The sequence below is a fragment of the Gordionus sp. m RMFG-2023 genome, chromosome 1, assembly GCF_954871325.1.
Source record: "Gordionus sp. m RMFG-2023 chromosome 1, tfGorSpeb1-WG-v2, whole genome shotgun sequence".
Taxonomy (NCBI): domain Eukaryota; kingdom Metazoa; phylum Nematomorpha; class Gordioida; order Chordodea; family Parachordodidae; genus Gordionus; species Gordionus sp. m RMFG-2023.
In genome coordinates, this window is record NC_088775.1 from 24034153 (window position 1) to 24178331 (window position 144179).

At 27.5% G+C, this 144179-nt stretch overlaps 3 protein-coding genes across 8 annotated transcripts; 2 read left to right on the plus strand and 1 right to left on the minus strand.

Moving 5' to 3' along the window:
• The first annotated feature begins 7220 nt into the window (after window positions 1-7220).
• On the plus strand, window positions 7221-18378 carry LOC135923797 (SUMO-conjugating enzyme UBC9-B). The gene is made up of 4 exons (XM_065458777.1): window positions 7221-7333; window positions 12932-13198; window positions 17550-17629; window positions 18180-18378. The coding sequence occupies exons 1-4, from the start codon at window positions 7268-7270 to the stop codon at window positions 18244-18246; spliced, it is 480 nt and encodes a 159-aa protein (XP_065314849.1). The 5' UTR covers window positions 7221-7267; the 3' UTR covers window positions 18247-18378.
• Window positions 18379-25479: 7101 nt separating this feature from the next.
• LOC135929153 (G patch domain-containing protein 1-like) lies at window positions 25480-82221 on the minus strand. 4 transcript variants are annotated; one of them, XM_065465753.1, is made up of 18 exons: window positions 82109-82221; window positions 74772-74942; window positions 73917-74002; window positions 73364-73512; window positions 72385-72674; window positions 71487-71584; window positions 71138-71371; window positions 70261-70495; window positions 52309-52429; window positions 51627-51829; window positions 51123-51194; window positions 49516-49773; window positions 49102-49367; window positions 47900-48089; window positions 44129-44340; window positions 43778-43880; window positions 43437-43547; window positions 25480-25827 (listed from the first exon to the last, which is right to left on the minus strand). In XM_065465753.1, the coding sequence occupies exons 1-18, from the start codon at window positions 82155-82157 to the stop codon at window positions 25601-25603; spliced, it is 3075 nt and encodes a 1024-aa protein (XP_065321825.1). In that variant the 5' UTR covers window positions 82158-82221; the 3' UTR covers window positions 25480-25600. The 4 variants fall into 4 exon arrangements, with proteins under 4 accessions (XP_065321825.1, XP_065321778.1, XP_065321963.1 ...); XM_065465706.1 differs by having other exon boundaries at window positions 43748-43880; XM_065465891.1 differs by lacking the exon at window positions 25480-25827 and adding an exon at window positions 38019-38170.
• Window positions 82222-115249: 33028 nt separating this feature from the next.
• On the plus strand, window positions 115250-137120 carry LOC135930926 (FACT complex subunit Ssrp1-like). 3 transcript variants are annotated; one of them, XM_065467729.1, is made up of 17 exons: window positions 115250-115372; window positions 115419-115604; window positions 115645-115750; window positions 115997-116202; window positions 121050-121147; window positions 121372-121507; window positions 123102-123205; window positions 123623-123751; window positions 124358-124585; window positions 127138-127210; window positions 127436-127535; window positions 127893-127953; window positions 129937-130228; window positions 131150-131347; window positions 132800-132888; window positions 133205-133309; window positions 136983-137120. In XM_065467729.1, exons 1-16 carry the CDS (start codon window positions 115316-115318, stop codon window positions 133290-133292), a joined length of 2151 nt encoding a protein of 716 aa, XP_065323801.1. In that variant the 5' UTR covers window positions 115250-115315; the 3' UTR covers window positions 133293-133309; window positions 136983-137120. The 3 variants fall into 3 exon arrangements, with proteins under 3 accessions (XP_065323801.1, XP_065323798.1, XP_065323799.1); XM_065467726.1 differs by having other exon boundaries at window positions 131147-131347; window positions 136983-137119; XM_065467727.1 differs by having other exon boundaries at window positions 121053-121147; window positions 131147-131347; window positions 136983-137119.
• The last annotated feature ends 7059 nt before the right edge of the window (window positions 137121-144179 follow it).

The following is a 144179-nucleotide window of genomic DNA, read 5'->3' on the forward strand; positions in this document are numbered from 1 at the left end:
GTGATGTGCCTAAGATCATACCTTCAAAGAGAATTCCGTGTGCCAAGATTGATGCGATGACTCAGAAATTGGATTGCTGGCTGAAGGACAACATAAACCTTGCTCGAGAGGAATCTAGATGCCCGATGCCATGCACAAATGATCTGATCGCAAAGTTAACTAAGGGCTGCCTTTACTTTACCAAGCCATCGTTCGGTTTGAAAAGAAGACTGCACTATGAACATGGATGGCGTATTGCGTGGCGATCATAAACGTTAATAGCGTTACCATTCAACTTATCCAAGGATATCATAAGCCGAATTTCTTTGGAGGGTGAAATGTTGAATAATTGAGATTATACCTTTCGGTCAAAATTTTATATTAACATTTTTTTATATATCATTTTAATGTGACATTTTTTTATTCACTTTGTATTTAAATTTAATCGTTGAGAATTTTATATTAACATTTTTTTATATCATTTTAACGTTACATTTTATTTACAATTTGTATTTCACACAATTAGTTATTTTTTTATTGTTTATAAAAAGATATGTAAAGAGAAATTGTTTTTGTTGAAAGGGGATAAAAAAAATGTAATTTAAAAATAAATTATGATTAAAAATAAAATATAATTTATAATAAAATAAAATGTAATTATGATCAAAATAAAATATGAACGAGGATTTAACACAATTCTTACAATTACTTATCTAGCTTCCATCATGTCATCTAAGAGGAAGCTATAACTAACATATAGTTTTATGATTTGGATTGGTCGTTTATATTCTCTTCTTCAAGAATTGTTAATTTGGTAAGGCATATAAATTTTTCTTATTAGTCCATTCTATAAAACATTGTCCAAAATAGTAACAGAGAGTTATATTAGTTTCATGACCTTTTGTCAATATAAGTTGCTAAGAATTATATAGCCTTATGTGGTTTTTAAAACCATTATCAATTGAGGCATATGTATAAATTAACCTTTTTATCACTTGTAATTCTTTAGACGTAAATTTTTTTTATATCAACCATCGAAAATATTTTATCCTGTAATAAATAGATTTTGTATTAAAAATATTATTTTTAGATATATCTTGTATTGTTTTAATTATTCATGTTAGTTTATTTTGTATGCAAAATATAATAAATGACAAAATATGAAATTCAGAATAATTGTTTACAGTTAGCAAATTTTAAAAAAGTATAAATAAAGCGGGCCGAAGGTCCGCAAATTGGGGATATGGGGAGCTTCGCCCCCATAAAATTTTTTTAATTGAGCCTCCTGAGATTGTAAAGGCTAGCGACGCCCCTGGCCTAAGTACAATAGATTTAACATCAGACAGGTTAGATCTTGACAGCACTGATCTATACCCGGATACCCGCTTTCAAATTGACATTTCCAATGATAATAATTCCACGCATATGAAAACCTTATAATTAAATGTCCCAACACGTTGGCATATTATATCAATTATGCTAGAAAGCATATCTGGATTAAATAAGAATTTAATTAATAATGTTTTGAAAAGAATTGGGAAACACTTTTTCAAATTATCAAACTATGAATCTGATCAGGTAGAATAGCTATTAGCATTTCTTTCAAAATTTAAAGAAACTGTCGAATTTCTTTCAGTACAAAAAGATCATACTTTAAACTTGGCGTTACTTTTTAGAAGTGAAATTGAAACACATTTAATATTAAATGATAGTGATAGTTTTGAAATCATTTCACTTAAGGAAAATATGCTAAATAAATTTGCGTTGCGATTTCCGGTTTATAATCTGCAAGTAATAATATATAAGTAAATTCTTTTATTTTTTCAAAATTATATAGGTATTGACTTCTCTTTTAGATCTATGATTTCAAAAATTGACAATTATGTCAAAGTATTTAATAGAGCAAAATTGCTCAGCTTCAGAATTTATAATAAAACATCTTAAACTTCTAGAGAATGCTGATAATCAGATAGTAAATATAGCTAATGAGGATCAAGAGGAATTCTTAAATTATTTGACAAAAATGGCAAGTAAACATTCAACAAATATAAATTTTGATTCCAAGTTAGGTGACTTACAAGAATGCCACAGTTTTCTTGGAAAACGACATTCACAAGATGTGGACGTTCTAAATTTTTGGAGAGAAAAAAAGAGTGAACTTCCCAATCTTTCCAGGCTCGCCTAAAAAATTCTTTGCATTCCGGAGACTAGCACACCTAGTGAAAGAGTTTTCTCAACCGCTGGAATGACGTTAAATTCAAGGAGATCATCATTATGTCCCGAAAATTTAAATAAAATAATTTTTATACATGATAATTATAAAATTACGAAATCGATTTTGGATTTATAATGAATGTTCTATTAAATAAATATTAAAAAATATGCCGAGATATCTGTAGAGTAGTGTATATAAGTTTTTTTAAAATTTTTTTTTATGTTATAAAAATTTATAACTGCGCCGATTTTGTTGATGGTGGCTAAAAATCGGCGCGCCGCCGGCCGTCGATTAGATTTTTGAAAATTTCATCGGCGCACAGGTCTAATTTAAATGTATTTTTAATTAAACATATATAATATGCAATATTATAAAATAAATATTTTTAATAAATTGAAGTCGCTCATTTCGCCTAAAAAAATATGAAAAATTTACCCGTCCATTACTTTAAAAAATGTTTCAAGCCTCCCGCCACCCGCCCAATGTTGAAAATATTTAAAAAAACCCGACCATATCCATTCAAAGTATGGGCGGGCGTAAATCCTGCCCAATGCAGATCTCTAATTTACATATCATTATTTTTAAAATTATTCTACTTAGAATATTTTTAACTAAGCAAAAGAAAAATGTGATGACAAAACATTTTATATTTTTTTATGTAAAGTGTGATAATAAAAAAGTTGTATTAAAAAAGTTGTTTAATATTTTTTTTAACATAGATTAATGTTTAAGTATGAATTAAAATAAAAATATAATATCATTTTATTTTACATCTGGTAAAACGAGTAATTAAAATCTTCTAAGAGTTATTTGCTAGGAGCCTCATAATAGAAAATGTATTCAGAATTAGCTAAAGTTTGGAAAACTAATTTTTCTGCGTTAATTTCTTTAATGGACTCGGTGGTCTATAAATAAAATATAAAGATATTAATTTGAAGAATATACATAAATCTGGATAAAAAATGTAAATCTTATAACCTTGAAATATTTTTTATAGCTTATTCATATTAATTTAATTTATAAATATTTTTAAAATATTGTAAAATAAATAAAATTCTCTGATTAATCAGATATTTTTTTATTCAAGTAACTCTTGTAAGTTGTTATGGTAACATATTTTTAAAAATATATAAACATCTACGCCATTTAAAAAGAGTTTATCCAGGAATTTAATCCTCAAACATTTCCATTTCTTGCGCAGTGGGATAAATAAACCCCGCTATAATGTCCATTTCCCGCCATAGAAGCATCTTAACATCCGATAGCTTGTATTTAGTTATAGGTGTAGCCTGAAGCATGAATGTATTTACATATGAATTTAAAGCCTATTCGGCAACAAAAAAAATATATTCATATATTCATTATAAAATGATAATGTAAAATGTAGATACTTGTGTTTCGTTGGTTTTAGACACTATATTGTTGGATAAAAAAATAAGGTTATATTTTTATTTCTTATATAAATTAAGACAATTGAAATATCAACTATAAAATTTGTTTAATTATAAAACCAATTCAACATCATCATTTTTTTTTATTTGTGTTTAGCGAGCAACCGTTTTTTTTACTCATAGAAATGTGCCATAAATGGCCATGTTTTTGCTTTTTTTGAAAAAAGGGTATTAAGATTTGGGTTTAACCAGACAAATTTTATATCAATACGTAGCCTAATTATTAATCTTTAATTAGCTATATCTATAATAGTTTATGAACTAGATGAGGTTATGTGAAAGTTATTAATCTGGACAGTTAAAATAGTATGTATTGACCAATGACATTAATACTATAGACTGCCGATCGTAATGCTAAAATCAAATTTGAAGTCGCAAAAATTGAATTGAGTAGCAGCCATTTTGTGTTTGGAGCTTTTAGGAAAGAAACGTATGATAATTTCATAAATTTCAGATTTATTTTTATAATGTATTATATTTATAATCTTACATGTTTTACGATGAATAAAAAACATTTTTAGAGCATTTATGGTTATACTGTTTTGATTATTGCCTAATGTAATCAAAAATTAAAATTAGATTTTAGACAAAAATTTAACAGAATTGTACTTTTTCAAGGGCATAAATCAAGTTTTATTTAAATATGTTATTTAACTTAAATATTTATAGGTCAAGGAAAAATTATGGTGATTATTTGTAAGAAAAAACTAAACTTTATACCATATACTTTTAGTTATAATAATACATTTATTTTATTAGAAGTAAATATAACATATATATATTATTTGTATTTATTATTGTAAAAATTAATAAGATTATTTTATTTTTCACAATATACATATTCATTATTGATTTTTGTGCTTTAGTGAATTAAATTTAAATAAATATATTTAGAAATGGATAGTTATAATTATTAAGGAATGACATAATTCAAAGCAATAATAAAATATAAAAAAAGACTTATAAATTATAAAATATAACCTCTTTTTACTAAAAAAATAAATACAAAAGAAATTATATCAAAATTTTTTTTTATATAATTTAAAATATTTATCAATAAAATCATATATATTCAATTTTGCTTTTGGAGTAATTTCTAAAATTCCAAATCACATGTTAAATATTTTCATAGCAAATATGACATAATAATTTTTACAAGAAAGAATAGGTTAATATAAGCTGCATCTTTAGATTTAATTGTGAATATTTAATTTGAGATAATATACTTATGAAAGGAAATTTTGCTTCCTGAACAATATTTTTGGTTACAGCCATATGCACTACAATATATTAACATTTTCTTAAAATATTAAAAATATATTAAATTTTATAATAAATTTCAAATCATAATATATCTTTCCTCACTTTGATTTTTGTTATTGAATATATAAATATAAAATTAATTTTTATAAAAAATATTCATTCTAACTTGATAAGTCTAAATATATTTTAAAATCTTAAAGATATTCTTGAAGTATTAAAGAAAACAATAATTCATTACTTCTCTGGAAATGACAAAATTTTAAACTTTATTCTTATTAATATAGAGATTTTCTTTTATATTGATTAGTCTATACAAAATATTAAAGATATTCATTAAGTAATAAACTGCAAATGTTAATAAAGAGCATGAATATTTAATTATATTCTCATCAATAGGTATATATTCTAACTTGCTTAGTCTAATAATATTCATTATGTATTAAACATCACCTATACTTTCTCTGTAAATGTTAATAAAGACCAGAAAATATTTAAATAATTATAAATTACTTGCTTTAAAAATGTTTTTTATTCATTTAGTAAAAAAATAGGATTATAAATATAATGTATAATAAAAATAAATCTGAAATTTATGAAATTATCATACGTTTCTTTCCTAAAAGCTCCAAACACAAAATGGCCGCTACATTCAATTTTTGCCACTTCAAATATATTAATCGGCATTCTATAGTATTAATGTCATTGGTATTGACCCTCCTCCATATACTATGTGTTGACTGGTGATAATTTATTATTTAAGAATTTTATTATAAATATAAAATATTGCAAAAGACCTATCTTATATATTTCTTCATTTTTTAGGCATATAAAAATTTAATTTTATCTAAATTTATCATCATCCATTTAATGATAAATAAATAAATATCTTAATTATATTTTTGTTAAGCATTCTTATTTGTTATTTCAATATAAAATTAACCACTATCTATTTAATGATATTATAAATTATTATCTTAATTATCTACATGTTAAAATGATTATTTTAATAATTTAATAATTCATGATGTTTAATAAACTTAATAATTATACTTTTAACAATTATTCATAGGCGTAGTCGGGGGGGGGGGGCGAGGGTCAGAAATTTATCACTTGTAAATATCATTTTAAGCTAATAAAAAATATATCATTTTAAGCTAATAAAAAATATATTATTTTAAGCTAATAAAAAATATCCCCCTTAGTCCTTGCCTCACTTCCTGACCCTCAAAAATGTATGCATATATCTTAAACAATAATTTGAAAGAAAGAATGTAAAAGTTGATATTTTTTTTATAAAACTATTCATCATAATTTATACATTTTTGGAAAAAAGCATTTATATATAAAAAAATTGAACCAAAAATGTTTTTTAAGAAATGGAATATATACCAAAGATAAGTCTTAAGACAAAAGTGAAATGTATTATAATTATTAATAATAGATCCATAAAATTACTAAATAATATAATATATCAAATATAATAATTTTAAAGTTATTAATTTTAATTTATTTATCTTAATAAAAGTAAAATATAATTATAAAACTTTTGATAAAATTAAATCATAAATTAAATAAAAAAATTAAAGCACAATACAAACAATGGAATATTATATGTCGTAGATTTACATTCTGGGTCTTAATGGGTATGACTTGGTCTGGGGTTGGTCTCTAAACACTCGTTGATATCATTAAGATATTGGCAGCACTTGCCAATTTTTTCTAATTTTATCCTCAACTTTAGTAAAATTTCCATTGTTTTTCAAAGTCTAGTAGAGTCAGCAAAAATTTTTAAAACATATTAATTTAATCTCCTTAAAGATAAATCCTGATCTACTAATTCAATATTTTTATTAACAAAAAATGTTAAAAAGATGTCTTTATATGTTGGAGGGACATTTTATAAAAGAAAGCTGGCACCTATAAAACAAATAACAGAATATTGAACTCTTTTTATAAAATTTAACAGTGGATAAGTCCGCCAGTTTTCTTTTATCTGCTAAATCATTTTTATTTAATGCGAAACCCCTAAGATTAATTCCCCATCATATAAGGCTAGAATATCCATAAATATTTTTATTTTTTCTACCTGTCCATAGCCATTAGAAAACGGAATAGAAAACTGTGATAGATTTAGTAGATCATATATATATTTACAGTTATTCTAATCATAATCATATAAGATTTAATAATAATTTTTTATAATAATAAGAAACTCTTAGAATGTTCCTTTTTTAAATAATATACTACGCCCATTTATTACAATGTTTAATATATTATTTGGTGTATTTTTTATTAATTGTAATTTATTATAATACTCTTTCTCGTGGATTTATTAATATTCTCTTATTTGAAAGAAAAAATGAGCGGAATAGCTATTAGCAGACTTTCAGAAGAAAGAAAAGCATGGAGAAAAGACCATCCTTTTGTAAATTTTTTTTTAAAAATAAATATATATATGTACAAAAGGTATTATGCAATAGTTTATTATAAAGTTAATTTTTTATAGAATTTATGAGTTTTGAGTCTAAAACATTGTTTGAATCTTTCATTTTTACTTTGAGCATTTTCGAGGGTCCCCCATGAATCTTTACTTCATTCATTAATTTTGACAATAAAATAGTCATCAGCCAATTAATATTTTAGAAAAACCTTGTGACAAATGTAGTACATTAACCATAACTATTGTTTTATATACAAATTATTCTTCTGAGATACACTCCCACAACTTTTTTAGAGCAAATATCACAGTTACTAACATTATATTAGTGAATATTTACTCATTCCCAAGACCAAAAATAATGTATTTTTAAAAAAAAATTAATCAAAATTATCATTTTTTATTTATTCATTATTTATAAACTTCTTAAAATATTAATATCACCATTTTTCTATTAGATATTAGATTAATTTTTAAAAACTAGCTAAATAAAGACTAAATTTAAAAAAAAAAAAAATTATGAAGGGTATTATCATTTGAGTGTCAGTTAAAATTTAAAGTATTTGCCAATGCTGTGAGTATCTGCCTGATACTGCTACTAAGTAATTATATAGGATATGTGCATCTCTCTTATTCCTTGCCATAAATGCTAAAAAGAAAATTACTTAGTTCCTTGCTAAAATTCTGTTTTTAAATATAATTCTAATATTACTCCCTCCCAATCTTCCATAGATTATTAGGATAAGCAGCCTGGCCTGCATTTTGCTGGCTAAAACAATTTAAGATTAGGCCAGACAAATTATACAAAATATTTTTATGGTAGATAATTAGGCAAATTTACATGTTTTTTTTATAAAAATTATTATAGACTGACTCTTATTACATAATATATTTTACAGGCTTAGTTGGGTAAAATTTTTACAAACCAGGCCAAAAAACTTGATAAAAAAATTTCCAAGAGCTGGACAGGTCTGTGCTGGCCTTTATTGCCCTTTTCCATAATCCTCTATCCATTTTCTGTAGCCCTGGGTTAATACTAGCATTTTTATGTCATTAACGGAGCTCCGAAAGTAATCAAAAATAAAGATGGGAAATGATAATAAAGGAAAAAGAAATAATGAGTAGATGGAGAGAATATTTTCAGGAGCTTCTCAACTTTAATCCGCACATACTGCATCTAAACGAACCCCCTCCTTGACAAAACCTTGTACAACCTATAACACAACAAGAAATAATCACATGCCTCAAGCATATGAAAAACAGCAAAGCTAGGGGTCCAGACGATATTCCAATAGAAAGCCTTAAAGCACTAGGAGATGATGGAATACATTTCCTCACAAATCTATACAATAGGATACTTGGAAATGAAGAGGTTCTCCAAAAATGGAGGCAGAGCTATCTAGTTCCTATCTTCAAAAATAAAGGGGATCCACATAATTGTCAAAATTACAGGGGCATAAAACTAATGTCACACTGTAAAAAACTATAGAAAAAAAATTAAGAGATATAATCGAAATAGGAGAGACTCAGTTTGGCTTTATGCCTGGAAGATCAACAACCGATGCTATCCACGCAATTAGACAAATGAGTGAAAAATACAGGGAAAAGAACAAAAAGCTACACATGGTCTTTCTCGATCTAGAAAAGGCCTTTGATAGAATCCCAAGAAAACTTATCTGGTGGGTGCTACGCCACAAAAATGTTCCCGAAAAATATATAAGAATAATACAGGATATGTATATGGGCCGTACAACAATGGTCCGTAGCACAACAGGTACTTCAGCAGGCTTCACAATAGCCGAAGGAGTTCATCAAGGGTCGGCTCTCAGCCCACTTCTCTTCATTACAGTAATAGATGTATTAGCACAGTCTATACCTCAAACAGTCGCGTGGAATATGATATTTGCAGATGATATTGTGATACTTGCCGAATCTAAGGATGAAATGAAAGAAAGACTAGTAAGTTGGATAAATATCCTAGAAACGCACGAATTAAAAATAAATAGAGAAAAGATGGAGTATATGGTGATAGGAGGAGATGAAACAGAGAGTATTGATATAAATGAATGGCAGATATTGGCAATTAAAAGCTGCAAATATTTGGGCTCCACTATACAAACAAACGGCACAATAGAAAAAGAGATAAAGAGTAAGATTAATCAAGGGTGGCTAAAGTGGAGATCTTTATCTGGAGTGCTATTTGATAAAAGAATCCCACACAAATTAAAGGGAAAAATTTACAGTTCCATAATACAACCAACTATTCTATATAGTTCGGAAACATGGCCAACCAAAGAATCAGACGAGAGAAGTCTACAAACCATGGAGATGAGAATGCTGAGGATGATTGCTGGGGTAACAAGAAAGGATAAAGTGTGCAGTACAAGAATACTAAGTAGTTTAAAGGTAGTGCCCATTAAGACTAAGTTAATGGTAAACAGATTTAGGTGGTATGGGCACACAATGAGAAGGCCTATGAACTACATAGGAAATAAAGTTAAGAGTTTGGAAGTGATGGGCAAACGTAAAAGAGGAAGGCCAAAACTTCAATGGGGCCATAAAGTTAGAGCCAATATAAAGAAGTATAAATTAGATAAAAGAGATTGTATTAATAACATAAAATGGAGAGAGATGTTGAATGAGCTTACCACCAGAAAAGGTGAAAGCTAAAGAGAAAGAAAAAAAAATCTATCACTTTTATCCAGCCTTTTTTGGACACCCTCTGGGTCTTTTTCCTTTAACTTCCAATCAATGACATCATTCAACTAATTGTCCTTTCCTTTCTATTCAACATCTTCACCAAACCATCTCAGTTTATTTCTTCTCATGAAATTACCTATTGTTTCTTCTACCTCAATTCATCTCTGTTTGTTTTCCTCTTTCTCGAATGCCCCACATATATATCTAACCATTCTATCTCCCTTCTTTCTAACTTAGCTTGATGTGAACTTGTTTTTTGGTTGAGTTAAAAATTATTATATATGAATCCAATATACCACCCTGCCAGTTCACTGCAAGTTATGCCACTATTTTGATTAGCTTATATTAAAAATCTTCTCTGTTTTATTTATATTCCTAACAAAAAAAAACAATATATAAAGCCATAATTCAATTCCCATTTTTTGCTCTTAAATTATATAATCTTCTTGTTTTGATGCCATGCCATTTATTAAATGAAATGTATATTGTTTGGGAGAGGAATAAAGATTAATCTGATCTTGAAAGAAATTATAGCAATATTTCTATATTAAGCATGCTTTTATTTATCAGGAAAGCTTACCTTATGGGAGCTGATAATTAAAAGAACTTATTACACTTTTAGAGGATACAAAATGAATGTTTTGAGCTTTTTTTATGATAAACTAAATAATTTCAAAGTACAGGATTTCTCTGGTAAATTACTGAATCCATTCAATTTTCACATTCTCTTATCACAAGAAATAAAATGGCATTTCTTGTATGCTGATAATTGTAATTTGTGGAGGAATGTGCTTTTAGAAATGTGAAGGAAGGAGAGAGGGGGGGGGTAAAGCCAGTTATATAAATGTAATATTTCTTATCAGTTTTAGAAATTTATGGATCAATTTCCTTTTTCTTGTCAAATTTTTTATGAGGATTAATGATTAAATTAAAAGTATTGACCAATACTGATATTAAATTATCTATAGTCAGCATCTCAGAATATCAGTATTTAAATACCATATTTGACTATTCAGAAGTAAAAACTCTTTTTTTAAAAAAAAATTTAATTACTAGAGATATACCAATATTTTTTGTCAGATCGGATTGCCAATTATTCATCTTTTAAATATCAGTTATTGGCTGATATAAAATTCCCCAATCCAATATTTAAAAAATATAACAAAGAATAGATAAATAAATTAATAATGGAACCTATTAATTTTTTTATGGACAATTGAATAATGAATTAATAAACATTCTCCCATATTGTATTTATGTTGTGCACTTTGTTTTTGTAGGGATGTGAACCCTGAACCCTCCTGGACCCTCGTATTTTGGCTGAACCCGGACCTGGACCCTTTTAAAAAGTGGAGGGTCCAAGGGTTCAGGGTGTTAAAAATTTTTAACTTAAAATTTTTTTTTTTTTAATTAATGTAAAAATATAATTTTTAAAAAATAATATAAAATTTTATTAATTTTTTTCGTGGAATCTCCCTAAAAAATAGTCACTTTAAAACTATAATTGATAAAGCAAGGGATGTTGTAAAATATTTAAGAACTCCCACAATTGTTAGAATATTAAAATCCATGAAAAGGTAAATGGCAATTTTAGATTGCACAACACGTTGGTCCTCTATGTGTATGATGCTAGAGCGATTATTAAGTTTGAAAGATTTCTGTAATGATTTTATCATAGGAGCATGTGAAATCATTTTTTCAGAAAATGATTGGAATCAAGTAAAAGAGCTTACTAGTGTGCTGGTTCCTTTAAAAATAACAACATTAAGTGTGCAAGCTGAACAATTACGTTTATCGGATTTTTATGGCATACCCAAAACTCTATTATTTACAATACATTGGTGGTTACAACAATATCTACTGGTTGTAGCGATAACAATTATAATGATAACGATATTGATGATCTGGAAATTTTACTATTAGATAGAGAAAAAAAAATTAAATCATCATCTGATAGAAAGGAGCAAAAAATATCTATTGTATCTTTAATAGAAAAGTTCTCGGAAGTTATGAGAATAAATAGAGATGCAAACATTTTAAAATTCTGGGAGAAAAATTCTTCAATATATCCAGAATTATATATTTTTTCTAGAATCGTCATGGCTGTACCGGCGACACAAGGACAATAATTTATGTATTATAGAAATGACTATCTATTTTAGGTAAGCGTAGAACGTGGATTTTCATCGTTGACTAATTTACGTGGAAATCTGAAGGATGATATTTTAGAAGATATCATGATTGTGCGATTGAATAAAATATTTAAAATATAAATTATCTCATTTCGAATTATAAATGTGTATATATTGAAGTATAATAAAAAATGAATGAAAAAAAGTCTTATTTTGAGTCATTATTTTTATGTTTCCTCTGAACCCGGACCCGGGTCCTTTTTAAATTTATTCCCAGACCCGAACCCGGACCCTTTTTTTTTGTCGAAGGGTTCACATCCCTGGTTTTTTGATATAATAAAGTAAATTTGTATAAAGGATAAAATCAGATATGATATTAGATTGATAATTGACCCATAAAAATTTAATATCGTATCAGCTTCTAAAATGTTTATAGGGAAAGAATAATTTAATGATTTAATAAAATACTATAAAAATATATATTTACTGGCTATAGAACTTGACCCTAGGATTTTGAATTCTTTATAATGCTCATAGTTAAATTAAAAATGGTACTGATAATTTTATTATTGTACTGATTAAATAATACCAATTTCAATTTCCAATAAAATATTGGCAAATAACTAAAGTGATTGTGACACCGTCTATATTTACTTTATATACATGTAGTATAGTAAATATGATTATTTTGTAAATGCTATATGAGCAATAATATATTTTTTTAAAGTTTATATCCATACTTTCATTTTTTCAGGGATTTGTAGCTAAACCTGTAAAAAATACAGATGGAACCTTAAACCTAATGAATTGGGAATGCGCCATACCAGGGAAAAAGAGTACCCCCTGGGAAGGAGGCCTATTCAAGCTAAGGATGGTATTCAAAGACGATTTTCCGTCTACACCGCCTAAGTGCAAATTTGAACCGCCCCTCTTCCATCCCAACGTATACCCCTCTGGAACTGTTTGTTTGTCTCTCTTAGACGAAGAAAAAGATTGGAGGCCTGCACTCTCCATTAAGCAGGTTTTTTTTCTTATATTTCACAACTCATTCCTTTTTATATGACCTTCATTGGTTGGCTCTAAGATAAAATCGATTTTTTTGGATCTAGAATTAGGAAATAATATCACAAAATCAAGATATTTGTTTTATTCTCCCTTTTCATAATTTAAATATTCCAAAGTAACTGATAATTTAATAATTTTTATTTATTCTATTCATTAGAAATGTGCTAGACTGGGCCCAAATCTTCCCAGATTTAAATCTGGTGGTTACATGTCAATGCCGCGAAAATTTTGCGCGAAATGTTTTATCGCAAATGCATTACCGCATGTCGATTACCGCAAAATAATATTATAGTGAATATAATAAGCGAAAATATTATAGCGAATTAGCGCTAATGTATTACCGCAAAAGTGTTATCGCGAATGTATTATAGCGAATGCATTGCAGCAAAAGCCTTACCGCGACTGCATTATAGAAAATGAATTATCGCGAAAATAATAATGCGAATTTATTGTAGCGACTGCATTAGCGCGAACATTAACGCAAATGTATGATCGCCAATGCGTTATCGCAAATGTATTAGCGCGAATGCATTATCTTAAATAAATTACATCAGTTACAATATCGGGAATGGAGTTTGATGAAAATTACAATTTTTATTTATCGGCCTTTAGACAGACATAGTTGAACCTGGAAATTAAGTTAAAGTCAAGCATGGGTTTAAAAACATTTTTCTTGAAAATAGGACTAAGGCTTTAAATTTTTTTGACTCAAAATATATAAAAAAGTTCTAAGCAATAAAATAGATTTCTCTAGGATTAGGGTAAAGGTTTTAATTTTTTATATTGATTGATAGTTTGGAATTAATTTTTTATATCGATAGTTTAAATCGTATAGTTATATTTTTCAATTAAATTTGGGACAGGACAGGCAAGGACTAAAATTTAAAATAATGGCTAGGCTAAAATAAATAAAAATTTTGGATGGAGCTTTGGCTGAAATAAATTAAATTTGCAAGGCGCTAAGAAAAATCCTATTTAAAACATTGAGCCAAACAGATAGTTAGTTCTCGGAAATCATTTATATTATTCTTTTACAAAACATGCTTTAATTGTAAGGGATTTACTTAAGCATATTTTGATAATAAATTTGTATAAAGTTCTCTTATTGCTTAATTAAAAAGAAAAGGTCAAAGCTTAACACAACAAGACATCAAAAATATTTAGCATCATAGATAAATTGTCGAATTGAATGGCTACACATCTCAGAACTTAATTCATGTAATCTCTGATGATGTAATTGCGACTATTGTGACTCAGGAATTGGGAAAAACAATAGAATAATGATTTCCTTAATTGATTCTTGCTTCCTGACGAGTCTTTTTTTCTAATTATTTGTTTAAAGACAATAAAATTATGCCATGAGAAGAAAAATTGGAATGAAGTATAATTCCTGAATTCTATAGAAAAAAGTGGAATCAACAAGCTTTAACGAGAACTCAAAATACGGGTTCCATATACCGAAAAGGTTATAATCTTTTGAATCTTACAGACTTGAAATAAAAATTGATAAAATGTGGCCCATAACTTCTCAAGAAATAATCAAATTGGCGTTTATTTTTAGGTGTTATACAAGAAAAAAAAAGAATAGATTAATTTATTATTTTGCATTATAATTTATTATTACGAAAAAAATTTGAAAAAAAGGTGACGTCCGGCTGTAGATCAACACATTGGGAACACTTCTAGCCCATTTTTATATAAATAAATTAAATGAAGGTCTTAAGTTATTTTTTGTCAAATATTAGTATTTTAAATTTTCTAAAAAACGACAATCTAATTATTAAATTTCTTAAATAGCAAGTGACAGTTTTAGAGTTTTTAAAATTTAAAAACACTACGTTAAATAAATATAGAAACATCAATTTCTGGTTTTTTGAAAAAGGTCTGAACCTGCTAATGAGTTGCAATATATTAATTAGAGAATCTAAAGAATTATATTTAAAAATACATTATGATGAACTCCTTATTAGAAAGTAAGTGGATAAGTAGTAAAGAATTTAAATACCTCTATTAATTATATCAACCATTTGTCAAATATAAATCACTATTGCATGCGTGATAATACATTCGCTGTAATGCATTCGCGATATTGCATTCACGATAAAGTATTCGCGGTAATGTCTTTGCTCTAATACATTCGTTAGATGCTTTCGCGGTAATACATTCGCTGTAATGCATTCACTATAATATCTTTTCGCGATAATGCATTCGCTATAATGCATTTCGCGGTATTGATATGATACGGAATCTGGCATATTCTTAGTCAGTTTTTAAAAAATAAATATATTAATGTTTATTTTTTTTAAAAAAGGGGTTATGCTTAATAATCAATGTGTTTACATATTTATTTTTTATAAATCTGATAATCCAATTTTATATTTTGTAAGCATATTTTTCTTATTATTTTTGAAAAATAAATTTTTAAAATCCCTAATTAAATTTACATTCTACATATAAGAGTGTTAATAAATAAAAAAATTGATTTAGTACATTTCTACTATGCCTATAAATTGAATAATTTTCTATTCGTAAGAATAATAAACACTCGATTTGATTCGCCGAATATTCGATTTGAAAATTAAATTTGATTATTCAAGTTTAAAAAAAGATTTGATGTGGAAAAAATCAAAAAAATAAAAAGTTTCACAAGGAACATGTTAAATACTTAAGAATAATTTCAAATATTTAATATTTCGAGTAATAGATAAAAAAATTATTTCCCAAATCATTTCAATTGATAATGATTGTTTGATGGACGAAGCTTTAAATTGCTGGGACATCAATACCTTGCCAAATACACCTCCACCAGATTGATCAAAGCAAAAAGACTGGGATCTAGGATTGGTATCTCGTTCCTTCTCTTATTTCATGAGCGATAATCACCAATACAAATTCCTCCTCAGTGTGCTTAATTGCGACAACTCCGGCCAAGAATGGCTCGATTCCTATCCCGTTATCTTAAATAATCAACCTATAGCTGCCGACTTTTCATTATGCAATCAGTTTGCGCCTTGGCATAACAATTTAAAACCAATACTACAACAAATGTAATCAGGCCTCAGACTGTTTTGGACGTCATGCATGCACTCCATTGTAAATTCATATCAAAAATTAATCCAATAACAAAATAAATGCATTTACTGCTAAATTTCTAAGTATCACAAATCTCCCTTACATTCCTGAACCCACCTTCAGCATAGATAAAAAACGCGCTGACGACAGAACTATAGTCCCATTTGTATCAGGCAAACCCTTGGTCTGGGATTTTATTGCATCTTTTCCCCTTCTAATAATATACATGATTCTTTTCTCAGGGCTAGTTATTAAAATGCCAATATTCTTACCTGATGGGTGATAACCACTTTCTCCTCATCTTAGCTACATCATCCTGCTCATTTAGGCAAGCCGCTTTGAATCTACGATTTCGATATCCATAAGGAAAAAATCATATATCTCTTTATAAACTAAAACAAAATATTGCTATCACAAAATTCGGTTCAATTATTTAATTTTAAAAATTCTTGGCCCGAATTATTTACTTAGCATTCTCCTTTAATTTTTTTTAAAATTTCAATATATTTGTTTTTTTAAAAATATTTTTACGTTATATATTTTTTTAAATAAAAAATGATTTATTAAAAAATATATTCTTCTTATTCAATTCAAATTTTCGAATCAAGTAATTTTAATATTCTTAAAATATGAATAATAGAATAATTTCTTTTTAGGTATAATCTATTCAGTGGCGTTGGGGGGGGGGCATTGAATTTATTATAATATAAAATCAAAATATTTTATGGAAATGCTGAAATATTTTGCAACCGATTATCTTTCTTTAACAAGGAAAAATAGAAGAAAACACAATATTTTTTGAGCCAACTTGCCAATTCATGAGGCCGAAAGCATCTACGTGATCTAAGTGGGCCTTCATGAGGCCTATTGCAGCCCTAAATGATCGAAATGGGCCTTTTCTATAGTTTTATGATCAATTAATATGGTTACTTTATAAGGGAGCGGAAGGTATCCTCCGATTAATGTTTAAAAACCTTGATTTCGTTTATTTTTAAAAAACTTTAGTAAAACAAAGATTACATAAGCTTTGAGATTTACTAAAAAAGAACCAAATCTTTTGCAGGGAAATCTTGAAAGTTTCTGGTAATATTAGTTTTTTTGAATTACCTATTTTAAGAATCGTCAAAATCGAGTTTTTTATCAGCACTGCCTCTGAACATTACGATACTTTAACTTAAGACTAAATTGGGAGTTCGAAATTTTTATTATAATTTATAAATTATTTTTTAAAACAGATATTATTGGGTATTCAAGATTTGCTAAATGAACCAAATATCAAGGATCCAGCCCAAGCTGACGCTTACACCATATACTGGTAAATCTTAAGTGCCAGGCCAGTCTGGTCTGTTAAAATATTTTTCTTAATTTCGTTAGTCTAGTTCCTTAGATTGTTAACCCAGCTGATCTTAGGGTACACCACTGATACACGGAATTAACGCATAAAATGCTTTATATTGTTTTTAAACATTTTTTGTTGAATAGTATTAAACGGTTCGATTTAGCCAATTTTGAATTAAGATTTTAGACAAAATAATATTACACAAGTCTCAAGATTTCTTTAATAGATGTCTAACCCTTTCTGTCATCTATGAACAAAATCTCCTGAACAAAATCTCCAAGCTTTCATAACATTTTTTGACTAGTATTGGTATAGTCGTTTTTAAAAATCGAGTTTTTTTAACAACATTAGTTAAAATTATGTTTTTAAGTAATGCCAACTTTACTGAAAAAATAACGTGCATTAAATTTTAGGAACATTACTCTGTTAAAATACACGATTTTTTATTTATATAATTTTTTTTAAAATATATATTAAATGTAAACAATAATAGAATATAAAATTCATATATTATATATAAAAACAGCTCCAACAGAATGGAGTACGAAAAAAGGGTTAGACATCAAGCCAAGCAATTTACAAGCATCCAGTGAACTACATCCAAAAACATTCTGATAAAATTTAGAAATTGGATATTTCCATTATTTTTTCTTTTAATATTAAAATTATTGTTTTTTTAAACACATTTTATAAATATCATTTGATCCTTATTTTTTTAATAGATATTATAAATACATATATATTATTTCAGAAAAAAAAATCATAATATTTTCTTGATATATATTGTAAATAGTTTCTTGACTCATAAGTAATAAGTTTTATATAAAACCCTGTTTGTACCAATTTTTTTTAAAACTATATTCACTAGAATTTTACAATATATCCAATTAGATTTGTGGTCACGAAAGTAATAAGGGTAAGATGAATTTTATTTCATAAAAAATATAATGGAGTGTTCATTTTAAGTATTAGCTATATTTTTGCCACATAAATCTAGGGCTGTTCAACTTGAAACTTTGATCTGATCCAATATTAAAATGTTTAAAGCAATGATTGTCAATTAATGTTATTTTTTTACTCATTTTAAAAATGAAATGAGTATATTCCCATAATAATTAAGTATTCCAAAGCGTTTTTCCATTTTAATTTCTAGGTATGTTCGTTGCAAATTTTAGGAAATCATATTTATATAATATTAATATCAATCTTATTGCAAACTTAAAATTAATATTTTTGATTAAAAATATTTTATTTAAATTATTATAGAATCAACTTCAAAATATATTTATTTGAATAAAAACAGTTATAAGTGATTGGGGGTACGCCAAAAATCTTAGTTAATTTTTTATAACTTTCTTTAACCTTGAGGTTTAATCCAAGTTAACCTGATTCCCATCACTAATAAAATATTTAGAAAAAAAAACAATCATTGTTCCTTTTACTATTTGAAATCTTATAAAAAAGGATGTACCAAAAATAAAATATATTTTATTCTAATCTATTCGCGTTTTAAATGATAATGAGCTTATCCGATTATCTTTAAAAATAATCAATATTAGCTGTGCCGCCCGATTTTTCTTTGACCATTACTTTTTTTTTACTGTTTTTGTTAGAATTTTGAGTCCTTTACGTCAATTCGGTTCATATCTAATACAATTGAAATTTATTCATATAAAACAAAAGGATGATTAAATAAAAGTCATTTTTAATGTTGGTCCCATTAATTATTTCTTAATATTTTTTTTAAATAAAAATCTCAATTTTATTTACTAAATGTTTAATATCAAAAAAAAATTAACACCAATATTTATACCGATTTCTTTGGTGACCAATTTGCCATGTTATGAGATATATTGATCTAAAAAAATCAAATTATTTAAACCAGAGTTTCGAACCGTTAAGTATAGCGGTTCGGTTTTTAGTTTATAATTTTATAAAGATTTTGTTCCATTTCGGTTTTTTTTATTTGGTACGGTTTAGAATTTATAACGGTTCGCTTCGCTTTTTATATATTTGATTTTTCTAAAAAAATTAATCATAAACCATATATATATTACTCTTAGGCCTACAAAAAAACGAATCGAATAATTGCGCTATTCGTATTCGTACGAATAATAAAATCATTATTTGTTTCGATTCGATATGAAAATTTTTCTAAAGCTTATAAAATATTTTGCAAAAAAAATTTTACAGATGTTTAAAGATGACACTTTTAAGGATTCTCTAAACTAATTGTCATTTTTGCGTATAAAATATAACAAAATTTTAGAAAGTATTTCATTATAGATTTTATTTATTAAAAATACTTTAGTAGCATAAATTTCCTTTATTTAATTATTAATATAATTTTTAGAGGTGATTATGACAATGTAATTGAGGATGAAGATATTATAATGCATTATCTGAATTAGATTGTCTTTAAAATTTGCCAAAAATAAGGTTACTAAATGGGAAAAGGATTTTCCTAATCAAATAATAAGAACTAGTCAAAAAAATTTAGTTATTTATCTGCCATGAGCTCGAGAATATGGGAAAGAGGCACACTCTGTAAAAATGTTTTGACTTGTTCATAACATCAAAAATGATTAAAGAGAAACAATCAAAATAAAATAATTATATTTTACTTTGAAGCTTTTCCTTTTCTTCCATTAAACTTTCAGCAAATATAACTTGTTATGATTTGATATTTGATAATAGGAAATAAAATAAAACGAAATGATATCCACTAGGAAAATTTAATTACTTCTTTTTATTTTACTTGCAATAAAATATTTGCGAATAATTACGAATATTTATTTATAAATAATTTCGAATAATACGAATAATTTTCCTCATTATTCATATTCGATTCGAAATTTCGAATCGAATAATTGTGTTATTCGTAAAATACGAATCGAATATCAAATAATTCGTATTATACTATGAATAAATCATCTTCCATAATCAAACCTCAAATATTATATAAATCTTATCAAAAATTGCCAAACATTTATTCAGTTAAAAATATTTCACCAAATATTTATCCAGAAAATGATATTGAAAGTGGGATTTCTATATGATCACTTGTACATAATTATACTCTGAGTAAATCATCTTCCATAATCAAACCTCAAATATTGAATAAATCTTATCAAAAATCAAAAAAAATAACTCATTAAACTTCCTTAATATACCAACCCACAAGAAACCCATATTTGTAGATAAAAATAAAATCCAACATTTTCACTCTTAAACTGATAAAAAAATTTTAATTCATGAGCATACCAGACCTCAGCACAGCTTCTACCAAATCTAACTGCCCTTTATGTAATAAACTCGTTAAAGTAACCAAATTGGGGCTATTGCCATCTCATCGAAACCAGAAGATAAAATGTCCTCAATCTGGGCTTCCCATTTTATCACCAGCTATCCCTCGAACCCTAAATGCCTTTTCTGCCCTTGCCTTCGCATAACCTATAGTTACCATTCCCACGTTGACTGATGTGCCTACTAGCCCAATAGTCCCCACCTCAACCGCCGAAAATGCTCTCACTTTCAATCCAACCGACTCCACAGAAATATTTTTAGTCACACCAAAACCATTTGTGATTTCACGAATACCTATTGGAGCAAGACTTCAAGTTGCCAAACACCTCTCAAAGAACTTGACTTCCTTGATAAATAATTATTCTTCCACAAAACACTGGCTAGACCAATGACATATAATAATACCTAGACTGACGATTCATTCATTAAAAGTGTACATCAATACAAATCAGCTAAGACGCCATCTTGGTTACTGTAATAAATATTAAAATTTTAAACGAGAGCCTAATTTTATCCTATATCTGATGCAAACTTTATTAAAGAATTGCCTGATCATCTAGATAATAAGAAAGTAAGTTATCAATTTAATATTAGTTTTTAACATGAAAATAATTATTATAAAGGTTACCAAAATGGGGGGTTCAGCTGATTTGCTTTTAACACGCTTAAAAATGCATTTTAATGAATGAATCGTCAGTCTAGGTATTATTATATGTCATTGGGCTAGACACCCTGTCATTTGCCTTTACTACCTTGCAAGTTCCTGATCCTGCCAGCAAAAAATCTCTGACACAGCAAATCAAGGATGCTACTATCTACCCCTTACCTATTAATCACTTTTCCACATCTTTTAAAGGTGATGACACTGATAAAAATCACAAAAACGACCTACTCACCAAGGTCAAGCTTATATCTAAAAAGCTGGATAACCTGAATGTTAAATCCTCCATACGACTGGCAACATCTGACAATAAGCTAGCTCCCTACGATCAAACAACTTATCAAGCTCTTCTCCTAAAACACCACCCACACGATCTTAAGGACGAAATACCGTCTTACCCCGAAGCTCCTCTAATTGCAACCACTTTTACCTCAAGCGAGGTTAGAAAGGCTATCCTCTCCTTCAAACGCGGTTCTTCACCGGGGGTTGATGGGTTTCGCCCAATATTCCTACAGGATCTAACCGCACCTTATATCACACAACAATGCGACGTTTTGGAAAAAATTACTCAACTTATCAACCGTATGCTTGCTGGAGGCTTACCACCCGCCATTATTCCACTCCTTTATGGAGCTAAACTCATCGCCCTCCATAAACCTAATAAAGATATTCGCCCTATCGCTATTGGGACCACTTGGCGCCGATTAACCGCAAAGCTAGTAGTGAGCAGAATATTGTTCACAGTATCCAATCACCTGTGCCCTAATCAATTAGGAGTCAACGTAAAAGGGGGATGTGAGGTATCCCTACACATAACCAGAATGTATCTACAAACAGACCCCAGTGACGATATCCTAATTAAGATAGATTTTTCAAACGCTTTTAACTCTCTAAAACGTACAGCGTTTCTTAATCCTATCCTTACCCTTTACCCAGAATACTCGCAATTCATCTTCGATTGTTATGCTAGTCCATCGCATCTTCAATTTGGAGATAAATTGATTCCTTCTAATAGTGGAATACAACAAGGTGACCCTCTAGGCTCCTTTTTATACTGTCTGGGCATTAATAGCCTAATACAAGGCATAAATGATCAATGTAAACTAAACCTTCATAACTGGTATATCGACGATGGTATACTAGGCGGCTCACCCAGCGAAGTTATGAAGGCGGTCGAAATAATAAAATTCAGCGAGAGCAGTTTGGGACTGCGATTCAATCAAGACAAGAGCGAATATTGTCCTCTTGGAATCATCGACCTCAACTATAATCCAATGTTCAATCATACACCATTGAACTTCTTAACACATCTCGGATCTCCAGTGGGTAAAGACGAGTCCTTTGTCAAGTTCTTCGCCGACACTCTACTAGAGATATCCCTTATGCGCGGTACACTATCTCGCCTCCCAGCCCACCAAGCGTTCTTTCTATTAAAGAACTACCTCCTAATCCCAAAAATTCTATATACACTCCGATCATCACGTATCTTCCAATACGACGTCAACCTCGCTGCACACGAGCTAGAGATTAAACACCTCACAGAGGATATACTCAATCTCAAATTCGGAGACCTACCTTGGCTACAAGCTACCTTGCCAACCAAATCCGGCGGCATTGGCATACGATCGCCTTCCCTACTCTCTTTTAGTGCGTTCATATCCTCTCGCCTGTCCTGCGAGCCCATCATACACGCACTCACAAAACATCCTTACCCTTTACTTCCCCAGGCAATTGATCTATGGAAATCTCTTTCATTAGTCGATCCTCCCTCATCGGCACTGCAGAAGGACTGGGATAAGCCTCTAGTTAGCAACTTCGTTGCATACCTTAAATCGAGGAGCCAACCCGAGGACCATTCTCTACTCTTCTCCATTTCCGCAGACAGCGGATATGAATTTCTCGAAGCTTTTCCATCGCGAAACCTTGACCAGCTCCTAAGCAATGATGAGCTACGTCACGCCATCGGTCTAAGACTTAATTGTGATATGGTAATACCCTATCACTGCATCCTTTGTCAAACGCCGGTCAACTCCAAAGGCCGTCACTCTTTACACTGCAAGCGCTGTAGAGGCAGATTCATTAGACATTCAAAATGCATGCCAGGGCCCTAAAATCTGCCGGTATCCCATCAACCCTCGAACCTACTGGACTCTACAATTCTGATGGTAAGCGTCCCGATGGCTCTACCATGATCCCTTGGAAGAGGGGGGAATTTCTAACCTGGTATTTCTCATGCATCGATCCCCTTGCCCCTTCCAATATAAATAGAGATGCTCTAGTAGACGCCAAGACGAATAAACTCGCTAAGTATTCGCCATCGCTTCCGGCCAATTACACATTCCTACCACTAATCGCCACGACTCTAACGTCGTTCGGCTCTCATGCCCTGGCTTTCTTTAAAGAGCTGGGGAAACGGATCTCTACTAGGACCGAAGATCCCAACGAGGGTTACTACCTACGCCAAAGATTAGCCCTCAATATAATAAAATCCAATTACCTCAGCTCGACTCTAACGTCGTTCGGCTCTCATGCCCTGGCTTTCTTTAAAGAGCTGGGGAAACGGATCTCTACTAGGACCGAAGATCCCAACGAGGGTTACTACCTACGCCAAAGATTAGCCCTCAATATAATATAATCCAATTACCTCAGCTTCATATTCTCAATGACTGATACCCCCTAATCACAGAATCGGCGATGAGAAGAGCAATTAAGAACAAGAGAGGGATATTCAGATGGAAGTCAACAAAAGAACCAAACCTTAATCACAGAATCGGCGATGAGAAAAGCAATTAAGAACAAGAGAGGAATATTCAGATGGAAGAAGAAAAACTGAAGGGCAAACTATGAAAACTCATAATTCTTTTAAATCATATGCTCAATTTATTATATCAATTTACTATATATTTATTTATATTATTAAAATATATTATTATTTATCCTTAAAAGATATACTAACAAATGTGATTAATTTTTAAATTGACATATTAATGAAATTTACTATTATATTGATCGTTATTATATCATATATTTTATATTACGCTTTATATAAATTATAATAAATTAATAATGTAAATTGTATATTATTTTTTTTTTATTGCCAATATTAAATAAATAATTAAATTACTCTTAAAGAAAAATCTTTTCGATTTATATTTTTAAATTCCTTATAAAATTTAACCACGAAGAATATTTCTTATCTAATTAACTAGTAATTTGCCTAATCTCTATTAAATTTAGTATACAAAGTTAAAACAATAAACTTGATATGAAGATAATAGCTAAGCATAAAAAATTTTAATGTATAAGAAATCATGAATTTAAATTGCCCCCAAGGAAAATTAAAATTTAGGTTATTTATATTTTGAGAAGGAAACATTGTAGTTTACTTAATTTTTTAATAAATTATTTTTTATTTCTTATTAACGTCTATATGAGAGAAAAAATACTTCCTACCTCATACCTTAAAAATATTTATACTCTCTATCCCTAAAGGATATAATGAAGGCATATTGAAATAAAAGTTTGATGGTCTGTGGAAACAGAACTAGAAGATTGAGGGCTAAGGTTAAAATATTGATTCAACAGTATAATTATATTTATTACCTTGATCAGCATTAGAAGTTTGAGGTGCTATTAAGTTTTGACAGACTAAATAATGTGGAGTAGTGATAATTAAATCGATACTTTTATTTCAAGTTGTATATACTTTAGATAGATTTTAAGGTTATCTGATTTAGGTATCTTGCCAAGGGAAATGAATATATTATCTAACGAGAAATATTATTTCATAAAAATTAACATTTAATTTTATGTTATAAATTTTTATTATTAAAGTCGTAATAAAAATTATTTTTAATGATATATCACATATTGGCAATCATATTTAAAACATTAATAATAAATATTTTAAAGGACTAATCGTGGATACATTCACACTTATTAGTCCATGTAAATGATTTTATTAAAAGGCTATATACAATTCATTTATGATTTCGCGTTTTATGCTGTCTTTTCCTTCTTTTATCCTTTTTAACGACTTTGGCACGTTCCAATTCCCTTTTATCATCGCCACCCGACTCGGAGTTTTCTTTGTTAGTTTTTGGGTATATATTTGTTCGTGTATCTGAATGTGTTATAGAATGACTAAGGTCTGATGACTCCGAATTCTTGATTTGTGAAGAAAAGACTTGAGTGGAAGAGTGATATTCTATAATAACATTGTTATTTTGAAAATAAGTAGATATTTAATCGTAAAATATAGATATATCTTAGGTTTTGGTATTTAAAAAAGCAGAGATAAATTGAAATCAATAAATTTTCTAAATAATTGATTAGTTCCAACTTTTTATATCCAGAAGGAATATAGCTGTCTATATTAGCCAAGTTTGTCTGTTTTCTAAGAAAAGGTGTCAATGGACCTGTACTCATGACTTTCTTTTAATAAAATAATAAGACTCGCTCAGATAATAAAAAATATGACTAAAATTTGAATTAAAATCATGTTCGTGTGGGCTACTAAATTTAATTCTCCCGATAAATATAAGTATTTTGGTTTACCTTCTTTTTTTTAGCGAACATTATCATAAATTACCTTTTTCCTAGCTAATATGATCTAAAATTATAATCATAAATTACCTTTTTCCTAGCTAATATGATCTAAAATTATAAAATTACCTTTTTTTTAGCTAACATTATCATAAATTACCTTTTTCCTAGCTAACATGATCTAAAATTATAAAATTACCTTTTTTTTAGCTAACATTATCCTGAATAACCTTTTTTTTAGCTACATAAAATTCCCTTTTTTTAAAATAGCTACCATCCTAAATTACCTTAAAATTTTGATGAGGCTCTTCACATTTTTCAGGGGGCTCGAGTCCCTTGGCTCCCCCCCCTCCACTAGTGACGACTGAGATCTACCATGTTATAAAACGAGAGGATAGAATCTAACATCACCAACCAACCCTGAGACTAATAATAAGGTCTTTTTATTATAATGGCAAAACAATGTGATATTTGACTTAAAACAATAGCATAATATACGATATATTTTATAATTTAACCCATGAGAGCTTAAATAGAATTTATGAGCACCCCCCCCCCCCCCCCCCCAAAAAAAAGGATTTTATATTGTGAATACTTAAAATTTTTTAAGTATATTGATGTGCATTTTTCAATAACAAATTTATGGCGGGAGCTTGGGGGAAATGATGGAATAAGAACATTACAGGAAAAGTTATAATAAAATTTAAATTTGTTACATAATATTTATAAGGGTTGGCATGTCGCTCAATTGACCGGAGGAGTATTTGACCGGTCAAATACTCTAAAATATTTTGATAAATTAACTAGTATGCATTAAAAGCATGTTTATCAATCTTATTAAGTTACAATCTATTTTCAATATACTTGCATGATAAATAATCCAAAACAAAAGAATTTTTTTTGTTACTAAAATAAATAAATACAATAATTTAGCTCATGGTTTATTATAAATTTAAATTTATTTAATATTTCGCCCAGTATAAATTATATTATTTCTCATTTATTTTACTTCCACTTGCTACATTTGAATATAAAAATTAATTTTCTTTTTATTTGTTCTGGTCAGATTTACAAAATAATTTATTCAATTCTGGTAAAATGTTATATATTTTCTTATATTATATTATAATATTAAACCAAATTATTGAAATAATTAGAGATAATTATAAAAAATTAAGTTTGATTAACTTTATAATAATCAAAATCTTTTTAAATTAAATTTTTATATATTAGAGATTATGGTCAAACCAAAGCATCAAGTTTGGAAACATTTTAAAGAAGTAAGCGATGGAAAATCAGTTAAAGCGGTATGCAGGTTTTGCAAGATGTCCTATATTACCCACGTTGATAGAATGGTCAAGCATTTAAGCAGCTCTACTATGTGCCCTGCCATAATTAAGGAAAAATTTAATTCAAATTCCAAAATTTCAACCTCTACAAAAAATCCCATAAATGTAGTCTGTAATACTTCTAGCTCTTACGAAGAAAAGGGTGAAATTATCGAGAATGATTATCAAATTGACAATATTTTGTCTTGTGACTCAAGAAAATTTGATTCCATTATCTCCAATCAATCTACAAACAAGGCGATTAAATGCAACTCAATCTTGTATAACCAGTTTTATAGAATTAATCCCAAAGAAAAAATTGAGCTAGATCAATTGTTTGCAAAGGCTGTATATGCGAGCAATTTACCTTTCCACATCTGAAAATCCCTACATCCAAGAATTCTTTAAAAAATTACGTCCTATTTACACTTTACCCAGGCGAAGGCAGCTGGCTGGTTATCTATTAGACAAAGCTTCAGGAGATATGTAGGCGAGAGTTGCAGATATAATAGATAAATCTCCTCACTTATCAATTGTATCAGATGGCTGGAGCAACATCAGAAACGAGAGTATTATTAATTTTATGGTGATGACGCCTGTTCCAGTATTCTACAAATTTTTAAATACTGAGAAAAATCGTCATACGGCAGATTATATTGCCAAGGAATTTAAAAATATAATTCATGAATTGAATCCGGTAAAAATATATTCTTTAGTTACTGATAATGCCGCTAACATGAAAGCAGCCTGGAGAATTCTAAAATCTGAATCTATTTATAATCATATACAATGTTATGGTTGTGCAGCGCATACTTTGCAGTTATTCTTTCACGATTTCGGACGATTAGTATTTTCCCGTAATAGGAATCAACATGGTATACCATCTACATTTTAGCCAAACAAGATGGGGATCGTCAATAAAATGTATTGAGCGAATACAAATATGTAAAAAGGCACTTAAAGCATCAGTTGTCGAAGAAGCTATATGTGATATCTGTCCTATAGAGATTACAAATAATATATTAGATGAAGAAATATTTTGGACAAAAAATTTAAAATTTTTAGATATACTTAAACCTTTAGCTACCTCATTGTTGAAAGTGCAAGGGGATAAATGTACCTTAGCTCATGTAAAAAACGAAATGCTTAATTTGGAAAAATACATAATACAATCATGCCATAATTCTATATTTTCTCTATCTGAAGAAAAAAAAATTAAAGTTATGTTTGAAAAGAGAAGAAATGATCTAAATACATGTGCCCACAATGCAGCTTATTTATTGGACCCTCAATATCAAGGGAAGCACCTTACTAGAATTGAATTTGATGAAACGTGTAATATGATACAAGAATTAGGTATTTTACAGGGTGATAATCAAAATATTTTAAGTGTTATAATAAATTTTAAAAGCGGCATATTTAATAGCCAAAATATGTGGAAAGTGGTAATTTCCATAAGAAACATCAGATTTCGGCCTCAAGTTGGTGGAATGCACTTTGCCTACCTTGCCCATTAAGAAAAGTAGCCAATATTTTATTAACATTTCCTAGTTCAACTTCTTCATCAGAAAGAAATTGGTCGGTTTGGGGAAATATTCATACGAAAAACAGAATCGTTTGAAGATTTCTACGATAGGAAAATTGGTAAGAGTATACCATAATTTAAGATTGATTAAAAATATTAGAGAAAATAATGATATTATCTATGAATCGGAACAAGACTCTTCTATGGAGGACGAAACAACTATAGAATGAATTAAAAAAATATTATGAAATTTAATGTTACATAGATTTATTATAATATTATATATATACAAAATAAAGTTAATAATGGCGTTAAAAACATTTATTTGAATTTGACCATATTTGACCGGTCAAATTTCGGTCAATTGACCGAATCATATGACAGGTCAAATGCACAACCATGATATTTATAATGGCTCAGTCATAGATATTTGTTCTTATTCCAGTTTGCTTCACATAATATTATTATTAGTTAATATAGTATTATAATGTGACTTTTTTTAAAATAAAATTTATTTTTTATTCAGAACAAAATGGGTACAGTGGGAATGGAACAGGAATCCATAAATGACTTTGTTTCTAGCTACTGATTTAAGTAAAGTAAAATAATTTTTATTTTCACTTTGTAGTAAATGAAGTATAACTGTTTAGCACTTGTGTGACAATAGGTCCCATTTAATCATTCATGTAACAAAAATACATATAACAATAAAAAAACATTTTTTTACAATTGTATTAAAATTATAAAAATATTCCTTATATAAACATTCTATACTATCCATTTTTTTTATGAATATATAACTTTTATTTATTTTTTAAAAAAAATATATATATTAAAAAAGAAATTTTGAATTATATATTTTTTTTCATATTATAGCATTTCATATGTCAATCACTTTTACGAATTTCTTTTATGACATTTGAAAAACTGATAAAATAATAAAATGTTAAGATTAATAGTAATATTTATAATCACTAAAATATAGTTTGTTTAATGCCTAAAATTTAAAATATATAAGCTTTAAATGAATTATTGAGATGTATCATATTTAATTTGCGGTTCATATAAAGCCTACATTGTTTTTCAAATTTTCTACTAGGCTATGAAGGGTTATGCGGCAGGTTACACTATCGGGTTTCTTGGCTAGTATAAATGAGAGCTGCATTATATCGGATTTTGAATCATGTCAATCAAAAGTCAATCACGTCTACATACATTAGTCAATTGGACAGTACCGCGAATACTTGTATCTGAGATACAAATAAGATACAAGATCTTTTTGTATCTTATACTCAGTATCTTTTTGACCTTTTAAATAAGATTCTAGTATCTGTATCTAAGATCCTTAATTCTGAAAAGAATCTTGTATTTTTTCCATTTTCTTGAAAGAAACAGATATAGATTCTTTTAATATTCATGTTTAAAAAATTTACATATCAAAGAATATAATCTTGTATTAATGTCCTTTCTTTTTTCCGCCATATTTTAAATATATTGACAACAAAAATCTGGAAAATTTAAAATTTACATTAAGATAAATAGATAAAAAAAAATTAACAACACCAAAATGAAATAAGTAAAGAATATATTTTACATATAAATGTAACTAAATTACAATTTTATGTGACATTTTTTAATTTGTAGGATGATTAACATTAATGATCGTGAAGAAGGTAGTGAAAATGAAATTATGGAGATGAACTCCTTTAAATCAAATCCCAAATTTAAAAATTTCATATTTGTAAAAACCTTGCTACAAAATTTCCTAATGATTAAATCATAGGGAAAACTGGCCAACCTGGGTAAACCTAGAAATAGCCATTAAACGGAGAAGAATTTAAGTCAAAAAAGACAATGCACATGCTAAATTCCAAACATGTACAAACAAAAAAATGATAAAGGGTTCAAAAAAATCATTTAAAAATTTTGTTAAACATTTTAAAATATATTATTTATATGATAATTTTATTTATGTTATAATATAATTATATATTTTTTTTTAATTAGAGATGACCTTTAGGCATTTATTTCCAATATAAGTTATATCTAAAAAAGCAGCGAAGAAAACCTGCAAACTCCACCACAATAAAAATATAATTCAACTTCATTTAATGCCATTAATGAAATAACACCAATAATTACACAAAATAAAATTGATAAGCTGATATGTGCTGTAATTGTTAAGGGGTTTAACCCTTTGAGCCTAGTTGAACAGCATGATTTTAATACAACGATGGAAGTATATATTAATATATAAATTTTAAAGGAGGACTTTGCAAAGTAGTATGGAGGAAAATTCTGAATCAAATAGATAGTTAAACAAGTATTTTAAAGGCTCAATCATATTTCCGTCCACGGCAGATTTGTGGTCTACAAAAACAGGTAGTTTTATGAGAATAGCAGCTCATTATTTTTTATGATTTTTAGAGATTACACGAGGAAACCTTTGAAAGCAATCAAGAGCCTTGTCATGGAAGAATGCCTGAAACACTTATTTGATAAAATTGCAGAGCTATTGGAAGAATATAGAATGGGATTTCTGATAAACTAGTTGTTACTGTTATGGATAATGCATCCAATTTTGTCAAGTCGATGCAAAATTAAATAATCTTGACAATGATTTTGGGGATGAGGATGACCTACTAGAATTTAATGAAAATTCAGTGATTAGTTACCGAACACGGGTATTGATAGATAAGAATAACCAATCGACATAATAAGGTTTTCGAGATGGAAGAAAGTTAGAGAATAATTGCTAGTGATTATGGAATGGGTTAAGGATGTTTATGATTGTATTATTATAATATTGTTATTAGATTAATTATGATTAATATTATTTGTATAAAAGGTTTATTTGATTGCAATAAAGAATAACATGAACCATGTTATATATGCTCCAGAAATCAATGATGGTTAGTACATAATTTTTTATTTAATCTTTCGATGAAATAAACAAAATAAGATTAAGCAGACACAAGTGTACCTGCCACACTTTATTCTTAATTACCAAGCAATACCAAACTCAAGGAATCTTTGAAGGATTCACTTTAGAGTAATGGGAAAATGTATATAATTATGAAATGCATGTGGAAGGCCCAAATCTTTTGAAAAGATAAGTAAGATAATGCATAACCAGGTGGAATTGTCTATACGATAGTTTGACTACATAGTTAAAATATAAATCACATTTAAATTTATTTATTATTTGAAACAATTCATTGTCCCATTTTTAAAGAAAAGGATATTATTTATGAAATTCTAAGGTATTAAAAGCCCAGTATCAATTGCATTAGACAAACTACAAGGGTAGTGTAGTATATTTTATGAGGAATTAGTGCGCCCATTATTTTTGTGGTAAAAAAAGACTTATTTAAAAATTCAAGTTTACAATATTGTCTTGTCTACCTTTGTTAAAAGCTTTCCAAGATGGTATGAGTAAAAGATTTGGGATATTTTCCTATGATGAATATAATGAGGCTTTTTTGACATCATTATCACATCCATATTTAAAGAACTTATGGACTGAGTCGGATGATAAAAAATACACTTTCAAAATATATTATTAGAAGAAGCCTTAAATTTAGTATCAGTAGCATAATATCAAGATCAAACTTTAACACCTATAGATTTAATATCTAATAAAGAAAATAATGATTACTTTTCTTTTGGTAAAACAAAAGTAGCAGAATTCAACAGTACAAATAACATTTAGCTAGAGATTTTAAAGTCAAAATTCATAAGAAATGCTAATTTATTATCCTTCCATTAACCCTTTCATTCACGCTAGGACAAAATATAACCCACCACATTTTTCAAATTTTTGCATAATAGTACAAAATTTAACCCACCTAAAATGTATTAATTATTTTTATATATCTTTAACATTATTTTTTTAAATAAAAAAAATAAAAGATGTTTATTTAATATTTAAAAAAAAATATCGTTTGCCATATTGAGATTTACTCATATTCTTTCCCAAATTTTTCCCAAATCGATATTTTGAAAAATTCATATTTCTAAAAGTATTTAATTTGTTATTGTAATATTTTATACATATATTACTTCAACATTGATTTATATATAATGCGACCTGTTTTTAATAATTATATTATTTATAATGGGTTTCAATCAGGGTTGTGCATTTGACCGGTCAAATACAATTCGGTCAATTGACCGATATTTGACCGGTCAAATATGGTCAAATTCAAATAAATGTTTTTTACACCAATATTAACTTTATTTTGCATTTATATAATATTATAATAAATCTATGTATAATAATAAATATCATAATATTTTTTAATTCATTCTATAGTCAATGTTTCACCCTCCGTGGCAGAGTCTTGTTCCGATTCATATTCAATATCATTATTTTCTTTAATATTTTTAATCAATCTTAAATTATGATACACTCTTACTAATTTTCCTGCTGTAGAAGCCTTTAATCTATTTCTGTTTTTCGTGTGAATATTGCCCCAAACCGACCAATTTCTTTCAGAAGAAGAAGTCGAACTAGGAAATGTTAGTAAAATATTAGCGACTTCTCTTAATGGGCAAGGTGGGCAAAATGCATTCCACCAACTTGAGGCCGAAATTTGATTGTTTCTTATGGAAGTTACAACTTTCCACATATTATGGCTATCTTCTGAAATTTACTATATTAGTCAAAATATTTTGATTATCACCACCTTGTAAAATACCCAATTCTTGTATTATATTATGCTTCATCAAATTCAGTATTAGTAAGATGCTCCCCTTGATATTGGGGGTCCAATAAATAAGCAGCATTGTGTGAGCACATGTATTTAGATCAGTTTTTCTCTTTTCAAACATAAACTTAATTTTTTTTTCTTGAGATGGAGAAAATATAGAATCATGGCATGATTGTATTATGTGTTTTTCCAAATTAAGCATCTCGTTTTTTACTTGGGCCAAAGTACATTTATCCCCTTGCACTTTCAACAATGAGGTAGCTAAAGGTTGGAGTATAGCTAAAAATTTTAAATTTTTCGTCCAAAATTCTTCGTTTAATATATTATTGGTAATTTCTATGGGACAAATATCACAAACAGCTTCTTCAACAACTGATGCTTTTAGAGCTTTCTTGCATATTTGAATTTGCTCCATACATTTTATTGACGATGCCCATCTTGTTTGGGCAATTGTACTTAATGTAGATGGTATGCCATGAAGATTCTTATTACGGGAAAATACTGCAGCTGGTATGTGTTTATTCTTGAAAAATTTAACAATTTTTTTAATTATTGAAATATGGTCACTGAAGGCGTTCAATCGTTCAAAATCGTTAAAGAATAACTGCAATGTATGCGCTGCACAACCATAACATTGTATATGATTATAAATAGATTCAGATTTTAGAATTCTCCAGGCTGCTTTCATGTTAGCGGCATTATCAGTAACTAAAGAATATACTTTTACCGGATTCAATTCATGAATTACATTTTTAAATTCCTGGGCAATATAATCTGCCGTATGGCGATTTTCCTCAGTATTTAGAAATTTGTAGAACACTGGAACAGGCGTCATCACCATAAAATTAATAATACTCTCGTTTCTAATGTTGCTCCAGCCATCTGATACAATTGATAAGTAAGGAGCTTTAGCTATTATATCTGCAACTCTCACCTCCATATCACCTGACGCTTTGTCTAGAAGATATCCAGCCAGCTGCCTTCTCCTGGGTAATGTGTAAATAGGACGTATTTTTTTAAAAAATTCTTGGATGTAGGGATTTTCAGTGATGTGGAAAGGTAAATTGCTCGCATATACAGCCTTTGCAAACAATTGATCCAGCTCATTTTTTTCTTTTGGATTAATTCTATCTATGAAACCGGTTATACAAGATTGAGATTTATATTTAATCGCCTTGCTTGTAGATTGATTAGAAATAAGGAATCAAATTCTCCTGAGTCACAAGACAAAATATTGTTCATTTGATAATCATTCTCACTAATTTCACCCAATTCTTCATTAGAGATAGACTTAGAAGTATTACAAATTACATTTGTGATATTTTTTGTAGAGGTTGATATTTTGGAATTTGAATAAAATTTTTCCTTAATTATAACAGGGCACATAGTACAGCTGCTTAATAAATGTTTGACCATTCTATCAACGTGGGTGATATAGGACATCTTGCAAAACTTGCACACCGCTTTAACTGATTTACCATCGCGTACTTCTTGAAAATGTTTCCAAACGTGATGCTTTGGTTTGACCATAATCCCTAATATATTAAAATTTAACAAAAAATGATTTTGATTATTGTAAAGTTAATCAATCTTAACTATTTTATAATTATTGACCAATTATTCCAATAATTTCTTAATATTATAAATATAATATAATAAACTTTTTACCAGAATTGAATAATATTCCGTAAATCTGACCAGAACAATTAAAATGAAAATTAATTTTAAAAACCAAATATAGCAAGTGTAAGTAAAACAAATGAGAATTAATATAATTTATATTCGGCTAAATATTAAATAAAATTCAAATTTATTAAAAAATAAGAATGAAAAAATTATATTATGATTATAATAAATGGGGTATTTTTATTTTTTTTAAGAAAAATGAATTGAAAAAAATAAAGAAGGCGAGAAACGGCAATGATTAGGCAAAAAAATAACTAAAAATATTACTATATTTAGAAAAATTACATATTTATATTTTAATAAAAAAATAATAAGATTGATAAACATGCTTTTAATGCATACTAGTTAATTATATCAAAATATTTATTCGCCATTAATATTTTAGAGTATTTGACCGTATTTGACCAGTCAAATACTCCTCCGGTCAATTGACCAGTCAGACATGCCAACCCTGGTTTCAATGGATTATGCAGAAGCCGTCAATTGATGAAAGGATATCAGTTCAGATTATAATAAAAAATCCTCTGAATTACCTTGTTTTATTATATACTACCAAATATTGGGAAAATGATCCTTGATTAATTCCTTCAACACTTATTGACTTTAATAAACATGGACCGAAAAATATCGGAGATGCTGTAACTTCATAAAATAATTCGATTATTTGTATCTGATTTTATGGAATTTTGGACATTTCAAACTAATTTATATGCAACCCAAAGTATGAAACGTTAAAGTAAATATTTTTTCCCCAAAGTACTTATAGTTATTATTACCAGGGTTGTACATTTGACCGGTCAAATTCAAATAAATGTTTTTTAGGTCATTATTAACTTTATTTTGTATATATATATTATAATAAATCTATGTAACATTTAATTTCATAATATTTTTTTTAATTCATTCTATAGTTAGTTCGTCCTCCATAGAAGAGTCTTGTTCCGATTCATAGATAGATAATATCATTATTTTCTCTAATATTTTTAATCAATCTTAAATTATGGTATACTCTTACCAATTTTCCTGTAGTAGAAATCTTCAAACGATTCTTTTTTTCGTATGAATATTTCCCCAAACCGACCAATTTCTTTCTGATGAAGAAGTTGAACTAGGAAATGTTAATAAAATATTGGCTACTTTTCTTAATGGGAAAGGTAGGCAAAGTGCATTCCACCAACTTGAGGCCGAAATCTGATGTTTCTTATGGAAATTACCACTTTCCACATATTTTGGCTATTAAATATGCCGCTTTTAAAATTTATTATAACACTTAAAATATTTTGATTATCACCCTGTAAAATACCTAATTCTTGTATCATATTACACGTTTCATCAAATTCAATGCTAGTAAGGTGCTCCCCTTGATATTGAGGGTCCAATAAATAAGCTGCATTGTGGGCACATGTATTTAGATCATTTCTTCTCTTTTCAAACATAACTTTAATTTTTTTCTCTTCAGATAGAGAAAATATAGAATTATGGCATGATTGTATTATGTATTTTTCCAAATTAAGCATTTCGTTTTTTACATGAGCTAAGGTACATTTATCCCCTTGCACTTTCAACAATGAGGTAGCTAAAGGTTTAAGTATATCTAAAAATTTTAAATTTTTTGTCCAAAATATTTCTTCATCTAATATATTATTTGTAATCTCTATAGGACAGATATCACATATAGCTCCTTCGACAACTGATGCTTTAAGTGCTTTTTTACATATTTGTATTCGCTCCATACATTTTATTGACGATCCCCATTTTGTTAGGCTAAATGTACTTAATGTAGATGGTATACCATGTTGATTCCTATTACGGGCAAATACTAATCGTCCGAAATCGTGAAAGAATAACTGCAAAGTGTGCGCTGCACAACCATAACATTGTATATGATTATAAATAGATTCATAGAATTCTCCAGGCTGCTTTCATGTTAGCGGCATTATCAGTAACTAAAGAATATACTTTTACCGGATTCAATTCATGAATTATATTTTTAAATTCCTTGGCAATATAATCTGCCGTATAACGATTTTTCTCAGTATTTAAAAATTTGTAGAATACTGGAACAGGCGTCATCACCATAAAATTAATAATACTCTCGTTTCTGATGTTGCTCCAGCCATCTGATACAATTGATAAGTGAGGAGATTTATCTATTATATCTGCAACTCTCGCCTACATATCTCCTGACGCTTTGTCTAATAGATAACCAGCCAGCTGCCTTCGTCTGGGTAAAGTGTGAATAGGACGTAATTTTTTAAAGAATTCTTGGATGTAGGGATTTTCAGTGATGTGGAAAGGTAAATTGCTCGCATATACAGCTTTTGCAAACAATTGTTCTAGCTCAATTTTTTCTTTGGGATTAATTCTATCTATAAAACCGATTATACAAGATTGAGAGTTGCATTTAATCGCCTTGTTTGTAGATTGATTGGAGATAATGGAATCAAATTTTCTTGAGTCACAAGACAAAATATTGTCAATTTGATAATCATTCTCAATAATTTCACCCTTTTCTTCGTCAGAGCTAGAAGTATTACAGACTACATTTATGGGATTTTTTGTAGAGGTTGAAATTTTTGAATTTGAATTAAATTTTTCCTTAATTATGGCAGAGCACATAGTACAGCTGCTTAAATGCTTGACCATTCTATCAACGTGGGTAATATAGGACATCTTGCAGAATACTGCTTTAACTGATTTTCCATCGCGTACTTCTTTAAAATGTTTCCAAACTTGATGCTTTGACCATAATCCCTAATATATAAAAATTTAATTTAAAAAAATTTTGATTATTGTAAAGTTAATCAAACTTAATTTTTTATAATTATCTCTAATTATTTCAATAATTTGGTTTAATATTATAATATAATATAATAAAATATATAACATTTTACCAGAATTGAATAAATTATTTTGTAAATCTGACCAGAAAAAATTAAAAGAAAATTAATTTTTATATTCAAATGTAGCAAGTGGAAGTAAAATAAATGAGAATTAAATATAATTTATACTGGGCGAAATATTAAATAAATTTAAATTCATAATAAACCATGACTTAGCTAAATTATTGTATTTATTTATTTTAGTAACAAAAAAAATTCTTTTGTTTTGGATTATTTATGATGCAAGTATATTTTAAAATAAATTGTAACTTAATAAGATTGATAAACATGCTTTTAATGCATACTAGTTAATTTATCAAAATATTTATTCTCTAATAATATTTTAGAAATTGACCGACATGCCAACCCTATTATTACAGATTTAAATCTGCCAATATTTTTGAAATTGGAGTAATTTTTTTACCGATAAACATGCTAATGAGGATGAAAGAAATACCAGCCTTCCGGGATTATTGGAGAATAATGTCCGATTTCGAAGATTAATAAAGCCAAACTAATGCCTGAAAATACATTTGAATAGCTGCTTATCCATAACCATACAAACAATGATAATACTTTGGCTCCTAAAAGCGAATCTTTTGATTTCGATTTATAAAATTTGACCTTGTATGACTATGAAAAACTTTAGGAGTGGTATGCTGACAAAAATGAATAATCTAATAAAAAAAAAGTGCCTTTAGAGATTAGATGTCAAAGAAGAAGATATTCTCATCATTGTTCAACAATTATCGATGAACATCGTTCAGATTTGTGGCGTTATGTCTCTCTTAAAATCGAAATTGTTTTAAACCGTATCATGAATAATAAATATACTTATTTGCACAGTGGGATAGCAGATGCCCCACTTTAATTTTTGTAATAACTTATGAAATATTTTTTATATTTAAAAATAAAATTATAACGAAATTATATGAGATTTTTGCAATATATTTCCATTATTTTCAATAAAAAATTTTATCTGTGCAAAATCGGACTTTTTAGTAAATTTTTGTGCAAGAAAGGGTTAAGGAGGTTTTTTAAAATTACTAAGTTTTTTAGTTTTGGCTCAATTATAAATAAGCTGAAACGGCAGATGATAAATTGTAAAATTTGCTTATCTTAAAAAATAATGAATTAATTTAATATTTTAAATACTCTTTTGCAAATTAATATTTCAACTCCCATTAAAAATACCAGAATCCTATCCTGTCGATGCTATGAGAGGGCTAAAAGAAATATTAAAATGCATATTATTATAATTTAGCTGCAAATCACGGCCCGGCCCGTACCGGGCCCGAGGGATGGGGTCTATTTTAAAAAAATAATTTGGATTCGGGCCGGGCCAGGCTTGAAAAATTAGGCCAGATGCAGATCATTATTGTTGTAATCCAAAGAAACTCCGTATCTTTTTTTGTGTTCTGTATTTATTTTTAATTTTTTTTGTAAAATTAAATTCTCGTAGAGATATAAATCCGCTCTAACCAAGCGGTGTGGCATATGCCGTTCTTTGGGGGGAGGGGGTCTACATAAAGGAAAGTAGGTCCGTAAATTCGGAATAACCCAGCGATGCAACGCATGGCGCTCTATTTTTTGGGAGGGGGGTCTACATAAAGTAACTTAGAAATCCGCTTTAACCCAGCGGTGCGGCGTATGCCTAATCATTTTTGTTTGATGTTTTGTGTCTCCAAGTAAATTAACTTAGGACTAAAATCCGTTCTAACCAGCGATGCGGCGAAGGCTGTACGTATTTTACACTTTAAATTTTTTTGAGGACGTAAATCCGCCCTGATCCGGCGGTGAGGTGGTAGCAGTATTTAAGCGGGGAGAAGTGTTGTGTTTATTACAATATGTTATGGAATTTTCTTCACTAAAAATTCTTTTATAATACTACTTCTTTCAAAGCCTCCTACATTGTTTGTCATTTTGTCCCCTTTGTCCATTATTATTCTTCACTTTGTTTTACTCGAATTGGTAAATTATAAATACCTTGTTATTATATTTTTTCACTAGAAACTGGTCCCTACATTGTTTGTCATTTTATCTCCCCTTTGTCCATCATTATCCAATACTTTGCCACGAAATTGTAAATGATAAAAAAAACTTGTTTTTATATTTTATTCACTTGAAACTGGTCCTAGCTTGTTTTAAGGATGGCCGATGTGTATTAAATCTTTACAAAAAGAGAAAAAAATATGCAAAATCTGGAAGTAAAAATTATGATGTATTTTATTTTTGACACATTTGATTTTACTTATTTGGAATGAATCATTTGATATTTTCGATTACGACGACCATTTTTAATTAAAGAAAATGTACTAAATTGCTATATAACACATGCGTTAATTAAAATGTTGTTTTCTTCATTCTGTGCGACCCGCGACTGGAGTTAGGTATGATGACTAAAATGAAACCTCGTCCCCCCACTCTCCAACAATCCCGGACCATCGAATTCCATCGATCTCTCCATCTCCCCGGTGGTAGAAATGCCAACGTTCTTAGCTCCAACTATTTCAATTATTATAATTAACCCTTCATTTAAATATTTTATTAATTATTGTAAATATTCATTATCATTATATGCGTAATGGTCTTCACCTATAAATAATAAAAATTGTGTTTTATAAACTATTCTAATTTAATTGGTAATTTTATAAAAGTATCTTGTATTTAAGATACTATCATTTAATAAAATATATGTATCTTTTATCGTGTATCTTTTTGATATTTTGAATAAGATACTAGTATCTGTATCAAAGATCCATTTTTTATAAAGAATCTGTATCTAGATTCTTCCGGAGGACCTGTCCAACGCGTGACTTTCCACACAATTCAAAATGTTTTTATTAAGTCATGACGATTTAAAATCCCATATTATGATGCAGCCTAATAGTAGTTGAAATTGCGCGATTTTTACACATATAGAATATCAAATAATGAATTACATATGATATCGTTCAAATTAGCGTGATTCTACCATTGTCAAATATATTATTTTATATATTTCAATATTGCCTCAATTTTAACAAGTTGTGAATGATTTTATTTCGCTTGAATCTAGTGTTGTTAAACGGCTCCATTTAAAAAAAAGGCTAAACCGGTATTTTAACCAAAATATTACGCAAACCTGGAGATTTAGCTCATTGATAGTATTGCATTAGCCGTTTTTAAAAATCGAGCCGTTTAGCAATAGTACTTGAATCGCAATTGCTTAATCTGTAAGCACCATGACAATGCATTCATGCAAGAAGAGTTTTCGTGTTAATCTTAGCAAATATTAAAAAATTAATGAAAATTAGCATTTGAGAAGCTAAAATGCTCCAGTTAGGAAAGCGCGTAGCCAGGAATTTTCAATGAGGGGGGGGGGTAACTTTTTTTATATTAAAATGTATCACAAAATCTCAAGAAAGGCTGATCGTTATTATTTCTTGGTTTTTTAAGTTGTAATATAATAAAATTCGCGATTTTCATAACTTCAGCTAAATCCATTTATTTGCAAAATAATTTATTAATACATACCAATGAAAAAAATCGCAGTCATATTAAATCTAATAATGTATCAGTTTCACATGAAATATCTCTTTCGGGTGATCCTGCTATTTTTCCATGGGCATACAAAATGGCTTCTCTTCTAGATTTAAAAAATGTTGTAACAGCTTTATGTCGAAGGCTCCATCTTGTTAAGCAGGCTTTGGTCTTTCTTTCTGTATCACAAGAAATATCAGAAATAATTATATTCAGCAAAATTCTGTCTATTTGGATATCTGAACATTTCATACATTCTAGAAATTTTCATAGTTATTAGTAGATATAAATTAAATAGAATTTCTTTTGGTTGATAAATTTTGTTATATCCATACGTGTTTAAGGTTTAAAAAATGTGAAATAAACTTAAAATTTTCGTGAGATAAAATATTAATATACAAGAAATTAATATTTAAATTAATTTTAACTTTTTACTAATATTTAGAATAGAATATAATGTATTTGAAATAGCATACTTTGCAATTTCACAATTCATGAAGCCTTTTATATTTTTCATAATTCTTGCTACAGAGATGAGGGTGGGGATTTTTCCTTCTCTCTCCCAGCCCCAGCTGGCTAAACGCCTGAGCCTTAAACTTTTTCAAAAAATTTTGCCACAGAGGGGCATTTCTCCCCTTCTCCCTCTCCCGCTGGCTACGCGCATGCAGAGGTCACAGCCCAAGATAAACTTAGTATAACAAAATATCTAAAATTTTAAAAAAATATCGAGATACAATTTATCATCTCTGAATTTTGTGATAGATAAATACATCAAAATTAATTCGGTAATTTTTTATATTATGGTGACGATTAGAGATCCTTAAAGCCCGAACCGTTAAGAATTCTTGCACACCAGATCTGGCCCGGAAATTTTTTAAATACAAATCGTTCGACACATTAAATTTTTTTTAGACTCATTAAAGTTTTACGAAAAGTCAGGCCCAGTCAATTAAAACTTAATGAAAAGTCCGAGCTGGCTTGTTAAATTTTTTCGTATAAATTTTCAGGCCCTCATATTTTTAATATATATCAATTTTAATTTCTAGTGTCAATTAAGGTTCTTATATCATTCCTTTATAGCTATCTATTTCTATACCAACCAGTGGATACTACAAAGTGGTGGGATGGAGGGTATGAGGCAACTGCTTTTTAAAATAAGAATGATGCAATAAAAATTATTAAAATTAATAATTGAAGGGATGTGAACCCGAACCCGGGTTTAGGAAATTAAAAATTGTTTTGTTAGGCATTTTGAAACACAGAACAAACAGAGACCGATTTAAGAACAACTCATTAACCCCGTGGTAAAATGGACCTGGGGCAGGGTCGGACCCCACTTAGAAAATTGGTTTCGATAAAGTTCCTGTTTTGAAAATTTCCATTAAATTAAATATAAAATTCTTAAACCCGGGTTCAGGTTCACATCCCTCTCATAAATTATCCGGTCTGATTAAGGCTTTAGAAAGGGCCAGGCTTTGCAGATCTTTAGTGCCAATATCTTTATCTCTATAATTCCAACATCATCTTATATTAAAGTGATTTTAATTTTCAAATTAGTCCAAAATGAAAATGTATTATAGAAATTTTTTTCTTTAAAAATTATATAAATTATTTACCATCTCGATACCCATTATCGTTGCTCCCATCTTTACCAGAATCATGTAAGGATAATTTAGAGGGCAGAGTCGCTTCAATAATTTCCATTATAAACTTATCTATAAGATCATCTAAATTTGGATGTAAAATGTTTAGAAAAATAATTATTGTCATTTAAGAATATCTTTATTTTATTCATTCTATTTTAAATTTCCTTCATCAATCTTACTTGATTCTTATTCAAATTTAATTCCTATAATTTAAATCCTTCAAATATTCTTCCTGGTTCAATAACAATTATTTCCTTAAAAACTAAAAAAAATTAACATACCTTTAGATTTATTTATTTTTGTGAGCTCACCTTCATCACCCAACTCTGATTCTGAGCTAGATGCGTCAAATATGGCTTTAAGAATATCTTCTGAAACAGCTGACTGGTATTGCTGATCGATAGCCATATGTTTCTATAACAAGTGTAAAGATAGTATAAAAAAAAATTATATTGAAAAATAAAATTATATCGAATTTAAATTTATGACGTTTCCTTAGGCAGGGAACCTGGATGATTTGTTTTAACAAATGTAATATATCTTCTGTGTGGAGTTATTAAGAGGCTATATTATTTTTTTAGACAACCAACCAATTCAAAATCATCAAACTTAAAAATTTGAAAATCCGATTGAACATTAAATCAATTTTCCAAAATCGTCACTTTTTTCATTTTATTCTTTTTTGTACTGTCAGAATCATCGGATTCAGAACGCGCATCATATTCCTGAACCCATTTGCCCTTTTCCTCGTTAGGGTTAGCGAATTCGCTAGGTAAAATGTGCGAAGTTTCCGTGTTTTGAGTTGGGAAGGGTAGATTTTGAAAAGAAGGCAGAGAAGAGTGGGGATCAGTAACCAAGGACGTGTTCAAAGCAGCTTTTTGGATTTGAAATTAAAATAATTATTTATAATGCGAAAAAAATAAAGATATAAAATTCCAAGATATTTTTATGTATGTTAATGGGGTGGCACAGCTAGGGAGGATCTCAGAGCAACACGTTATTACAACTTGGTGGCGATGAATGATAATTATTAAATAAATACGAATTTCGGATTAAAAGGAGAAATAGGTATATTTATTAGATGTAAAAGGAGGGGGTGGGGTATGACTAAATACTAATACCTTATTGGTCGACTGTTTCGATTTCTATCACAAATATTCCATTTAAATCCCTAATTTATGAGGGTGATTGTTGAAAAATATTATTTTTATAGTTTAATATAAAAATTATTAATTTTAAATTATACGTGTGCATGGATTATTTGTTATTTGTGCATCATGCTTTACGAATGATAAAATACCCTATATTGATTTGAATGATGAAAAATTATTTGCCTAATAATAGCATTTTCATATTTTAATCAAATTATTAAAAGTAATTAGCAATATTTGTTTATTCATATCCCTCAAGCGTTCGTTAAGTTCCTATTAGAAGGTAAGTGTTTATAATAACTATTTCCAACAAAATTTAAGAATTTTTTTTTGGTTTTTGATATTATTAAAATAAAAAAGTTCGAATAGAAACGGATAATAATTATTCGAATAATATAATCACTCGGTTTTAATATTAATAGTTCATCTATCTGATCCGATTCTTATTTTCGTAGACCTATCTTGAGATATTCATGTTTAAAATAAACGATTAACTAACCAAACAACATTATAAAAAATAAATGATTATTATTTCCATTTGTTTTATTTCGTTTTCATTTTTTCAAAATTCTTTCCTATTTTGACCTTTTAAACCCTATTTAAAATATTAAGAATCAGTTTAACCCATTAATGGTCAAGATTTTTCTAGTGGATAAAAATGCTCAATTTTTTCAAATTATATTGATTAATGCTCAAATATGATATTCTAAAAAAATCAGCCGAAAAAAATAATCCTAAATAGAAAATCTAGCCTGGTGCATATCTGCACCGTTAACCATTAAGAGGTTAAAAAAGATAAAAATTTTATATAATACTTAAAGATCAAAAAACAACAAAAATCTTTATTCTTTTTTTGTAATTTATAATAAAAAACAAGAAAATGCTTATATATTATGAAAATTCTTGAAACATTTAATATGAAGTGCGATTTGACATGTTTGGCACATATATCTTGAGTGCAAATGGCAATATCTACATTTTCGTCTTTTTCCATCTATAATTTTGGATAAATAATGTCCGAATCAGTTGGGTTTTCACTCTGTAATGCAAACTGGCTGGCGTGCCCTGTACTTAAATTTTTTTCAATTTTTACTGGTGTTCGAAGGAGGTAGTTAGTAACTTCTCGTCTAAATGTAAGCAAACTCTTCTTGTCATCTCGATTCACGAATTTACCAAAGTTACATCGATAAATTGGTGAATATTGGCCACCACCATTTTTTTCCTCTTTTTTTATTCTATAAGTAGATATAATGAGATTATCATACAGATCAACTCCACCCATGTGTTTGTTATAAGCATATCATATTTGGCTGAGGAATTAATATTTTAGAAAATATTTTCTTAATACCTTGAAACATTAGAAAGCAAAGAGTAGTGTGGCATGTCGATGCAACGGTTACCACCGAATTATCATTCCAACGAACTACAAATATTTCGTTTGATTTTTCGAACCTATAATCATAATATCCTTTTTCTTTTTTTGCTACAACCTTTATAGATTCAACTGGGCAATGCTCTATTCTATTGTCCCTCACAGTTCCAGTTGCAAAATATCCCATTGTTTTAAGTATGACAAAAGTTTAAATGAGGTAAAGCAAAATATATTTTGATAATTTGGTTTTTGTAATGCTTTTAATAATTTTATAATTACACTTCCACCTAATAAATATTCATATTTATTTTGGCTTTTTCCTTGATATATATTAAATGAGAATACATAACCGTCGGAAGAGACCAATATCCATGATTTGTATCCGAATCTTATTGGTTTTCCTTTTATGAACATTTTGCAAGAATGTCTTCCTCGATATGGTATCATCTGTTCACCTATTGATAAATGATGTTTGAAAATTCCGAATTGTTGAAATTTATTATTCAATATATTAATGTAAGGCCTAACTTTATAAAATCTATCATATATATCTATTTCAGTATTGTCTACCAAATGAATATTATATTTCAATTTCGAAATTATAATTGGGTCATTGTATTCCGGATTATTGGAATAGAAGATATATCGCTATCATTTCTAGTAAATAATAGATTTCCAATAAATCTTTTAATATCTTGTATAGTTATGCATTTGTTAGGTCTATTCATTTGTTTTGCATAAATATTACTTTGTTCTACAATTAGGGAATATAAGTCTTCGTCGAAAATTAAAGAAAATATAACTGATGGACCTTTACCTTGTAAATCATTTTCATGTTTTATTCCATATTCCTCTTACCCATTGAAAGGCCTTGAAGAATATATTGCATTTGTTTTTCTCCATTTTAAATTGTGAGAAATTCGAGAATAGCTTTATGTAGAAGATAGTTCTGGAAGGTCGTCATCAACTGAATTATGAATTTCCTCCAGCTGTATCTGAAGGCAAAGCTACGTCATTTGTCAAGTCACTTTCGTCGAAATCTTCTTCATCACTAATTGCAGAGGGGTTTGGAGGAATTATAACTATATCTCTTTCTTCAATTGGTTCCTCTTCAAAAAGTTGAGCAAGCGCTTGTGTTCAATTGTCAGAAAACGATTCATTTAAAAATTTTATTAAAAATTACATATTTAGACAAATTATTTTCGTAGAATCTTGATTTTTAATTAGTCATCTATTATTTTGATAATTTTGATTGAATTGACAAAACAGGTGCATAATAAGAAAAAATTAAATAAATTTAAAAATAAAATGTTCAGCAAGGAAGAGATTACAAATAATTTAAAATTTTTATGAATATTTATGAACCGAATATTTGCGAATAATTTCATACAATTTTTTTTTCAAATTTTCAGGGGGCTCAAACTACCCCCCACCCCTCCTCCCCTTAGTGACGGGTTTTAAGTATAATATAAAAAATTATAATTTATTATGTTAAATTTGATTTTTTTGTATTTTATAAAATAATTTATACTGCTAGATGGTTAACGGTGTATATATGCACCAGTCAACTTTATGTGGTTACCTATTAAAATTTTAATTATTTAAAAATTCAAAAATGATTGATAAATATTGATATATCTAAAAAGAAATGCACACTAGTTTTCATCGAAATAATTCCATAATATGCTCGTGAGATCACTTAAAGAATTTTGCATTTTAGACCTCATAAATTTGAGGGCTTCTTAGGGACATAAAAAAATATTTTTTTCATATTTTTTCTTCCAGTTTTGAAGTACAATGTCTGAACTATATAAAAACCTTATTTATTATATTTTAAAATAAAAACTACTATATTTAAATATGATATATAGGAGGTGGTGCATATATGCACCGTTAACCAGTAAAACAACCTTTATTAAACACTTCGATTTCTTTGATTCCTTGATTTCCGACGTTTTGTAAATCTTCTCCCACATATTTGACCCCGAATCTTTTGCAAACGATAGGGTCGGGATGCCAATCACTGATGATACGTGTCAATCCTAAACCGAATTGCTTAGATTCTATCAAACGCGCCAAGGCCGCTTCTTCCTCGTTTTCCTAGAGAAAATTTGGAACATATATTTTTAGAATAAATGATACTTGACAATTAAATATCCCTAAATCTCAAATTTTCCATAATGGGCATCATTGGACTGTATAGTTTACCTTGCCTATAGGGATGTTATTAATTAAGCGAGAATTAGAAGTCACAATAGGTTTGCGATTAGGTTGCGACATTAATCTGTTCTTCCATCAGTGTGCAAAGATGCTATCTAGATATAAACAGAATTCTCAATTCAAATGGTATCGTCCTTAACTTTTACTCCTTAGCATGATTTTAACATGTATTACTGGTTTGGTTTCCACTTCAACAATAAATATCAATCGTTATTTCAACAGGGAATCACAAGTCCAATAATTATTTCGAATTTTCATTCAGATTCACATTTTACAGATATTCAGAACCTAAATTTTAAGAATTTTTAAAATCAAAAGAGTAAAAAAATCTTGACCTACCTGTATTATAACAATACAAAAAAATACAGATCGTAGCAATTTAGATATTGGATTCCCTCTTCCTATTTAGAAGTGTTTTATTTTAAAAACACTTGTCATAAAATAATTATGTTTTTCAAAGTATAATTTCCGATTCAATACACAAAAATGGTGTATACTTATTAGATATCCGGTGCCACCGGCTAGGTAAAAATTCGACCCGGGCATATCACATTTGTTATATTTAATAACTTATTATTGTATAGATGTCATAATACATATGTTTTAAATTGAAAAATAAATTCCTTGACCTTTACATTTCTATCTGCCCGAAGTCTGTCCAACCTCCCCCCCCCCACCCCGTTCAAGTAAAGGCTAACTCAATATTTTATTCAGAAAATGCTACGCAAAATTGAGGACTCTGCTTAGAGATGGCACAAAGGTTTGGACATCTATTAGCGAAATCTCGGGCCTAAGCAATATTTTCTTGGTTAAAATATTGAGTTAGCAGTTTTTTAAAATAGTATTCCATTCTCTAAACCTATTCTTTCTTTTATAACAAATATAAAAAAACTTTTAAATAAGAATTTTCCTCATCTCTAAGAGTGAGATTGGTGGCAGATTTTCTGAATCTACTCATTAACGCATTCATGCCCAGAGAATCTTTTTCGAAAGCTTTGTGGTCATTTTTACGATCCGTGTGAACCGGAAGACTGGAATGGGAAGATTGAGTAAAATTAAAAATTCCAGTGAAACGCAGGATATTGATGAATTCGACCTTCTCGCGTTCAGCTTCCCATTCGGTGAGGCCGGAATAGTTTAAAGATTTGAATAAGAATTCTGGCAAGTAAAGGTAATTATTTGTTTATAGTATTTTTTTGTACTTTCTATCTTTTTCTTACTATCTTTTTTAAGAATATCCTTTCATTCATTATGAATATAAATTGGTGGAAAATGAAAGCAAAGTAATAATATTTTTAAAATATACCTTTATCTAAGCCTGACAAAGAATTGAGGATCTGTTTGAGTTTATCTTTTTCTTTAGATGTTTTGTCATTTTTGTCCAAAAGTGGATCAGATTTGAACCGACTAAGTTGGTCAAAATTTTTGAGGAACATGTAGAATCTGTCTTTTTTGAGCGGGTTATTGGCGAAAGGGGTATAGAGCGGGGCTTTCGATATTTCCTTATTTTCGCGCATATTCAATGAAATTGATTCGGGATTACTGATGGGAGAAGTTTTATTGGCTAAAAAAAATATGATGTACAATGTAAATTATTCTCATTAGAAAAAAATAAATATATTTTCGTATTTTTTCGATTCAATCAACAAACTCATATTTTGCGTCTGAATAATTACAAAATTGTTATAAAACATTTTTATCGATCTTTTTTCAAATTGAATTGGGGCACACTAAACTTACAAAAGACTTAGCACCCTTTATTTTCTTTATTAGTTTAAAAAATGTTTCATACAGGAGCCAGGGAGAGTTAACTTACCTACATCTGAAGAAATAAGAACTATTGACATTAATATTCTTTATAATTTATTATAATATTAGAGAGTATAAATTAACATACCTATATTGATTCAATATTAATTATATTAACAACCCTACTGTATAATCTTATCCTTTTACCAGCTCATGTTCCAAAAATTTTACATAATTCCGTTCTACAGCAATTTCATGACTAAAATTCAGGACAAATTCAAAATATTCGTTAAATAAATTTAAAATATTTAATTATCACCATTCAACTGGTCACTCGCCCAAATTCTTTAATCTAATTGGGGAAATATTAATGTTATTACATAGAAATAATAATAGCCGTAGGAAATTATATAGTATTTTTTTTTAGTCCTCCTATGAACAAAAAAACGCATTTCTTATGGGAAGTACGTAGCAGAGACGATTCCGATTGCATCCTCCTTAGATAAAAAGCCAAATTTATGAATTCTTATAATAGTCGCTAGAGATAATGTATTTTCAGCAAAAATGTTATAAATGTATAAATATAAAGTTTGGAGTTAATGATAAACGTCCTATGTGTATTTGTATTTAGTGGTCATGTATTATTCGGGGTGGGGGTGGGGCATGTAGTGTTTTTACAAATCTATACACATTTATAAGATGAACCTATCATTTTATTCTTGTATTTTGTTTATATTTAATTAATTATTTGATTAAAAAAAGAAAGCGAGTTATCATTTTTATGGAATAATTTTACATGGAAAATTGTATTCATTTTTATATTATTCGCTATTAGAAATTAACTTGAAATAAAAAAGATATATAGTTGAAATAATTTATATTTTAAATTAAGTGTATCGCCACATATATTTTTTAAATTAAATTTAAAACAAGTTTATGAAAGTAAGATTCAAAAATTTTTCTCAAGACATAGGACAAAAAAAATTTCGAATATTATTTTTTTAACTTTTACCTTTCTTAGCTCTAATCTATTTAAACTAACAACGTAGGAGTGTTGAATTAAAAGTAGATCAAAGCCAAGGAAAATTAAATTTAAAAAACACTTTTTTACAAAAAATAACAATCTTTGGGTCATTCAAAAAAGTAAATATATAAATATATTACCGTTATCATTATATCGCAAAGGATTTTCTCCCAGAAGTCGGCCTCGCTCTTCGATTTTCATGTCCCCGCTAGCTAAAAATAATATTTAATTAATTATTTTTTGATTTTCATGACCCCGCTAGCTAAAAATAATATTTAATTAATTATTTTTTGAATTTTAAATTCAGAAATTATAAGACATAAAAATAATAATGGGTATAAAAAATAAATAAATAAAGGGCTAGTAGAAATCAGCTAGACCAGGCCCCGGATAAGAATTTTATAGGCTTCTATCCATGAAACTATTTTTTCGGAGCCCAGCCAATATAATATATTTTTAATATGAATTTACTCATTCGATCTGTAAAAATCTAGGCCTGTAAAAAATTTTAGCGAATTAAGTCCAAATTTTTTGAATTTTCAAAATCAATATTTGAATATTTTAGTTTTTGAATCGAGCTAAGTCTCCTAATCAATCAATCCAAGTAATTTTAAATAATTTTTTTTTAATATAGTATAAGTAACTGGTTTGTTGTTCGACTGTGTTCCACCGACTCTTTTTCTTCGGGTTAAGATAGCGCGAATTTTCAAAAATCCTCTCACAAAAAAGGCCGAAAATTCGATTGGGATATGAAAAACTTCTAATTTTTTGGTCGGAATTCTTTTGGGCTAAGAGTTTGGCTAAGAAAAGGTCTCGAGAAAAATCGTGTTTGAGTGATTGCGTATTTCTGATAAATATTTGTTTTAAGAAAAAATACTAAATTTGAAACCAAATATGTTCAAATCCCGGCGGGACCATTCAAAATTTGTTTAAATAAAAATGTGTTCCTTGGGTTTATAGTCATTTGGGTATTAGTCGATTTCCTCCTTTTTTCTTTTAAGATAAAAAACGTAAATAGAACACTCTTATATTCAGGCATCAGTGGCGTTACTAGATATTTCATTAGTGGCCTCATTTTTTAAAAAAATCTAGAAAAAGAAAATAATTAATTTGTGCACAAAAAAAAGTATATTCATATCACTAAAAAAAATATTCATATTTTTTTCTACCCGGGTTCTTAATTTTTTAAAAATTGGCCCGGCTCGAATTTATCATTTTTAATAAATTTTTAGGTCCGTAGGTTCGGAGCTTGTAAGTCTCTGATATACTCTAAAATAAATAAATTAAGTTTAAAGGAAATGAATGATAAAAAAAAAATTTTTTAACTGTAAAGAGGCATCTCGACGAAACAGATGTAATGCGACTGAATCGATTGAATGATTGACGGGAAATTGATTGGAAAGAACAAACGAAAGCGAAAAGTCGGAAAGAATTTCGACGATTGTCTCTGAAATTTTTTTTATTGTGATAAAAAGTTCATTATTTTCATTTCTCCTTTAGAATCGATCCTTCCTAGATTCACAAATTGACAGCTGTCTCACAAATCGCGAAGTTTAACGGTCCAGTTTAGATTGTGTGATGAACAAAAGATTGGACCGAAAAACTTTCAAAACAGGGTTTAGAAATATACATCAATTGTATTTCAACTTTTTTTTATTTTAATTAAATATAATAATTAAATTATGCAGTTTAATAAGTCAAAATTATTTAGTGGTGTTTTCCCGAAGCTTAAAAAAAATAATAATAGCTTTTTTTACATTTGATCTAGTTTGAATCTCTAACACCAACAAACAATACTCAAATATAAAACTGGTACTTCTTTTTAAATGTAAATTTCAAAAATAACAAACTAAATAAGATTTAATCATTAAATATTTTTCGAAAAAGTCTGCTTGGATTAACCTGGGTCAAAAGAGGAAAACATATATTACACAGAAGTTGAAAGGCTATAATATCAAAGTTTGATTAAGATTATTTCTGTATTATCACCAACAAAAAATCTATTTTAGGATCTCCACATCCACCACTCAAAATTCGAGACATTATTTAATGTAGGAGACGATTTTATTTTAACGTTTCCGATTTGTTTTGTTATTTAATTATTAATACACCAGGTTTGTCAATCATTATTTGACACAATCTGATAGGTTCTATGTTTTGCAATACATCCAAGGATATTGTGATTGAAATAAGCATATTTAGTAAATGTTTTGCTAATATTTATAACTTTTTTGGTAAATTATTTTTTTAATATTATTCAGAGTTTTTCAAATTTAACCTAATAACTGCTCATTGGCTAAAATATGCATGGATAGTGTTCTCTTTAACTTATCTTAAAAGGGCAATAAAATATTTAATATTTATTATTTTACACTTTTTACCTCTAATTTTCTAATCTTTGTAAAATGCTAAAATTTACTTTTTCATGTATTTAAATCAAAATATGAATATACAATACCGGCCATAAATGACTGCCCATGCATTTTTACATAAAAAATTAATAACTCAAAACTTTTTAATTTATTTGGGTAAAAGCGAATTGATTAATTAATTTAAGATGTCTAGAGATGTTTAGAAATAAAAAACTCGGAATTTCTATAAATTTTTCTATGAAATTTTAGCCTTTGAAAACAACATTTCAAAAATGACATGTTTGGTAAAATAGGGTTCATTAGTTTTTTCAGCAACAATTTTAAGTTGCCCATTGTTTTCTGGAAGAAAGTCACTAATCACATTCTAATTTGCTTATTAAAACCCATTTTTAATTATTTTAAAAAAATTCCTAGATTTTTTTTTGTTTTAAATCATTGTTTAAAGAAACTTTTAGTCTTTAACGAACATTCGATCAAAATGATTAAAAGAGAAATTTCTATTCCAACTAAATGCAAAATAATTAATTTACACATAAGTGGTAAAAGTAATCGCCGAATTTCCAGAGAAAAAACCCCTAGCTCAACGAACAGTCGATTGTATACTTAAAAGATTACGCAATATTACAATATCGAATCCAAAGAGACCTGGAAGACACCGCAAAATGACTTTAAGCGATGATAGATATATAACAAGGATCAGTAAACGCAATCGACGTTTTGTCGCCTCAGAGATTAACCTGACTCGGGAAAACCCGATAAGTGTGACAACTGTGAAAATGCGCCTTAGGAGCTTTGAACTTTATGGTAGGGTAGTGGTCAAAAAGCCAACTCTTGAGCAAAAAAAATAAACTCAAGCGATTAGACTGGGCACGAAAACATCAATTTTGGACATCTGCCAACTGATACCAGGTCTTATGGAGTGATGAGTCAAAATTCGAAATCTTCGGTTCTAAAAAAAGGCAATATATCCGCTGCTCAGCTGGGCGAATGAGCGATCACTGCATAATTCCTACAGTCAAATTCGGGGGAGGGTCTGTTATGGGGTGGGGGTGCTTTGATGCCGGTGTAACGTTTTAAATGAACTCCCGATTTAAATAGATTCTAATTTAGTGATATTGGCATTTATGACTGACATGTTAAGATTTAACCTTATTTTTTAGTGATAATGACATATTTGATTGAAGTGGGAGTTCGTTTAAATCAGATTTATGAAGAATCTATCAAGATCAATTGTAAATATTGCTGGCCTACAAATTTTGCAAAGTAGTAAATAATATATCCTTCTAATATCTTAATTTAATTAATTTTAAAGTAAATTATTTATATATATTTGATAGCATCATAACAACGATTAACTTATAAACTGGCATAAAAACCTATTATTCTACCAATACTCAACTTTACAAAGTAAATGATTATAAATTTTTCTAATAATAAATTTTAGGAATTTTAATAGAATATTTATTTATTTTAACCTACTAATTTTTTATTTCAATTAAGCTATTTAAATCTTTGCTAACTTAAAAAAATATTGCAAATTTACAATAAATTAAATTATGATCTTGGGCCTGATAATTTTTCATTCCAAGTTTATTTAAATCTTTGCTAACTTAAAAAATATTGCAAATTTTTTCTATATGATAAATTTCAGTATTGCAAATAAAATGATTGCCTAAATACACTGAAATATTCTTTATATTATTGTAATTATAAATCTTTGCTAACTTAAAAAAATATTGCAAATTTACAATAAATTAAATTTTTGGATATGATCTTGGGCCTGATAATTTTTCTTTCCAATTAAGTTTATTTAAATCTTTGCTAACTTAAAAAATATTGCAAAATTTTTCTATATGATAAATTTCAGTATTGCACACAAAATGATTCTAAATACACTGAAATATTCTTTATTTACATTGAATAATATATTTATTGTATTTCAGTTTATTTAAATATTTGCTAACTTAAAAAAATATTGCAAATTTTTTCTATAAGATAAATTTCAGTTTGCAAACAAAATGATTGACTAAATACACTGAAATATTCTATATTTTCATTAAATACTATAAATTAAATTTTTGGATATGGACGGGCCATTTATTATATATATTATTTTTTTATTCATTTCAACAGTTGTTTTTGATACCAAAATTTTCCTTTGTTTCCCCAATCAAATGACGAAAGACGATAAATCAAGTAAATAAATTTTGTTTAGTATATTTCTATTCATTTTAATAGAATTTGATGAGATACAGGATTATATCCTTTACCAAAAATATCCATCATCTATGTCTTCCAATAAAGGCTTAAGACGCAATCTGCGAGTTCAGGCCTCGAGATATAAAATTTGTAAGGGTAAAATGCATAACCATTCTCATAATGAGTTGTTTTGGACCTTGACCGAAGAATTCAACTTCTTCAAATGGTTCACAGTGGATGTGATACTAATGTGTCAGCAATATCTCTTGCTGCCCATTTTGGTATCACCAAGACTTACAGCAAATTGGCTGGTAGGTAAAATATATAAAAATTATAATATTATATGATCAATAATATATTTTTAAATATAATACACAATAATAAATTGTTTCACCATTTTTATAATAGTGAAACAATTTTAGATTGTAACAGAAGAGTTTAACTTCTTTAAAAAGTTATAGTGGAGTGGATGTGATACTAATGAGGCAAAATCTTTAGCTGACCATTTTGGTATCACTTAGACTCACAGCAACTTGACTAGAAGGTAAAATATTTCTGCATAATAAATCTATTTATTATATCATGTATAATATTTTTAGCTTCTGGTGGCCAAATATGAAATTGGATGTGGTTAATTTTGTAAAATGTTGTGATATTTGCAACACAAGATTTGACAAAACTAACAATGAGTTACATTCAATTCCTATCCCAACAAAGGTATTAAAGTTGATTACATAACAAATCCTTAATTTGAAAATTTTTATAGTTTGGTCATTATAATTGTTTCTAATTTTTGTTTATGTATTTTATATTTTTCATTTGTAGCCTTATTAATGATCTGTCTATTATAGCTTATATGTATGTGGCACTTGTTTTTATTAGTTATGTTGGTTTCATATATTGAACCATTTAAATTTTATTGAATTTTTTTACAATAAATATATCATATATTCATTTTTAGTTTCTTTAAGGTTAATATAACAGTCCAAAATAAAAATATAATTTGCATATAATCTAATAATTAAAACTTATAATCTGAAAATATAATAAATAAAATCAATATAGTCCCCTTCAATCTCAGGTAAAAATTGATATATATATCATAATTTCATTTTTTAGCTAATTTAGATTTTACCTCATTCTTTATTATTATGTTTTTTTTTCAGCTGCAATCATAAATAATGGTAAGCAGCTTTACTTTATAACATGACACCTAACCTCCTAATGGAGTATATAATATAACAACAATCTTTTATTTTACAAAAGGTATGGACACAAATAGGTGTTGATTTACGTGCTTTGCCTGAAAGTGAGGATGGCTATAAATACATTGCTGTAGCAGTTGATTATTTCAGCAAATATATTGTAGCCATGCCTTTAAAAGATAAAACGGCAAAATCGGTATCGGGCTTCCTTTACTCGTTACTATGCACACATGGTAGGGCAAAAGTATAATAAATTTGGTAATAAAATATTAATATTATATATGATTCAAATTAATGATCAAGGACGTGAGTTTGTGAATGAAATAAGCAATAATTTTCATAAACTCATAGGGACTATGCAGAGGGTGTCAAGTGTTTATCACCCTCAAGGAAATGGCATGGTTGAAAGAGTGAATAGGTCAATCCAAAATGCACTACTAAAGTGTATTAAGGATGATCAATTAATTTGGACAGATGCCTTGCCTGGCATAATATTTGCCTATAACACTTCTCTACACGAATCTATCTTCTTAATTTACACCATATGAGCTGATGTATGGTAGAAAAGCAAAACAAGCTTATGGGGTATGATAAATCTCATTTTATAATCATATACTATATATTATGTCTCTATTTAAGATTGACGAGGAAAAGGATATTGATCCTGACAATGTACCTGAAGCAGATTTGGAATCTTTTTTTCAAGATACAGTTTCCAGGATGAATGATATTCATGAGATAGCTGCTGGCAATATAGATCTTGCTCAGCTTAAACAGCAGAGGGATTATAGAAGTTGTAATGCTGGTAGAAATAACCATTATTTAGTCAATGATCAAGTGCTTATTTGGAACAGCAGTCGGGCTGATAGGGTGGTAAAATGACCAGACCTTGGATGGGTCCTTATACAATAGTTAGGATTCTTAAAAGTGAAATTTATCATTATTATTAAATTATTTTTAATATTTAGGCAATGTTGAGCTAATGAACAGGGTTGCCATGTCTCCCCCCATCAGTGGGAGTCTCCCACAATTTTTTAGTTTACCCACATACATCTCACTCCCACAATTAGAAATCTCCCATAAAAAGCTCCCACAATTTTTTAATTTCTCCCACAATTTTTTTTTTAGCATTTAATGTTTTTTAATATATAAATAATAATTTTGAGAGACAGTATTTGATTATTTTTATATTTTTAAAATAAATTTTAAATATTTATACGAAAAATATGTCTAGTTCTTTTATTTTATTTTTCCGCTCTAAAATATATTTTTTATAAAATTCTCCAATTCTCCACTCGACATTTTCAAAATTTTTGTGTTAGAAAGAATAGAAGTTAGAACAGTATGTATAATTATTATAAATATATTGGGTCGGGCTCGGACATTTAGGACTTCTCGGGCTTGGTTGGGTTGCCCGAAAATTAAATATTAGAAATATCCCCAAACAACATTAGAGGCCGAGTTAATAGTTAAACAAAATTATAAAATGTTATGCCAGGAATTTTATAAATATCTTAATAACGACGGTAAACGTTTAGTTCCATTATTTAAATCTCAAATAAAATATAATTAACTATAACTATTTGACTTTCTATATTTTATAAAATCTTATTTATACATTTGCATAAAATCAAATAAATTTATTTTTTACATTGTAAAATTAATATTTTGAATATTTTGGCAAATCATAAAAATAAAGAAGCATTACAATCTCCTTAAACATGACATCATATTAAATCTTATTAATAATTATCCGATAATAGTAATAATATTCTTACTTTGGTATTTCTGCAGCATAATTTAGTGAACCTTTATTAAATTATATTCTTCTGATTGCAACTGCATATTAACAGCATATAGTAGATTTCCTATATGTAAAATTCCTAAATATACTTCTGCCATTAATTTTTGAAAATTTTTTTCAAAATATTAGGACAGCTTTTATAATCTATTTATTTTTTAAAGGTTTGTAAAATTTTAAAATTCTACGATAGGGCGTATTAGGAGAAATCTGTCAACCAACATTATCCTGACTCAATTCTGTAAATACACTCTGGTTTTTGATAAATTCACTGAGGAATTATCAGATCAGAAAGCTGCCATGCAATTCATTGGTAATGCCAAATCTGCCAAATTTACCATTATATATGGTTAGCTATGTCTTTGGATATTTCATATCTGGAGAAAATTTTTTAATAGTTTTATTGAAATGACATTAATTTTGTTGAAATAGGGGAGGATCAAGGGAAATGTTTTGATATCTCCTTATTAGATGCATCTGTTAGAATTGCATATGTTTGCACATCTTTCAAATCGTAGAATTGACCTTCTGGATTTATATCCTAAAACATTGATGATAGCCTTGCTCATTTGTGTTATACAAAGTATACTTTTCATTTATATTAGTCGTTAAATATTAAGGGGAAAGATTCTACCAACATTGTGATGTTAAGTAGCTCTCTGAATGTTATACTGCATGAGAGGTATTTACCATTTCCGCAACTGTAGTTGCATCTGTATTATTTCTTATTTTTGAAGAATATTTTTGTTTTGCTATAGATGTTGATAGACTGCCCTGTACTGATTTATACTTTGAAGATTTTTGATGCCTCAAAATATCATATTCCCTTCCCCCATTGTATTAACTAAATATTGTAGAACAACTTCCCCGCAGTGATTATAATTATTTTTTACATTGTAAATTTAAAATTGTTTGTTTTTTTATAAAATCTTATTTATACATTAGCATAAAATATATTTTTTACATTGTAAAATTACAATTTTTTTATAAAATTTTATCTTGTTTACATTCTTTTGTATTTAAAAAAGGTCGTTGATTATTATTTTTAAACAAAATTAATATATTATAATAAATCAATATGTTATTTTAATAATAAAGATAGTATTTAAGAAATTTTGTGTCGTACTATAATTACCTATTTTGAAAAATAGTTGCGTATTTTATTTTGGAAAATAGTTATCTATTTTATTTTGAAAAAGAGTTGGATATTTTATTTTGAAAAATAGTTGGCTATTTTATTTTGAAAAATAGTTGGCTATTTTATTTTGAAAAATAGTTGGCTATTTTATTTTGAAAAATAGTTGGCTATTTTATTTTGAAAAATAAATACCTATTTTATTTTGGAAAATAGATTCGATTTTATATTTATAAAAAATAATAAGCAGATAACTAGGCCCGCAAAAAAATTTTTTTTAGCATTCTCCCACAATTTTTATATTACTCCCACAAAATACCGAATTTCTCCCACAATATGAAAATTTTGACCTGGCAACCCTGCTCATGAATGCTAGCGGTAGCATTTTAAAGAGCAAAGCAAATATATGTAATATCGCATGTCTTATTAGTTATTTATATCGTATATCTTATTTATGTCGCATCGTTATAACGCATGTCTTTTTTATATCTTTTCTAATCTTTATATATGCGTAAATTTTATATACAATTTAAATAAAGCATTTAAATTATTTAATGTTATTAACTTATATATTATTTCTAATCCTGTTTTATCTCACATTTCTATATTAAGATTTGACATTTTCGAACTTAACCTTAAATTAATATATAAAACTTTAAGAGTTAATTTTAAATACAAATTAAGCAAAATTGCCATAAATATCAATGTAATAGAAAATATAATACTTAATCTTTACACGTCAGTCATAAATGTCAGTATTATTAAAAATTATATTTAATCTTTACACGTCAATCATAAATGTCTGTATTAATAAAAATATTATATTTGATCTTAACATTCAGTCATAAATGCCAATATCACTAACAGGAATTCACTTAAATATCTATAACAATAGAAAATATAATACTTAATCTTTACACGTCAATCATAAATATCAGTATTAATAAAAATATTATATTTAATCTTTACATGTCAGTATTATTAAAAATATTATATTTAATCTTTACACGTCAGTCATAAATGTCAATATCACTAAAATATTATATTTGATCTTAACATGTCAGTCATAAATGCCAATACCACTTAATTAGAATCTATTTAAAACAGGGATTTACTTAAATGTCTATAACAAGAAAAAATATAATATTTGATCTTTACACGTCAATCATAAATGTCAGTATCACTAAAAATATTATATTTAATATATGCGCGTCAGTCATAAATGTCAATATCACTAAAAAATAATATTAAATATAAACATGTCAGTCATAAATGTCAATATCACTAAATTGGAATTTATTTAAAAGAGGAATTCATTTAGAACGTTGCACCGGGGTAACCAGCGACATATTCAAAATTATAGGAACGCTTAACAAGGAGGGATGGCAAATCATTGAGGACCATGTGATTTCCTCAGGAAAGCGTTTGATCGGTAATAACTTTTTATTTCAACAAGATAATGACCCAAATCATACATCCAGGCCAGTGGCGTAGCCAGGATTTATCCATAGGGGGGGGGGGGTTAAAATATTTTTAGGGTATGTGCTTTATTAGTGTCTAATCACTATAGTAACAAGCATGAATAAAAAAAATATTGGTAACAATTTTGGTTAAATTTATGATTAATAAGCGACTGAACACTGAAAACATTATTCTAAAAATTTAATCTATGTTTAGTCAATTGTTAATTAATCCATATAGTTTAGAAAGAAAAAAATTTGCTCCCCGAACCTTATATTTTTTAAGATCACTCAATATACCTGATTGAGTGTTAAAATAATTCTTTTTTAAATTTTAGATATAGATTTTATTTATTATTAAAATACTTTAGTATAAATAAAATCTCTTTATTTAACTATGCATTTATTTTAATGATAATATACAATAAAATAAATTTCAAAATGTAGAAATTTTTATGTAGATTATTATATTAAAAATTTATTGTAAATAACTATATTTAAAAAATATATAATTCAATAAAATATAAGTAATTCTTGTATGGTATTTTAAAAAATATAATTTAACAATTATAATTAATACAAAATAATCTATAAATATTTCTTATTGCAAAAGCAATACTTTTATTAAAAATACATAAATATTATGACTAAGAATTCATTATAATTAAGTTTTGCATATAAAAATTTTATGACTAAGAAAATATGATAATCATAGATTTGAATTTATAAAGAGAGGTCTACTTTTCTCTGAGATCTGGCTAATTCATCTAGAATCAAATTTTTATCTAGAATAATCTCCTTATAAATATTTAAAAGGGCTAATCCATTTAAACGGTTTTCACCGGTGCTATTTCTTAAATAGGTTTTTAACCTTTTCAAAGTTGAAAATGACCTTTCATTGATGCAGGTACTAATCGGTAAAGTAGCTAAAATAAAAAGTAATGTTTTGATATTTGGCAAGGAATCTAAGGTGCAATTACACATGGAAAGAGCCTGCAAAGCATATTTAGTTCTCAAAGAGTACTCTATTCTGTCGAGATTTTTATACCAAAATTCGACATCCCAAAGTAACTTATCATACGATCCTGATAAATCATCAGAATAAAACTCTGAGATTTTCTTAATATCCTCTCGCGTTTCATGTGTAATCAACAATTCAGACTCAACCGGCAGAAGAAAATAAAAACTTTTTAAAATAAAATTATGACTAATAAATTCTTCTTTTAATTGAAATAAAAATGTGTCAATAAGGGGAATAAAAATATTTTACTTTCTTGTAAAGAGCTCTCAGTTGATTTGGCTGGAAAATCATCAAATGATGGTATGGTATTTTATAATATAATTGAGTTCTATTTTTTTATTTGTAAATTATATTTTCATTTGAGTTATTAAAATTTTGCAATGTGCTTTATTTAGTTATAACCCTTTTTTTATATGAAAAGCTCATCATTATGATTATTGTAAATTCCCAGATAATCTTTAGATATTACAACATTCACAAGCAGAGTTGGGGAGTATTGTGAAAACTTGTATCTTAGATAAAAACAAATAATTTCCTTCTATATCTTACCCTGTCTTTTAAATTTGTAATAGATAACTTGAATCTTTATTTAAGATATATTTTTAATAAACTATATTCTTTTCTTGTTGTGCTGCTCAGGTCTGAATTCACATTGAAATATATATTTTAAAATTTTAAAAAAAATATAGAAAATCAATGTCCTCAAAAAGATATCATTATACTTAAAATTTCAGTTTAAAAATGATAATGAAAAATTGTTGGCTGTGGAAAATATTTGGGCACCTGACAAATGCTATAAATTTCCATTGTCTTTGGATAAAAGAAATTTAACATTTCAAACATCGTGGCTTAACAAATATAAGTGGCTTGCTTCTTCATCTAATGAAAAGGGAGCTTTTTTGTAGTGTGCGTCATTTTTTCACCAAGATATGCTGGACCCGGGTTACAAAAACTCAAAACATTGGTAAGTCAAGTATATACAAGATGGAAAGATGCTCTTGAAAATTTTAATTATCATCAACAAAATAAATATCATCTCAATTCTTGTGAGATATCTGATGCTTTAAAAGCCATCTCTATGAATCAAAAGATATCAATATCTAATGTATTGAATAAAAAAAATTTGATATTGTTACAACCAACAGAGCCAGAATAATTATAATTGATGCAATCATTTGGCTAGGGAGGCAGAGCTTAGCATTAAGATCTCATAGAGTATCAGCTGGCCCCTTAACACTTTCATCTTCTCATAATGAAGGTAATTTTAAGGAATTGCTTAAACTTTTATGCAACAATAATGATAATTATATAAAGCTTTTTGAAAGCTCGGCTAAAAATGCCACCTACCTTAGTCCATGCATTCAAAATGAAATTATATCCATATGCAATAAGTTTATATTGAAAGAAATTTCTAAAAAAGTGAAAGCATCACCATTTTTAGTGTTCTGGCGGATGAGACATCGGATGTTGGTAACATAAAGCAATTATCCATAGCAATAAGGTTTATTGATATGGAATCAGGTCATTATAAAATGAAGGAACGTTCAATTTATTGATTTACATAACACTAAATCAGAGACGATAGCCAAAGCATCCCTTCAAGATCTAGATTTAAATCTAATGAGAGGCCAGGGATATGATGGAGCTCCCTCAATGAGTGGTCATGTTAAGGGAGTGCAGTCAAGAATTAGAGAGCTTTATAGCACCGCTTAATATGTTCACTGCAGCTCACATTGATGATATCCGAGGCATGTGAAATTCGAGACATCCGGAACAGTTTACTTAAATTTTTTTTAATTTAATTGGAATTTATTAGATTTTATTATGTATTATAGATATCTTTTTATAATTTAATATATTTTTCAAAATTTAGAAACAATATCGTCGGTTTGTGGCTTTTTCACACCACCCAAAAAGAGACAGTTATTTATCCGAACATTTGATGATATTGATTCAAATAATCCAAAAAAAAAACTAAAACGATTTTGCCCAACTAGGTTTATCGAAAGACAACAATCAGTGACTCTTCATAGAATTATATGAAGTTATTTTTGCAGCACTCGAATCCTACGTATCCAGCAAAGTATGATTTTAGCAAAATACTTCAAAAAATTAATTTGGATTTAAGAGAGGTTATGAATAGGGCAAAGGATATTGTTGAAATATTAGCAAATATCAAAGAAAATGTGGATGAAAAATTTCATATTTACAAGAAAGTAAAGGAGATCGCTAATTTGTTTGGGATTGAAATTTTTGAGTAGTTTCTAGACAGTCAAATCGCTTAAATATTGATGCCTCTTCTATTGAGGATTTTTATAAAATAAATATTTTTATTCCCCTTATTGACACATTTTTATTTCAATTAAAAGAAAGATTTATTAGTCATAATTTTATTTTAAAAAGTTTTTATTTTCTTCAGCCGGTTGAGTCTGAATTGTTGATTACACATGAAACGCGAGAGGATATTAAGAAAATCTCAGAGTTTTATTCTGATGATTTATCAGGATCGTATGATAAGTTACTTTGTGATGTCGAATTTTGGTATAAAAATCTCGACAGAATAGAGTACTCTTTGAGACCTAAAAATGCTTTGCAGGCTCTTTCCATGTGTAATTGCATTTTAGATTCCCTGCCAAATTTCAAAACATTACTTTTTATTTTAGCTACTTTACCGATTAGTATCTGCACCAATGAAAGGTCTTTTTCAACTTTGAAAAGGTTAAAAACCTATTTAAGAAATAGCACCGGTGAAAACCGTTTAAATGGATTAGCCCTTTTAAATATTTATAAGGAGATTATTCTAAATAAAAATTTGATTCTAGATGAATTAGCCAAATCTCAGAGAAAATCAGACCTCTCTTTATAAATTCAAATCTATGATTATCAAATTTTCTTAGTCATAAAATTTTTATATGCAAAACTTAATTATAATGAATTCTTAGTCATAATATATATGTATTTTTAATAAAAGTATTGCTTTTGCAATAAGAAATATTTATAGATTATTTTGTATTAATTATAATTGTTAAATTATATTTTTTTAAATACTGTACAAGAATTGCCAAACATTTATTCAGTTAATAATATTTAACCAAATATTTATCCAGAAAATGATATTGAAAGTGGGATTTCTATATGATCACTTGTACATAATTATACTATGAGTAAATCATCTTCCATAATCAAACCTCAAATATTGAATAAATCTTATCAAAAATCAAAAAAATAACTCATTAAACTTCCTTAATATACCAACCCACAAGAAACCCATATTTGAAGATAAAAATAATATCCAACATTTTCACTCTTAAACTGATAAAAAAATTTTAATTCATGAGCTTACCAGACCTCAGCACAGCTTCTACCAAATCTAACTGCCCTTTATGTAATAAACTCGTTAAAGTAACCAGGGCTATTGCCATCTCATCGAAACCAGAAGATAAAATGTCCTCAATCTGGACTTCCCATCTTATCACCAGCTATCCCTCGAACCCTAAATGCCTTTTCTACCCTTGCCCTCGCATAACCTATAGTTACCATTCCCACGTTGACTGATGTGCCTACTAGCCCAATAGTCCCCACCTCAACCGCCGAAAATGCTCTCACTTTCAATCCAACCGACTCCACAGATGTAGAAATATTTTTAGTCACACCAAAACCATTTGTGATTTCACGAATACCTAAGGGAGCAAGACTTCAAGTTGCCAAACACCTCTCAAAGAACTTGACTTCCTTGATAAATAATTATTCTTCCATAAAACACTGGCTAGACACCCTGTCATTTGCCTTTACTACCTTGCAAGTTCCTGATCCTGCCAGCAAAAAATCTCTGACACAGCAAATCAAGGATGCTACTATCTACCCCTTACCCATCAATCACTTTTCCACATCTTTTAAAGGTGATGACACTGATAAAAATAAAAATCACAAAAATGACCTACTCACCAAGGCCAAGCTTATATCTAAAAAGCTGGATAACCTGAATGTTAAATCCGCCATACGACTGGCAACATCTGACAATAAGCTAGCTCCCTACGATCAAACAACTTATCAAGCTCATCTGACAATAAGCTAGCTCCCTACGATCAAACAACTTATCAAGCTCATCTGACAATAAGCTAGCTCCCTACGATCAAACAACTTATCAAGCTCATCTCCTAAAACACCACCCACACGATCTTAAGGACGAAATACCGTCTTACCCCGAAGCTCCTCTAATTGCAACCACTTTTACCTCAAGCGAGGTTAGAAAGGCTATCCTCTCCTTCAAACGCGATTCTTCACCGAGGGTTGATGGGTTTCGCCCAATATTCTTACAGGATCTAACCGCACCTTACATCACACAACAATGCGACGTTTTGGAAAAAATTACTCAACTCATCAACCGTATGCTTGCTGGAGGCTTACCACCCGCCATTATTCCACTCCTTTATGGAGCTAAACTCATCGCCCTCCATAAACCTAATAAAGATATTCGCCCTATCACTATTGGGACCACTTGGCGCCGATTAACCGCAAAGCTAGTAGTGAGCAGAATATTGTTCACAGTATCCAATCACCTGTGCCCTAATCAATTAGGAGTCAACGTAAAAGGGGGTTGTGAGGTATCCCTACACATAACCAGAATGTATCTACAAACAGACCCCAGTGACGATATCCTAATTAAGATAGATTTTTCAAACTTTACCCAGAATACTCGCAATTCATCTTCGATTGTTATGCTAGTCCATGGCATCTTCAATTTGGAGATAGATTGATTCCTTCTAGTAGTGGAATACAACAAGGTGACCTTCTAGGTTCGTTTTTATTCTGTCTGGGCATTAATAGCCTAATACAAGGCATAAATGATCAATGTAAACTAAACCTTCATAACTGGTATATCGACGATGGTACACTAGGCGGCTCACCCAGCGAAGTTATGAAGGCGGTCGAAATAATAAAATCCAGCGAGAGCAGTTTGGGACTGTGAATCAATCAAGACAAGAGCGTTGTCCTCTTGGAATCATCGACCTTAACTATGATCCTATGTTCAATCATACACCATTGAACTTCTTAACTCGAATCTCCAGTGGGTAAAGACGAGTTCTTTGTCAAGTTCTTCGCCGACACTCTACTAGAGATATCCCTTATGCGCGGTACACTATCTCGCCTCCCAGCCCACCAAGCGTTCTTTCTATTAAAGAACTACCTCCTAATCCCAAAAATTCTATATACACTCCGATCGTCACGTATCTTCCAATACGACGTCAACCTCGCTGCACACGAGCTAGAGATTAAACACCTCACAGAGGATATACTCAATCTCAAATTCGGAGACCTATCTTGGCTACGAGCTACCTTGCCAACCAAATCCGGCGGCATTGGCATATGATCGCCTTCCCTACTCTCTGTTAGTGCGTTCATATCCTCTCGCCTGTCCTGCGAGCCCATCATACACGCACTCACAAAACATCCTGACCCTTTACTTCCCCAGGCAATTGATCTATGGAAATCTCTTTCATTAGTCGATCCTCCCTCATCGGCACTGCAGAAGGACTGGGATAAGCCTCTAGTTGGCAACTTCGTTGCATACCTTAAATCGAGGAGCCAACCCGAGGACCATTCTCTACTCTTCTCCATTTCCTCAGACAGCGGATATGAATTTCTCGAAGCTTTTCCATCGCGAAACCTTGACCAGCCCCTAAGCAATGATGAGCTACGTCACGCCATCGGTCTAAGACTTAATTATGATATGGTAATACCCTATCACTGCATCCTTTGTCAAAGGCCGGTCAACTCCAAAGGCCGTCACTCTTTACACTGCAAGCGCAGTAGAGGCAGATTCATTAGACATTCAAAATGCAATGATACTATTGCCAGGGCCCTAAAATCTGCCGGTATCCCATCAACCCTCGAACCTACTGGACTCTACAATTCTGATGGTAAGCGTCCCGATGGCTCTACCATGATCCCTTGGAAGAGGGGGGAATTCCTAACCTGGTATTTCTCATGCATCGATCCCCTTGCCCCTTCCAATATAAATAGAGATGCTCTAGTAGACGCCAAGACGAATAAACTCGCTAAGTATTCGCCATCGCTTCCGGCCAATTACACATTCCTACCACTAATCGCCACGACTCTAACGTCGTTCAACTCTCATGCCCTGGCTTTCTTTAAAGAGCTGGGGAAACGGATCTCTACTAGGACCGAAGATCCCAACGAGGGTTATTACCTACGCCAAAGATTAGCCCTCAATATAATAAAATCCAATTACCTCAGGTTCATATTCTCAATGACTGATACCCCCTAATCACAGAATCGGCGATAAGAAGAGCAATTAAGAACAAGAGAGGGATATTCAGATGGAAGTCAACAAAAGAACCAAACCCTAATCACAGAATCGGCGATGAGAAAAGCAATTAAGAACAAGAGAGGAATATTCAGATGGAAGAAGAAAAACTGAAGGGCAAACTATGAAAACTCATAATTCTTTTAAATCATATGTTCAATTTATTATATTAATTTACTATATATTTATTTATATTATTTAAATATATTATTATTTATCCTTAAAAGATATACTAACAAATGTGATTATTTTTTAAATTGACATATTAATGAAATTTACTATTATATTGATCGTTATTATATCATACATTTTATATTACGCTTTATATAAATTTTATTGAATTATATATTTTTAAAATATATTTATTTACAATAAATTTTTAATATAATAATCTACATAAAAATTTATACATTTTGAAATCTATTTTATTGTATATTATCATTAAAATAAATGCATAGTTAAATAACGAGATTTTATTTATACTAAAGTATTTTAATAATAAATAAAATCTATATCTAAAATTTAAAAAAGAATTATTTTTAACACTCAATCAGGTATATTGAGTGATTTTAAATAATATAAGGTTCGGGGAGCAAATTTTTTTCTTTCTAAACTATATGGATTAATTTACAATTGACTAAACATAGATTAAATTTTTAGAATAATGTTTTCAGTGTTCAGTCGCTTATTAATCATAAATTTAGCCAAAATTGTTACCAATATTTTTTTATTCATGCTTGTTACTATAGTGATTAGACACTAATAAAGCACATAATATTGCCAATATTTAAAAGTAGAGTTTGGTGGCTTCGCCCCCCAAAAAATTTTAACCCCCCCCCCATGGATAAATCCTGGCTAATCCACTGCTAATATTTAAAAAATCTCATGAAAGATTACCAAAAATTTGTGTAGCAATTATTAAGAATAAAGGTGGTCATATTGATGAAACCAAAATTTGATCTTAATTAATTGCTATGTCTTTTATTTTTTGTAATTTTATGCAATAATATGTAAACTTATAAATAAATTTGATAAGCCTCATATTGTGTGTTATTTGTCTTATTTTAAGAAAAATGCAGGGTAGACAATCATTTATGGCCGGTAGTGTACGTCTCTTCAAATAAAGATATCATATAAGATGGTACAAAAATTTTATCCTTAAAATCCTATGTTTAAAGTTTCGGTTATAAAAATCATTACCTTTTTTTAAAATTTTTTTAATTAAAATCAAAAAATCAGATTTGAATTTTAAAAAAATCCAATTTTCAGACTATAAATGATTTAGTAAGATCGGTCTTCTGATTTCGATCCCGTTTTGGTCTTAGACCTCATGTTTTAAATAAGCCACCTTCTAATATTATAGATCCAACCAAAACAGAATAGAACAAAAAATCGACAGGAATTTTCTAGAAACGGTATCTGGTCAGATATTCATTCCGGTTCCAGTTTTAAACGTTAGTTAAAAAAATATGGACTTATAAAGAAAGAAATAGAAAAGTTAGAATTATGGGTGGTGGGTTTTCAAGCTTAATTTCCGGTTTCATATCCATAGGTGGCCCTTATAAAAACACAAACTATTTATCATTAATTTCTGTCGGATACTATTTACAGTTTCAATCCAAAAATCTAAAAATCCTCCCTTAAACAACTTGCTATTTTTTCTACCATTTCGTTCGAGCAGTCTTTTTCTTCTAATTAAATTTAATCATTTAAAAAAGATGGATTAACAATATCAAATAAATCAATAAATAACTGACCTCCATGTCTACCGATATTTACTCCCCCTTTCCCGAACACGTTTCCCCCTTTCCTGTGTTCGACCCTTCCGTCTTTCGCTTTACTGCCATCTATATTGATGATTCCTTGTTCCCTGAAAAGCGGAATATCGTATTTGGCTAATATCCTAGCCGGGGCATCGGCGTTAACTTCGTCATCTAGAAATAGTTTTTCGCACTCGTCTTCCGAATCTTCTAAGGCACCGTAACCAAAAGCCTTTTATTTAATTTTAAAATACGGCAAATTGACAGGGAAAATAAAATGAAACATGATTTATTAATTTGTATAAATATCGCTTGTAACATTTCACTCGTTGTTACATTTAAATTTCACCTTCTTTTATTTACACTGAAATTTCATTGGTTCATTCAAATATAATCTCTCATTGGTTCCTTCAAATTTCATGAATCAAAAGTTATGTGACTTGTATTAAAATAAAACATAAATTACTTTCTTAAATAGATCCCCAATGCCAATCGAAACGAAAAAAAAGCAGAAGCTTACCTTTTTTGCTTCGATGTCATGAAAGATAAGTGCGACCCACAATGATGGGTTTTAATCCGTATGCCTGCGCACTCAAGCTTAACCTGCTAGCCCTTCTATCTAAAAATTTTGTTTAACCCACGAGACCAGTTTAAAAATAATTTCATTAGTAGATTTGGCTCGTTATTTATTTTATTTTAATGCATTTTTACTTAAACTTATAATATATGAAATATTATGAAATATGATTTTTAATAAATGGAGGTCTGTTCTGCTCATTTTGCAGGAAAGATATATCAAATTACTTGGTCATGGTTTTAAAATATTTTCGCCCATCGTAGATTTCTAAGATAAGCTATATTTTTTTAAAAATACCTGACCAGTGATTCCTTTAGTCCTCTTAGTTCTGATAGTTTCCTCGAAGGTGCTGCCTATGCCCGCGAAATAATTGGAGGTTTTTTTCGTATATTTCGATTCGGCCATCTGGGTCAAAGTAGCTGGCTCCATTTTCGACGTCTTGGTGTAACCCAATCCATAATAGTCATTTTTAGGTAGGATGATTATCGGGTTAATGTCTGGCGGCAAAAACTCAAAAATTTCTGTTTTTTCCTAAAATTATTATTTCTTAATATATTTTGTTATAATAAATTAGCAAATTTTTAATCTTTATAAAAGTTCACCAGGAAGAAATTTAATTTAAAAGAAAGAAATATGAAGGAATTACTGTAATGGTAGATTTGATATGAAAGTCTTTTATTGGCAGGGTTGATGGAGAATAGCTTTTGAATCCCGGAGGTAAACTGCAACCATATATTTTTTTGCCTTTAAATATATATTCGAGGTTTTATATTTAAAAAAACATGATATCTAAAATATGCACAAATGTGTAATGTGAGGTATCGCTTATAATAAGCAAAAAATATAGCATAACTGTATAATTTAGCTTTATATATTTTATAAATTCCGCGCTTGCTATAAACGAGGCCTAAGGCTTGTGGTAAAAACATATATTTTTAGTTTCGAGCCTTTCTAAAAAAAACAAAATAAATAGAACAGTATGGGTTCAGCCATCTCGAGGCTAGATAAGAATATAATAATCTTATATAATACTAATTCATAAGTCTGGAGGATCTGATATTTTCTTAAAGATACCAAAAAAGGCACCGATTCTATATCGATATTAAATATGGATGGTGGGTTCCTAATAAGTAATACATCAGAATCCATTTATTATTTAAAGGGGTTTATTTAAGGATTTTGGCTTTCATAAATAACAAAGAACAAATGCGATAATAATCAAAATTATTCTTTCTAAAAAAATTCTTTGTCGTTTTAACCAACCAAGAGCCTAAAATCTAAATTTCCAATTATAAATTTTCCTAATTTTGATAAGCTAAGTGTGCCTAAAATAAATTATACCGAACTATGGAAACAAATTAGAGACTTAGTTAAATTATTTTGTACTTTATTTTACCCTGTGACATGACGCACAAACCTAGTCACGTGATTATAATAGCTGATTTTAACAGGGGAGGGGTAGAACCATGTCGAATGAGGTTCTAAATATTCATCTTAATCATAAAAGACATAAAATTTACAAAAAACTATTTTTATTCGATTACCGATTTCCTTTGACTTTTCAGCGAGGAGGGGTTTATCTTCGTCCAGCGATTCCTCAAAATTTAGGTACTCCGTATTAATCACAACGCCTGGGAGTTTTTCGACCTTTTTACTATCAACACTTTGTGGTTCACGTTCGGAAGATGATGGGATAGACGAGGTTTTAGGATCTGGTGTGCGAGCGTTCGATTTAGTGAAAATGGTTTGCTTCTTTTTCCTAACAACTTTTGCCCCAACACCCCGACCCAGCTTGCCTCCCATCTTTTGGAATATAAGATGACCTATTGTGTTTCTTTATTTATCGATATTTATAATAAATGAGATATATCTAAAAAATAACTTGAAATATAGTTTATAGGGTTAGGAATAAAATCAAAACATTTATTTAAAAAAAACCTAATAAAAATATATAAAAAAACATACGATCAAATAAAAAACAATGATTAAATTTTCAAGTCTAAAATAAATTTTACAAGGTTAAAATTAAATTTATAAAATAATAATCTTTCTTATAAAAAAATAAAAGTTAACTGTATAAAATGAGCGAGTTATAATAAAATTAGATAAAAAATTTTGAAATAAAACCTATGATAGATTTTATATTTCCCAATAAGATTGTAGTATTAATTTTAATAAAAATAATTTAAAACATCGTTTCATTTTTTTTTCGTCTTTTTCTCCCGAAAATAAACAATGTTTCATAACTAATAAATACAGTTTTATAATCCAAAATTGTAGATAGAGAGAGTTATCGGTAGGCCTGTCCGATAGGATAGGATTTTAAAAATAATTAAAATATCATACGATATCCGAAGTATTAAAATCTATTAAAAATATCCGACGATATTTGAAATTTATAAATCGAATTATGGGGTAGGTTTGATCTGATTAAAACCCGATTTAGAAAAGTAACTATAGTATGCAATTTTTTTTAAACAAAATACATTGAAAAAACAAACATATAATGAATAGATATAAAACTTGTCGGGCAAGTGGAATAGGTTTTTGAAGAAAAGAAAATCCTGGCCAAGAATTTCGGCGTTTTTGATTGATGCGTTTTCGGCCTTTTGTCGCGTAGCCTTGTTAGTGACTTCCACTATTTTCGGCGCAATGCCGTATTCGGTAAAATCCTATTAGAAGTTTTTAAGATTGATAAGTATATTCTCTTTATTTTTCTTTTTTTTCATTCATTCTTTCCTTTCTTACTAATATATATGAATATAATTTATTATCAGCCAGTATTATCAAAGAAATTGATAAGCATATGCGATTTTATGTTGTTTTTAACTTGATAATTAATATTACTCTATTCACCAATGGTTTAATCTAGACGTTTCCTATCATCATAGTGAATCTATTCAGTGCCGCTTTAATAGTAAGTGAAAAATTTAGCGTGCAAGCCCATTTCGAAATTATTTGTATATTTTAGGGAAAAACAACAAACAACTTTTACCATCCATTTATTTTTTTCAAACTAAAATCTCGTTTATAAATCAAAAACAAAAATAATTTAAGGAAAAAAATTAGGTTTCACCTCTTCATCCATATAATCTTCGGGCCTTTGCTCGAGAGGGTCGTTCTTATCCTGCCTAGAGGATTTGAAGGACTTGGGATTCCATCCTAATCAAATAGATTTAATACATAAATTAATAGATTTTTTAAAATATCCTTTTTAATTTTTAATCTAAATTGTTAATGTTGAATGATCCATAGTAGTAGTGTTGCATAATCGGCTAATTTTAGCCGACTCCAAAATGGCTTAGTCGAGTTTTTCGGTGAAAAAATTAACCCAGCCTAACTAAGCTTAGCCTAAAAATCGACTAGACCTAATTAAGCTTAGTTGAAAATTAGGCTAAACCTAATTAGGCAAAAATTAGGAATCGGCTAATCGTCAGCGTACGTAATGAATATATATAATGTTAATAAATATGAATAAATAATAATTAAGGCTATGTTTAGTATTGCGTAACGCTGACGGACTATTAACCGAACTCCATACCGATGATGCCTATTAGGTTTATGCAAAGTTTTTAGCTGTTCTAAAACGAACAGAACGAATTATTCTATTCTTATATATAAATTGAACAATTTATTATTCGTAACTATACGAATAGTATGCAAATAATCTTATTATTCGTACAAATATGAATAATAAATTATTCGATAAGAATGGAATAGTAAAAGTAAATTCTTCGATTTACCGTTTATGTTTAATTCATATAATAATTATGCCCTTATTTCCAAAGCTGTTTTTATTAAATTTTTACTTTATGTTAGCACTAATCTATTTTTGATGGAAACTGTCCAACAAACTTAAAACAATTGCATCGAAAATAAATAGTAAAAGGTTTTTAACATTGTTTGAAGTTTAGTAGATTATTATTTATACCTTCTTTAGTGTCCACGGAATTGAAAAATCCGGCTGAAAATCCTCCAGTAAACGCCCCGTGAAATCTCCGCCTGCCCTTCTCGTCGACGACCACTTGATCTTGTGCGTGAACCGGTTTATTTCTCTTAAAAAGCAGTCCTCCTCCTAACAAATTATCGTCTTGAGGAACGTCTGCATTAAACAAAAAAAAATAGTATTCAAGAATATAATTTAAAAATGAGTAAATTATTTTTAAAAAATATTTTAAAATGTAAGAAAATTGGATGTCATATGCTCCATCTGTTCTGACATTTATTTTAAAACTGATTTAGGTTTCTCTTTTGCATTAGTAGAATTGCAAATAATTAAATCAGTATTCGATTCAAAAATTTAATTTTAACTTTAAAAAATTGTTTCCTTATAAAATATATACATAAATTTAATTGAATCGATAAAAATAAAAGCAAAACTTTATATAAAAAGGAATATAAATAGATTAATAAATTATTCGAATCGCTAAAACAAACGAATAATTACTTATTCTTATGATTTGTATAATTATGATAGAAATGATTGAATATTTTTGTCCATATCCAAATCCATCATGGTTTGGCAGTATTGCGGATATTAATACTATCTTATATCTTTTTTAAACTTTTTGAAAGCTGAAGGCTCGCTCTTGCTACTAAACATATGGTAATTCCTCTCAAACTATTGCAAATACTTTCGCCATAGGCTGTTGCGAAAAAGTGTCATTCTGTTTTGATTCTGAAATCGAGTTCATGATGGCAAAGATATAGAAATTTTTATATTGCTTTTGGTATATTTTGAAATTTTGATTTAAGAAAATTAATCATTTTAGTTTGTTAAATAAACGCCACATGCGTTGTGTTTTAGACATGATAACAGCATCATATAGTTAAAGTTTGTTCATATTATTTTCATGATAATACACCATAAAGGGATCAGGAGAATCCCTGAACGTGGTTCTGAGCCACAAAAGCATAATTTTTTGGAAAAATCACATATAACTAAAAATTCGCCATCATTCAATTTAAAATTTTGAAGAATAGTGCATATGCCCAGGTTCCTGGTCCTCCAGCTAATACACAATATTTTGGTTTTTACAGATCTACTAAAGCTCACTTTTATGGCAACATGTGTTTCTTTAAAATTAGAATATAATTCCCTAAGATTGCATAAAATGAGTCTTTTCTGCAATTGTCACTTTTCCACTTAGCCTATATTGATATAAAATGGTTTCAGGCATTCTACGACTGCTTTAATCGGAATTATAAAATTTTTTAATAATATATAATATGTCTTGAAAAACACTCCCAAAGGAAGTACATTTCTAAGACCTTCACAAAGTATGTTTATCAAAATCGTGCGAATTTTAGGAAAGAAGAATATATTACATTAATCACCTTGTTTAATCTTTTACTTAAATACATAAAATATTTAAAAGATTTTAGCTTAAATATATTACAATTACGAATTTTTACAATTGACTAATGATTAAAATTAGTTATTACCTACACCTAAGATCGACCCAACTTGAAATTTTTCATATTTATTAATTTTAAAAAAATGAAGAAATAAAATGCCGATTTGATTTTATTTTCCGGATTTTGCATTTAGATTTTTAAAATAATCTTTAACATTATATAACTTTAAAGGCCTACCATTAGGCTATATAAAGAAATTTAAATGACGCTTTTAGATCAATTATATACAAAATTAAAGGGATATTCCCAAAATGCCCAATTCTGACCTTTAGAAACCCGCATCTCAGCAGTTGGAAGATAAAATTTTATTCTTCTTTTAGTTATAATTAATAAATGCAAACTCTAGTAAAAATATTAGAAAGATCTGAGGGCTAGGGTTAAAACTCATTTTGATTTATGATAGAATTCACAATATATACGAAGTGAAAACCTTGGCGACGCTATCTCTTCCAAAATATGCAAAATTACCAAAAATTGATATTTTTATTTGCATAAATAAATGGCGCTATATGAAATTATGGATAATGGTTAAAAATTTTTGCTAATCTACCAAAAACAGCATATTATTTTTTTATACTAAAATATTTCGAATATTTGGGTCATACCAGGTCAAATCGATCAAAATGTATCATTTCCAGCCGACCCTTTTCAAAATTGTTAAATTGCTGGAATTATTTAGATCGGTAAAAAAATAAGTGGGCGGTTTATTTTAGCTAGCTAGCACACCTGGTTCAGGAGATACAGAGCCTCAAAGGTGCAAAAAATGAAGATTTTTACGGCTGTAAAATTTTTAAATTGTTTATAGCTTAAAACCTTTATAGATATGAATTCTATTAACCCTTCAATACTCCAGTGAAAAAAAATGAGGTTAGTTCTCGGGCGGGGTTTAATAGACCCCAATTACAAATGTATATATCTCCAGTTATATTCATTCTTTTCATTTGATATTTGGATATAAGATAGATTCAACCTTAAGCTTGATAAAATATTTAAGTATTTTTATTTCTTAAGCCTAGATTAAAGATGATGAGGATAATTATAATTTGTGCCAAATTTTTTTAAAAAAAGCAGCTTTTTTTAAATTTCAAATATAAAATTAAAAAAATAACTTATCCATTATATAATCATGATAATTCATAATATGGATCTTTATTCTTCAATATAAAAAAAAATTACACCAATACATTCAAATATAAAAAAAAATAGAACATTGAAATATGCTAAATTTGACATGCAAAAACATTTATTACATAAAATATTTATGTGTTCTAAACATAAATTTATTTGACAATTTTTTTATAAGGAGTATAGTTTTATGCCATATTTTGATGGTTTATTTGGCATGTATTGCCTGAATGGGCATCTACCAATGCTGGAAGCATTTCATCTACGGTTGCATATTCTGATATTGTATAAGATTTGTAGCAGTTATCAACAAATTCTTGAAAAATATTTCTAATGTGAGTTGCCTTGTCTACCATTTTTCTCTCTTCTCTTAATAATATGTCATCAAATCTTATTGTATGGATTAGAAATCTGAATCTTTTGAGTGTCATTGTTGCTCTAAATATCTTAATTCCAAACCCATCAGATTTCCATAAATCTGAGATATTTTGATGATTTTATTTGGAAATTCCAGCTAAATAAAGAATTCTTAATAATGCCTTGAATTCTATTACATCAACCTCTTTAGTAGAATTTTCATATTGATCAGTGTACTTTTTACTTAAAATTTTAATTTTTCCATTTGTGATAAATAATTTCTTCAATCATTTTTGGTGATATGAACAAATCGAAACATTTTTCTGCGGTGTCAGCTTTTTTCCCATATTCTTTTACTCCTAGCATATGAAAAATTAAATTTTGTTGACGTGTTCTTACTCTTTGATTTAAAATCCTTTTTCCATTAAGTCACCTTATTTTTAGCTAATTTTACAGTGAAATAGATATCATAAATAATTCCATATTTACCTAAATAATATTTAAGTTTATTGTCTGTAGCATATCTTCTTCATCTAATTCAGATTGTGTATCATGATCACTATCATAAATAGAATCTTCTTCCTTATTATCAATTAAATATAATCACCTCAAATAAAATGATATTACATCTTAAATAATTTTTTATTTACTATCAGAATCTGCAAAAATCATAGTATATGATAAAAATAATTTGAGAAATGAGCCAGATGGTGAAAATAAGAATATAATAACTCCACCAAAAAAAATGTTTAAGTTTTCTTTTTCATATATCTCAATCAAAATAAAAGATATTTAAATTTTGTTTTAATAAATTTTATAATATAGTAGTATATATATAGTGATCTGCATCGGGCCTAATTTTTCAAGCCCGGCATGGCCCAAAATTTTTTTATAAAGATTTGCCCGGCCCGAACCCGAAATTTTTTTTAAAAAAATTTTGCCAGCCTGGCTTGAAATATAAATTAATTTCTATAATAACTCAAAATAAACATATTTATTATTTGGCGTCAACTTTATATAAATAAAAATCACATATTTTTATTTTACATAAAAAATTCAACATAAAATTGATTAATTTAGATATATTTTTAAAAATTTCTAAGGCTGACCCGACCCAGCCCGAATTTTCTTAAAAAATATTAGGCCCGGCCCAAAGCCCGTTCGGGCTGGGCCTATTTTTGCAGATCTCTAGTAGTATATATTTATAATTTTTTTTAAAAAAAATTTCTTAAAAAATTACAAATTTACTCTGGTGGGGTCTCATAAACCCCAATCAGTTAAATGCTTATATCTTAAAAACTACTCAACCGAAATATATGAAATTTGGAATATAGATTCTAAGATATATTTGATAAAGCTACAGAAGAATCCAGATCATAATATTTAACCGTTTTTATGTAATATCATTGCTAGCATGTCTGGGGTTTCATATACCCCACCAGAATATTGAAGGTTTAAAATGAATGAGAATATATTATTCAGGCAGATTTTGCTGAGAATTATACTTTATGGTTAAAGGTGAAGTTACTGGAATAAAGAGCAAGTTATCAGTCATCCTTTCATTTAAGTTAATAAAATTATATTGGAATCTTTCATTCATAATACAATTGCCATTTATCCCAACAAAATTCTGCTACTTTTCAGATGTAGCAGCATCACAAATCAATCTTTGCGAACATAAAATGATTTCGAAAGCTGAGTAGCATTTCTAGCCCACATCCCATGGCAAATCTGCATGTAATGGAGTTGGAGGTACAGTCAAACATAATGAGATGGGTAGTTTACAAAGCCCTGTTTCAGAAAAAATAACTTGCCATAAAGAGTTTTGTTGCCTATTATAAGGAAAATATTAAAGGCATAAGATTTATAATTTATTAATATATATTATTTTTTTTTATTAAGGAATAGATTTCGCCTATATTATGGAAGAACAAGAGAAAACAAATAATTTTAGAAGAGAGATTCAATAAAAGGTGAACAATAACATGAGTGCAAAAATTTCATATTTTTATTCAATTTCAGGATAAAATTGAAGCTAAATTTTATTCAAATTTAAACAATTCACAAATATTAAATATAACATTTGACTTAGATAATAATTTGATAAACAGTGAATATGAAAGGATTAAAAATATAGTAACCAAAAGATAAGATAAAAATTTGGCCCTTATTAATGATGGGTAGACAGATATAAAAGTGGAATGAATTATAAATTTTATCATGGGAATCCTACCCATTTTCTACAAATTAATAGTTAGGGTCCAATATGTATAAGGGAGTATATCTAGTGAATTTATTAAAGTAATTGAAGGAATAAGAAACACAGTAAAGAATAAGGCATGTCATGAAATAAAACACACTTAAAAATACATATTCAATTATGACATTGGGTCTGCATCTCATGGACTTAGTTTGCTTTAAAGGGCCTAGCAAATAAAATATTGCTAATTTATATTTTAGTAGTAAAAGCCAACAAAGTATTATAAAATATGTAAAATTCAACATTCTTTTACACATTTAAAAACAACGGCTTATAGATAAAAATATGATTGTTTCATTAAAGTTGCCTAGCTTATCTAACTTTTAGGACAGTATGGTAATGATAATTAATAGTCTATTAAAAAATAAAGATATCTTGAGGCAAATTCTGTAAAGTCATTCTATACAAATAGAGGAAGTCAAAGTGGACAAATCAAAGTTATATGAAGTTCCTCATTCATATCGGAAATCTTTTATAGAAGGAAATTTTAGAGATCAAACAATTTATAATAAAAAAAAATCAGGATATTTTGTTGCAGAATTAGTTTTAAAGACAAAAAGTTGTTATTAAAGGATTATTTGTTACAAGCCGATTATCTGGATATCTAGGATGTTGCTAGACAAATGACAAATTGCTCAATTTTAGAGATCTGGAATTGTTTTAAGCAAAGATAACAAATTAAATAATTGAAAGTATTTTTTTAAATAATATATTAATAATTTATATATTTTTGATGAAACATGAAAAAAATCAATATTGACGCGTAAAATAATTTTTTAAAGGAAATTTCTTTCCACAAATTTCCCTTAATTTTAGTTTCCCAGAAAATTTACATTTTTAACTATAAATAATTTTTGAGATATAAGAATTTTAGAAAACTGATTCGAAAGTCAGTATTTTTGCACTTTTGAGACCCTGTATCTTGGGAACCAGGTGTGTTAGCAAGCTAAAATAAACAAATTTCTCATTTTTTAACATATCTATACAACTCCATAAATTTTTAACAATTTTAAAAGGGGGTTGACCAGTGATCGATTTGACATGGAATGATCCAAGTCTGGTCTAAATTTATATTTATCTAAATGCCCAGCCTAACTCAAAAATTTTTTATGCACACCAAGGCCATTATAATATTTTGTTCAACACATTTTAATTTTTTTTAATAAAGCATTATAAAGAATAGGCCCTACTGGAGATCTACAAAGATTGGCCTATCCAAAAGAAAAATTATAAAGAACAAGGCCAAACAAAAAAATTTAATGGGCTGGGTCAGACCTGGCTATTTGTACATAAAAAATATTCAGGCCAGGTTACAAAATTTATACTTAAAAAATCAAGCAAGGCCTTGATAATCTCTAATTAGTAAAATATTAATAAGTTTTTCTAAGAATAAAAATCTTGATATATATTTTTTTGAATTTCATTTGATGAATACTATAAAAATATATTATGATATGCGTATTTCTTTTTTTAAGAACTGTCTAACTAATTAAACAGGTCATTTCTGATATGACCAATTATACAATACAGATATCAAACACAATTAATTTATAAAATGTTGTAGAGAGAAATATATAGGAATAGAGGAAAGATATAAGAGCTTGAACTAACATTTGAGAAAAATTAAGGGGCCAGGCCAAGTCAGATTTTTTGAAAAATATTAAAAGTCAGGCCAGGATAAAATTATAAGCTGTTGGGCCACAAAATATTTTTAACGGAGTAGTCCAGCTGGGCAACTTGTTCAAAAATTGTTAATGGATAAATTGAGCTGGACTTTGCAGACCTTTGGTTTGATTATAAATGTAGTTTGTTTAAAAAACAATAATTAAATTTGGTAAAGTGTACAATTAAAGATTTTTCTAAACAAATAGACTATTTTTATGAGTAAATTTTCAAAGCCTTTGGGACTTCCACACCTCTGAGAGCCCTTGTAATATGCCATTAATTTACATACTTCCACCTATTAAAAATTCTAAAAATAAAAATTTTTGTGAATAAAAAGTTATTTCCAAGTTAACTGAATAGAATGGTGTTTTTTAAAAGTTTAATATATAAATCATGAATAATTTTTTTAAAATTATATTTATAAAAGAATAAAGATAGCTAACCATCTTCATCAATCAAAGGGGTTCCATAAGTAATATAGTTTTTTTTCATGATTTTCAAAATAAAATAAGTTAATACATGTTATATTTTTTTAAAACAATAGATTCGGTTGACAAATAGCCATATTAGTAAAAAGCATGTTAAAATAAAATTATATATGCAAACTTTAAAATGATAAAATTGTTCAATAGCTTTGATATCTGAAAGGTAACCTGTAGACCCGGTTTTAAGTTTTAATTTTTCTATTTTGCTGGGTCGTATATTTCTCGAAACTGACATTAATTCGATATTAAATGATGATAGTTCTTCTCCTTTGTGTAACGAGCATAGGGGATTTCATATTTTCACTCAATTTAATTTTATCTGGAATTATGCATCTTATATTGTATTTATTGTTATAACCAGTTATTTACTGCTTAAAAATAATGCGGGGGGGGGGGGGGGCTACTTTATATAAATTAAGAACTTGTATATAAATACGATTACAAATATTTCCATAAATCTTTTATTTTTTCATTTCCTTTGGACTGTATTTCTGAATGTATTTTATTCGCCTACTATGTTACCTTTTCCATATTTTGATATATTGATCTGGAATCCCATCTAATATCGAAGTTACAATCAGTAAAATTAACAAATTAATTAAACTTCATTAGTATGTATACTTTAATCATGTTCATGAGATAAAAGCCCCTTTCTCATTCGATATTACAGTAGAAAGTATGTACAGTTCTTAATTTTTTTCAATTTTTCATTATAAATTATTCTCAATTAATATATTATAGAAGCCAGGCAATCGTTTCATATTTATTTAATAGGAATCTTTGGCAGATTTTTTTTATTTGCACCTCGCCAAATCGCACATCTATGTTCTTAGGCCAATTATATTTTTGAATAAAGAATTTTTAAAATTAAAAAATAATTTTTTTAAAATTTATTAAGTCATTTTACCCTCAATTTTAAAGCTATCCATTAGACAAGACTTCATAATACTTTCTAGAGAAATATTAAATTCAGATATTTTTAATCTCATTAGTTTTGGATTTCTTTATGGCATATTTTTATATAAAGGTGTAGATGATGCTGGTGTGGTCATACAAAAAATATATAAATTATATTCTATTTTATTATGTTCTACTCTACACACTATATATATATATCATCTAAGATAATTAGAATATATATAATCAAAACGAAATGCAAAAGTAATATAAGATTAAGTTGTAAAAGGTTAAATTATAAGTTGAATGGCAAAAATAAGTTGAATGGTAAAAATAAGATAAATATATCAAAATATAAAAATGAAAATCATTTAACGAAGGCGCTATATAAGTATTTAAATTTATTATATAACATTCTCCCTCTTCTAAAGAGTCTTCCCATATTTTATCTAAGCTGTCACCAGGGCCGTAGCCACGGGGGAGGGAACATAGGGGGGGGGGGGCAAAAATATTTTGGCCCCCAAACCTGGTCCCCAAAAATTTTTCTGCCCCCCCCCCCCAATTTGAAATTTTTTTTAGAATTGATTTTTTTTATATTTTTAATATAAATTTTGAATATTTATTCAAAAATATTCAAAAATATTCAAAAAACATGTCTATTTAAAATTGATTATTTTTATATTTTTAAAATAAATTTTGAATATTTATTCTACAAACATGTCTAGTTTGTAAATTTTTTTCTATCCTGTTTTATTTTTATTTTTACCCAATATTAAGTTATCATTCATTCATTTTTTTTTTATTTTTTTTTGTTGTATATAACATTCTCTATAGGTATCACATTTATATTATAATATATAACCAGTTATTTTATTTTACAGCGTTTATTTTAAAATTATGAAGAAATAATCAGTTATTAACTCTTATTTTAAGTTAAAGTTAAACAAATGTCAAGCAACATCACCTTTACAAACTACAAGTAATACTACTTCTGAAATTTCAGAAACTGATTCTTCTCATAGTTAGTATAAATTTATATTATTATTTCATGACTTATATGATATTGATATAGGGCAATACCTATATATTATTATTTCATATATATTTATTTTATATAAGATAAGAGACAGACATTTATTAATAATATTATCATTTTTGTATAATAATTTTAATTATTAAAATAAATATATTCACTCATATTTCAAGATATGAATTTAGCTAATAATCTAGAAAATAATCCTCACTACACTCAGGAGGAGGAAGATGGTAAATAGTTTAAAATTAAACCCAAATTTTTCTATTTATATATTTTGGACAATATCAATAGGAGTAGGAGATTATGGTGTTTCATTATTACATTTTGATTTTAAAACAAATAAAGACGAAGAAGAGACTCAATCATCTTCATCTAGCAGCTCAGTCTCTCATTGACAAGAGGCAACTAGTAATTGATTTATAAACATAAAAATATTATATTTTTTTGTTAATCTTTAAAGATATAAAGTTTATGACCTTTTTCTAGTTTTTAATATTGAATATCTAATTTTACTGATCAACTTTACTAATAATCTTCATCAGGATTGGGCACTACATTATAGCAAATACTTGTATCTTAAATACAAGATAAATTTTGTGTTTGTTCATTTTCAGCATGCCCTTCCTTCGTCCATCCTGATGACCATTATTATTTATGACCCTTTCCCTCATTACAATTTATTAATTATAATATTTTTAGTGTCAAAAAGTCCTCTAATGGTTCAATTCAAATTCCAGGTGACCTTGGCCAAAATAAACCAAATCAAATCAACAATTACGCGAAAAAAGATATCCATGGAAGGCAAAGATCATTTCAAAAATCATGGTATAGAGGCCGAGACTGGTTGGAGTATAGTGTAGAAGCTGACGCTGCCTTTTGTTTTCCATGTAGGAAATACTTGTGTAATCCAAGTGATGAATTTGGACAAACAAGATTCAGAAATTGGAAAAATGCGTTAGCTGCCAAAAAGGGACTGCTAAAACACAATAGCTCTTAAGCTCATTTAAATTCAATTACAATATGGCATGATAAAAATCAAAATATAAACAAAGGTACAGAAATAACTAAAATGTTGGGAGGTGATCAAATTAATCGTAATCAATATTATATTAAATCAATATTTGATTTGATGCTATTTATTAGCATACAAGAGCTACCTTTCCGTGGGACTGGTTCAACAAATATTACGAATGCTGCAAAAGATGAAAACATAATTTATTCTACTGGGCTATTCATAGCAATGTTTTCCTACTCCATCCAAAAAGACCCTGAATTAAATAAAATTATGAAATTTATACCCCAAAATGCCCAGTATACATCACCACGGATTCAAAACGAAGTAATATCCATTATGGCAGATATGGTGAACATATTTCAGACAAATATAATAAAAGCGAGATGCCTTTTTTTTGTCTTAAGGCTGATGAGACAAAAGATGCTTCAGGTTGTGAAAACCTGAGCATAATAATTCGCTATATTTTTTCTGGAGAAATCCAAGAAAATTTAATAGAAATCATTAATCTAGAGTGTCTTTCTGCTAAAGGCATTACAGATTGCATTTTAAAGCAACTTAATGATCTAAATATTAATTCAGCTAATATAATAAGCCAGGCATATGATGGTGCAAACGTTATGTCTGGCCGAAATGGAGGAGTGCAAACACTTCTTCAAAAAAAAATTAATAAAAATGTTACTTTTATACATTGCTACAACCACAAGTTGCATCTTGTGTTCAAAATTGGTATAATAATATTGTTATTATTTCTAATTTTTTTAATTTATCAAATGCATTGTATAATTTTTTCAGGCGTTTTAACGTATCCTGTAAATATACAGGCCACACCCTTAAGAGACTTTTAGACCAGAGGTAGACTGGTCATTTGGAAACATCTCGCATTATTTATGAGAATTTTGAGGCTATTGGTGAAGTATTATTTTACTTTCTAATAGAACTCTTAATTCAGAGGTTTCAATTCATGGTTCAGTCGAAGCCTCTGGTCTTTTATCTCAATGTATTAATATAAATTACATTATATTAGCCATCATAATTTATGAGATATTAATTACAATAGATCCAATAAAATAATAAGTATCTACAATCAGTAGGTACTAATCTAGTGGATGCTAAAAATTGTATTGATTCTACTAACAATATATTAAAAAATAAAAGAAGTGATAATTCTTTTGCTTTGATTATGATTAAGGCTGAAAAACCTTTATCAAAATTTAATCTTACTCCCCAAAAATCATCACAGGTACGTAAAACGCCTAAAAATTTCCAAGATTTTTTAGTTGATAGCAAACTAGAATTCGATTGTGAAGAAGACTCCAATTGGAGTTCTTTAAAAAGGATATATTATGAAATTATAGATAACTTTGTGGATCGTTTTTTAGACCGATTTACAGAAGATGATTTTAGTCTTTTTTCATCTTTTAATACATTGTCTCCCCTTGTCCCTGATTATTTTTTATCAGATAAAATGGCCCCATTAAAATCCCTGTTAAACTTAAATATGGAAACACTGCATCATGAAATGAAGATAGCAAAAAGATTGCTAGCTTCGGAAGCTAAAGAAAATCATAATTTTGAAAATATCTTACATATTATGTATAAAAAAAAATATAATCATGTATTTAAAGAATTATATAAATGCTACTCAGCAGCGATAATCATTGGGATATCAACGGCTTCTTGTGAGGCCTCTTTCTCTACATTAAAGAGAGTTTAATCGAGCAGTAGAGAAGGATAAACGTAACGAAAATTTAGTATTAATGGCGTATGAAAAAAGAATAACGCAGAATTTATCTTTTAGTTCATTTATATTAAAATTTAAAAATAAAAATCGCCGTATTCTATTATAGTAATATTTTGTTTTGTATATGCATATTATAGTATTATTTTATTTTGTATATTCATATTATAGTATTATTTTGTTATTAAATTTTTAATAAAAATAGGAAAAAATTTATATGAATGCGTAATTATTTGTTTGATTTTAAAAAAATAGTGCCCCCCCCCCAAGTAAGCACTTGGCCCCCCTAAGTGAAAATTCCTGGCTACGGCCCTGGCTGTCACAGAAAGCTTGTCGTTCAAGTGATTCTTCAAATCGTTTCATGTGTCATTGTAATCGTTGGCTTGTCTCTATCGTCGGTTTGTTTAAATCTAGTTTTTGGTTTGTTTAAATTGTAAGCTTGTTATCCTTATCGTAAGTTGTCTTCATAAATCGTGATTTTGTCAGGTAGCTTGCTCGTAGTACTAAGTCGTTATTATTATCAATTTTCAAAATTATTATCAAGAATGATAAATCAAAAAGATTGTTATATATTATTTTTAGCGTTTTCATTTTTTGCGTTTTCATTTTTTGCGTTTTCATTTTTTGCGTTTTAGTGTTTAATTTATTTTTTGCGTTTTAGTGTTTAATTTATTTTTTGCGTTTTAGTGTTTAATTTATTTTTTGCGTTTTAGTGTTTAATTTATTTTTTATATGTTTTTATATTTTAAGTCACATAGTCTTTTAAATAAGCAGGTTTTTGTTTAGTTCGCATTGGTCTAGAAATCGGTGTTACATTATTTTTACAGTAGTTTTTTATTTTTGTCCATACTTCCCTCCTTAAAAGAATCCTTAGAATTAGAATCATGATTAATAAGTGTGTTAAAACAATTTCTTATTCTTAATTTATCTAAGTGTCTCCTCAGAATACCTTTATCTGTCTTAATTTGGAACATCATGTCACTTTCTTTGTGTGTGACCATAACCTTTCCACCATTTGTCATCACCTTGTACTTAGTACCAAACAAAATCTCCTACGTTAAAGGTTCTATTGCGTGGTACTGTAACGTTGATTTTGTTTTCCTTTTCTACCAAAGGTTTTAATAAGTCCCATTTAACCCTAATATCGCGATTGAACATTCTCTTTGAAGGTGTGACACCTGTAGTATCATTTCGCGTGTTTCTATAGTTGAATAAAAATTTGTCAAGTGCAGTATCTAAGTCAATTTTGGTATTCCTTTTTGTTCGATAATTGTTTATTTTTTTTTTATTATTATTAAAAATGTATGTTTATTTGTGTTTGTATTGTAGAAAAATAGAAATTATTAATTATATAATATTTTTTTGTAAAAATTGCGAAAATTATATCATTATCTGTTTTTAATATATACGATAAAGAAAAAATAAAATAGTGTTACAAACAATATGAGTTTAACTCTAAGAATCCAAGTTTAATATAAAAAAAATAAAAGGGTTAAAATTAAGGATAGAAAACTTTTCATATGTGTTTTGAATGTTCTCGCCATACGTTCTACCTGGCCATTGGATTGCTGGTGATATGCGGACGTGAGCACATGTTTGTAATCATTGCAAAATTTCTCAAAATCATTACTTGTGAAAGTGCCATTATCAGTAACTATAGTTTCAGGTATTCCATATAGTTTTGAAAATTTCTTTTAAAGTGATATCGGTCGTAATATTTTTAACAGGAACAATAATTAGAAATTTGCTATAGGCATCGACTATTATAAACCAATTTTTTGTGAAAAACGGACCGACATAATCTATGTGTATCCTTTCAAATGGTTTGGTTGCCGAAACCCCCGTTTTTTGTATCTTTTTAGGATTGTCATGATATATGTTACAATCGTCACAACTTTTCACTTCCATGTCTATGTCATTACTTATACCAGACCACCACATATAATCTTTGGCTAAGGATTTGATTTTTCCTGCTCCCAAATAACCTTCATGTAATGACTGTGGTACATTTTTTCTCATAGAAGACGGAATTATGATTTTATTGCTTTTATAAAGACAATCCTTAATTATACTCAATTCCAATTCAATGTTTTTATAGTTATGTTCTTTATAGGCACGTTGTTCTTAATATCATTGATGACTTGTTTTAATTCAATATTTTAGAAAGTTTCATCACATATTTTATTAAAATTGATAGGTATATCCCCAAAGTCATTTATAATTGTGATATTTTCAACAACTTCATCATGACATTCTTGTGTTAATCTCGAGAGAAAATCAGGAACAACATTATATTTATCGGCTTTATACTTTAAACCTTATAATGTTATATTATACTTCTGCCCCTTGGTGAAAATGTGGACTAGAGGTTTATGGTCAGTGTTAATTGTAAACTTGGTGCCGATTAAGTATTCCTGGACTTTATAGCGAAAATAATAGCGAGAGCCTCACGCTCAATATTGGTATAATTCATTTCTGATATTAATAAAGTTCTTGACGCAAAAGCTATTGGTTTTTCTTTGCCGTTTTTTTCAGTATGAAATAATACAGCTTCTTAATCACATTTAGATGCATCAGCAGCAATTCCTATAGGTAATTCAGGATTAAAATAAGTCAAGGCAGGAAGAAGACTAATTAACTTCTTTAAATCATTAAAACTTCTAGAATTTTATAAGTTCCAAGCCCATTTTTCTTTGTTGACGATTTTATATAGAGGATCGGCTATAAAAATTTTCTGTAGTAGCCAGCTATTCCCAGAAATATTGATAATTCAGCAGCTGATTTTGGTTTTGGCATATTCACTAGTCGTGATTAGCCAGAATCCAATTGGCGTCAATATCATGACCCAGGAATCTCACTTTGTTTTTAAAGAACACACATTTGATGAAGTAACCAAAACGATGATATTCTTTCAAACACTTTTTTTATATTGTTTATGACTTTCATCGTTTTTTCCGGTTGTAAGTAAATCATCAATGTAAAATATGATATCTTTCATGTCACCGAAGATCTGGTCCATGATCTGTTGGAAGATTGCAGATGAGGTCTTTAGCCCAAAAGGAAGTCTAGTAAATCGGTAATATCCCTTGTGCGTGGATATAGTCAAAATATTTCTGCAACTTTTATCAATCGGGACCTGTAAGAAAGCATTAAAATCGATCTTAGTAAATTTCTTTCCTACTGAAAGTTTAGCCATTAGATCATTTATTCGTGGAAGTGGAAATCTAAAATCTTCTAGAGCTGGGTTTACAGTGTCCTTAAAATCAGCGCAAAGCCTAATGCTCCCATCATCTTTGTAGACAGCGGTAATAGGACTTGCCCATCATCGAATATCATTCACCGGCTCAATAATTTTATCATTTATCCATTTATTAAGTTCTTAACCCACAAGATCAATCTTTGCATAGGGTATACGTCTAGATGGTATAATTTTAGGTTGGGCATCTCTTCTTAAATGTAATTTGACACTTGCTTTGTTAATTGTCCGTCAACTTGGATTCGCACTCTTTAATCAATTTTTTAATTTCATCTTCGTAGTTTGTGTCAATATTTGCTATAAATTTATTTAAAATATTTTTGAAGGCATTAATCCATGTACGTCCCAACAAGGCATTTTTTCTTGACTCAACGACTACCGCTTGTAAATATTTCGTGATAACTTCATAAGTCACTTTAACTTGCGTAACACCGATGATCTTAATTAAGTTTCCGTCATAGGCGGTAAGTTGTAACTTGGATTTTTTAATATCTTTAATACCAATTTTTTTAGCCAATTCATGAGGTATTATGGAACTTGGACCTGTGTAGACTTGCATCACTGTTAAAATATCATTTAATTTTAAAGTAGTTATAAATGCCTTATCTATATTATTAAGCATGTCCCCAGTTAAATTATTAATGTTTAGATCGTTATCATCATTATTTTTTGTAGAGTCTACTTTATCTTCAACAATTTCTTCAATATTCATATTATAGTTGTTGTTGTTATTATTTGCTTTCTCTGATTGATATCGCTTCCTTTATAATTATTTGAGTTGTTACTATAGGATTGGTAATTAATACGATTTCGATCACCGTATTGAATCTGTTTCCTCTGATTATTATACCATGTATAATTTCTACAGTAGTTAAATTGATTATTATTGTTGTAGCGATAGTTATTATAGTTATTGTTATTATAATTATCATGGTATATAGAATTATTATTATCGTAATTCCTATCATGGTATCTAAAATTATTATTATCGTAATTCCTATTTCTATTCCTATTATAATTGTTATCTCTATTATCATAATTTTGTCTAAAATTGTTTCTAAAATAATTATTATTATCATTCCTACAGTTGTATCAAGGAAAAATGTTATCGGAAGTGCTTTGGTTAACTAAACCTTTATGCTCATTATTTTTATTATTAAAGTTTTTATCTCTATCGGTTTTTATCGTAATTAACATAACTTACATTATCAATATCTAATTTAATACTAATGCTATCTAATCTACTTCCTATCTCCACCATTTTATTTAAGGTTAAATTAATATTGTTACTTAATTTATATTTTATTTTATCGTTTAAGGTTTTCTTAACTTTTCTTTTATCCTACTTTCGTCGGAAAAATAACATTTTTTATTTAATTTGGACAGTCATACATACCATTTTAAAAAATTTCGTTAGAGTTTTGACACGCTAGATAAAATTTATTAATTGAAATGTTTTTATCCTGTGTTGGTAAAAGATATCTAAGTTTTTTAATCTCTATTTTAAGGTACAAAATTTCAAAATTCGAGCAAATAGATTTAATATTATCGAACACATCATCAAAAAAATTAGAAAGTAAGGCGGTCATCTTAACGGAGTCCGATGATGTGCTGGTCGGAAAGTAGCCAAGTACACGTTCTATGTATACTTTTGTTAAGGGTCCGACTAACTTAGGGAATTTATATTGTATATTGTAAGGTATGTCTTTAATGTCCTTTTTTATTGTTTATTTAATTCATTAACATGTAATGTTTCAAAAAAAAATGTTAACATGTAATGTTTAAAAAAAAGAAGTTAACATGTATTTCCGTAATATAAAAAATAATGTCGTTCATAATTTGACGAAAATACATCTGATCTCCATAAAGGCCTCCTAATATCTTAACATATCCTTTAAGTTATAGAACTCGAAGAACACCTCCCCATTATTAAGCCCACGTGTATATTTTGTGTCAGAGTTGTCCGTATGTTCAAATAAAATATCATTGATAGACACAGAAAACGGAACATTTATGATTTTGAAGATATATATGTGTTCAAATAATCTATTTTTCATAATGATGTTTTATAAAAAATTTTACCTTTATATATAAGAATATTACCGAGAAAAATCAGATATTCAAAAAATAAAAAAATTACTAATAACGGAGAGTTTTTTTTTCCGTAACATTAAAAATATTTTTTATAAATTTTTAATTAAAATTTAACGACCGGGGCACCATGTAAATGATGGTGTGGTCATACAAAAAATATATAAATTATATTCTATTTTATTATGTTCTACACACTATATATATATATATAATCTAAAATATAAATTAGAATATATATAATAAAAACCAAAAACAAAAGTAATAGAAGGTTAAGTTGTAAAAGGTTAAATTGTAACTTGAAAGGCAAAAATAAGATAAATATATCAAAATATAAAAATGAAAATGAAAATGAAAATCATTTAACGAACGCGCGATATAAGTATTCAAATTTATTATATAACAAAAGGTTTAACTTCTGAATCGAGCGACATCAGTAAATATTCATTTACATGATATATAAATGCTATTGACATTATATTCATAATGATTTTATTTTTTTTAAATATTAGTGAATCAATATAAAATATTTTATTAGAATATTAATCTTAACATTTCTAAACACTGCTATTAACAAAACAAAAAATATCCTAAAATTTTCGTTTTGATTGTTCTTTCTTTTTATCTGTTTGCCATTTTATTACTTCATTTCATTCTTGGCATTTTAAATGTATATTTCAATTTCAAACCCAAAAAGCAGCTTTAAACCTATTCTTGGTTATTGACCCCCATTCTTCCCTACCTTCATTTCAAATTTACCCTTCCCAGCTTAAAACATGGAAACTCACTTTTTATAGCTCGAATTCGCTACCCCTAGCGAGAAAAAGTGTATGGTTTCAAGATTAGGACGCAGGTTCTGGATCCGATGATTATGACAGTGCGAAAAAAATAAATAAAATGATAAAAGTTACCGTTTTGAAAATTAATTAAAAGTTCATTCGGGATTTAAAAAGTTTAATGATTAATATGAGTTGATTGGTTTTTAAAAAAAATGAAGTAATGTACCTTTTAGAATTCTACATATAAATAATAAAATAGATTAGTTAAAACGGTTCACACATGTTTTCTGTCTAAGGAGAAAAACTTTATAAATTTAAATTCAATTCAATTTTTTTATATTTCAATATAATCCTTATTATTTTATTATACTATCTCTACATTTGTTACAAAAACATGCGGCAGCCTATCAGCAGCTATCAGTCAGCGTCTATATGGCAGAATTTGATCAAGACAAACTCCCCTACAAAATCTACCTAACCCGATACTATAGTCAAATTATTAAAAAGTATCTATTAATAAGCTAACTTTTATAATTTCACAAAAAAAAATTATTTACAATCTTTATGGCATATTTAGGGTAAAAAAATACTTTCCCCCAAAAGAATATCAAACGGTTTCATTTATATAATCTCAAAAATTTTAAAAATAAAAAATATTCTAATATTAACTAATGGCTCCCTTCATTATTATCCTTTAGATATATAAATCCACATTTATATTTATACATATAAAATCAAAAATATTTTTTTTATTTTACCTTTACATATTGTCATATAGAGAAAAGTTGAACCTAAAAAATAAAATAAAAATATTAAGAAATATAATTAAATATTTAACTATAAAATTTAAATCTTTATTAATTACTAATAATTAATTATAATTAAATATAAAGTGAAAACATAACCAAAAATAAAAGAAAAATAAAAATTAATATAAGAAAAAGTAAAAAAAAATAAAATAAAAGTAAAAGGAAAGAATATCTTCTTTTTCCATATAAAACCATATATATATAGTATCATTATTTACTATAATACTCGTCGTATTATTAACAATATACATATTCAAATTTTACATGAACTCTAAATATTCAACTTTATAGAAAAAAAACTATTTTCCGTAAATATCTATATTATAATTTTCCGATTTCCTCACTACGTCATGACGTCATGTCATCGCTAAGTCATGTCATCGTAAACGTCATGTCATCGGTACGTATTTATTTATTAATTTTTTATTTGTTGATTTTATTTATTTATTTTATACAAACAAATGATCCTCTAACTTAAATTTTCTATGCAAATGTAGGAGGCCATATTAAAACCAAAAAGTAATACATTTTTACTATTGTTGATTTATTTATTTATTTTATACAAACAGATGATCCTATAATTTAAATTTTCTATGCAAATATAGGAGGCCATTAATGCAACTGTAGGAGGCATAATATTAGGAAGCATATAATTAAGTAAGCATATAATTATAAAAAAGTTTATCAAGCCCAGCTCAATCCTTAATAATTTGTAAAAGATATTCCCATGTCCATTGATCAAGTCTTGAGTTTATACCAATTTTTATACATAGGAAAGTAATACATTATTTATTAAATATTAGAAATTATTAAGAAAGACCATCAAAAATGACGGGGAATGAGATTTTTATTCATTTTTTACGATAGTGTCATGCCAGGTCCAAGCTCACAATATTAGGAAGCATATAATTATTAAAAAGTTTATCCAGCCCAGCTCAACCCTTAATAATTTGTTAAAGATATTCCCATGTCAGGTGCAAGCTAATATAAATTTTGATGTTCCAAGCCCAGTCGTATCCAATATAATTTTGAAAATTTTTTCCCACCTCAGAGATAGTTAAATTTTTAATTGATTTATCATCATATGAAGGGTAAATATCTGATTTACCAATTAGTTTAAAATGTAAAAAAAATAAATAATATTAGGGCAGACCTTATTTTGTCATGATTCTCTAATAAGTGCTTTGTTCATGCTTTCTCAGTTTCCCTTATTACCAATTCACATGATTTTTTTCAAAATTAGTGCAACTGTAGGGGGCCATATTAAAACCAATTGTCAAAGTAATACATTATTCACTAAATATTACAAATTATTAATATTTTATATAGAAATTCATAACTGAGTTAATTCAAAAAATTAATATCTCTAGGCTTGGAATTTTTTCAAAATTATTATGGGTTGGACTGGGCTTAAAAAATATTTCTCAAACTTAATATTAGCTTGGTTTTCAAAAATTATTAGGGATTGAAATGGGATCTTTTTAAATTATTAAGATCTTGGATGCTTGAAAAATTTTTCCAAATATTGTAGGCTTGAACCTATATTGGGATTTTTTAATGTTAAATGTTAGTCTTATATATTTTACCTGTAGACTAATTGGTAAATCAGAGATTTCCCCTTCATTAATTATAAATTTAATATCTCTGGGCTTGGTTTCAAATTTATTAGGGATTGAGGTGGGCTAGAGAAAATCTTTTTAAATTATTAAGATCTTGGATGCTTGGATATTTTACCCAGATATTGTAGGCTTGAACCTAGATTGGGATTTTTTAATGTTAAATGTTAGCCTTATGTTAATATTTTTATAAAGATATATATTTTAACTCAAAGAATAGTTTTCAGTAACATACAAAATGTAGACTGACTATGCTATGCCGACAACATATGTATCCCTACTGAAGATATCACTAACATTCATTATTTTAACAACAGTCTCAAATAATATGGGAAAAATCAAAATTTAAAAAATACTAAAATTCTCTTTTCCTTTCTTTCCTTTTAATTTCTTTTATTATCTTCCCCTTTCTCATCATTTCCCTTTCCTATCTTCACTTTTTAATTTCCTTTTTCTTTATCTTTATCTTTACCTTCCTTTCCTTTTTAATTTTCCTATTTTCTTTCCATTTAATTTTCTTACCTCAGGCTACACATTCCAGCCGAAGGCTGTGCTTATCAAAAAATAAATATCATTAAATTCTTAATTCAACATATATTCAAGCAAAAAAATTATACTGGGTCATATGACGTGAAGCCCAATAAAATCTACCAAATGCAAAATAAAGTTATTCATCTATATATATACTAAAAATGCTTATACTTTTCATTTTAGAATACATCTATTTTAGCTTCTGATGGATGATATTCCCACTATTTCTAGAGAGGTTAACCTAATATTGACTCCTCTTCAGGTTTAATACATTAAAGTGTTTTTTAATTATTTTTTTGTTTTTATTTTAGATAACAAGCCATGTCCTAACCTCACTTATTTTCATCAACTTTATTAATAGAAAAATATGCAGTAGTTTTATCGTGGCCTTTATAGCAATTTTTACTACCTTTTTATGATTGAGTTAACATTGTCGTTCATGATTCTATTTTAGAGGGAGGCTATCAATGCTGACATTGACAGATATCTCATTTTGCGTTCTTCTTTTACCAGTATTCCAAGGCATAGGCATATAACTCATCTTTATCAGGACGTATTGTGTTTTGTACACTGCTTTGGTAATCCGTCATTACTTTCATCTACAACCCTAAATGATATGAAATTGTACATTAATTATTTCCTTTCCAGACAACCTGCCAGATTTATTTTGTCGCTTTTTCCATCAAAAATATAAATGTCAACAAGGATTTGCTCTTAATTTTATCAAATACATAACATAATAATTATTCCTCATTATTTTTTAAAAAAAATTAGCGTAAATTTATATGTCAATAAAAAATATTTTCTTAAAAAAAATATATATATAATTTGCATATAAGTTTCATTAATGTTTAATGGCATTTTTGTTATTTAAATAGATAGCATTTTTTTTTACTTAACATAAAATATAGACAAATAATTTGGGAAATGCAAGACATATATTAAATTTATCCGAAAAGCTACAATAACTCTATATAACAAACAACAATTTATTTTTTATATATAATTATAATTGATCATATTACCAAAAAGTATAAAAGTCGGTTATTTTAATTTTATTTGTCATGATTTTCTAATAAGTGGTTTGCCCAGGCCTTCCCAGTTTCCATTAATACGGAATTCACATGTTTTTTTTTACATCTTAAACTAATTGGTAAATCAGATAATTCCCCTTCATGTGATGATAAATCAATTAAAAATTTAACTATCTCCGAGGTGGGAAAAATTTTCAAAATAATATTGGATAAGACTGGGCTTGGAACCTCAAATTTATATTAGCTTGCACCTGACATGGGAATATCTTTAACAAATTATTAAGGGTTGAGCTGGACTGGATAAACATTTTAATAATTATATGCTTCCTAATATTGTAAGCTTGGACCTAGCATGACATCTATCGTAAAAAAATGAATAAAAATCTCATTCCCCATCATTTTTGACGGGCTTTCTACTAGTTCAAATTTATATACACAAGATCTTTAATCAAAATAATACAATCACAACACCCTTCCACTTAAGTCAGACCCACCACTTAGCGAATGACCAACTTCTTTCGATTTTGACTTTGATCTTGTATCTCCACCAAATCTATTCTGCTTAATCTTTAATGTTCTAACGATGGTTGTTCATTGTCTAGTATTCTTCACTTCCAAGGATTGTTTGTATCCGATAACAGCTTGAAATTCTGAGATCCTATCTTCTGTTATAGCTCTTGATATCAGTAATTGACGAACCAGATTAACCCTTGCTTTTAAACGATCCACGATTGCTAGTCAACGATTATCGATTGATACTATTCTTTCTTTACCATCTTTGCTTCTTTTAAAGCGTTTTGAATTCTCTGGATAAATTATTCTAGTCTTTGCTTGTTTCTTACGTTCTCTGGTAGTGACGGATTAGCGCTTTATTTCTGTAACCGATGGATGACTTTTGTTAACGATTAACGATTGTAGCTTGAAAGTATTGGCCAGTTGTTCTTGCTAGTCGCCTATTTCTAACGTTCTTTTGTATTAACCGATTGGCTCTTTATCTCTGTAAACGTTTTATGATATTTGTCTGCTATTAACCATTGTTTCCAAGAATTCTGGTCTCTATGATCGTCAACTTTCGTATCTCTGACTAAAGTTTCCGTCAACAATTGGCCATATTAGTAAGCGATTAATGATTGCAGGGTAAACGTCGTGAACATCTGTTCTATCTAGTCTCTTGTTTCCAACGTTCTCCTGTAATTGTTTAGCTCCTTTCAACGAATTCTTGTAACTGTATCGATCTTTTAGATTTCCGAGTCTTCTACGACAGTTTGCACTTGCCAGGATACAACTTTGTCTTAAGATATTATTCTCATTTGATCTTTGTCTTAAGGTCTTGGGTAATCGCATCTAATACATCTACCTAAAATAATCTATATAACCCTTTATAATTTCTGAAATATTTTATCACTTTTTCTTACATTCATTCTCAAATCCAATATATCAATAAAATATATAATATGTCCACTTTGTCTTAATGTATAAGGTTATCGCCTCTAATCTAATTCTTCCTTACATAATCTATTACTTAAGTTCGAAATATTTTCAAACAAATCCATTATGTTTATCATCAAAAGACTCATAAAGTTATGATTCTCCTAATTCTAGTACTACTTGTTCATAAAAAACAATCAATTAACACACTTTTTATTTCACCATTATATCACTATTTTACACTCAATTCTTTTTTTTTAAACTTCTTAAATTCTCCTACCTTTTTTTTTTACATTCTAATATTTTAATTAAATGTCAAAAAAAAATTTCTTTTTCTCTTTCGAAGTATTTCGTATCCATATCATCATTATTCAAAAAAATTATTTCTTCAATCTGCATGATATTTTCTTATATCTAAAACCACATTAAAACAATTTAAAATAGACTTTATCATTTCTTCTTTAGCATTTGCCTATCTTCTTCTTGTTTTTCTTTTCACTATTATTAGAATAATGTTGCCTAATTGACTTCAATTCTTATTAATAATCAAACATAAAAATCCGACCGCTAAATGAGCTCGATTATAAATTTTCTAATGACAAAAGCCGTTTCTCTTTGTGAAAATTTTTGGTTAATCAACAACCTAATATTATACTACATTCACATATCAAATCCTTGAGGCTGTTTTATCTCTCTCAACCCTTAAAATAAAAGTTAAACGAAAATCTTTAATAAGAATTTAATTACAACAACTATTTCTAACAACAAATGTATATTCGTCTTAGTCTCTAATCTTATTAGCCGAATTTTTAAATGTTTCTTTTTCTTTATAGTTATCTCTAGTGATCAATTATTTAATAACTTAAAATAACTCTTAAATCTAAAATATCTTATAGTTCAAATTAGATTTTGTTGGTTTCTAAGTTTACCAGTAACTTCTCTGTTAATTTCATAAATTATCACCTTTAACTAACTATAACACAAACTTCATTATATTTTATCTACTATGAATACTATCTTTATAATTCTTTGTTTTTAATACTGAGCTACCATAAAATATTTTTTCTTTTTCAATATACCTCTTTAAAAATAAATTTAAATCTCATTTTTATCCAATTTTAAACGCTTTTTAAAATACTTATTTTCCTAAAAAAAATTTCCTACTTTTCTTTAAATATTCTTACGTTCTTCTGGAATTTTTTTTTTTAGAATACAGTTTGACATTTCTCCTTGTCTCACCGTATCGATTGCGAATTACTAGACTGAAGTAGTTGCAATTGCCCTGGCACCTCCACACTCCTACACCATTCTCATATAGATAAATGTTGAAACTAAAAAATAAAAATATAAAGAAATATAATTAAATACTAAACTATAAAATTTAAATCTTTATTAATATTAATATTACTAATTATTAATTATAATTAAATATAAAGTGAAAACATAACCAAAAATAAAAGTAAAAAGAAAGAATATCTTCTTTTTTTATATAAAACCATATATATATATATATATATAGTATCATTATTTACATAATATAATACTCGTCGTATTATTAACAATATACATATTGAAATTTTACATGAACTCTAAATATTCAACTTTATGGAAAAAAACTATTTTCCGTAAATATTCAAATTTATATACACAAGATCTTTAATCAAAATAATACAATCACAACACACATATATAATATTGCGCATGTATATATAGACAAACCTCTAATATTATTCTTCTCTTTAAAAACTTGAACTATTTATGACCCATTCTTGACTTTCAATCCATCGTTAAACATGTTTAATATCTAACTTTACTTATTTTTAATTCTAACTTTCATATAGGGGATTTACATACTTTTTATTTCATCAAATAACTTTTCTTTTTATTTCATTTATCACTCCTATTTTTTTATATACAACATTATTCAAACATTTCATTTCATTTTTTTGTAAACATTAGCAAAATGTTTCATATCCATAATTTTCATTTCATCTTTCTTTTTTTTAAAAAAAAATTTAATATTATCACTTTATTGATGGTAGTATTTTATTATTTGTCAAGTCATATTTTTGTTGTTCACTGTTGTGATGATTTAATGAAACATATTGACGATTAAATTAAAACCCATCCATATAAAATTACAATCTTTGCAAAAATAATTAAAATAAAAGGAATAATAAAAAAAAATTCAATAATGCTTTGTCTATATTTTAATTATTTTTGCAAAGATTATAATGGATGTTTAATTATTTTTGCAACGATTATAATTTTATATGGATGGGTTTTAATTTAATCGTCAATATGTTTCATTAAATCATCACAACGCTGTATTTTATTATTTGTCGAGTCATATTTTTTTTGTTAGTAGTATTTTATTATTTGTCAAGTCATATTTTTTTGATTAGTAGTATTTTATTATTTGTCGAGTCATACTTTTTTTGTTAGTAGTATTTTATTATTTGTCAAGTTATATTTTTTTATTGTGTCAAGTCAATTTGAGCGTATTAATATTTACATTTTATAAATAGATTTTTGTTTAATAAATAGAAAAAATTATTAATAAATTTATATATTATTCCTTAAAAGATATAAAAGCTGAAGAAAAAAGTAAAAAAAGAATCAATTCTTATTTTTGTTTTCGTGGTTTATAAACTATTAAACGTTTTTGTATTTTTCAAGCCATTAGTTTATTTTTGTTTGATTGTGAAATTATATTTGGAAATTAATAATACAAAGCTAAAAAACGTCTAAAGAATTAAAGAATACGAATTGTGTGATTATAAAAATCACAATATTCCTTTTTTATTCACATTATATTTCAAAAAAAATTTATTCTTGCCAATTACAATCCATAGATTTAGATATTAAACAATCTAACCTTTCTTTCATTACGTGAGGTAATTTTTTATGACGGATACCTATACTCCATTCAATGAGTTTTAAAGCTTATAAAATAATACATAATAAAACTTATTATCAATACTGGGTTTAAAAGTTAAAATCAAAACATATAATACAGAAATTATTACCCCCACCATATCCAATAGTCCTCAAATTTTTTTTCAAAAGTGCACTTTTATTACAGTAAAATATAACGATAGTAAATCTATATCATAGTAATATATAATGGCTTATCATTTATATATCAACAACATCTAAAATAAACCTAAAAAATAAACCCTTTTAAATCCATGTTTTACTTTTTATATTTTAATTTGCTCAATTAAAACAATTGAAGCCTTTTAACCCTACACCATACTTTCTTCTTATCTTTTAATTTGCTCAATATTTAACTATTTATTGTAAAATAAATTTTATATAAATTATTTTTTACAAACACACTTTATTGAATTTTACCCCTCTTTTTTCTTTTTAAATGTGACCAACTTCTCTTACTATTTTTCACTATTCAAAATTAACTTTATTTTTATAAATTTATATATATATAATTTAATTCTTTCAACTATATAAACTACTAACATATATAAAATATTAAACTATATAAAATATTACTCATTTATATATCCAAAATTTTAACTTATAATTATCAAAACATCTTACCCGCGACTTCTTCTTAACTTTCAATCATTCTTTGTATATGCTTAACCTCAACCATATATTTATGATTCATCTGAACTTCATGTCTGAGAATATTTTCACTTAAACATATTATTTTTATATTGCATTCTTTCTTCTTAATCAATATAAATTATCTTCATTTTCCATCATTTTTAAATTCATATAATTTCCAATTTCTTGAAAAAATCTATTGATATATAAATTTCTATTTTTTATTTATCGAATTTAATTCTATGAATATCTTTTTATTTAAATTATTGCATTATATCCAAATTTCTCTTATCAAAGCATATTACATAATTTCTCTTTTTTTCTCTCATCCCTTTTTCCCTTCCATCCAATTAGTTGACTCCAAAGGGAGACATGGTCTAAAATTGTATATATAGTCAAAGGCAGACATGCAAGGCATGCAGCAATTAATTTAGCTATTAGCCGTTCTCTTACCAGGGCCCGAATACCAAACATCCTGGAGCTTATTAATTTATCATTAGATGATGGCCTAAGACCAGATGGCTTAATTTCCGTGCCTTGGTCCTTAGGAAAATCCTTAATTTGGAACTTTACATGCGTATCTTCTTTTCCAAAAAATTTATATTCTAATTCGGTTTATATAGCAGAGAAAAAAAACAATTAAATGTTCAAAATTAACAAATTATATTTTTATACCAATCGTTATCTCTTCCCTAGGACATATGTCAAGCGGAACTTTAAAATTTTTTAAAAATATAGGCGACAAGATAAGAGCCCTTACATCAGAACCTAAAGAATATTATTTTTTAAAACAAAATCTACAAATTACTAATTTAGAATATAATTATTCTTGTTTTTTGGGAACTTGTAGTCCCACCTCCGTTTTTATAGAATAAGGTTTTATTTTATTTTATATTTTATATGTTAATTTTCATATAATTTTGTTTGATAGATTATAATAAAAAAGTATAGTATTTTAAAAAAAAAAAATTCATTACTTTCTTTTAATTTTATATTTTCATACAAATATAATTTTTCTATTCTTTATTATGGCTCTTGATCGTATAGGTAGTAATTAGTTGAGTCGCCTAACCCTATTATTTGGTTTATTTAAAGCAGGGCACTAAACTATCACATTTTATATTTTTATTACATTTATAATTACCAGATCCATCTAAACCGTCAAATATATTTTTATAATATTTATAATTATATAGTAGAATATATTATATAACATTTAAAATTATCAGATACCGTTATGAATAAATATTGCATGGCTAAAAAGCAATGAATCATCATCAATCAAAATTTGATTATATAATATTTTTTTTTAAATAATTTTCATAGGCATTTTTTTTAATGTAAATAAATCAATTTTTTATTAATTAAAAAATTGAGATTAAATATCAAATAATTTTAAATTCTATTTTATTTAATATTATTGGAAAAAAATATATTTACTAACTTATTACAACTTAAATTTTATTTTTCAATTACAAAATTTAACAAATATATATCCATAAGAGGGCGTTAAATGCATAAATATGAAAAAATATTTTTATGAAACCAGAATAATTATTGGATAGCGCTTTTTTTATATTTGGGTGTAAATACATGTGAAAAACCTAAAAAAAAATTAAAAAAATATAGGTTTCTTTGACATTTAATTAATGAGTAGGTTTAGAATCGAAAAATAATAGAAAATTTGTAAGGCACATATTACTGGCGTTATTGATAAAAATCTCTTCATTTTTGGTTTATACCTGTATATTTAGGTGTTAAGCTATAATAAAAAATATTTTGAAAACATTATGATTTGGCCGAATGCCGAGCTCAAAACCGACCACTAACTAAATATTCGATTGACCAAATTTGGTAGTAATATTAACTGGTAAGAGTTCATTTTTGGTTTATTTATCTATAAATACGTGTAAATCATTATCCCAAAAAATATTTTAAAAATATCATGATTTGACAGATAACCGATTTGAAACCGGGACTATGACTAAATACTGCATTGCTGGCGTTATCCATGGAAAATTCTTTCTTCTTTTTTAGTTTATACGTGTACAATAACGTGTTAAGCATTATCCTAAAAAATATTTTGAAAATATTATGATATGACCGAATTCCGAGCACAAAACCGACCACTTACTAAATATTCGATTGACCAAATTTGGTAGTAATATTAATTGAATAATGTTCATTTTTGGTTTATTTATCTATAAATACGTCTAAATCATTATACCAAAAAATATTTTAAAAATATCTTGATTTGACAGATAACCGATGGCCAACGACTAAATACTGCATTGCTGGCGTTTAGTGAAAGTCAACAGTCCGGTTCCCGGACCGATTGTCGGGCCGATGTTTTTTTGTGGACCGTGGTCCGAACCGGTGTTTTATCTTTTACTGTCCGCGGTCAGGATCGGTCTTTTATTATTATTTAAATTTTTTTGTATATTTTATTTTATGATATTTTTCTAGATGAGTTATTTTAGATTTTGTTAATTTTTATTTTACAATATGAAAACCATAAGTTTGTCCAAGAAACATTTTACTTATAGTCACAATAAAAAACATAGAGTATGTGTTCACTGCAGTACCAAATTTAATGTATCGTCATCATAATAAAATAATTGTTTATAATTTTTTAAGTAATAGATTAATCAAAATAAGCAATATTATTATTAAAATATTTTGGTTATTATTTATATATACTTCTATTTTTTCTTTAGAAACTGTCTGAATAATTCATTGTCAAAATAACTTAACCTTATTCTTAATAAAATAATAAGGTACCTTTAGCAGACATCTGATAAAACATAAAATATATACTTCTAATGATGAAAATGAAAATATCTCAAAAACACAATCTACTCTTAATTTTAATATGCCCTCCACAAGCACAAAATCATTTTCTTCAATACCATTGGATAAATTTTATTGTTTATATAATACTCTTATATTTAATAAAATGATGAATCAAATTAAATTAGGTTAAAAAAATATGTTTTTTAAACAAATAAAAAGACCGGTCCTGGATCGGTCTTTTTATTTGGGACCACGATCTGGACCGGTCTTTTTATTTAAGACCACGGTCTGGATCGATCTTTTCCTTAAGGACCGTGGTCCGGTCCGGTCCGCGGGTATCGGTTCAGACCGGACCGTGACCTTAACTACTGGCGTTATCCATGAAAAAAATTTTCATTTTTGGTTTATACGTGTACAATAACGTTTTAAGCACTATACTAAAAAATATTTTGATTTGACCGAATGCCGATCTCAAAACCGATCACTTACTAAATATGATCGACCAAATTTGGTAGTAACATTAATTGGAAAATGTTCATTTTTGTTTAAATATCTATAAATACATGTAAAACATTATCCCAAAAAATATTTTAAAAATGTCTTGATTTGACCGATAACCGATTTGAAACCGAAATACTGCATTGCTGGCGTTATCCATGGAAAATTTTTCATTTTTGGTTTATACGTGTACAATAACATGTTAAGCATTATCCTAAATATTTTGAAAATATTATGATTTGACCGAACAGCTCAAAATGGAGCACTTACTAAATATTCGATTGACCAAATTTGGTAGTAATATTATTTGGAAAATATTTATTTTTGGTTTATATATCTATAAATACGTGTTAATCATTATCACAAAAAATTTTTTAAATATCATGATTTGACCGATAACCGATTTGAAACCGGCCCAATATACTGCTTGCTGGCGTTATCCAAGGAAAATTCTTTATTTTGGGTTTAAGGTGTTAAGCGTTATCCTAAAAAATATTTTGAAAATATCATGATTGACCGAATGCCGTGCTCAGTGACCACTTACTATATATTCGATCCTATTTGATATTAATATTAAAAGTTCATTTTTGTTTTATTCGACGAAACGTTAAATCTAATCGAAAGCATTAATACGGTCGGATCGGACGAACTCTTGAACAATGAGGGACGCTCCCCTGACCCGGAGGAACTTGTCTTACCTCTCCCGCAATAGCATACTCTTTAATACTTGATAGCCTTTGGCACTAATACATTATATAGTGATTATTAGTACACATATTTTTGTTAATAAAACACCAATATAGGGGGTAATAGTCAACTAAACCCAAATCATTAATTTTAAAAGCGCCGATAAGCCCCTTTATATGATCGATAGATCTATTTGCTAAGCATTGTAAAGTCCATAGACTTCCCTTGTCTTAGGGTCGGAAACTTATTAAGGATACCCTCTTCGGGTGAGCAGAAATAAAGTCCTATTCATATAAATGCCAACACAAGGTTATAAAATTACTTTTTATCAAATTTGAATTAATAACCTTTTTAGGGATCAGAGTTGGGCAGGTCTTCCATAAAAAAATCTAGATACAGATACAGGTTCTTTATAAAAAAATGAATCTTAGATACAGATACTAGTATCTTTTTCAAAATATAAAAAAGATAAAACTTGTATCTTTTACTAAATTAGAGTATCTTAAATACAAGATACTTTTAAATTATCATTACCAATTAAATTAGAATAGTTTTTAAAATACAGTTTTTATTATTTATTTGTGAAGAACATAGCATACACATATAAGAATGAATATTTGCAATGATTAATAAAATATTTATTAATGAATTAATTATAATAACCAGGGATTTTAATATTAGTTTTTGCCCATTAATTGCTTAAACAGGGAAGGGAGAGTAGTATATTTAATGGGAGTTGAAAATTTGCAAATAAGAAAAAAAAATTAAATCAATTATTAGAATTTGCAGGTTATTTTCTGTGTTATTGAGTATATGGCATCTCTAAAAAAAATATACTAGTTTTATTTTATTCATTATCTTTAATAAGTATTTATCATTACTTGTTTGTGATATTTATGTATTTTTCAAATTAATTTATTTTCTAATATGAATTCTTGCGTTTGTAATATCATATATATAAATATCAATTAAATCTCTTTAAAAAATTTTTTTATATATTTCTTGCAAAATCATTCATTATATATAAAAAATATCATAATAATGTACAACTTTATATTATAATTATTAAATACATAATTATTATTAAAAAAATATACATAAAAATGAATTTCGATTTTATTTATAAAAATAAATGATTTTATATATAACTTTTTTAAAAAAATTTATAACATTTTTTTTGTTAAAGAAGCCAATAATATTGGCCGATAACCGATATTTTAAAATGGGTAAAATCTGCCTGATCCTATCCGTTAAAAAATATCGGCACATCCCTAATATATTTTATATATAATAATTTTAGCAAGTTCTTATTAGAGGAAATATTTATGCTACAATTGATATATAAAAATATTAGATAATTTTAAAAGGCTCTTAATAAAATAATTATAATAAGGTAGAATTTAACTTTATTAGTTACTTTTATTTATTTATGATATAAGTAAAATTACATTACAGTATATATTTACTAAATTTAATCAATTTAAAATGCATTAAAGAAAATTGTTATGTTTAATAATTAATTAATAAACATTCCCATATTGTTTTTTTTGGGCATTCTGTTTATAAAAGTGTGCGATATTCTCTTTAGTATCTGTTTTTAGTGAACTGGTGATATTGACAGTTATTATCGCCGCAAGCTGACCTCTGATAAATTGAAAATATTGGTATTTCTGAGAAAATCCGATATATTAATGTTAAATATTTATTTCAAATTTCATAATATAATTGTTTATTATTTATTATGTATATAGATTAATGTTATTACTTATTATGATTTAATAATAAAATATTTTATATACTTTTAGAATTGCAATTGAAATGAATATAAACTATAACTGATCATTATAATATATTTAAATGACATAAGTTATGGTATAGTTAAATTATAGATGTTATACTAATAAAAAGTATATTAAAAATTAAAACCATTGTTATCTTTACAGAATACAAAATTAGATATGATATCGGATCGGTAATGGCCGATATCAATTGATCGAACTCCAAAAAGTGGTATCGATACATTCCTTAAAAATATATATTGAAAATGATTTTAATTTGATAATCAACCATCTTCTATAAATATTTTAATATCAATTATCTAAGATGGACTTAAGTATAGGTATTATTATGTTAATAATTATAAAATAAAAATGTATAATATACTTTAATATGTTTAATATTTGTAAAGGAGTTTGTAGAACCTTTAATAACTTTTTATGTGCAATTTTGACATTCAGCTTGTACCTTGTTCTTTTTCACATGAATTTCTTTTTTTAAGATTCGGATTTGATTCAGGAGAACCTATCTCCATAATTTCATCTTCACTACTATGATTGTTAAACATTCTACAAATTAAAAAATATTACATATGAAAAGAATAAGGTCACTAACGATATGGCGCGAGGTGCGAGTCAGTAAAAATATATTTTATTAACTAACTTCTTTTTCTTTTCTTAAGGTATATATACATTTTCTAAAATATAAATTAGAATATATATAAAAACAAAAAGTAAGGTTACGAAAAATAATAAGTAATATAAGTTGAATTACAAAAATAAAAAGTTGAATTGAAAAGATAAATTTGAATTTATAAAAAGTAACACAAGTTGAATTTGAATTCCTAACAAAATAAAAATATAATGAATGTATGCTATATAAATTAAAATATATTACTATTCAATAACCAATATTTTAAATTATTAATTCCTATAATATAACATTCTCCCTCTTCTACAAGCCTTCCCATAATTTCATCTAAGAAGTCATAGAGAGTTTGTTGTTCAAGTGGTTTATCGTTTTGGTGTCAATGTTGCATAAGTCACTAATCGTTGGCTTGTCCAAATCGTTGTTTGTTCGTTTTGTTTAAATCGTGAGCTTGATATCCATATCGAATGTTTTACAAATCGTGACGTTGTTATTTTTATCATTTTTCAAAATCGTTATTATCATCAGTAAGTTGCGAATAATAAGAAATAATAGTTCATCAAAATATAAAAATAAGTGAAGAATGATAAATCACTAAGATTGTTATATTTTTAGGGTTTTAATTTTTCGCGTTTTAATGACTTTTATTTTTTCGCATTTTAGTGTTTAATTAATTTTTGCGTTTTAGTATTTAATTTATTTATATTTATTTTCAATCTCCGAGGTTAAAATATGCAAATAAAAAATTATTCACATTTCCCTCTCTTTAAATAAAAAATTTAAATTTCACACCCTAGTTTTAATTCAAAAAGTGTTATTTTTAATAAAAATTCTTCATAAGATAATTTTTAGAAAATGATCTAATCACATCATTTAAATATTTATCTAAAATGAAGATGTAACATAACCACTTATCTTCAAAAGCTTTATTTCAAAAACATTTTTATCATATTAAGTATTACTTATAAGGGTTATTTAAATCAATCCCTTTTAATTCATATGTTTTAATTACATTTTAATATATTAAAATTAAAGTTTTATCTTCTTGTTTAGGATTTTTAATGGTTTATATTTATTTATATCTAAGAATTCATTTTTAGGTTTAGTTGTTAATTTACAACAATTGGTCATCATTCAAGAAATCAAAAAATATCAATATTTTACTAAGAATTTAAGTAAATAATTTTTTAAAGGCTTTTTGTGTGGTCTATATCCATTATGATTTTACATTTTAGTATCAATATTTCACTAAGAAATTATAAATAATTTTTTAAAGGCTTTTTGTGTGTTCAAATATATCCATTATGATTTTACATTTTAGTGATTTTAAAAATTTATAACATACCTTTATCCTGGCATAAAATCTTAATTTATAATAACTTTTCTTCTTACGTGGATTAGAATAATAAGTAATCATCATTGGTCTCACAAAATAGAATTCATAACCTATCGTTCAACTTCCATATCTGTTCTTTCTAGGTTGTCACATTAGGTTAGGTGCTGGTTATCATATTCCAGTCCAACATCCAGAGCCAGGACACCATGAAGAAAGAAGCTTTTTGCATGAAAGAACGTGCTAAGGTTTGATTCTTGGTCATCTCAGTAGATTAGGCATTGGTCATATCAATAGATTAGGCAGTCACAATAGATAATATAGTCATCTCAATAGGTAGTCATCTCAATAGGTAGTCATCTCCATAGGTTAAGCAGTCTCTATAGGTTAGATAGTCATCTCAGTAGATTAGGTAGTCATCTTTTTCTAGTCCACCACCCAGAGCCAGGGCAGGCACCATGAAAAGAATAAGGATCTAACGATATGGCGCGAGGTACGAGTCAGTAAAAATATATTTTATTAACTAACTTCTTTTTCTTTTCTTAAGGTATATATATATTTTCTAAAATATAAATTAGAATATATATAAAAACTAAAAGTAAGGTTACGAAAAATAATAAGTAATATAAGTTGAATTACAAAAATAAAAAGTTGAATAGAAAAGATAAATTTGAATTCATAAAAAGATACAAGTTGAATTACGTGATACGTGATTGATATATAGCGCTTTTGCCCTCTAGCGTTGAAGATTCAACAGAGCTACGCTAGGTTTTCCTCATTTCCATCTAATTGGAACAATTTAATTTGGGTATAAAAGTAAAAATATGAGGAGCCCTCCACACGTTTGTGGGCAAGCCGCACGTACTTGTAGGCACAACATTTCGAAAAATGTTGCTTAAACCTCTATAGGCTTTGCTTAAACCTCTATAGGCTTTAATTTAAAAGGCGTGGGACAAAGAAAAAGCCTATACCCAAAAACTACAGTATAATTTAATTACTTTAAAGGTGGGTGATGGCTGATTTTAAGCTTAATTTCTTTAGTGTAAGTTATAATTACTATCAATATTGAGATATAATGTTCATAGAATCTGTAAATAAATATGATTAAAATAAAATAATATTTACCGTTCTATCACTTCAAATTTTCCACCGGATGAATTCCTAACAAAATAAAAATATAATGAATGTATGCTATATAAATTAAAATATATTACTATTCAATAACCAATATTTTAATTTATTAATTCTTATAATATAACGACATATAAAATATATCCTTCTCTTATTTAGTTTTGGTGTTGTTATTTTTAATCTATCTATCTTTGTGACCTGTAAAATTTCCAACTAATTTTGGTTATATATATATTTAAAATATAGCGGGAAAAAATAAAGAAAATAATACAAGATTTCACGAAGAAAATAAAGTTACATTGTGTGATATGTAAATGTTTTAAACATGAATATTAAAAAGAATCTGTATCTGTATCTTAAAGAAAATGAAAAAGATACAAGATTCTTTTCAAAATAAAGGATCTTAGATACAGAAACTAGTATTAATTAAAAATGTCAACAAGATACTGAGTACAAGATACAAAAGGATCTTGTATCTTAGATACAAGTATTCGCGGTACTGCCCAACTCTGCCAGGGATAAAAATTTCTGAACATTTTGTATAACTAATAAGCCATGATTTATATACAATGTAAACTCCGCCATATTTTAGTTTACCAAATTTTAACCAATTGTATTATATTGATAATTGTTTATATCAATTGTCTTTACTTTAAAATTGTAGATATTAAGTTTAAATAAAGACAATAAAAAAGCCTAGCACGGCCTCAGCTTATCAAATTGAATATGGCAGGAAACCAGACATTTTTAAAACAATATGATTTATAATTATATAATAATTTTAAATTTTAACTGCTAATATTTGAAATTATTATTTATTTGTTTATTATTTTTTTTACGTATTTTCACTTTTCATTTATTTTAGGAAAATGTCAAAATATTATGTATAAACCAAAAATGAAAAATTTTCCATGGATAACGCCAGCAATGCAGTATTTCGGTTTCAAATCAGTTATCGGTCAAATCACGATATTTTTAAAATATTTTTTGGGATAATGTTTTACACGTATTTTTAGATATTTAACCAAAAATGAACATTTTCCAATTAATGTTACTACCAAATTTGGTCGATCGAATATTTAGTAAGTGGTCGGTTTTGAGCTCGGCATTCGGTCAAATCATAATATTTTCAAAATATTTTATAGGATAATGCTTAACACGTTATTGTACAGGTATAAACCAAAAATGAATAATTTTCCATAGATAACGCCAGCAATGTAGTATTTAGTCATTGGCCAGGTTTCAAATAAGTTATCTGCTAATCACGATATTTTTAAAATATTTTTTAGGGTAATGATTTACATGTATTTATTGTTAAATAAACTAAAAAAACTCTTTCCAGTTAATATTACTACCAAATTTGGTCAATCGAATATTTAGTAAGTGGTCGGTTTTGAGCTCGGCATTCGGTCAAATCATAATATCAAAATATTTTTTAGGATAATGATTAACAGCTAAATATACAGGTATAAACCAAAAATGAAGAGATTTTGATCAATAACGCCAGCAATATGTGCCTTACAAATTTTCTATTATTTTTCGATTCTAAACCTACCCATTAATTAAATGTCAAAAATACCTATATTTTTTAAAATTTTTTTAGTTTTTCACATGTATTTACACCCAATTATAAAAAAAAAGCGTTATCCAATAATTATTCTGGTTTCCTAAAAATATATTTTCATATTTATGCATTTAACACCCTCTTATGGATGTATATTTGTTAACTTTTGTAATTGATAAATAAAATTTATGTTGTAATAAGCTAGTAAATATATTTTTTTCCCAATAATATTACGTAAAAATAGAATTTTAAATTATTTGATATTTAATCTCAATTTTCTACTTAATAAAAAATTGACTTATATACATTAAAAACAAAGTTTCTGATAATTATTTTTAAAAAATATTATATAATCAAATTTTTATTGATTATGATTAATTGCTTTTTAGCAATGCATTTTAACAATGCAGTATTTAGTCATACTCATCAGATCCATCTAGACTAATGAAATTAATACTAAAGACTGTCGATTAATGTATTTGAAGTGGCAAAAATTGAATTGAGTAGCGGCCATTTTGTGTTTGGATCCTTTATGTAAGAAACATATGATAATTTCATAAATTTCAGGTTTATTTTTATTATATTATATTTAAAATCTTATTTTTTTTACTAGATGAATTAAAAACATTTTAACATTTGCAATTTATTACTTAATGAATATCTTTAATATTTTATATAGACTAATCAATATAAAATAAAATCGGTATAGTAATAAGAATATAGTTTAAAATTTTGTCATTTCTAGAGAAGTTTATTGTTTTCTCTAATACCTCATGAATATCTTTAAGATTTTTCAAATATATATCTTATCAAGTTAGAATGAATATTTTTTATAAGAATTAATTTAATATTTTATGTTTATATATTCAATAACAAAAATCAAAGTGAGGAAAGATATATTATGATTTGAAATTTATTATAAAATTTAATATATTTTTTATATTTTAAGAAAATGATAATATATTGTAGTGCATATGGCTGTAACCAAAAATATTGTTCAGGAAGCAAAATTTCCTTTCATAAGTATGATATCTCAAATTAAATATTCAGAATTAAATCTAAAGGCAGCTTATATTAATAACCTATTTTTTCTTGTAAAGATTATTATGTCAGATTTGCTATGAAAATATTTAACAAGTTTTGTATTTATTTTTTTAGCAAATAAAAAGAGTTTATAATTTATAAGTCTTTTTATATTTTATATTCGCTTTGAATTATGTTATTCCTTAATAATTATAACTATCCATTTCTAAATATATTTATTTAAATTTAATTCACTAAAGCACAAAAATCAATAATGAATATGTATATTGTGAAAAATAAAATAATCTTATTAATTTTTACAATAATAAATACAAATAATATATATATGTTATATTTACTTCTAATAAAATAAATGTATTATTATAACTAAAAGTATATGGTATAAAGTTTAGTTTTTTCTTACAAATAATCACCATAATTTTTCCTTGACCTATAAATATTTAAGTTAAATAACATATTTTTATAATACTTGATTTATGCCCTTGAAAAGGTACAGGTCTGTTAAATATTTGGGTAAAATCTAATTTTAATTTTTGATTATATTAGGCAATAATCAAAACAGTATAACCATAATTGCTCTAAAAATGTTTTTTATTAATCTAGTAAAAATAATAAGACTATAAATATAATATATAATAAAAATAAACCTGAAATTTATTAAATTATCATATGTTTCTTACGTATAAACTCCAACACAAATTGGCTGATACTCAATTCAATTTTTGCCACTTCAAATTTGATTTTAGCATTACGATCGGCAGTCTATTGTATTAATGTTATTGATCTAGACTGTCAAATATAGTTTTTTAACATCTATAATTACAGTCGAATATATTATTATAACATTTATAATTATCAGGTCCACTTCTTTTTTAAACAAAGAAAAATTAAAATCACATTATAGAGAGGAGCTGAAAAATTATTTCGTTGCCCTATCAATATATAAATTTACAATAAGAAATATATTTTTTATTAATGATGACTTTCGATTGTATAGCAGGTATTTATCGGCCCTTTCATATGCCTCAAAGAATGATATTGGAAATTCATTTGATACCTTGGCAGAAATATTTAGAGAATTGTATAGCTCATCTGAGCTTATTTCCTGCTTTGAAAAGACCTATATCCGAGAACGAATCCACATACATTTTTTTAAATCCCAAATGATTTATTTTTCTAATAACTCTCTGTTTTAGATGAAAATAACATCCAAGATGGATATCCCGCCCTAAACGCATTTATCGGTGGCTGTTCGAAATCCACCAATTTTCCACGGATGTGCCCTTGGTAATATGTTTCAGCTCCTAAAATAAAATTTAAATGATATCTCTTAAGATATATATTATGATTACATTTATAATCTTTGCATATGAATTTTTTTAGTTAGTTTTTATTTGTGGTTATGCCGTAAAAAGTTTTCTTTTCCTAGAAGAAAACGGCACCACTTTTAGGTTTTTACACCATTTACTTGAAAACAGATTAATTTGGAAACTTAGTTAGACAATTTTCACTTTTAAAATTTTTATTTTTCTTTTCAAAATATTTAAAAATACAATTTTTTATAACATAAACGAAGATTGTGATGATTCCTTTTTTAAACATCATTTTTCACGTCTTGATTTTTAAGTATAAGAGTCTAAACAAAACTCAGCAAATTTGGAATTTAAGAATATAAAAAAGAGGATTTATAATTGCATTAATTTACAGTTATTAATCTCAAGATTAATTTTACATTACCAATTATTTTGTTCAAAAATTTACAATATATAGTGCTGTCTCATGTCATCCTTCCCTCTTAATTAAATTTGACAATGTATATCATAAGTGATAGTTCACTCGTTATATTTAGGTTTCTTCAGACATGATCGTTTAAGAGCTCAAAATTTTAAATATGGTCCAAGATACATTAGAATATAATAACATATCTGAAGAGACACTAGGATACATGGTGCGACAATTAAATTTTTTTAAAATATATATTTGCTTTTTTTTAGTATTCTGGTACCTTTAAATTTAAAAATAATGCTATCTTATTTAAAAACAACAAAACTGGCAAGATAGATCAAATATTTTGTACAGATATATCTATTGCATCATGGATACAATTATCAATAGGATTAGGACTAAGAATTAAAACAAATAATGGTAATTTTCGTCGATTTGGTGGATTTTCTGAACAAGTTTAAAATAATATTATTAATGTATTTAAATATGGTATAGGATAAAGATAAGATTGCAAAGTTTTGTGAATCCAACTATAGTTTAAATATAGGTGAAGTCAAATACTCAGTTAAAGGCCACAATTGGGGAAATCCACATTTTGATGGTATTAAATTTACTAATACTATATTTATCTAATTATATAAATATTCTATTTCTCTACCATTATATAAATATTCTATTTCTCTACCATTATATAAATATTCTATTTCTCTTTCAATCAAATTAGACCTAACTTTTAAAAACAATTTTTGGCCTAAATAATTTAATAAAATATCATGAGTTTTAGAAAACACTTGTTTTATCCATCTTTTTCAAATTATTTATATACTATATATATATAAATGTTTAGGGTCGATGCTCTCATTAGAACTTCCCAACAAAAGTGGAGATATTAATGAAACAGCTTTAGAAATACCATTAAACTATGTATCACGTTGTACTAGTGGCAAGAATGAAATAGCACTGGAGTTTCATCAAAATGATGATGCACCAGTTTCCCTTGTTGAAATACGATTTCATATTCCTTCATCAGAAACAGATCCTGATCCAGTTAAGGTATATTAGTATTACTCATACTTATGAATTAGATTACCTTACCCCAAAGGCAGGTTTATATTGTTTACAATAATGTATTATGACAAATTTTTCCAAAGCATAACTTATGTTATAATTATTACATTATTTTTACTATGTTTGATATGAAGTGATAACATTTTTCCAGCTGATGCCAATACTTGCATATTGGCAGAGGTCGTGCCCCCATTTGGGGGTAAATACAAAATTATATTATGGGATATGTGCCCCATTTGGGGGTAAATAGTAAATTATAGGCTGTGTGCCCCCATTGTGTTGTTAAACAGCTTGTTTTGAGCCGATTTTTAAAAACTGCTAACTCAATATTTCATCCAGAAAAATATTACGCAAGCCTGAAGATTTTGCTCATGGAAGGAACAAAGGTCTAGACATATATTAACAAAATTTCAAGGCTTAGATAATATTTTCTGGCTAAAATATTGAGTTAGCCATTTTAAAAATCGGCTCAAAATGAGCCATTTAACAACACTACCCCCATTTGGCTATAAATAGAATATTATAAGCTATGTGCCCTATCTGGGGGCATAGAAAATTATAGGTTATGTGCCCCTGTTTAGGGGTAAGTAAAAAAATTATATATTTTTATGCTACATGCCCTTATTTGTAAAAACTATCCTTATTTTTGTAATTAAACCGTTTTTTTGTAAATTCAAACATATTTTTTTTAAAGTTTTTTTTAAAATTATAACTGTTTTTTAAAAACTAACTTTTTTTGTAAATTCATTGAGTTTTTAAAACTAACCTTGTTTTTTGTAATCAAACCTGTTTTTTGTAATCAAACTTGTTTTTTGTAATCAAACCTGTTTTTTGTAATTCTAACATTGTTTTTTAAAACTAACTCTGTTTTTTGTTAATTCTAACGTTGTTTTTTAAAAACTAATTTTTTTGTAAATTCTAAGATTAAAACCAACCTAGTTTTTTGTAATCAAACCAGTTTTTTGTAAATTCTAACATTGTTTTTAAAAATGAACTTTGTTTTTTTATATTAAAAACTATCGTTTTTTGTAAATTCTTACATTGTTTTATTAAAACCAACCTTGTTTTTTTGTAATAAAGCTTGTTTTTTGTAAATTCTAACATAGTTTTTTTAAAACTAACATTGTTTTTTTAAAACTAAGCTTGTTTTTTTGTAATATAACCTCTTTTAATTATACATTGTTTTTTAAAAATGATTTATTTTCAAATATATTTCTAAAAGTTCAAAATTATTTTTAGAAACAAGTGTTCAGAATATATTAAAAATATTATTCTTGTGATATTTGAATTTTTATAATTAAATTTTTTTTTAGGATAAGTAAAAAAGTTACTTTATTAAATTTTGCACCCCCACCCATATTATTACTGGCTTAAATCAAATTATATATAATATAATATATTGTGACAAACATGAATAAGCTTTATTAATATATATTTTATATAATATAATATATTGTGACAAACATGAATAAGCTTTATTAATATATATTTTATATAATATAATATATTGTGACAAACATGAATAAGCTTTATTAATATATATTTTATATAATATAATATATTGTGACAAACATGAATAAGCTTTATTAATATATATTTTATAAATATAAGCAAAATATATAATTTATATAATCATTACAATTTATACAAAATGGTTTTTTAAAAATATTTTGGCAATGGAAATCTGTTTTTCAATTTTATCTTAAGCATTAATTTTTGATAATCTTGCTAAAATCCAAGCTGCTTTTTATATATTTGAAAGATTTGAATAGGCCATGGGTTTATTTTCTGGTAAATAAAATATACAAAGTATTTAAAAATTTTTATACTTGGTGTATTTCTTTGGATTCTTGCAAAATTCTATTTGCTAAATTAAAATAAGGTAATAAAAAAATATGTATAAATACCTGAATATTGCTAGTTATTATGAAATTGATAAATTCTGCCTGAGAATTAGGTTCTAAAATATTAAGTTATAAAAAAATTTATATGCAAGATAGTACTTTTTCCTATCACGATATTTTCTAAAGATATTAGATTATTTTTCTTTTTTCTGGACAATCCAATAACTGTTAGACCGGATTCTTTATGCCTGCCATGCCTTTTCATTCTAGCTCGTAATATTAGATTACATATTTTGCTCTCCATATTCTCTTTATCTAAAATAGAAAAAAATAATTTTTTGATCATATTTTAAATTGGAAACTAATAAAAGAAATAATTCAAAAATGAAACTACAAATAATGACATACTTTCATTATGTTCTTGTTGTTTATCTCTTTCCAAAATCATTTTTTTAACAAGATAAAATATTACTTTGTATAACTTAGATACTTTCTCCTGTAAGGCTGGGGTAGCTTTATGGTATGGAAGAGGTTTAGCAGTATCTGTAGATTTGAGAATATTTATAATTTTGTATTAATCTTAATTAATTTCTATTTATTGATCATATGTAAATAAAAAATGTTTACCTTTATAATATCAGATTCAGTAAATTCCATATAAGCAGGCGTGTACGCAGCGGGGGTGGGTGGCAGGGGGACAACCCCCCCCCCCCCCCCCCCCCCAAGCCAAAAAATGCAGATGCCGGATTATATTTTTCAAAAATATTATTGTTTATATTAATTTATATTTGTTAATATTTATTCCTATCTCATATATATATTTAATTACATTTATTTATCACATTTATCTACTAAGTTATTTTATCAATTAATTTCGATTTCAAGTTTTCCTTGACGTAATTTACCTATTATTTCCAAATTTTATTGGAGTATTATTTATCTAAATTTCTAGTCAAATAATAATTATCTCTGAAACTCCTTGTCCAACATGAAGAAAGAAATTGCAAGCTTGTCCAACCGAGTCTCCGCCATCAAGCATAACAGCTTTTATGGAGTTAGAAGAGCCGATTATTTATGCTATTACTGAAATATCACAATGGCTTGAAAAAAATATTTCCTCAGAAGTAAGAAAATTATTGGATTCAATACTTATTCCAAATTTTTTTTCTCATTAGAATGTATTATTTAATTATACAACTATTTTATGTAATATTTTTCAAAAACATGACATTTACTTGATTAAGAAGATGAGAATAGCGGAGAGCATTTTATTAGAACTCAAGAAAATTAGAACTAATGTTGATGAATAACATATTTTATATGTTATTGTTGAGTCAAAAGCAGAGCTATATGTGTTTAAAATTTGTCCCCCTCGACTTGCAGCAAGCAAGCTCATCGTCAAAACATTAATATAGGATCAGTAGAAGAGTATTATAAAACAAATGTCCCCTCTCTTAGATACATTTATAACCCAAATAAATGAATAGTTTTTAATTCATTAAGCAGCACTTACAAATCCGCAGATATTACTTCCACAAAAGCCTTTCCAACCTTTTTTAGATGGTGATAGAAAAAAAATATTTGTTAGATTTTTATCATGAAGATGTTAAAGTATCTTATGATGCCTCATTAGCGAATAACTATGATTAAAAGATTAACTATGGTTGATACAGTCCCTTGCATTATTTCAAACACATTTTAGATTATATTCCCAATGTATTAAAATGGTTATATATATTAGCAATTCTTCCCATTAGTAATCTAATGAGAGAACATTCTCTTTTTTAAGAAGAATAACAGAGCCCTGCAGAGGTGCCCTGTAAATGGTATAAAAAAATTTTCGGTCCGGGTTTTTTTTAAAAAAATTTTCAGACCCGGCCCAATGTTTTTTAATAAATTAAAAAAAATTATAATACGCTCCAGCCCGGGGGCCGGGCCTGCAAGTCTCTGAAAAACATACCTATGAAATACAACTTCTGAAAGTAGATTGAATGATTTGGATTTTTTGAATATTCATAAGCATTTAACGCCAAACAAGGATAGATAATTGAAAAATTAGCTCAAAACATACAAAATACAATTATTCCTAAGAAACTTTTTGTTTATTAATTTATATTTCCAACATTTAAATTTTTTATACTTTATATATAAATTTTAAAGGCTCAAAAAATTTAAATTTCAATTTTGGGTCATTTAAGTGATTCATATCGTGGTTATATTCACTTTATATTATAATTCACATTTATTTTATTGTTTTTCAATGCCGGTTTATATATATAATTTCTTTGTAATTCACATTAATTTAAATTGTGTATTAGAAAAGTTATTAGTCCTAATAAATTTATGCTTAATATTTTTAAATAAAAAAATATTTCTTAAAAAATTTTATTATCCCCCTTCCCCCAGACCAAATTCCTGCGTACGTGCCATAAGAGATTTGAGTTGATTCAGTAAATTCCTTATTAGAGATTTGAGTTATTTTAATCGCTATTATTTTTTGAATATGGCGTATAAATATGAAATGATAGGACATGTTGGATGACGTGATCTATCACTAATACCAAAAATAGGGGCACCTAGCTTTAGTGCACAGTATCAGGCAAAGTATTAATAGATACTTTTTACTTATCATTTTTGAAATTAAAAGTATCAATTAATTTGTCAATACCGTGAATATCGGTCCAAAACTTCTGCTATATAATTGTCAGGGATCTGCAGGCCCTGCCCTAAGCCTGGCCCAGGTACACGGCCCTATTTTAATTTTTTTATCTATACCTGGGCCGGTTCTGAAATATTTTTTTTAAAAAAAACAAGGGCCAGTCTAGGGCGAAAAAATTTTTCGAAAAAAATCTGGGTCGGGCCATACAAATGGTATCTCTGCAGGTCTCTGATAATTATCATAAAAACTGAAAATTAATTTTACTTTAAAAGGGGGAGGGGAATAAAATACATAATTTGAACATTATAAAAATAAAATAATATTTTGAGAAGACATTTCACGAAAGAGTGATGGAAAAGGCAAACGTCATTCAAGTGGTCGGGGATGCTATAGCAATTTTCACAGAAGCACAATGCTTAACCCCCAGGTTTCAATCTTGTGATAATGTTGTTTTTTAAAAAAATTTTAGCGAGTTATTTATTGAGCCATGAAACTATTTATTACGTTTGATTCTAGTCGAAATCGGATTTTCTGGATGAGGTTGAGGTTAGCTGGCCAATGAGATATGAGTTATGGTTAATATGGCTACTCACACCGCCTTTTTAAAAAATGTGTAATTGTGTTTTAAATTTATTTATTTGAATGTTTAAGGGGACGATATGATATTAAGCTTTATCCCACGTTCGCCCAATTGCATGGAAAATCGTTTGATTACAAAATTCCTTATTCTACAATTCTCAGGCTTTTTGTTTTACCTCACAAAGATCACAGACAAATATATTTTGTGGTATATGAAAATTAAAAATTTACTTTTTTTTGTTTTATTCTGTTGAAACATTTAAAAAATGGTTTATCTTTATTTTACTAGCATAGATTTGAACTTGTTATCGATTAGGAAATTGATAAAATATAATGCAAATTCCAGGGATGGGTTCGGGTACGGTTTAAGGTTAAAAAAATAGGTGGGTTTTCAGGAAAATATTTTTGAACTCGGGTTTGGTTCCGGGTTCAGCTCGGGTTTAAGAATTTTTGAATTGATAAAAAAAAATATTCTATATTGAAATCATAATTAAAAAACTAGACAAACATTTGGTATAAAAAATAAATTTTTTATTTTATTTATAGGCAAAATATAGTTAAAAATACAAAGCATAGTCATGTATAGATTAAAAAATTTTTATTTAGACGTATTTCTTTAAATTAACAATATCCAATATAATAATTTTTACTTTGACTTGTTCACTTTCATTTTCCTCTAATTAATAATCTCTGATAATAAGTTAAAAATTAAAATAAATAAATGAATTTATGAAGAAACGTGAGGGATTTATCGAAATAAGTTTTTATTATGCCTCAATTGATTATAGTTAAACCACATGAGCCAATATAATTCTAAGCAACTTTACATTAACAAAAGGTCATGAAACTAATATAACTCTCTGTTACCATTTTAGATAATGATGTTTTATAGAATGGACTAATAAGGAAAAATTTATAGGCCAAACCAAATTAACAATTCTTGAAGAAGAGAATATAAACGACCAATCCAAATAATACTATATGGTGGTTAGTCTTCTTAGATGACTAAATGGAAGCTAGGTTCATTATGGTTAAATTACATAGAATAAACGAATTACATTTTATGTTGTAAAATTATTTATAAATTACATTTTTATTATAAATCAAAAATTTATTAATCTTCCTTTAACAAAAGAAAAATGTTCTTTTTATATCTTTATCAAACGATCAACTAAATTGATTTTAAAGTTAAGAAATAAACATAAATTATAACGATAAAATAAAACGTTATACAAACTAAAAATAATTTCGCCAAAAGTTATAAAAAATAAAATCGAATTATTTAACATAATTGTTTAAAATTTATTAACAATCTAATAGGTGAGAATAAATTCAAAAAAATTTAAAAATGGTGTAAATGAATTAAGTTGTTTAAAATTTATTAACACTTCACTTAATTAGAAATTTGAAAATATTATAAAATGTCAAGTAAATTATTAATATTTGTATTTACAATTATACAAATATCGTATATTAATTTAAACAATACACTGAACCCAGTTGAACCCCAAATAAAATTCCCGGGTTCGGTTAGGGGTTTTGAATATATTATAAACGGGGTTCGGGTTCAGATTTTTTTCTCAAAACCCGGTTTTCTTCTCCAGGTTCAGGTTCGGTTCGAACTCCTGGAAAATTCAAAAAAATCAACCCCCCTTCCCATTTTCATTAATTTAAAATTAAAATATATAATGAATTTCGTCTGTATTTAATTTTCCCACATTATTTGCCTGGGTTTTCAAGGTAAATTTACATCTCTATAAATTAAATATTAAAGGCTATATAATTTATGTGTATATATACAGATCAGTTTGGATCCACCCATCAAACAGGGACAAACGCGATACCCCTTTTTGATCCTACTCTTTGAAAAGGATGAAGAGATCACTATGAAATTATCGTTGAATGAGTAAACGAAAACAATATTTTTTTAACGTGTTATGAATATTCATTTAAAAATGTTCCATATTTGTATAGGTCAATTCCCATTTACTTTCTATTGGCTCCTTTAAGGTTTAACACGGTCTAAGGTTTAGTTTAGTTAACGCAATTTTTTAGATCCGTTTTGCGGTTTTTAAATTTTCTTCAATAGTGAAAAAAAGGAAATGAAATATTTTGCAATTAATAAGACTGAGCCAATGAAGATCAGGCACAGAAACTGACTGAATACTATTCTTTAGATTCTGGTTTTGTTTAAACTGGTGTCCAATTTTTACCGATATCACTGACCTATTACCGTTTTTTTTCTTATAAGCCAAAATACTATTTTAATCAAAAAAAAATTGTAGAAATATTTTATTATCTCAATATATAAATTAATAAAAAGGAAACAGATTAAAGAAAATTATGAGGGGAAACTTTCACAAGAAATGAGCGGCAAAACATTCGAGATTTTTAGCCGCTTGATTAAAGCTCTCTCCGGTAACAAAATTACCGTTCCGGGAAATTTTAAAAGGTTTTAATTATTGAGAAAAAAAAATATGTGCATTCTATTTCGATGAAATATTTTTTTAAAAATATAAACTAGCTTACTTAGGTGAAGGCGATATTAAACGCTGAAGAAATTGAGCATTGTGTAGTCATTTTAATATAAAAGGATAGCACTAAATACTAGTTATAAATTATATTGGAATATTCTTTTAAACATAATACATATGTTTATTTCTAATTTAAAAAATTTTAATATAAAATGGTCGAAATATCCAAATTTTTTGAAATGAAATTTTTCAATGCTCTATTTTTAGCTTGCTATCATTTAACATTACGTACTCGAAATCTCTGATATGGCTTTTAGTCTTACTTATATAGCACTAAAAAATAATTTATTCGAAATTTACTTGTAATATATAATTATCTCCATTTAAAATTATCCTTCTTCGCTCTCTCGATATAGCATAATATTTTTTGTGATTAGCACAAACTTTTATATTTCTCAAAATCAAAATAGGACTCTTCCATGGATATAACTACAAAATAATTGATACCAAAATATCTTTAAAATTAATGTACAAGTAATTGTCAATTTTTTAAAATAAATATTATATATTCTCGATATCCATAGTCATAACGGTAGTAGTTCCTGCATAAGCTGTTCTTACAAAGCAGCCGCTGGTTACCTTTATCCGCTAGAGCGCTGTTTCGTCTTTGTTCACAAGCCCCCTCTCGCTATTAGATTCGACGAAGTTGCTTCAGTCAATTTCGCTAGATCATCGGGGATGACAACTAAGACATTTGATTTCGAGATCGCCACCAAGTCTGGAACTGACCATGTGTTCAGCAATATTGCTAAGTAATAATTATTAATTTATAAATTATGAATAAATACCAATTCGTTCTTTTTTCAATGACAGTTGATGGGTGAGGAGTAAGAATTCCAAGTGAAGCAAAGGTTTGCTGGTTTGTTCCAGGTGAGGCCAGTTTTTTGCCAATTAAAGCAAGATATTTCTGTGCCTACGGGGTATGATATTTAGATCAGAAGCGATCACATGATTTGGAGCGTTAAAAATAGGCTTGAAAAAGTTTGGCCAAATTGTAAATATCAGTTACAAGATTGGCGTGGCGATGATTTTACGTGGATCTAATTGATATGCCATTTATTTGAAAATTATAATTTTATTAATATAAAAACAAAAGGATAGGATTATAAAACATGAATACTATGATTTTATGACATTTTTATAATTAGAAAGCATGTTGTTGGTCTGCAAAACGTTGGTTTTATTAAATGGCATATCTATATTTTAATTTTTTTTTACAAAAATTTCTGAAATCTAAATTTTATTTACTAATTGTGTATTATCATATATTATCACTAAATTTAATATATATTAATAAACAATATTTAAAAAAATGTAATTTTATATTAAACCCTGATTTCTTTGGTCGATCAACCAACTTACCTTGTTATGAGACACATACTTTGGTTCAAAAATATTTTAAATTAAAAAAAAAGATTATTGGCTTGGTTTTAACTACTTGCCTCGGTCTCCCCTATTGCTAGATATTGTATAATTACTATTTCGTATATTATAAGGTTATTTTAATTTTTAGTACATTAAGGTCATGAAAGTTGTTATATGTGAGAAAGGAAGTATATTAAAACCCCAAAGCGCAACAAAATGAAAATAAAATTTAATGTAATTTGACAATATTCCAAAAAATCCAAAATACTTTACCTCCCACAAAAATTTCTTTTTTTTTCAGTTTCATGCCAATAAATATTTTATATATTTACCGCAAACATAGAACTTTTAAATACGAAAAAAAAATATCCTACCATTATTATTTTTTTCAATAAATATAACATCTAAAAGTGAAACTTTGCACTATGAAAAATATAATATTTTGCATATACGTTCTGAACGTAACGCAAAAGCTTAACGGGTAGTTGATTGTGGGATGGATCGACTACGATCGGGTATTTTGGGAGGCGAGGACCCCGTTTCGGTTTGGCCGGCATGTAAGGGTTTTCTATCGTTTATTTAGGTGTTAAGAGATCATCATGACACATAGGCAAATTTTGTATGCAATCAGTTATCCTTTTTTATTAGCCAAATTAATGTTTAACAGAACGCAAAATAAATGTTAATAATACCATTAAATGAAAACCAAAATAAATATCATTTTTTCAATCGATGGGTAAGGTAAGACAAAAATGTTAGGAAAAAAAATTGAATCCATTATGTTGTTTTTGTTTGTTGCTTATTGAAATTTTAACTTATTTCTAGTGGTGTTTTTTTTAAAATATATATATAAATTGAAACATAACCTAAAGGATACAAAAATATGTAACGATATAAATAAAAACTTACCGACGTATTTCTTTTCAAAACCTATTTTGATAAATTTAATTTTATAATTAAAATTTTTTTTTTTATTTTTTCATCTTTTATTTCTCCTTTGTAGATAAAAATTTTGTCTTTATATACAACTTTGTACATTATATATTTGAATATAAAAAATTAATCTATTTTTATTTTAACAAGTAAAAAAATAATTTTAACTAAAAATATATTTTTAAGGTAAAACAAGTAAACATGAAAAAAACTTAATATGTTTTACCAATGCTTAGGTATATAAAAAAAATAGATAAATTAAACAATTGCATCTTTAATAGTATATTACATCCAATGGTATGTCAGTATGCACGAATTATTATTTATTATATTAAGATGTTGGTACGAAATTTTATAAGCAATTAAATTTAATGCTAATACCGGAATATTAGTATTTAACAAAAAAAAATGAGAAATGCCAAAAATATTTAGAAAGTAATTGAAAAAAAAGTTTAGTAAAAAAATACGAAAAAGTTTAGAATATAAGAAGATCTAAAAATAATTAAGCAATTTTTTTTATTATATTTTATATTTTTTCCTCGCCTAATTTTATATAATTAAAAATAAAATCCAAATTTCCTACTTTTATTTATTTTAAAATTTAAAAAAAAGTATGCAGAACGCTAATTTCTTTTCCTAATTTAATATTTTTACACCAAGTCTAAAATCTTTTTAAAACATTCTAATTATTTAGAAACTATTGAAAGTTTTAAAATTTTAGTAAAAAAAATCATTATATAATTAATAAGACCAACGTTCTGTGAACCAACCATAAGTAAGTTCTTTTTTAAAAATAAATCGCAACTCAATTAGATCCGCTCTGTATTGCGGTCACGCTGATAACGTGATACCGTAAATCTCATTACCCGAATCTTATATTTAAGTGGTTGAATTGGTTCACAAAAAATTAACTTTATTATACCTTTTGTAAATTTTATTATAAATGAATAAATTTAAAGATGACTTAGCGTTACGCAAAAAAAATAACTTCGTTTTTTTTAATTAGAGAAGAGTATTCGAGTCTTTACGATTTCATCAAGACTAAAAATTTGATCGTCCGAAACGTTGGTGGAAAATTAGTAATTTATTTTCTTCTTATATACGAAAATGTTTTGAACATAACAACGAATATATATACATAAAAAATTTAATATTTTTTCAAAACTGAAATGGGCAATTATTTATTTGGGTAGGGGGTTGGTTAATGTCATTGTGGCCTTTGATTTCGACTGACTTTTATTGGCATTTTGGTTGTAAAGTACATTAATATTTATTATATATATCTTTAACTATCCTCCTTCCAGTCTTCCTCCGACAAAGTTGCTCAAGAGAACGATTTTGACGATGACGATGAACCAGACGATCCTTACTTGAATCGAGTCAAAGCCGAAGCTGACCAAGAAGGTTTGTCATGCCCCATGGGTTCTATTTTTTTTACAAAATTTAATGAGACTCATATTATCTTCGCTAAGAAATTAAGGGCAATCGTTATATTTTATTCTGCTATGGCCAGAAAAAGGAACTTTTCACTATTATTACAACTTTATAAATATTTTTCTGGATTATCATTTAAACTCAATTAACTATCCATAAATAAACTGGGCTCGGGTTCCCAAGCCTAATTTCTAAAAACAATCTTATGTGTTTTATTCTCAACTTGTTTATTCGGGTTCAGACGAGTTTGGGTTTGTTTAGTTTACCCATTTTATATTATACTTATTTAAATTCTGTTTTTTAAATATTATTACTTAACTTTTTAAGATGAAGAATCTCAAGATGAAGATTTCGCTCCTACTGAGGATAATGAAGATGTGGATGAGGAGTATGTTATTTTTAATGCCATGTTTAGATTATTGAAACTATATAAATTAGAGACCTGCAGAGTTCAAATATTAGTGCTTACTTGGATCTGGAAAAAAATCATTCTTAAGCCAAGTCCTGGATTTGTTTAGTCCAGTCCAAATTTTTAATTTTGATCATATTTTGGCCTGGATTGGAATTTCCAAAATTTCGTTATTTTCGATAATTTATTAAGGAAATGAGTAGTAAATATATATTAAATGCTCCATTATTGTCTAATTAATTAATTACATATAAATTAAATTCCTTTTTTTATAAGTGACCTGGCCCGGTAATTAAAAAATTAATTTATGATCTCCCCAGATTAAAAATATTTTTTAGGCCCAACTCAGATTTTAAAATCTTACCATTTTTCGGCACGTTTTTGGCCGGGTATGCAAGGCTCTTATCTCAACATTATTATTTTCTTAACTCAATTAATGTCGTCTTGCGGTTGGCATGGCCTGCTTACCTCAGTCAATGTACACGCCAGAGAGCAGTAAATAATAGCCATCTTTTCTCTACACGCAATTATAGTTTCCTGTTCAGTCTATCTGACCATCATTTAATCATGTTTTTCGGTTTGTTCTAGGTTGGCTACTCTACTTTTACAGGCCATGTCTCTGCACTATCATATGTTATAGCTGGGAGAACACCTAAATTAAAAATGTTTCCTTTGATTTTGAGTGACATATTTATTGGTTATAATTAAAGATAAAAGATAACTCAGAACTTTTTTCAACCACATTTAATTATTGTGATGACAAAAAGATTAGGATATACTTTTTGGGTATTCAAGCATAACACCTAGGTAATAAAATGATTCACCACTCAATTATATTGGTAATGGTATAAAAATACTACTGGGGCAGTGAATGAAACTTTTGCAGTTAAAGTTTATTACTGATAACAATTTACAAGTCTGACTTTTATGAATTCATATTCGCATAAACAACACTGAATAAAATTTCCTCCCAAAGTTTTTTGAACAAACTCAACATGGCCAGAAGCATACTGTATTTTCTGTCATTATTTTTCATCATTATTTTTCATCATTATTTTTCATCATTATTTTAGTTTTGGAAAAATTGATTTTTATACCCTTTGCTTCTGGTGCGATTAAAACCCATCCATATAAAATTTTTAGTTTGGTTTGACTTTATTAAGACTAGATCTTCCATGTATAAGATTTCCCATAGCATCCCTTGGTGTATATCTTCACAAAGGGCCCATTGCACAAAATCCTTGACACCCTACGAAACGTTTTTCTAAATCAATAAAGAAGTATAACAACTTACCTTTAGCCTGTGTTTTTCCTAGACTTGGCATACCATGAACCCACCACTTTTTGTTTTAAATTTTTTAACCCGCTTGCCTCCCCTGCCCACATTTGTAAATTCCCCCCTCCCCCCCCCCCCCCATTTATGTGGAATTGTTTAAACTGCCCACCCAATGATCAAATGTCTTCCAGTTAATGAATAAATACATCGCTGAACTTCGCCTATATAAAAATAATATCGACATAATAAAAATGCCATTTAAACATTTACCGACTATAAAATTTTCTCGAATAACATCAATCACGACAGCTTGATTAATTGCTAGAATAAATTTTGAAATATTATGTGATTATCAGTCAATTTTTATTTAAATAAAATCTTATGTTATCATGATATGATTTATGTCCTTAAAATTATTAATAGATTAAATTAACATGAATAATATTCTCAAGATAAAAAAATTTTTTTCAAAGTTAGAAGTCTACAATAATTTTTTTTTTAGCAAAACCGTATTATATCTTCTTAAAATGATTTTAAAAAAATCTTTTAATCCTACAACATATATTCATTATTTTACTTAAAATTAAAATATTGTTCTCTTTCATCTTTTTATTCTTAATTTATATATAAATTTATTCGTTTTTTCCCTATAATATTTGAATATTTTTTCTCCCACTCATGGCAAGGTACGATAGTAACGCTCAATCATCCTCGGCCGAATCCGTCACCTCGCATGTATCCGATTCTCGGTCCAAGTCAAAGACCCCCAATAAGGATAAAAAAACTCATAAAAAGAGTTCTATCCCCGATTCTCATAAAAAGATCAAAACGATGGAACGAACCGTCAATGATAATGTTCTAGAAGATAGCGACGAAGAAAAAGACGTTAAGGTTGAGCTGCCTAAGGCAACACCAAACCCTACCAAAAAGGACTCTACCAAAAAGTCTTCTACCAGCGGAGGTGCTGCATCTTCTAAGGTTTTATTCAGTTTGAAATTTATGGGCCTTGAAAATTCTTATATTAAATAAAAAAAAATCCTGGAATTTAACGTTTAATTTGTTTTCCCCTAGGAACGTTATGTTTCTAAGCTGTTATTTAAAGTTAATTTCTTAGTTCATTATATCCTTTATCAATAAGGACATTATAATATTGTTTAAGAATATCATGTATGTGCGTTGGGAATGGGGAGAGGGAAAAATTTTACTATTTTTATAAAAATAATATATACTATGTTTTTTTATAAGGTTCGTTTTTTAAATTTAAAAGATTTTGCCACTCCCTGTAATGTTTTTTAGAGATGCACGGATAGCATCTTTTTTATTGGCACTAATACTTAATGAAGTGTTTAATGTTTACTATAAAAATACCTAAACATTTTTTTCTACTTTTTTTGGGATGGATTTTATTTTATCTCTAAATATAAATCTGGTTATACATGTTTTTCTCGATTGCTCGAAATATTTTTTTCAGATAAAGATTTTATTTAAACGCTTGGTTAAATGAATTAAAACAATGTATTTTTTATGTATATTTAATCGCATTCGAATATTAGATAGATGTATTATAAAGTGATTGTCTACGGGTTATGTTAAATATCGGAAAATTTGAGAAGGTGTATAACAAGATTATAGAATTATAGATCTGCAGTCACTTCATACTTATATCCCCAAAACGCATTTTATCATTTGGTGAACATACTATTTTTTACCCAACGATTTATGGTTTTAAATGAAAAATCAAACTTAATATGAAATTAATGAAATTCGTTTAACATTATTGAATTATTAGTAAATTTTTTTCTCTTCAAATATGCTTGAATATTTATATTTTAAAATATATGTTTTTTTTTAGAATTTTATAATTAATTTATAAATATACTATAATATACGTATTAGAAGAATAAAGAAAAAACAACTTCCAAGAAAAAGAAGACTAACAAGGATAAAGATCCTGATCTACCCAAAAGGCCTTTGTCCACCTATTTCATGTGGCTACAAGAAAATCGCGAAAGGCTAAAGCGGGAGAACCCTAAAGCGTCGATCATTGAAATAACTAAAATTGGCGGAGAAGCGTGGAGAAATATAACGGATAAATCGGTTTATTTATATATTCATATTTTTAGGCAACAACTTTATTTTTTTACTCCTGATTTATTAAATACAGAGATGTACATTTATCAGCCGATTCTTTTATTCTTAACTGATACAATTCGATACGAAATAACGATTTACCCTTAGAAATTTTTTTTTAAATTGACCTTATCACTAATTTAAAAATATTGATTTACGAATTTATAAAAAGATTAAAAAAGAAAGAACGCGTTAGAAGTGTAAAACAATAGGCTGCAACTGCCTATACCTTAAAATAATAAAAATTTCTTTGGATCTCATTCTATTTGAACATAATTTTGTGGGACTTATTCAAGTTTGGCATAGCCTCAGATATAAATTATGGGATTAATATAATATATTTTTTATAATTTTATTTTTTATTGAATTATATTATTTTTAAAAATATGAGATATGGAGACATTTTTAAAAATAATAGAGCATCAATATTACATATCGTTATCGGAATGGCGCGATATTGGACGGCTGATATTTTTTATAATTTAATAAATTTAATTTTTATTTTATACACATTTTTGAACTAACTTTGCCTTTCTCGTAAAATCTTTATAACTCCCATAAAGAAAGTTGAAGAAATGCATCATTATTTTTTTGCATTTTTTTTGACGATGAAGTAAAGTATATTAATAAACTAATAAGAAAAAAAAATACCCAATTTTGTGTAATTATATTTATCTATTTTCTTTTATTAAGAAAGACTTATATGAAATAAAAATCGAAAAAATAAAAATATTTAACTATATTTATTATTCTTTAATAATAAAATAAGACATTATTTACTTTATATCATATAAATACAAATCTTTTCCTACAAATTTACAGAATTAGAGATATTTTTATAAACGTTCTAAGGATGTGCCCTTTGTTCGACTTATCATTAAACATTCGTCGACTTAAAACAAACCAAAACAGGGTGTTCTAGTTCAAAAGCTGTTTAACATTAAGTATTAAAAACAAGTCGAATTAGGACACAGCCTAGCACCTTCTTCGTGATTTTGAGAACGGAGATTGGTGAATATTCTTATTAAAACGCTTTTTAATAAATTTTATTTTAAATTTCTAATAATTGCATAATTTAAAAAAATATATATTTAAAATGACAATGAGTAAATATTGGTATTGGTACTGTTTGCGATATATATCAGATCTATGAAAAAATTGTGTATCGGTGCAGCCCTATAAAAAGAATTAGTTTCTAAGAACCAGAACTGTAGGATCCACGCCTAATGTAAGTATCAAGAACCAATTCAGAATCCTTTTTTAATTCAGGTTCCGAACTAACTTATTCATGTTACACGCATCAGTGGTGTATCAAACATCTTCACAAACGGTGGGGGGGGGGGGGTAATTTTACAAATTAAGAGTCCTTATTTTTGCGTTTGCCATATACATATTTCCCTTTTTATTTTTCACACTCAGAGATGGGAAAAATTGTCGCTGAAAGCAAAGGACGAATATATTATAGCCATGAAAAATTATCAAGCAAAAAAAGCTAACTTGTCATCTAAGTACAAATAAAAGAACAAGCTTAGGTTACGTCCTAGCTCTTCTTAATTTTGAATTCTATTAGAAAAGCATTCCTAAACACCATTTTTTTAATATACGATTTTAATAAAGTGATGATGATATCTTTAAAATACGCATAAAGGCGTACTTAATTCTTATTTTCTTTTAAAATCTAAAAATCACTATATAACAACTTCAGAATTGTTTTTAAAATAAAAAAGACGAGCTAGAACGCAGCCTGCACTTTTTTTAAAAAAAATGTTTAATGCAAAAATTATAAAATAATGTTTTTTATTTTAATTTCTCGTTTTTTTACAGGACAACCGATAACGTACAAACAAAATCTAAATCGAAAAGTGACGATGATGGCGACAAGAGCAGTGATTTATCATCTTTAGATGATTGACATTTCTGACATTTTGGGTTTAGTTTTTACGGTTAAATTAAGAAATGAGAGTTCTTTCATTAATTTATTCAGTGTTTAATTTTTTTTTAAAGTAGTCAGTGCCTAGCTATTGAGAACCATCATATATTGCTATAACCTTTTCCTTTGTTTGATGCCCGATGGAACCAATATTTTTCCGAATCCAACCTCTTCGATGAAGTTAGGGATCTGGGGGTTACCCACTTAACAAAATATACAAAGTTAAAATATTCTAAAATTTATTCTGGCTTGGATCTTTGAAAAGGAAATTAGGATTGGTCGGACAAAATTTATTGCTTAGAATAAGTCCAATAATGCAGGCTTTAAGTCTTGTTGATATCATGCATAGCATATTAGACAGTTTAATTTTTTTCTCTAAACCATTCCGGGGCACTGCTGAGTTTGATGGCCTTGTTTATGTCCTGGGATCGTGCCAACTGATTAAACAACTGATCATATAAAGAGCCAGAATAAAGTCAGAGAACTAATTGTAAATTATTTCTACACGATAGGCTAGAATTATTTAAGGAGATTAAGATAAACTCTACAATCAGTAGTTAACATAAAAGAGATATAATTACTTTCACACCCAGTGGCAAGGAATTGTGTGTAACACAAAATAAGAGAGAGGTTAAATCGACCAACCGAACGCCCCTTACCAGAAATAGGATATACATCTATAATTTTTATAATAAACTGAAAACAAATTGCAAATAAATGACCTTGATCCATATTAATTATCCTAAATTTTTTTAAAAATATCTACGATATATTAACACATGATGTCACCACCAGGGTTGTCACGTAAAAATTATTTGATTGTTTTAAATTTTCGTAAAAAATTTTGGTGGGAGCTTCGCTACAAACCCCTTTTTTCCGACCTCCAGCCGGTTTATAATCATAGGCTAAAAAAATACTAATTAATTTTCTAAAATTTTTAAAATAAAAATGGGATTTTTCGTATAAAAGTTATTAATGTGATTCTTTTATCATTTTTAAAATTGATATAAATTAGCTAATATGGTATGGCCCCGTCATTTATTGGTTATCAGATAAAATATAACTAATTTAAGGACAGGGTATTCAATATAAAGAGACAATTAAATTCCTTGACTTCTAAATTTCTTTTTTGGGCATAATTAGTGATACGAAATTGCTTCGAAATTAAGTCCTTTTCAGATTCCCGAGATTCTAGCGGGGAAATAAGAATAAATAGAAAGTTAAACACCCAAATATTATATATATAATGCAATCAATATAAACAATATAAGTCTAAATTGAAATAATATATATTATTAAGAGTAATATAAGATAAAAGGATTTAAAAATCCTCCCCAGAATCAGAAGTACATTCACTAGAATATATATATATATATATACCTCTATTAATTATTCCCATTTTATTGGATTCTGCAAAAATTTTATGATGTAGATGTTATAATGAATTGAAACCAATTTTTTCACTCTTTCAAGATGTAGTCGATTTCTTATCTTTGATTTGTGTTTTTTTTTAAAGCAGACCATAATCTTTCTAACCAGATATTATTCCACTAGGAAAAAGTTATTTAAAATTTGGCTGAAGATTAAAAAAAAAGGTAAAAAAAACTGCAAGAAAAATAATTGCCTTATATTTGTAAAAACTAAACGGGGAATTCTCAGTAGTGATCTGCATCGGGCTTAATTTTTCAAGCCCGGCCCGAAATTTTTTTAAAAAAGTATTGCTGGCCCGGCCCAAACCCGAAATTTTTTTAAAAAGTTTTGCCGGCCCTCCCCGAACCCGAAATATATTTTAAAAAATTTACCGGCCAGGCCCGAATTTATTTAAATATAGAAATTAATTTTTATAATTACTTAAAATAAAAGACATATGTTATATAGCGTTTAGTTTCAATAAATTAAATAAAAATTTTTATTTTACATAAAAAATTCAATATAAAATTGATAAATTTAGATATATTTAATAAAATTTCCAAGGTCCGACTCGACCCGGCCCGTATTATTTTTAAAAATATTAGGCCCGGCCCGAACCCGATTATTTTAAATAGAATTAGGCCCGAGCCTTGCAGATCTCTAATTCTCAGGGAAAATAGATAATTTTTCGATGGAAATTTTGGGGTATTTACCTTATGCTTACATCGCTTTTTTAGAATGGGCAAGTTTTTGGTGGTATATTTTGGATATATGGTAGGTGATTGGAGTGTGTTAAATTTCGACTTTTTTATAATTGTGGTACTAGTCAATATGATAGACCTGACAACCATGGACCACGACGAATAAATCTATAATATTAATGAATAACCAAATTATACAGTATTATATGGTCGGCTGAGTATTATAATAAATATTCTATATCCACCTTTTACAAAATATTTTTTTAATAAATGAATTCTGCAGTGGAGATCTGGGTAAAGCGATTAACGGAATAACAATGTTAAAGCAAATAACTTCGTAACCTTTGAGCATAAAGACTTTAAATTTGGTATGAATATCTATTTTTATATCTAATTTCTTACCCATGTTCATCTTTTGAACTTTTCCGGTTTGACATATTTCGCCAAAAACCCTTTTTTTACCCAAAAATGATAAAATTCACCCTCTAGTTTTTTTGCTTTTAGCATAATATATCATGGTTCAGAATTTAAAAGTGTATAGATGTTCCTTAAAGCCATATATATAAAATAAAATTTATCGGAAGTTTATAGCATAAATAGAAGTCACGCAATAACGATTTGAACAATATATATCACCTTGGGGTAAAGTTGCTATGGGTAAAACCGTTAAAATGCTCCGTCTGATTTGAACTGTATAAAGATAATTTTTACAAATCAAAGTCTACAATATATAAAAAGATACTTTTGTGCAAAAATCAAAATAAATAGGTTATTAAAGGGGAAGAATAATTGAAATGTACGATTTGCCTAAAATAAGCACATTTAAAATATGCTATTTTTGATATAATTTTTTACATTCCGGTATTGTATTGATTAGTTTTTACTAAAAGTAATGATTAGATGTCAAAATTGCAATATTTTGTTCAATTAAACAATATAGTTATTTTCAATTACATTTTAAGCACGCTGGAGAGGGTTAGCCACTTCACCCTGAGTATGGGGTAAAATGGCGAAAATGGCACACTTCACATAATTAATCACAGCTCCTAAAGTGTTATAGGTAGAGAACTACACTATTTTTTTTATTTTGTAGATGATGAATTTGATTACATTTTAATATATAATTTGATATGTTTTGTTTATGTTTCTAAATTTTATGGCAAAAATGCAAAATACTAGTTTTACCCCGATCTCCTACTATATTCTTATATATCAAAATAAAATTGTTAAAATTTAATTAAGAATAATTCTATTTGCATAATTACATTGTTATCTATTTCAAATGCAAAAAAAAATTTTTTTTATGTCCTAAACAATATAAAAATGAAAAAATACTATAATACTCAGCCAATATTATATAATTGGGTTTTTTAAAAAAACCACAATTAATAAACCTAAATATTACTATTTTCAAAACCTAGTATATGGTGAAAGGGAAGTCCAAAATGTTTCACATAGAATTATAAATAAATATATATTTTATTGCCCGATCAATTTGAAAAGTCAACTAATTAATAATAATGTATTCTAATATTTTTTTAAATAAAAACAATATTTATAGGTTTTATCAATCGTCGGGCCTACAGACATTTTTTATATATGAAAAATTTATCCTGGATTAATAATAATTTCATTTTTCCTATTTTTAGAAATAATGATTTACAAAGAAAAATATTTGTGTAATATTATGTTTATTATAAATAAAATCATTTAATTTAAATATTGTAAATCTTTAATATTCATTTTTTTAAAATAAACATTGTTTATTTAATAAAATTCATAAATAATAACATTATTTTAATAATTTAGCCCTATCAAAGTTTATTCGATATACAATTCGAAAAATTTGAAATGAATATCTAATAATAATTTTTAATAAAATTTGACCAATAAATTTGATGCGAATTACTTGTTTAGTAATTATTCGTTACCTGACAAGATAAATATTTGAAAATATTCATAATTGATTTAAATAAAAATCACTTTAATCAAATAGAGATTGTGAAATCAAAGGAGAGAAAATCGGACTCATCTACAACTTGCTAACTAAATAAAATTTACTATCTGCTACCGACCCTGGGTAAGATGGCAATTCCTTCGGAGTAAGATGGCAAATATTAAATATAACTCATATAATTAAAACAAATTATGAATACTTTAAAAAAGAATTAGGCGTCACAAAGCACATATAAAATGAATAATCCCTGGCGTAAATGGAATACCCTCCTTTCACCTTTATCTTCATACTTTCTTCCACTCTTTGTATTTCAATGATAATCTTGTGTCATGCCCTCCCCCCCCCCTCATGACAGAAGTATCTGCTATCATGATTAGATAGTATTGGCTAAAGGCACATCAGCTATTCCTAGACTCACATCAGCTGTAAGACCCAAAGTGGTTTTATGTCTAAAATTATCATTTCAAAAATAAATTATCAGGATATAGCTAATAAATTTTTAAGCAGAAAACCCATCTAAGATAATTTATGGATATCTGCCCTCAGAAATTCTTGCTTAACATAATTTGTCATTTTACCCCTAGCTGACCCCATGAGTAATGAGTTGGTTTAAATGTGCTCTATAAATTTTCCTATTCTATCTAAGCCAGAAACCCCTGACTAAGTTTATTCGATATCTTAAACATTGTGAAGTCATAAAATTTCAATGAGTACTAAATAAATACCACAAATAAAGTTGATGAAAAAGTTTAAAAAATTGCTTTTGATCAATATTTGAATGTGGTGCTCCTACTACTAAATTTAACATTTTCTTAATATCTTTTAAGAAGTCGAGTGTGCTGAACTGTAATTCATTTAAGTACAAATGGACTTTCTTATTTATGAAGTTTATATAATTAAATTTAAACAAATTCATTAATAATTTTTTTACATATATTTACAAAAAAGTATATAAAAAGAAATTAAATATGATAAAAATTCCTTAATTGTAAAAAAATTCTTCCTTCAAAAGATTACTATGTTTTTTGTTTTTTTCCAAAAAAATCTACAATTATACTTTGGATATAAAAAAATCCTGGAAACATGTCTAGGCGATTTAAAAAAAATTTTGTCTTGAAATGGCTTTACAATAATATAAAAATAATAATCCTATATGTGTAAATGAATAGTTGAAAAATACTTGCTAAATATTTAAATTTAAGAAGTTTCACGAATTGAAATACTTTTATTAATAGAAACATATCCAAACTAATATTTTCTAGTTTTTTTAAACCACATTTTTAAAAAGTAAATAGTTTTCAAATTATTGAGAATTATTAAATATAACTATCAAATATTTTTAATTTTTTTTTATATAAAATTATCTCCTTGAGATTATATAATTTATTAACTTTAATTTTTCATAGAATTTGATTATTATAAACTTCTTTTAATAAACTTACGATTGAAACATTTATTATACTATGTTAGCAAGATTCTGTTTTTACCTCTACATGCTTGCTATGTTTTGACATCTTAAATTTTAAAACTGAAACTTTACTAAGTAATTGCCTTATATATATTACTTTTTGTTATACAGCCCTGGTTGAATCTATCCTAGTACATATACTTTTTTGTACTCGGTTTGATTCGAACATTAATTTTAAAATATTTCGGGAATAAACTTTTTTTTATTATCCTTGAGCGTTCATTAAGAGCTTAGTTAAAATGTGAAATATTTCGATCTAATTTTTTTTAACGCAATTATAATATTTTACGATAGTAATGAGTCAATCGATGCAATAAGAAATTTCAAAATTATTTATTGCTCCCTTTTGGTCGTTTACCAATTATCCAATTCATGGTCTCGATCAATCATTGCATGAATTTATAAATAATGTGACAAATTTGGTCCCAATTTCCAAAAGAAGCGATATCAAATACAAATCGAATAAGGTTATATGTATACATATGTATGAAAAAATAATCTTTAAAACCCTATAAGACATTAATTATTATATAATAGAGGTGGGCGCGGGCCGTGAAATTACGCGTGACCCATCATGTCACGGCGTGAGTGTGAATAAATTTTCAATTCTAAGGCGTGACGGTCCTTTCCAAAATTTTCCCCGGGCGTAAACATAAATTTCCTGTGAATCACGGAAATATTGATTTTTAAAATTGTTTTATTTTATAAATATAAATTTGCAATTTTATAATTATATTGTATGTGCATTTAAAGATGACGAAACGCTAGCATGTATATGCCATATACTAAATAATATATGCATTATATTTTTGACAATTGTTTAATTGAAATAGCCTTAAATATAAATGGTGTAAGAAAAATAGTACAATATTTCAAACAATCTACAGCTAATAGCAAACTAAGCCACACTCTTAAACAAGATGTAATAACGAGATGGAACTCTATATATCATGATATACAGAGTTCCTTAAAATCATATTCTGAAATACAGGGGCACTTGTTTAGCAAGCAAGAATTAAATAGATTCATCACAATTTATATCAGCATCATACGCGAGTTAGATAAATTTTTATCAATATTTAAAGAATGCTAGGATAATCTGAGAGATTCTCATCCCACAATAAATGAAGTTTTTCTATGAAAACAAAAATTAGTAAAATTTTGTTAACCTTCTGTACGTGATACAATAATAATCAAAACCTTAAAGTACAGAACAAGATTTCTTTTAAAAGTAAGATTTATTATTCAGCCATTACATAAGGTATGCATGCTTAATTCTAGATCCGAATTTCAAAAGACTTAAGTTTTTAGAAGAAGAAAAGGATGATATATATAAAACAATTTTCAAAATGCTAAATGATATAAAATTAGATGATATGCATAGGTCGATGCCAACTATCATTTATAGCTTTTATAACTTATCCTAATCTTATAAAGCCGTATATTCTAAATGGTCAATACCAACTATCATTTATAACTTTCCTAATTCATCCTATAATTATAAAGACCGTATATTCTAAATGAAAAATTTAGAGAATTTCTAGATGATTCTGATGAAGCATCCATATAAGATAAATAACAAGACAATATTTTGAAGTTTTGGAAGCAGAAATATTCATTTTCTTTTTTGAGAAAATTAGCTAGTAAAATTTTGTCAGCTCCTACAAGTTCGGCTTCTAGTGAAAGGTTATTTTCTGTAGCCAATCTCTTATTAGAGGAAAGGCGTACACAATTGAAATAAAAAAAATGGACATTCTTCTTTTTCAAAATAAATTTCGATTTATAGATTGTATTTATTTTTTGTTATTAATATGGATTATGAAATTAGAGAAATAAATAGAATAAATTCAAAAAAGTGTAAAATTATAGCAATAGTTTTGAAAAATTTAAAAACACCGTGAATTTTCGGGCGTGAATCAAAATATTGCTTTTCGTGAGCGGGCGGGTAGGAACAAAAATTTTTTAGTGGTAAGCGTGAATTTTTTTATCGTCAAAAAATTAGGCCCGCGCCCACTTCTATTATATAATAACTAATTATATAAATACTACCTTTTTTGCAAATTAAAATAATCAGACTAGGTCACAGATGCTACTCAAAAACAATTTATTTTATGACGCTATCTAATATTTTAATAAATAGATAAATAATCAACGCTCAACACTATACATCATTACCTTACTTTTATTATGTACATAATTTTAGGGAATTGTAGAAAACAAAGCGTTGTTGTTTTAAAACCAATTATTTATAATGATTATTTAATTTTTGAATATTATTTGTTTGATTAGAAATTATAAAATATTTTGTCTTTAATAATTTTATTTATTTAGTTTAATACAATTTCGATTTTTGGAAATAATATGCCATCATCTTGTTATAAAATTATAAAATTTAAAAAAATATTCGAATGTTTTTACCTCTTAAAAAATAATTCTTACGCTAAAAGGAACAAGATTTTGTTATTTACTTATTTCTTATTCAAAAAAGGAAAAAGTCAAATCTAGAAATTTGATCAAAAAAAGTAGAAAATTCTCGTTCAAAAAAGAAAAGTAATAAAAAATGACAAGTCCCACATGAAAAGAAATTTTTTAAAATTATAACGTTTCTTTCTAAAATAAGTTCTAACCTTTTGCGATCTCCTTATTTTTATGTTTTTAATCTATTCTAGTCATCTTTTCCCAACTTTCTTATTTTTTTTTCTGATTTGTGATTATTTACTTTTATTATTTTTAGCCATATAATTTTCTTTTTTAAAAAATTACTTTATCCATGTCATCTCATCTTTATTGAATTCTGGATCTTTTTGCCATTTTTATTCATTTCCAATATATCACATTTTTAAAAGTAGATTATGTCAAAAAAAACTAAAAATTAATAGAAATTATACCTCCAAAAGTGGGTATATAATTCAGTCCTTATTTATACATACAACCCATAATAAATGTAATTAAAATTAACTTTCACGAGTTAACTTTTTACACCAAATTCATATTACTCCCATGTATTATAGAGGAAAACTTTCCCTATTAGGATCAACTATCATTTTTGAAAATTCTATAACAGGCCAAATTTCTTCTATCCTAGAACCTGTTAGTCTTTTTTTCTGGTGATGATAGTGAACTGACGGTAAAACCTTGATACCTTGGGTCATTAGCCAGGATTTTCTTAAAGGAGGATTAATTAATTTCTTCTAAGTTTCTCCTCCCAGATCCCCCTTTTAGCGAGGCTTCGACCCGCTTTTGTCTGGCCTTCATCCGGGTTCCTTTAGCCTATATATAGCTGCTAGAAAATTTTTTTTATAAGATTGGAGGTTAATTTTAATTAATATTTTTTAAGGTCAAATTAATAGTAATTATATTAAATTGCACTTTTTTCCTAGGACTTGCTTTTGGCTTATATTTCATTCCAATTAATGCTTTTTTTCAAAAAAATATGAATTATAGTCATTAGATTTAGTTTAAAAAATTATTAACTTTTACATTCTTCCTTTCAAATTATTGTTTACGATATATGCATACATTTTTGGGGAAATGAGGGTGAGGAGGATGCTAAGAAGGATATTTCTTATTAGCTTAAAATGATATTCACAACAAATGCCATATTTCTGAAAGGGGGATTCCTCTTTGCCCTCCCCCGGCTACGTCTATGCATTGGGTAAATGCAGCGTCTAAATGACAGGATTTTCACTGGATGCAAACCCCCTTCCAAAACCTTTACCTACCCCCCTAAAAAATATTCACCATCATTGGCGGCGATATTTTCCCATTAATATTTTGATCTTTTTAATTATAATGATACAAAGAATTTATAAAGGATAACTTAAATTAATCTATCTCTACTACCGAACTATCGATATTTTGTGAATATAAAGGATATATTTTCTAGATAATAAATTCAATTAAATCCTCCATTATTTACAATGAATTCATTATTATAACTTTATGAGCTTGCTGAAATATCACATTTAAAAGGATAGCAGAAAGTTTTATTTGGAAAACAATATGTATGATTGTTTGCAATATATAGATTTGGTCGATGAAATGTATTATAATAGTTCTATAATTAAAGTATTAATTTTTACAGTAATTGTCCTATTTCATCTCAAAATTCAATAGATAAACCCCCTCCCCCCAAAAAAAATATTTTTTTTTATCATACCCCCCATTAAAGCCGTTTACTCCTACCCCCTCAAAAAATAGGATGCAAACTGTTCCTACCACTCCCGCTCACGTAGACGCTAGGTAATTGATATCATCCTAGCATGGGATTTCACAAGTATAGACTTTGCAGAGCGAAAAATATATTCAGATTTACATAATATTCTTTTAATTCCAATAGTCATCTCTACTCTATATACCTTCACAATGAAGCTCTCTATATATGAAAAACTTTTGGTATAAAACATATAGTGACCCGGGGGGGGGGTGGGGTTTATCCCGCAATAAATATTCCCAATATATTGAATTACATCAATATTCTTGGCGGTTTAGGATACTTTTTTAAAGAAAAAGATAATAGAAGTTTTATTTTCTTAAATAAAAAGTATATATTTTTTTAAATATTAATCATCAAAAATCTATTAGATTTTACTGAAGTATACTTGAAATTTATGGTAGTATATCATATTTCTAAATTATCTTTTTACGGAAATTTAGGTAGTTAGATCAACTCTTTAAACTATATAAAATTTAACCTTTTAATCAGTTTTCAAACACTTATACTATATTTTTTAAATTAATATATCTAGTTTAGAAGAATAAATTTATTTTCATGATATAAATAAGTAAATTTTACAAAATATATTTATTTAATTAAATTTACAGATGATGTTGGAAAAAATTGAATAATTGGTATTAAAATATAAATAAAAATATTTATATTTTTATTTTATACATATTTACATTAGAGCACTGCGAAGTTGGTGGTGGGGCCTAAAATGATTTTTAAAAATTTGGGAATGGGTCGGGTTCGGACATAAAGTATAGATATTGGACTTAAGGTTGGATAATAGATAAACTAAGTATAATAGGAATGGATATTCGGAAGGACATTTAATAAATATACTCTTATGCTCCTCGATTCAACAAAACTGAATCCACTAAAGTCACTATATAGAAATTATATTAGTATGAGTGGTTATTCATTATTGAATGTATAATAAATAAATAATACATTTTCATTATTTAGATTTCCTTCTTTTCCCGAGACTTATACGTAAATTGGGAATTTACTGCAATCAAGGAAAAATTGGCCGATTTTTACATTTTCCTAATACCTATTATACCAGGCAAAAATAATACATATTAAAATTTATATTTATAGAGATTAAAAT

Coding starts and splice junctions, on each gene's coding strand:
- LOC135930926 (XM_065467726.1), top strand. CDS start 115,316: ATGGTCCAAGATACATTAGAATATAATAACATATCTGAAGAGACACTA. Junction 131,348..132,799: donor GAAATATAACGGATAAATCG/GTTTATTTATAT, acceptor TTTCACACTCAG/AGATGGGAAAAATTGTCGCT. Junction 132,889..133,204: donor AAAGCTAACTTGTCATCTAA/GTACAAATAAAA, acceptor GTTTTTTTACAG/GACAACCGATAACGTACAAA.
- LOC135923797 (XM_065458777.1), top strand. CDS start 7,268: ATGAGCGGAATAGCTATTAGCAGACTTTCAGAAGAAAGAAAAGCATGG. Junction 13,199..17,549: donor CTGCACTCTCCATTAAGCAG/GTTTTTTTTCTT, acceptor TTTTTAAAACAG/ATATTATTGGGTATTCAAGA. Junction 17,630..18,179: donor GACGCTTACACCATATACTG/GTAAATCTTAAG, acceptor ATATAAAAACAG/CTCCAACAGAATGGAGTACG.
- LOC135929153 (XM_065465706.1), bottom strand. CDS start 82,157: ATGAAAAAAAACTATATTACTTATGGAACCCCTTTGATTGATGAAGAT. Junction 71,585..72,384: donor TGAAAAGTCAAAGGAAATCG/GTAATCGAATAA, acceptor ATATATTTAAAG/GCAAAAAAATATATGGTTGC. Junction 43,881..44,128: donor AAAAGAATAAAATGAAAAAA/GTGACGATTTTG, acceptor CACTTGTTATAG/AAACATATGGCTATCGATCA.